Genomic DNA, 136627 nt, shown 5'->3' with positions numbered 1-136627 from the left:
CTCCCGCAAGTTTGCTCCTTTGGTCTCTCTTCGTCCCTTAAGAGCCTGTCCCCAAAAGCTGGAGGATAAAAGAGCCGCACGAATGGAAATCATTTATTGATTATTTACAAACAAATTGTAAACAAATTAAGACATTAGCAGGATTCCTGTAAAAGCTTGCAGTTTCTAAAACATATGAAATAGATGAGGAAAAGAATGAATAGAGTTAATTGGGATATGCGAAAGGGGAAAGAAAGCGTACACTCATCGAACTGTTGAAAGAGGAGGACGGAAGTCGAAGTTTGATATGTGAGAATTGTTTTAATTTCTTTGTTCAAATGTTTATTTGTTATAAATTAAAATTATGAACAAACTTTTTAAAAAAGAAAAAGAGCTACACGTGAAGGTCCGGCCACATCCACCCAGAGAGAGGCGGCCTCTGAAAGGGCTGGCTGGCCAGCACATGCCCACCAAGGCTGCCAGCACTCCTAAGGAACCCAGACTAACCCTCAGTCATAACCTGTTCCCTACCCTACAGAGACTCAACGCGTCTAGGGTGTCCATATTTTGCCGGAAGGACCATGTACAAAGATGAGCTGCTTGAAGAGGCTCTTGCTGGAGCTCAGGCGCCCTTCAGGTGAAGTTGTACAGCATCCTTAACTTAAGCAAGGTGCACATTGCAGAATGCCCCCAGAATGCCCTGCAAAGCCAAGACTCGCGGAGGCAGAGGGGGAGAGGGCAGGCTGTGATCTGCACCCTCAGCCAGCGCCCCAATGGACAGAGAAAACACAGCTGGGCTTGGCACAGGCCAGGGAACACGGAGACCTTGGGGTCAGGTCTCGCTCCTGAGTCAAGAGCGGGACTTTGCTTCCTTCTCTGGCGTTGCAGTTTGCCCTTAAAAGGAGCTCGGTGTCTGCCAGCCAGCCGCTTATCTGGCCTGGTCAGGGCAGCTGGAAGGGGCCTGTTAGCTTAGGCTCCTTCCCCACCAGCTCCGTCCAGCATGGCTGAGCACGGGAGAGGGGGATCCCTGCCAGGCAACGCTGGCCTCTGAATGCAAAGCCCCTGGGATCAGGAAAGCCCCAGCCTCCCATTTGGGGCACAGGAATCAGCCTTGTAGCGTCAGGACCTTGAAACACACACACACACACCCTCAGAGACCTACAGCCCTCCAAGGCAAGAAAGGAGCAATGCCTGCCTCAAACCCTGGGAGCTGCTGCCAGCCAGAGTTGACAGCACTGATTTGTGGTAAATATACTTGAAAGAGTAGTGCAGAAGTTCCCCCGGGTCATTTGCTCTTTTTTCTCTCCTAGAAAAGACCTAGCAAGATAGGTACGTTATTTAAAGTATAAAAATCACACATGACTTTTGCTTGGTATACTGGAGCAGATTGACATGGATTTATACATGGGACCGACTAATATTTACAAACTGATTTAGAGGCACACGTAGCATCAAAACAGCCTCTGCTGCTCTCACAGTTAAAGGTCCCTCTCTCGATAGTTGATAACGGACCTCACTGAAAAAACTGCTGCCTGCGTTGTGGCATCATGGGATTCTGGTATTCAGAAGCATTGCTGCCTCCAGGGGTTTATAGGGTGTTAGGGGAGGGATGCTACCTCTAGTGGGAGACACATCTTGCTCCTTCTGGGGCCCTTTGCCCACCTTTGGTCCCCACCCTGCACTCTGCTCTCATCTGCGGCTCCTGGAAGCTGTCAGCAGCCACACCCTGGGAACGGCTTCTAATGGCCAGCTAAACCAGGTGAGGGCAGCCGATGGGTCACCAGCCCTCAGTGTGTTAAGGACTTCCCCTGTATTTGAAGATAGGCTCTGGCATATTGAGTGGACGAGACTAAGAGGGGGTCAAGAAAGTGGTTTCTGCATGTGCTGTAGAGGGAAATGAGGGGCAGACGGGGCTCGTCCACCTGGAAGGGGAACCCATCTAGGGGAAGGAAGACTCTGCTCCTAAACCTCCTCTGCCTTGTCTTGCAGAATATCTTTTGGAGAAGAAAAGGTTCAGGTTTAAACCCTGCACAGATCCAGAGTGGAGTCCCTAAGGCGGTTGGATGGCGCTTTGTACGCCTCCTTCTGGCAACCCAAGCTGGGGCCAAACATCTTTCTCTGCTTTCCTTTGGGCCACATCAGTAAGGCCGAGAGGGAGGGTCTTGTCGTCTGGGCAGCCTCCAGACCCACTGCCCAGGCTTGTGTCCTTGGGAGGTCCCTTTGGTGCTGCTAATCCAGAGGTTTGACTTCACCCCCAGAGGCTCACCCCATTGTCTCTCAAGACTGACGGATGCCAACAACAGCTGCTTCCAAGCATGGAGGCAGAGCATAGTCATCTTGGCTAGTAGCCATCAATAGGCCTCTTTGCTATGAATTTGTCTAATCCTCTTTTAAAGCCATCTAGGTTGGTGGCCATCGCAGCCTCTTGAAGGAGGAAGTTCCATAGTTTAACCACGTGCTTCATGAAGAAGGACTTCCTTTTTTGTGTCCTGATTCTTCCAATGTTCAGCTTCATTGGGAAGTCCACAAGTTTGAACATTAGGAGACAAGGAAGAGAAACTTCTCTCTTATCTTCTTTCTGTTTACTTATTTCAAATTTTATTGGGAAATTTAAAAAAAATGTTTTCCATTGTGTTTGTGCTGAAATTGTTGCCTACCAGCACAAACACATGCAGAGATGCTAAAGTCTTGTATGCAGGGGTGCACGTGGCATCAAAGCAGATGGGAAATCTTCTACATTATGGATTAAGCTTACACCCACAGTGAATATAAAGGTAAAGGGACCCCTGACCATTAGTAGCCAACTCTGGGGTTGCGGCGCTCATCTCTCTTTACTGGCCGAGGGAGCCGGCGTACGGCTTCCAGGTCATGAGGCCAGCATGACTAAGCCGCTTCTGGCGAACCAGAGCAGCGCACGGAAACACTGTTTACCTTCCCGCAAGAGCGGTACCTATTTATCTACTTGCACTTTGACGTGCTTTCGAACTGCTAGGTTGGCAGGAGCAGGGACCGAGCAACAGGAGCTCACCCCGTCGCGGGGATTCGAACCGCCAACCTTCTGATCGGCAAGTCCTAGGCTCTGTGGTTTAACCCACAGCGCCACCCGCATCCCCCCACAGTGAATACTTTGAACTAAAGTGTTAAAAGACAATTTCTCCATAGTGGCTGCTGTGACTGAGAATGCAAAGGGCACTCTTGTTAACAAATGCTTTAAAGCGAGACCACACTGAGTCAAACCCATCTTTCTTTTCTCTATCCCCTGACTCCAAACTGCACATATTCATGCTGTCCATAACTTCACCACTAGTCTGTGTTTCTCTGTCTTGGTCATCTAAACAGAAAAGCCGGAGAGAGAGAATGAGAAATCCTCATTACACACACACACACCCGCCTGTTTTTATTCTCTAGCCCACCCAGCCACCTCCAAGCCAGGCTTTGGGTAACTCAGACCCTTTTCCCTCCAGGGAGCACAAAGGCAGCCCTTTCTCTGCCTCCCGTGACTCAGCGGCGCCATCACAAAAGACCCAATTGAGGCATGCCATGTAATGCACTTTTTGGAATGGCATGCCGTGGCAGTGCCAGGGGTGGGCACCGCATGCCATGCCTCAAAACAGCCTCGTCATTTATTTATTTATAGCTTATTTATTTATTTATTTATTTATTTATTTATTTATTTATTTATTTTGAAGCCAATTTCTTTTGGCCAGCCAAAGAAGAAGACTCCCCCCCCCCAGGCAGTTCCAAATACAATATAAAAAGACCACAGCACAAAAGGAAAAGGGATTGGGGAGGGAGGAGGAAAAATAGGTGAGCTCGGCGAGCAGCTCCAGATGCAGCATCCTTGCTAGCAACCAGCTGGGGTGGAAAAAGTTCAAGGAGGTGACCAAAGTTCTCATGCTCCGATCCTGCTTGTGGGTTTCCCACAGGCTACTGCTCAGAGGAGGCTGGACTAGGTGGCCCATTGGCCTCATATGCAGGTTCTGCTTGTGTAGTTCTCAGGGGCATTTGGCCACTGAGAGAGGCTGGACTAGATGCAGCAGTCCCTTCAAAAGGATGGCAAAACCTCTCTTGCCTTTTGGCCTACAGAATGGCTGCTAGCCTAAAAGTTATGTTTCGAAAGGGAATAAAAAATAAAGAGTTTGTACTGTAATGATACATGCTTTTTATATGTTATATTGAATGTATTGAATATGTGGTAAACCCCCCTGGGGTCTCAACTGGTGAAGGACGGCTGAGGAATAGAGTAAATAATAAGATGAATGATTGATCACATTAACAGTTAAGGCTGGTACGATTTATCCCTGAGGGCTAGTCTATGGGGCTGAGTGACCACACACACACGGTCTTCCTTTGTGCCCTCCTTGAATGCTCGACAAGGCCTCTTGCTGGCCTGGATAGATGATGGAGAAGTGGGGAGCAGAGAAACCTCTGGCACATCCATGGCTCCACCCACTTTAGCCTCTGGCCACACCCACCCAGCAGGTTGCACATGAAGGAATGTGGCCCTTGGGTGGGAAAGATCCTGCTCCCCCCCTTGGATTTCTAGGTGGGGAGCCAGAGCCAGAGCTGAGAAAATCGGGTCACTATGTCTTGGCCAACTCCAGCCGCCAACCTGCCTCTCTCCTCTGACCCACAGACACCACGATGGCATCACCTCCGGCCAGGGGAGTGGGCCATGGGGAGAGAGACTCGTCCCCTTTCAGAAGGATCCCCCTATTCCCTGTGGCAACAAGGCACTTGTCCTGCCCATCTTGCTAGTTTGTAGAAAACCCTCCCAACAAAAAGGTGATGGATCACGCTGTTTCCTTAATTAAATAAAATGATCTGTGATTCTCCTCTTATGTAGACTCCAGTCATACAGCTATACAATTCACAGGGCTGAAAGGGACCCTGAGAGGACACCCATCCCAACCTTGATCATTCTGGTTGTTTTGCCCTGCACCTTCATGGGCTCTCTGCTTTTTCCCTATCCAGTCGCCATTTCATAAACCTGCTGGATTTCTTTCCTTCTTTCTAGATCATTGGAAGCCGCCTTCTGCTAGGTTAGAGTAAACTCTTGGATCCACCCAGATCCACCATTGCCAACTTTTTCTTTTTTTTTCTATCTCTTTAGGGTTTTATCAGTATTTCAGTTTGTTTTTGAAGTGTATAATATTGTGTCACTAGCTGTAATATGGTTTTTTTCTTTTCATGATTTTTAAATTAATTAAAGGAGAAGAAATGGGGCCCAGCACCTCAAAGTCAGCCTCACAATGCAGCCGGCAGGGGAATCCCTTCTGCCTGCCCCCACGGGATGGAGGGATCCTCTTCTTAGCCCCACCACTGCCTGCTCTCAGTCCCAGCAGGGGGAGGGAAGTCGGAAGCATTTAACTCCCTTCCCTGCTTCCCAAAATATTCCTGCCCTCCAGGGAGATGAGCGGGGGGGGGGGGGGGGTTGCATCAGCCACCTGCATATCTGAGGCCCTCTATCAGTCCTGCTTTCTGGCCCTGGCTATAAAAAGACGCAACCATCTCCCCCCCCCCTCCCTGTCTGCCACCCTTTCCACAAAGGCAGGATGCTGGCCAGGGGAAGGGATCCTCCTTGGCTCAAGAGACTTTAGGAGGCTTCCTCAGGGTGAGTCAAGTTTTGCAGAAATTTGCTGTGTTCCCAGGGGGTCTGGGCTGAAGCCCCCTGAAGCCAGCCAGACATACACACACCCCAGGTCTGCATCTGTGCCAGGATGGGTGGCCAGTTTCCATTTGGGTCCACATGAATGAACACTGAATGAGCACCACTTGGAGTTCTAGGGTGGATGAAGAGGCAGGAGCTAAACTGTAGGCGTGGATTGATTGACTGAATATACCACTTTTATCTTCCAACAATCTTGTGGTGTACATGGTGGTCGCCCTCCCCATTTCACCCTCTCAACAACCCTGTGAAGAGGTAGGTAGCTAAGAGATGGTGACTGGCCCAAGGTCACCCAGTGAGCTTCATGGCTGAGTGGGAATTCGAACCCTGCTCCCCCTGGTCCTGGTCCAACACTCTAACCTTCATGCCACACTGGCTCTCCCATTCTGCCTTTTTCTCCAAGGAGCTCAATGTGGAATACATGGTTCTTACCCCCGACCCCACATTTAATTCTCCCAGCAACAACCCTGCAAGGTGGGCTAGGCTGAGAGGTCACACCCAGTGAGCTTCATGGTCTCCCAAGTCTTAGTCTGATGTACTTCCCACTGTGCCACAGAAGGTCATGAATTCCTGCACTGGAAGATTCAGGATGGAGGACATTTTCACAGGCAGTTAAACATGTGGAAGTGGCTGCTCTCGAATGCAGTGGTGGCTTTCAAAGTGAGCCAGACAGATTAACAGCAGAGGAGAACAAAGTTGCTTAATGGCTCATGTTAGTCATGATGGCTAGGCACAATCCTCTAGGCAGGAAGTGGGGTCATACAAGAAGGATTGGGCAACACCTGGGCTTCTGACCTCTGGCATATGGGCTTCCCATCAGGGCACCTGGTTGACCACTCTGGGAACTGCTGGCCTCAGTCGGCCCTTGGCCTGATCGTCTGATGTCTAAGTTCAAGGAAGGCGCCTCTTTGTGGCAGGGAGGGTGGACTGTACTGTGTCCAATTCTGGGCACCACAAGTTAAGAAGGATGTAGACAAGCTGGAAGGTGTGCAGAAGAGGGAAGCCAAGATGACCAAGGGCCTGAAAACCAAGCCTGATGAGGAACGGTTGAGGAGACTCAGAGGAGATACGGCGGCCATTTTCAGATAGCTGAAGGGCTGTCACATAGAAGAGGGAGCAAGCTTGTTTTCGCCTGCTCTGGAAGGCAGGACTCAAACCAATGGATTCAAGTGGCAAGAAAAGAACTTTATGAGGGCAAGAGCTATTGGACAGTGGCATGGACGCCCTTGGAAGGTGGGGGACTCTCCTTCCTTGATGGTATTTAACCAGATGCTAGTCAGAGATTCTTTAGCTGTGCTTCCTGCATTGCAGGGAGTTGGACTAGATGGCCTTTAGGGGTCCCTATGATTCTATGACATCTGTGCCCCTCCAGATGTTGACCTCCGTATCCTACCAGCCCCAGCAGCCAGCATGGTCGATGGAAAGGGGTGGGGACAAGGGTCGTTCTGCAACCCCTGGAGAACCACAGCCCCCCACTTTGGAAATGAAGACTTGCATTCAAAGACCCCTTTGAGATCACCAGCCTATTTTCTTTGACAAGCCCATGTGCCCTGTGTTCTCTCCTCCCACACCCACCCACCCACCCGCCCAAAGAGAAAGCCACATCAAAATATAACGCTTTGCAAATCACACATTCTTTGTAAAAGTCCAGTTTTAAAAACAAGAGGCTGTGAGTTTGCAAGTGGTGGGAAACAAATTGCTTTTATTAGCTTATCAAGGAGGCTCAAGTGTGAGGAAGCCGGGGGTCCGTCTTGCTGGCTCCTTATCTGAAGGCAACTAAGCAGCAGAATTCTTCAGTCCTGCACCTCAAGGCAGCTGCATCTCTCTCTGCAACAGGGTCCACACCAAACCACCAGCCCCTCCACACCCCGGGATCTGCTGCCTGCCCTTGGGTGGCCCTGCCCCAGTCCTGCTGCAAACACTCCTCTTGCTGGCTTGTTTATAGGGTGAACTTCAAAGCAGCCCCTGAAGACACACACTCCCATCAAATTTGCACTTGGGAGACATTGGCCTGACTTGCACAGAAACCAACATTTCTGCAGCTTAAACCCCACTTTTCAATCTCCATAAACTGCCCCAAAGAAGCAGGAGGCGGTCAGACAGCGAGGAGGGTGGGACCCAGCTCAGCGATACCTTGATCTGTGGGTCGAGGAGCTTAAGAATTGCTGTGCCAGCCACAAAATCCTGAAAAGGGGATGTGCCAAGCTGCGTTGGGGGTTTGCTTTTTGCAACGTAACTTGGAGGCTGACGGTTCGAGGATTGAAGGCGCTAAGGTCCAAAGGGCTTGAGTGCTGGCACTGAGGTGTTAGATCCAGCCACTCCCCCCACAGTAGCAGCCAGCCCCACAGGTGTCACAAGGCTTCGGACTGCCCCTTCTCCCAAACAACTGGACCCACTTTAAGGGGAGGCCTATCGTGATTAAAACCCTGGCCCTATATCCTGCCACCCTATAAGGCACTGGGCTCGAATGCTCACTCCAACAAACAGGAGGTTTTTAACAAATCGCTACCATAAAGTCTCAAAGGAGGTTTTTTAAAAAAAGAAGAGTTCTATCTAATCAAAGCTTTTGATTGTCAATTTGACGGCCTATTTTTATTTTTTAAATGAAAAATGGTAGTATGGCATCTAAAAAACAAAATTTAAAAAAGTTGTGGAGGTTGTGGGGCATGAGAAGAGAGTGATCTCCTGGTCCCCTAGAGATCTTGCTTTGCCTCTGGCAGGAGTCAGCTGCTGGGAGGGACAAAGGCAGGGGTTCAGTTGTCTTCTGAAGACCATCTCTGCTCCTCCTCCTCTTCCGTCCGGAAGTTCAGGTGCTGGTTGGACTCCAGGTGGAGAACTTCATCCCCAAAGTGTGGTGGGACGGAGACGGCCCCTGGATCAGCGCCCTTCCCCCCTTTGACACAGGCAGCCTGCAAGATGTCGACAAAGAGGTTCTCATTGGGATCCGTGGCCTCCAGGCCTTTGCCATGTCCCAGCAGAACCTTCTCGTGAACTTCCGGCTCCACATCTTCGATCCTTGGTGTCTCTTCATGGGACGGCACTTGAGGCGATCTCTTGTCTGCTGTCACCTCCACCGCGGAGGGATCGTCCAGCTCCTCCCTGAGGAACTGCTGGGTGATGGTAACCTTCTTCATTGGTTCTTCCTCAGAGATGCCCCCATTGCACTCTGTCTCACCAGGCTGGAGGACCCCAATCCCATTCAGGATCTCCTCTGTGAAATCTTGCTGCAGCCCATTAGCATTGCTGTCAGCCCACAGAGGACCAGATCCTGTTGGGTCTTTGGCATCGGGGAAGGAGATTTCTGGGGCCTCTGTGGGGACCTGGGAGTCACTGACATCGGGCAAGGCAATTGGTGCAGCCCGGCTCTCCTCTTCCTCATTCTCCAGGGATGGACCTTCCTCCCCTCCTGTCACTGTTGGTTGGGCCTCAACACACGGCTCAGCTGCCTTGATCAGCTCCTGGTTGAACTCCAGAGCTTGTTCCACGATCTCCAGGATGTCAGCATCTTTCATGCTCTCTCTTGAGATGCTCGCAACTGTCTCGCCTGGGAGATCCTCACCACTTGGGTCCCCCTCAGCCACATCTTCCTGTGGGAACTGGTCTTCTCTTCTGCAGATTTCAAGGTCCGTTGTCTCCTGGGCACAGGGCAAATCTTCATCCTTGCCACATGCTGGAGCCTCTGGTCCTGTGAGGTCTCCTCCCTGCACATCCAAAGACCCTTCTTCCCCCTCCAGCACAATTTCACCCAAGTCAGCCACGCTGGTCAGGGGAGAAACCTTGTGGCCACCTTCAGCCTCTGTGTCGCCTTGGTCACCCAGCTCCAACGGACCGTCCCCTTCCACAAAGGCATTTTCCTCCACGTTGCTGGGATCCAACCGTTCTACTTGGAAAGTGCTGTCCTCCTCTGGTCCCCAAGCAAAATCCTGGCCAGGTTCTTCCTCACAGAACTGTTCTACAAACTGGGCTTCTTCTTCCACCTCGCCCCCTTTCTGGAGGCCTTCCCCACCAGCCAGCTCTTTCTCAGATTCTGCGTCCAACTGTGCAGAGTCCCTTGCAACCTCCTCCCCTCTGAGCACTTTGGAGTCTTCTTCAAGTAGGTTTCCATCACTTCCGATGAGTTCCAGAGCATCTGTCGTAGGTTTTCCTGAAACTTTGGGATCGTCCGTGCCTTGGATGGGAGCAGCTTCTATGGCACATCCTCCTTCCTCTTCTGCACCTTCTTGTTTGTTGATGTTCTCTTCTGTTGGGGGGCTGTGCAAACTGTCGTCCTCTGCTGGAGGATGTTGCACCTCCTCTAAAGACGTGGCTCCATCTTGGGTCACAAGAGGCAGTTCTGCAGCCTCTTGGCTCTCTGGAGGCGTTTGTTGGGGCTCCCCAGAGGCAGCCAACATCTGCCCCTCATACAGATGCAAGGGGGTGTGATCCGGCAGAGTCTCCTCCAGCATAATCGCCTTGCCACTTTCCAAGCCCTTCTCAATCCCCTCGGTCTCATGGCTGGCATTTGGGGAGCTGTCCCAAGATTCAAGGGAGTCCTCAGACCCCAAAGACTCACTTTGTGACTGACCGTAGCTGGTGTCGGCCTGGTCCTTGCCCTCAAACCCATCAGTGGGGCTGCCCTGCACTTCTGGGGGAACCTCCACCTCTTTGTCAGCAGGTGGGGCCAGGCTTTCGCCCAGGTGGGTGGCCAGCTGACTTTGGAGAACCTCTTCTACTCTGGCCACTGCTTGCTCTTCTTCCTCTGCCTGCGCGTCGGCCTCACCCTGCTCAGCTTCCGGGCACCATGGCAGGTCCTTTGTCTCCAAGGGAGCTGCTATTTCTTCCATCTCTAGAATGCCTGCCTCCTCCTCCTCTTCCCTTTCAGCCTTGGAGGCTTCTGGGCCCACCACCAAGCGTCCCTCCTGGATGTCTCTGTCAGCATCAAGAGCAGCCGCTGGGATCTCTTCTCCTCCTTCTCCTGCTCCCTCCTCCTCCTCTGCCAGTTGCTGCTGCTGCTCCTCCGAAGCATCTCCTGCCACATCCTGCTCCTCTGCCTTGGAGATCTGCCCTTGCCCCGGGACACCCTCGCCTCGCAAGGCAACCTCCATCTCTTGGGAGCAGACAGGCTCCGTGTCTGAGAAGCCCTGCTTCTCCCTGGCATCTTCATTCCCCAACCCATCCTCTCTCGGGGGCCTGGGGGTGTCCTCCCCCTCCTCCCCCCTCTCTTTGCCCCCCTCAGCATCCCTTGTGCTTTCCACCATTCTGGGCTCCCCTTCCATGTTCTCTCCTTCCTCCCTTACTGAGTTTTCTTCCGCCAAGGGGGTCTCCTCCACAGGAACGGCGTCAGGTTCCTGGGATGCCTCTCCCACCTCTCCCTCCCGCAGGGCCAAATCCATCCCTTCCGGAGGGGCTCCTGGTGCCTGGAGCTGTGCCTGCTCCAGCTGAAGAAAGGGTTGCTCTGAGCAACTCTCTGCCGCCACGTGGCTCAGTGGTGCCACGTTCTCACAAGCAACACACTCTTCTGCCTGCAGGAGCTCCCCCTCCAGCGCCTGCAAGTCCTCCTCCTCGTTCTCCTTAGAGGGGCTCCACAGCTCCCTCCTTTCCTCATCCTCCGACAGGTGCAGGGCTTCTGTGCTCACCACCTCCAGGTCTTCCGCTTCCTCCAGGTACCCTCCCGTGGCACCTGCCTGCTCCTCTGGGGGGCTGCTGGCGCCAGGGTCCCAGCTCTCCTTCCCCTCCCTCACCGCCACAGCCACATCTTTGCCCAGGGCACCTGCCCCTTCTGGGCACTCGGGCACCTCCTCACTGCCGTGCCCCCCCTGCTCTCTGCTACATGATGGCGGGGGCTCCTCGCCTTCCTCTCCCAGAGGCACCACTTCCTGGTAGGCCTCGATCCTCCCGGTGACCGGGACTCTGTCTGCAGTTTCCCCGGCCTCCCCTTCTACCTCCGGCAACCCCATTTCTTGTGGAGTTGGGGGGTCTGTTGCCAGAGCCCCCTGAGTCTCTCCTTCATGCTCCTCTGTGCAGGCCTCACTGGGGCTGCCGTTCACCTCTGTGGGCTCTTCAGAGCCTCGGTTGCCCCACATAAGGTCTGCCCCTGGCGGAGTGTCCCCAGTGTGCTCTTTCAGCACTTTCTCTGCAGCTTCTTTCACCAACTCTGTACTGGGAGGAGAGTCCGCTCTGCCTTCATCTTCTAAGGGGGGAGAGCCGTCCAGAGGGAGGCCGTTTGGGAAGTCAGAGCCCTCAAGGAAGCCAGTCTCTGGCCGGACATCTGCCGCGTTGACTACTTTGAGTGCGATTTCCACTGCTTCTGTAACCAGCCGGTCAGGGTAAGGACCGTTCTGGGTCGTGGCCTCCACTGCTGGCTCATTGCTGAGACACTCCTCTTCTTGCTCTTCCTCCTCCTCTTCCTCCTCCTCCTCCTCACAAAGTCCTTCCTTCTCTCCTGCTTCAGTCTCTCTGCCACCCCTCATGGCTCCGTCCACCTGGAGTCTCTGCTCGGTGCCCAAGCTGGATTCTTCCAAGCCGTCAGGAGCCGCAGTGTCGAAAGGTGGAAGGGACTCGTGCAAGAGCGACTGGGAGACAGCTGTGATTTGGGTGGCCCTCCAGACCTCAGTCTGCTCAAAAGCGGGCAGGTCGACGGGTGCCAGGACGTCTTTGGCTGGCAAGGGGTCCTCAAAACTTATGGCGGAGGGGTCCGGGAGGATGGTGCTGGCCTTCTGGAAATCCCTGGCCAAGGGGCTTTTGCTCTTGGGGGGCGCAGAGGAAGTGAAGCTGCCTGCTGAGGACTCATTCTGGCCCCTGGGCGACCGGGGCTTTGCGCTGGCCTTTGGGAAGGTGGCTGGGCTCAGCCAGGGGTCTCGGGGGCCCAGGGGGCCTCTGTCCAGGGACAGGCCGTTGCTCAGCTCCAGCTTCCCATCTGTAGAAAGAACAGAGACACAAAACATTTCTGTAGCTTGTGATCCCTGCATTCCAGTGGGGTTGGACTAGATGACCCTTGGGGTTCCCTTCCAGCTCTACAGTCCTAATAAGCCTCTTTTCTTCCATGGGATTATTGCCCTTCCGATCATTCTCCCTCCATCTCTCTCTCTCTCTGTCCCTCTTATACATACCTCTGATGCCACTGATCAGTTTGAAGTCGCCAGCCGGGATCTGCAGCCTGGTACTCTCAGCCTCCAGGAGGGTCCTGGAAAGAAACGTGGGAGAGGGGCTGGTTGGTTTGTGGGGTCTCTGGGGAGAAGACAGGGCCCTGGCCTGCAACGGGGGCTCTGCAAGCTTCTTCAATATCCCAGGCCCATCTAGCTGACTTCCCTTGGCCCTGACGGGCAGCAGCTGCTCTGCAGGATTTCAGGCAGGGAGCCTCTCCCCAGCCCTGTCGGGAGAGGCTGGCCATGGCGCCTTGGACCTTTGGCCTGCAAAGGGTGGCCTTTCTCACCCCAGAGCCAGGGCACCTCTTCCCCCTCCATTGAACCGAACCCTTCAAGATTTGTTCTCGCACAGAACCCATTTTAGAGGGGACAGAGGAAGGCCATCAGAACCTCCGGCCCCTGGCCCAGCCAGCCCAGCCTCCTCCTCCTCCAGTGGTCAAGCAGATGCCTCCATGGGGAACCCGCAAGCGGGATCCCAGCCCAAGAGCATGTTCTCCCCTCCTGCCATTTCCAGCTTCTGGGATTCAGATGCGTTTTTGCCTCCAGCTGTGGAGGCAGAGCTTAGACCTCAAGGCTGGCAGCCGTCAAGAGACCTCTCCTCCTCCATGAACTTGTCCAACCTGCTTTTAAAGCCACCCAGGCTGACGCCGCCGCCCCCCCCCCGCCTCTTGTGGAAGAGAGTCTCACAGTTTATACAGGGTGGGGAAGCCCTTTCTTTTATCTGACCTGAGTCTTCTAGCAAAAGAAGCCACCAACTGCTGCAGTGCCTGGGGAGGCGTGGAGCCTGCAAAGCCCCCACCTCATCACTTAAAACACGCCAGGAGATTTTTGAGCCCCTTAAGAGAGTTATTCCCAGCCACACAGAGGGGTGTGAAACCTTGCTCTGCCATCCTTTGCAGCTGCACTTGGGGCCCATTGGGGTGATGTCATGGGCAGCCTCTGCCGCCTCCTCCTCCTCCTCCCAGGCAGGGCCCCCCTTTCTCATGCTAATGGCGGTGCTGAACCCCCTCAGCGGCCAGCCCACTTTTGTCCTGGAGGAGCCATGCGGGGAGGGGGCTTGTGAACCAGAGCCCAGTTCCCAGGAAGAGGAGGGGTCTCTGGGGGTAGAGGGAGAAGAGAAAGCAGGCCACAGGGATGAAGAGAAGGGGCTGTGGGTGTTTTTTGGGGGTCCCTCTTCCTTCCCCTTTGGGGGGGCACCCAGAACACAGCCAGGAAAGCAGGGTGCCAAAGCCCAGACGCTTCACCAAACTGGGGAGAGTTAGAGGGGACGCCTGGGAGAGTCTGCTTCTGCCTATACAGGAACAAGTGGTGAAGAAAGGGGGGTTTTTTAGTTGCTGTTTTGTTAATATTGCTTTTTGGATCATAAATGCCTTATTGGTTATTTGTTAATCATATAATGTGACTTATGTTGTAATTGGGATGCTTGCCTTTGTTATTGTTGTTGTTGTTGTTGTTGTGTTGTTATTTTAGTTGCTGGTGTTTTAGTGTAGTTTTATAGATCAAAATTCTTTTACTGATTATTTGTTATTTATGTTGCACTTGTGATGTCCTGTTAAGTTATTGTTGTTTATCAGCTGCTTTGGGATTCGCTTGAATGGAAAGTGGTGTAGAAATAAACCACAGAATCACAGAGCTGTAGAAATCAATTAAATCAATCAAAATGGGGAAGGGTCTCTGGAAAGGAGGAGGGGAGAGTTGCTGCTGCCCCCTTCTTTTTCTTTTTTTTTTTAAAAAGAGCTGTATTGCTTTTTTAGCAAGGGTTAGTCGGGGGTGGCGCTGTGGGTTAAACCACTGAGCCTCTTGGGCCTGCCGATCAGAAGGGCAGTTCGAATCCCCACCACAGGGTCAGCTCCCGTTGCTCGGTCCCTGCTCCTGCCAACCTAGCAGTTCGAAAGTGGATCGGGCAAATTTCAGGAGGAAAAGAAGGCTGCCAATGGCTACCAGCCCTGCTGGCTCTGCTCTGCCTCCGTAGAGGCAGCAGTGCATCTAAATCCCAGTTGCTGGAATCCACAGGCGGGAAGAGGGTTGCTCTTGCGCTTGGATCCTACTTGCAGGTTTCCCCAAAAAGGCATCTGGTTGTCCATTGCGAGGATGGACGGCTGGACTAGACGGGCTCCCTTTGGCCTGACCCAGCAGCCAGGATCTTCTGTGGTCCTTATGGAACCTCCAGCTCCAGAGGCAGTCTATCTAACTTCCCAAGCTCTTTGGGGCATTTGGCCCCTGTGAGGACAGGAGGCTGGACGAGATGGCCCACCTTTGGCTGGATCCAGCTACAGGGCTCTTTTGAAGTTCACTCAAGGAACAAAGCCAGGGCGGGAAGAGGCCAGAGGGCCAGGCTGCTCCTGTGTCGCACCCCCCAGGCATCACGTGGCCCCCACCCTTCCCAGAGTAGCCCCTGGGGCAATGAGCTCTCTCACCGGTAGGTGGCCACTTCCAGGCTGAGGGACATCTTGAGATGCATCAGCTGCTGGCGCTCCTCCAGGACCTGGGCGATCTGGACTCTCAGGGACTGCTTCTCCTCCTCCAGGGACTCGATGGCCAGCTGTTGAGGCAGAGGAGAGACCGAGGCGTCTGTCAGCCAATGGGATCCCTCAGCTCACGGAAGGGCCCCGACGGCAGGCGGACTGGAGGGGAGGACACGGCTCCTGGCCCTGGCCTGGGAATTGCCAGAGGAACCTCCACCTCCCATAGAGCCCCAAGGGTCCAACCCCCCTGCAATGCAGGAAGTACAGATAATCTCATGGTGCCCACCAGGATGACGGGCGTGGCAGCAGGGAGAGCGTTTCCTCTGGGTGTTTTGGCTCAGGAGACACCCTTCTCCAGGGGACATCAGCCAGGGGGTGGACTAAATGACCCCTGAGGTCCCTTCCAACCTGACAATTCTAGGATTCTATGATCCTTCCAGGGTCTGCTTTGTGACAACCTGACACGGCGCCTTGCAGCACAGCATCACTTGGGCCTGCTGAAGGGGGAAATGGAGAAAGGCTTCCCCAAAGAACTTACATGGGGGACCTTTAGTTTCCCCCCCCCCATGTGGTCAGCTGAAGCTTCCTCTCCCCCCAGCATGACCCATTGTCAAGGCTGAAGGGAGCAGGTGGCCAGCAATATCTGAGGACCCGAAGTTCCACACTGCCCCTTCCTGGCTGTCTCCAAAACCACCCCTCTCTCTTTCCAAGTGAGCAAGAATTTGCACAAATCCCAATCCTCCTCCTGAACCACAAACTCCCTGCCTTCCTTTCCCCACACCCCTCCTTGCCCCAAATCTCTCCCTGATTCCACACCTGGAGTCCAAGCCCACAGCAGCACACAAACCACAAAAGAGGCACAAATCACAGAATGGTGGAGTCAGAAGTGGCGCAAAGGGTCATTCAGTTCAGGAATGATGGGCAGCTGGGCAGCCACTCTGAAGACAGGCGGCTGGATGAGGCAGACCCCCTTTGGCCAGCTGGACCTTATAGTCTCTCATGCCACGGAGGGAGCAGTGAGGGGGCCCTAAAACTCCTCCACAGGTGTGGAGAGGGACCATTTAGGCAGAGACCCTCCCCGCGAACAGCATACAAACTGGAGTAGAAGTGAAACCCACCCCAGGACAGACCAGAGGTCCAGCACAAATGAGAATATTTTGAAAAGAAGCAGCAGCAGTCTAGAAAGCTGATGCAGATAGGAAAGAGAGAAGGCTCTTATTCCCCCCAGCCAGGGCCAGGCATGTGTAAAAGGGTCCAAGGTAAAATGGGAGTTTTCTTGTCCTGGGAAAAGCCAAAGCTTTGCCCCTCCCACCCCCTGGCACAGACGCAGACTCTTGGGATCCCCCCTCTTCCTGCACGCCCAGAGTAGGGAGTCTGGCATGGAGACCCCCACCCAGACGGGCCCAGGCGCAATGTCCTGCATGTTGAACAGACCCCCTTGGAAGGTGACGGGCTCTCCTGTGCTGGATGTTTTTAAGCAGAGCTGAGATGGCCCCCTCTTGGGGATTCCTGCGTTGCAGGGGGTGGGCCTGATGACACTTGAGGGCCTAACTCTATTGCTCTATGAATCCCCTTCCCTCAGTGACCAGGCTTGGCTTCAACCCTCTTGGACTCATGAGCAGATAAAACCCACAGGCCGCCCCATCTACCCAACATCTCCACTCTGTTCCCTAGTGGGCGGGTCACTAGGACACCAGAGGAGCCGCCTGGCAGTTTTCTCGCTGCTGCTGCCGCTCCTCGGGTGCCTTTCCAAGCAGAGGGGGTCTCTGCCCCCAACTCGCACAAGCTGCACCTGGAACCATGGGGTCGGAAGGGACCCCCAAGGGCCATGCAGTGCACTGGAGGGCCGCCCCGCCCCGCCCTCCTGCTGACCCACCTGGAGCTGGCCGGCCTCGCCGTGCTGCTGCTGCCACTGCTGCGCCAAGCTCTCCTCCAGGACCTCCTTGCGGATCTTCAGGCCGGCCAGCTCCTTCTCCAGCTGCTGGAGGCGCAGCTGGCCCTGCCGGTTGCCCTCGGCGGCTCTCCAGAGCTTCTCCTTGGCCTCGCCCAGGGCGGCCTCCAGCTGCCAGACCTCCGCCTTGTAGGTCTCGGCGGCCCCCTTCCAGATGCTGGAGAGGCGCTGCGCGTAGTCCTCCACCTCGGCGGGCTGGAAGCAGCCCTCGGCCGTCGGGGCGCCGCGCCGGCCGCTCTGCAGGCTCCCCACGCCGCCGGCCGCCTCCTGGCCCAGCGCCGCCTTCTCGTCCCGGTGCGCCTCGTCCAGCGCCCGCACCTCCTGCTCCAGCTGCGCCGCCTTCTCGCGGAGCCACAGCTGCGCCCGGCGCTCCTCCTCCAGCTCCTTCCTGCTCCGCGACAGCATCCTCTTGGCCTCGTCGCGGGCCGCCCGCTCCCGCTGGCACCGGCCCGTCGCCTGCTGCACCTCGTCGCGCAGCGCGTCCCGGGCCAGCTCGGCCGACGCCTTGTCGCGGAAAGCCTGCTCCAGGGTGGCCCTCAGCGCCGCCACCTCGCCCTCGTAGCGCGCCCGCCACGAGCCCTCGACGGGGCTCAGGCGCAAGCCCTGCACCTCGGCGCGCAGCCCCTCGTTCTCCTCCTCCAGGTGCTTCACGCGCGACAGGTAAGCCTCCAGCCGCTTGTTGAGGTCCCACATCTGCAGGGACTCCTCGCCCAAGGCGCGAGAGCCCACGAACGCCTCCATGGCCGCCGGGGAGCCGGGCTGGACGGCAGCGAGATCGAGGCGAGAGCGAGAAGCAGGCGGAGTCCCGGAGCTAGGCGGGCGGTGCTGGGCAGCGAACAAGCGCCCCGGCGCAACAGCACCGCTATTCATACTGGCCGGGAGGAGGAGGAGGGGGGGAGGGGGCTGGCCTTAATCCCTCCCCCCCCCCACTCGAGGGAAGGCGGACGAAGGAGCAGCGCGAAGCCCAGCAGCAAATGCCAGAGGAGCTGCCCCAGGGGAGACGGAGCCAGCTGCTCCAGAGGGCAGGACCCCGACTCCAGTGGCAAGGAAGGAGATCCCGACATTAGGAAGACCTTCCCGGTAGTAAGAGCAGTTCCACACGAGAAGGGGCTCCCACATTCCTCGGCAGTTTTTAAGCAGAGGCTGGATGGCCACCTGTCACGGGCAGGGCAGCGGTGCTTCCTGCGTTGCTCGGGGTTGGACTGGATGACCCTTGGGATCCCTTCTAACCCTGAGATTCTAGGATTCCAAGGCCAAGAGAAGGGAAGAGCCCTTCCTGCCTCCTCTTGCTTCAGATGCAGGGGGTGGCCAAGAAATCTGGAGAGGAGAGGAAATTGCGAGCCTCTGACAACTGGTAGCGCCCGGTACACGGGGCGGTTTGTGCGTGTGTCGATCCAATGCGCTGTTCCTTGGATGACCCAAGAGGTCATCCGCTCAACCTCTCCCACCTCAACGCAGGAATCTTGCGAGTCCAGCCAGTGGCTCTGCTTCAAATACCTCCAGTGAAGGGCAGCCCTCAACCGGGGGGGGGGGCAGCTTCTGTCCCCCTGGCGGACCAGCTGATCCCGTTCACTTTCTGGGACGTGCCCCCCATATTCCCCCCGCCCCCACCCCGCGATGAATTTCTGAACCTGCGCCTCAGCTCCTTCCCCGCTCTGCCTCCTCTCCATTCATTCACCACGGGACGAAAACGGGACTAAATTTGGAGGGGAGAATACAGGTTCCTATCTAAATTCAAAGCCCTTGGCTTCCTGCAGAGAATCCCGGGAAGGGCTTTGAATTTAGATAGGAACCTGTATTCTCCTCTGGCTAACTAGCTAGTTCCCAACCCCCCCCCCCTTTTTAAAAAACCCTACAGTTCCCAGAATTCATTTTTTGGGGGAGGGGGATGCGCTTTCACCGTATGGTGTCGAGGTAGCCAGAGGGACTGCAGGGGGAAGTAATGCGGAGCAGGCTCAGAAGGACCACCGAAAGAGCCCAGAGCTGGATCAGGCTCAAGGAGGGAGGGGGCATCTGGGAAGCCGGCAGGCAGAGCCCGAGGGCAAGGGCAGCAGCTCTCTCCTGCGGCTGCTCTCCAACACATGGGGTGCAAAGGTAGACTGCTCCTGAACGTGGAGCTTGTGCTCAGCCGTCACAATGCGTGGCCACTTAGGGCTGCCATATTTCAACGAGTGAAAATTGTTTTAAAACTATTTTTTCGAAATTCTCAAAAAACAAAACCCCAACTTTCAGACATGGGTTGGTATATGCTATTTCCGACGGACGAACCCGTGTGCCCGGGAAATTCCGGACGTATGGCAGCCCTACCCCGCCCTCTGCGTGATCCCGCTTTGATGCTGTCTTGAAACCTTGTGGCCTCGAGTTCCATAGTTTGACTCTACGCTGCGAAGTGGTGGAGCCTCCCCCCCCCCCCCGTCTGCCGAACCTGGAGGGAAAATCCGTCCGTGGAAACCAAACCCCGAGGAGCGTCCACACCTGTCCTGGTCCAGGCAGCTTTTGCGGATCAGAGGGAAAAGAGGGGCGGGTTGCAAACAGGGGGGACATCCTGTCCCGCCGCCCACTTTCCCCGGTAAAATGTGAGTGAATAAAGTTGGACCAGTCCTCCCACCATGAAGCCCATAAACGAGGCACGTTCTTGGGACCTGCTCCCCAAACCATAGGCAATGGCGCCCCCTGGTGGACAGTGCGCCAACAGCAGCTGCTCATAAATCCACCTTCCTGGGGGTTTCCAGGGGGAAGGAGTCCGCCCCATGCAGAACAGCCCAGGACTGCCGCCTTGCACCGCCTTGGACGCTCTGCGCCTGTCTGCCTCTGTTCTGCCCACCCTGACTGACTCCAGGGCTGCAGGAAATCCTGTGCAGCCTCCCCTGCCTGGGGCTCATGAGGACTAGCACCCTTTCTAAACCCTGGGGGTGCTGGTGCCCTTCTGTCTGCAAGGCACAGTAAGTTTTTGAGGAAATCTGCTGCTGCTGCTCCCCCCCCCCCCCCATTTCAGGACCTCGGGGGGAATGTCCTTCTGCCATGGGGGGCTTTCCAGGTGGGGGCACCATATGGCCACAATGGGACACTCAGTTATCACAGATGTGCCCCCAGGAAGGTCCAAGAGGGAGACCCTGCAGGTGGTGGGTGTTATGTGGGGAAAAAATAAAATTTAATGATATGCAAAGTGGCAGCTAGGAAGCTAAATAACTCTCTGTTGGTGATTTATAGCTTCTTAGTAAAGACTATACCATGTCCAGACTCTTTATATTCAAAAGAACTTTGCTTTCAAAAACAATTAACTGAGAAGAATATATTTACTATCTCGTGCTTATTCAAACGTGGGTATGTTCTCAGTTGAATTGTAGATTGAAGTCTTAGTTAGACTTATAAGCAAAACTGTCTTGAGACTTGCACCCAAGTTTTACCTCACGCAGGCTTTACAGCTTCTTATAAAGGTTTTCACTTTCACCTCAGCAGTATTCACTTTGTTTCTTATAGAGAGATCCTGCACAGGATTCTCCCTGTTAACATTTCGGGATCTTCCTGTCTGCTTGACTTCAGGCAGATCACCCTGACAGGCACTCAGCAGCATGAAGAAACCTTTCTCTAGCAGCCATTCTCCCTCACACACAGAGAAGAACAGAAAAGGCAGTTAAAAAAATGACAGTTGCTGGAATAACAGTCACAACAGAATGGAATGCCTTTCCCATGTGACTTACAGTTAGCCAATCACGAGAGAGAGCTATGGCCAAAGGCAAAACCCCATGTTAAAAAATACACAGCAAATCCACCTAAGCAAACATTCCCATTTCAGGAAATTAAACCATTATCCTTAACAATGGAGCCATTTCAGGGATTGATTCCTCATGGATAGACCCATTACTCAGGAGTAGGGTAAACTGGGCCCCTAGATGCAGACTGTGCTGTAGCTCTTCAGCCTGGGCCCCAATTTAAGGCTTTTAATGGTCAAGATTTGCATCACACTCTTGTGAGACTTTGGGGATGCTGTGGGGGCAGGAGGCAGGTGGCTCAGTGGCAGAGCAGCTCCTTAGCATGCAGAAGGTCCCACCGGCAGCATCTCCAGGAAGGGCTGGGAGTGAGTCTCCTTACCCTGGAGAGCTGCTGCCAGTCAGTGCAGGCAATATGGAGAGAGATGGACCAGCAGTCTAACTCAGCCTAAGGTGGTTTCGGAGGTTCCTCCCCAGAGAATAACCGGGACAACTTTTCAGAGTTTCCGCTAAACAAGAGTGGAAAACCCAGTATGTTTATTGAACATAAAACTTACTAACCAATTTATTTAAAAACAAAACAGAACTATTTCCCCCACCTACCTGCAAAGGATATGCAGACATATTACATCTTCAACACTGTTTCTTTTCTGTATTAATCAGAATTTAAATGGTAAAAAATAGCAAGCAGACGTCTGCAATGTCAACTGATCCGAAGGCGACTGTTGTCTGTGCTTCCAACTGATCTGAGGATCCTGGCAAACGGCTCACCTGGGAAGCAGACATTCCTGATTCTGCAGTCGATTGTGAGGTCAGAGCCTGAGCAAGGTCTTCCCCTGCAGACTCTTTCCCTGGCCTGTGGCCCCACTTGCCACGTTGCCCAGCTCTTGGCCCACCCTTTAATTTACCCCCAGCAAGGGGGGGGGGCAGGCAGCTGGACCTAGGCTCCCCTTAGAGTTCCCCCAAGCACCACCACCCTTGCAGGAAGTAAGGGGGCCTCAACTGTGGTCCAGTTTCTGGTGCCTCCTTAAAACTCACCTGTCCGCCCAGGTGTTGGCTGGCTGGAGGTTCTCCATGTGCTCCTTGATGATTGTCAGTTCCAGCAGTTTGAATGTTCTTGCCTTCTGATTATAGTGTGGAGGCTGAACTGTCTTATGGAGCCACCTTCTCTCTCTGCTTGGGAGCGCATCCATATTCACCACCTCTGGGTATCTTTCACAAAACGCGTTTGTGCTCCCACATTTGTGTGTTTTATTATGTATTTCCATGTAATATTCCACCTTTCCTCTGGGGAACTCAAGGGGGTGCTCTCCCCCTCTACAAACTATCTTCACAACCCTGTGAGGTAGGCTAGGCCGAGAGCCTGAGACCAGGCCCAACATCGCCCAGGGAGCTTTCTGGCCGAGTGGGAATTTGAACCCTGGGCTCTCAGGGATGGAACCAACCACTGCACACCAGTGAATTCTAATTTTTAACTGCCCTGGTTTTTCCATTTCCGTTTTCTTTCTGTATTTCAGTGCCCATCTAGTCCAGCCTTGTGTTTTTGCAGATGCCTCTTATGGGAAGCCCACAAGCAGGGCTGCCCCACTTGCAATGGGTCCCAGCAGCTTGTGTTGGGGGGTATTTACTGCCTCCTGTACTGGACACAGCAGCACACAGCTATGGGGGGACCAGCAGCCACTGAGGGCCTTGTGCACCTCCGTGAATGCATCTAAACCCTTTAAGGTCCTCCAAACTGGGGGCCACTGCAATCTCTTGCCTTGCAGAGCATTGTACAATTTAATATGTTTAGATACATGCTACCCAGATGTCCACCTCACCCTGTCAAGTGCCACTCAGCTTGGCTCAGTTATCAGTGACTGCAGAGCACAGGAGGACACGCACAATGGCTTCTGCTTCAATTGCCTTCCCCCTTTGGGTGACTTCCAAACTTAAGGCGGGCCTGGTTGCTGGATCAGGCCAAAAGGGACCCATCTAGACCAGCATCCTGTTCTCACAGGGGCCAAGCCTATTCGGGGGAACCCACAAGAAGGATCCAAGCACAAGAGCAATTCTCCCCTCCTGTGGCTTCCAGCAACTGGCCTTCAGAAGCACGGCTGCCTCTGAGTGTGGAGAGCAGAGCCCAGCCATCTTTGCTAGTTGCCATCGATATCCCTCTCTTCCTCCATGAATTTGCCCAATCCTCTTTTAAAACTATTCAGGCTGGCAGCTATCTGAGCCTTCTGTGGGAAGGAGGTCCAAAGTTTTAACTAGTCAGGACTTTCACCTGTCCTGTCTCCCAACATCCATCTTTTCTCTGTGCCACGTGCAATTTTATAAACTTCTTTCATGTCACCTCTTTGCCTTTTCTTTAAACCAGGCATGTCCAAAGTCTGTTTCGGGGGCTTAATCTGGCCCGCTGGTCAGTTTAATCAGGCCCCTGTGGCAGAAGCTCAACAACTATGGTTGGCCCTCACGGCCCTTCACTTCATCAAATCTGGCCCTCTCTGAAAAAAGTTAGGACACCACTGTTAACTAAAAAGTCCCGAAGGGTGCAACCTTTCCTCCTGGAAGTCCCTCCCCCCCCTTGATCCTTTGGGGGCCCTTGGCTGAATCTTCCCCACCTTCCTTCCCCTTGCAGGGGGGTGGCCCCAAAGAACCACCAAACGAGTTATTTGAAAGGAAAAAAGGCCAGCCAGAAATTGCTGCACTTGCCCAGAGTCTCCCAGGAGCCCCTTTGGGCCAGTGGGGGTGTGTGTGCTCTGGGGGACGTTGGCAAGCCGTCCCTGCGTCTCCCCTGCCCAGCAGACCTCAGCCACCTGCGCTGAGGCAACCTGGGGAGGGGGATGCAGATGGCGGCATCGGAGGCTCATGCCATGGGGTTGAGGGTGAGGCCTTGCACACCCAAATCCCCTTTATCCCACCCTCTCCCCCGTTTTGAGAAGGTGCAAAGGACCAGCCCCCCCCATTTCACCCCAGAGCGCCTGGAAGCAAATCCAAAACCAGGGTTGTTTTTTTAAAAAGGCATTCAACTGCTTTTATTTCAAAGTGGCTGACCAGCGTTTCCCAACCCCCTAGAAAGGACTAACTCAAAGCGCAGGACCCGCAAAATGGCGAGGCCAGAAGAGGAGAGAGAGAGAGAGAGATGGAGGGGGGGGGGCAGAGGGAGGCGGCTGGGCAGAGCCATTTCCTTCCGCTTCCTTCCGCAGAAATGTGGCTCCTGAACCCCCTCCCCACGAGGGGCACAGGCAGCGGGTCGGAGTCTGGTTCTGAGCACCCAGGGAAACCGCCAGCAGGCCGGGATCGGGTCCGGAGAAGGAGAAGAGCAGGTCGGGTCGGCCGGCTACAGGCTGCGAGAGAGCAGAGGGGGAGCATTGCAGTGGGCTGGGCTGGATGACCCCTGGGGGTCCCTCCCCCCTCCAGGACCCTTCCTTCTCCTGACCCCGGGGCCAGGCTGCCTCCGGGTCAGGGAGCCCTCACCTCTCCTTGTGGTCTCTGCTGGCCTCCTCCTCTTCCTCCTCCTCCTCGTCCTCTTCCTCCTCGTCCTCTTCCTCAGAGGCTTCCTCCTTCCCCTCGCCTCCGGCCGGCGCGTCAGCGGCTCGGCTGCTGTTCTCCTCCTTCTCCTTCCCGCCATCGGGGAGGAGGCTGCTGGGCTGCGGCTTCTTGGGCTTCTCGGTCTCCTTGGGGGCGTCTCCCTCACAGCCCTTGGGCTTCTCCCCCCCAGCGCCCTCCTGGTCCTCGCTCTCCTTGGCGCGCTTGGGGGAGGAGTCCTGCAAGGCGGACAGAGGGGGTCAGGGAGGTCCAGCCTGTCTCCCCCAGCACTTCTGTGCGCTGGGGTTGGGCTAGATGGCCTGGGGGGGTCCCTTCCGACAGCATCGCTTCATGGCTCATTGGAGGTTCTTCAGCAGAAGTTGGGCAGCCATTTCTTGGGGATTCTCCAGTTGCGACTCCTGCCATGCAGGGGGTTAGTGCAGCCTTGGGGATCCCCTTCCAACTAGGAACCCTTATTAATATTCGGGGGGGGGGGGAAGCTGGGCACAATAAAATAAAATAAAATGCAAGAGATGACAAAGCAGCAGCACAGAAAACGTGACGAGAAACCCAGCCTTGAGTGTCATCGGCCTGTGGACCTCCCTGCCACTTGAGACGCAGCAGTCGCCTTCTGTGCCAACTTCTCAACGCCTGCCAAAAACGTTTCTATTCCTATGCAGGCAATTAAAAGAGTGCAAACCCCACAACTGTTTGTCAATCCTGGCTTTTAACCTTTTTTACTCTGAAATTGCTGTTAATATTTTAAATGCTTTCACAAAAATATTTTTAACGCTATTTTAACGCTTTGGTACGTCTTGTGATTTAGCGGCATAGCAGTACTTTTATAAAGAGATGTGGGGACCTCAGGGGCCCCCCAGACACAGCACCCAGGATCCGTCCCTGGGAAAACACTGCAGATGGGGGCAGACGTGCCTTGCATGAGTAAGACCCCCGGCTCACCACCCCACACCAGAGGCATCTCCAGACAGGGCCGGGAGTGAGTCTTGTGCCTGGAGCCCCAAAGAGCCCCTGTTGTTGCTGCTGCCAGTCAGAGCAGGCAACACTGACCTGAATCGACGCTCGGCCTGAGCTGGGATGAAAGCAGCTCCCGGCGCCAGCTCACGTGTGGGAGCGCAGGAGGAGCAGATCCCCAAGAGATCTGCAAGGGGCCTCCAGCCCAGAGGGGGACCTCTCCTCACCGGAATGAGACACCTGCTTTTGGTGCTCAAATGGCCGCGGGGGGCCAGGAAGTTCACTGGGTGTGACCTTGAGGGCCAGTCACTGGCTCTTGGCCTAACCTACCTTTCAGGGCTGTTGTGGGGATTAAATGGGGAGGGGGGAGAACCATGTACCCCACTTTTAGCTCCTTGGAGGAGAGAAGGCAGGACAGGAACACAATCGATCGATCAATAAATCCCTCAAGTATCCCAGGAGGAGAAAGGGAGCCCCACGGGAGGAGCCGCAACAGACCCTTTTCCTGCCCTCGCTTTTAACCCTTTGCACCCCAGCCGGCCGCTGTGAGAGGGCTGGCTGTGGGGTGGGCCACGCGTGGTAGTCCCCCCGCCCCGCCTACCTCCAGGAGGGGCCCCTCTGCTTTCCTCTTGCTGCCAGCCTTCTCGTTCTTCTCCTTGGACTGCTCGTCAATCACCAGGTTCCCCTCCTCGTCGCTGCTCCCTTCGGGGGTCTCCTTCTTCTGCCCTGCTTCCGGCTCCCGCTCGGCCCCTGCGTCCTCCGTGGGGCCCTTCTTCTGGGTTGGCTGTGGAGGAAGCGGCAGAAAGCACACACTCAGCCTCGGTTTCCCCACTGGGACTGGAGCCACGGAACGAGGCCTCCCATCTCTGGGGCCCCGGAGGGCGGGAAGCCAGCCCCACAGAAGGAGCAGCAGCCCTGGCTGGCCCCACACTTAAGGCGCACGGGAATCCCGGGAACGGTAGTGTGTTTGTGCCCCTGGGAATTGTGGCTCTCTTGGGCGGAGGAGGTAATCCCCCCCCACAGCGCACCTGGTACCCGGATGCCTTGACGGTGGGGTTGTTCTCTATCTCCCAGAGGCCTTCGCTGAAGCCTTTCCGCTTGTTGGCCTTCCCAAATTTCCCCTTGCACTCTTCGTACGGGAAGAGGTCTTTCGGTCCCAGAAACGCCCTGGGTGGAGAGAGAGGAGCCACGAGTCACACACACAAACAAGGGCCGTGGGCTGGCCCAGACCGGCCCCTGAAAGCCCCGCTGGAGAAGCCTATACGCGTGGTAGGCCTCGCTTGAAGTTTTTTAATTTATGTGTTTCTTTGGCACATCTGTATGGCCTGCTCCTCAGCCAAAAAAATACTCCCAGAGCGGAACAAGGCAGTCCCTGCCTGCACAGGCTTACAGTAAAAGAAAAGGACATGACACACAAGGGAAATGGGATAGGGAGGGAGGAGGAAAACTCAAAACACAGGAATTTTTAAACAGTTGTTTCTGTGATGAGAAGGTTAGGTCTGTTCAGACTGGAAAAGAGGAGAACAAGAAGCAACATGATGGCCAGCTAATATCTGAAGGGCCACCCCATGAAGCCAGCCTGTTTTCTGCTGCTCCAGAGGGGAGAACTTGAACCCGTGGCCCCTTGGAGTCCCTTCCAACTCTACAATTCTGAGAGGCTTTCAAGATTTTGTCTCACAGTCCTGGCCAGGGGGTGGTGGAATGCCTTAAAAAAAAAAACTAAAAAAAACTTAATAATAATTATGATTAGCACGCTGGCTCAATATTCAGAATTTCCCAGTGGCAATCGTACGCAGCCATTCTCCCCTGACACCCCCCTGCTGGACCCCAGCCCCAAATCACACAGGAAGCAGCAGCTCCAAAATCTGATATCCACAGACACAGCTCTGTTCAGGTGCAGAAGGAGAAACTGGCCGCTTCCTTCTACTCACGTTTCATGGGTCCCGAAGAAAAAGACCTGGTACTTGTTGGAAGCCGATTTCACAGCGGACTCTGGCATCTCATCAATCTGGAGAGAGAGAAAAAGGAATAAGAAGTTTTTTGGAGTCACAGAATCATGGAATCGGAGGTCAGGAGGGCTGCCTTGAAAACAAGGCTTCCACTTTATATGTAACAAAATCACACAAAAAGGTTCTGCAGGTTCTAGTCTGCACTGAAATCTCAAAGTATCTCCTAATTTTCTCCGCAATGGTGCTAAGCGCCCAGTGTTAGATTTTGGGACTAAGGTTGCAATGACTATTTGAGCTGCTGAGATCACAGACAAGGCCAATGCTTTTGGCCATATACCTCTGCTGGTATCATCAAAAAGATGGAGGGACATTAAGTCCCGACTCTAGACGACCTCGCAGGTGAATGGGGAGGGGAGTCAGAGCCCAACTGTATCCGGGGGGGGGGGAGATTTGGAGAGGACAGCTGCCTGGTGTAGAGAAGGTGGGATGATCTCCCAACTGGGAGGAGGCAGCTCTAAATGGGGGCAAAGCCACAGAGGAAAGAGGCTAGAGACCCCAGTGGAGCCTCTGGGCTCAGGGGCAGTCTATCGCAGAGGACCACTGGAAAGAGAAAGGAAAGCGGCACGCAGGTGGGGAGGGACTTTGCACCCCGCATGAGGGCTCTGAGTTAAGCTGACTGGCCACGGGGGGCACCAGGACACTCTCCACCCCCCAGGTCTGATCCGGGGCGGAGGGGGGGAATAAATATATTTTTGGGATTTAAAAAACTAAGTTATGTGAATTTGTTGCTCAGTGTGATCCTTTTGCATATTTTAATGTCTTCCAACTTGCTGTTATTTTTTATCAGCTATAGTTTATCAATGATTTGTTCCAACTCTTCTTCTCTATTATTAATCACTGATCTTTTTGAGTTAATCTTATTGTGTATTGCTATGTTTCAAATGGATTATTGGACATTATTTGATACAAGTTCAAAGAACCACAGAATTGTAGAGCTGGAAGGGACCCCACAGTCATCTAGTCTAACCCCTGCAAGGCCGGAATCTCAACTGATTAAGTTGCTTAAAGTCATATTTTTATATTATGACTTTTGACATGGGATTGGATCATTATATGTAACTTTTATTGCATATGCTGTTGTTTCTTCGGATTGCAAACCGCCTTAGGTGTGGCAATAGAGGAAGATGGTGGACAAATGAACACTGAATGTTGAAACGAAAAGCCCAGCAGTTGGGTTCTGTTTAAAAGGCCCCGTCTTACAGGTTGCTCTGGGGAGGGGGGCTGGTGGGGAGGGCCAGCCTCCTGGGTGCTAGGGAACACACATTGGGGGGGGGGGCACTGATCTGGCAGGCAGCCACTCTGATTTCGGCACAGGGCCAGGATTGCAAGGGGTCCCTGCCCCCTTCTGACCAATGGTAAGCTCCTGTCTAGACTGCAGCGCCAATTTAGCTCAGCAGATTCTGCAGCTGGGGGGGGGGGGGGGCAGGGAGGAACAATGGCCAGGCAGCCACCGGCCCCTGCAGATGGGAAGAGAGGAGGAGCACTTCCAAATTCCTGCTGGATTTTCTTCTCTGCCGAACAAAGGCCATCTAGCTCCCTCCCTCCCATGTGATTTTGGCACTGCAAAGCCACCTGCTGGCCGGGGGCCGCTCTGATCTCTACAGCTGGCCCCCAGGGGCTCCTTTTGCCACCTCAAACCAAAACCCCAAACCCCCGGCTCCCATCACCCCCAGCTGGCTTGGCCACCAGCCAGGGACTTCTGCAAGCAAAGCAGCTGTCCTGCAGGCCCTCACCCTAAACACAAAGCAATATTCTAGTCCTCATTATCCCACGTGAATGACTGGCTTCTGCACAGGAGAAGAGGATGCTGGACTTGGTGGGCCACTGGTCTGATCCTGAAGATTCTTATGTTCTTAGGGAGCCTCCAGGTCCAGAGGCAGTCTATTCTGACTCCTTGGTTCTTTGGGGTACTGGAAATCAGGGTGGTGGGCTCCATGGGCCCCTCCCCCTGGCTACTCCCATGGCTGCCTGAGGCCTCACAGGGGCAGGGGTCTTCTTCTGACCCAGACGGGTGCCTCTTAAAGGGGGGGAGGTCACGATGCTTAAAAGGAAGCCTTAACTCAAGCAGGGGTGAATGGGCAGATCCCCAAAGGCCAGCAAAGCACCTTGTGCACGATCTGTGGCCTCTGTCTGCCCCCTCCAGGCACCTGCCCTGGATGCTTCAGCTGCCCTGCCTGCATTGCAGGGGGTTGGACTAGATGACCCTTCTGGGTCCCTCCCAACTCGACAGCTATTTTATGATTCTGTCCAGAAGCTGTTTGCTGGCAGCCTGGCTTGAGAAATGCCCCTCCCCTCCATGGGGGCCCCTCCCTGGCCCAGACAACAGCCCCCCCCCCCAATCTGGTGATTGCTAAAAAGAGAAAAGGTTGGAGAGAGACAAAGGGCTTAATCCTGCTCCCAGGTCCCCTGAGCCCTTTCTGAGCTGCAGGAAGGGGCAGGTGCTGCTTCTCCTGGGGGAGGAGGAAGGTGGGGGGGAAACCCAACACCCCCCACCGCAAAGGGGAACAAAGGAGGCAGGTGGGCTGGAGAGGAGGAAGAGGCCCAGGGCCTCCAAGGGGCGGCGGGGGGGGGGGGCGCTGCAGCCCCCACTCTCAGAACCCAGCAAGAGCCCAAGGGGGCCCATCTCTCCCACTGGCCAAATGCCCCATAGAACCTAGGAGACTAGACAGACTGCCTCTGGACCTGGAGGCTCCATCAGAAGAGGCTGCAGTCAGGCCAATGTCTCCTGCCAGAGGCAGCAGGGAGGGCTGCCAACCTGGATGGCTTGAAAGGAGGAGGAAAAGAATTCACAGGCTCTTGCAGGGAGGGGGGGCGCTTTCCTTTGGAGCCTCTGGTCGGCCCTGTGAGGCCCCCTTAGGCCTGATCCAGCAGCCAGGCTCCCCTTCTGCTCCTATGGAGCTTCCAAGTCCAGAGGCAGTCTATCTGGAGGGGGGTTGTGCATTGGCAGAGGGGCCTCTGGCCTGATCCGGCAGCCTCTCCCTCCTGACTCACAGCGGAGGGAGGAGGAGGAGGAGTGGCCTCCGCCGCCCCCCTTGCTGAGTCACCGCCAGGAGGCCCCTTCCTGCTTCTCAGCCTGGCTTGGGTTTCCTCAGAGGGAGGGAGGGAGGCGGCCACACGCACCATGGGGGGGGGGCACCCCAGAGAGCGCCCTTTGTCCCACCTGGGGATCTGGCCAAGGGGGCCGGTCCCATTCACCCTCCAGCCATTATCAGTGGGGTGGGAGGAGAGGGAGAGGAGGGTCAACAATGCCTCCCTCTGCCGCAGAGCAGCCGCTTGGCAGGCAGAAGGTTGCAGGTTCCCTCTCCGCAGGCAGCAGCAGCTCCTGGTAGGGCTGGGAATGCCTCCACCAACCCAAATCCCTCTAGTGAGCAGCTGCTGCCGGCCCGTGCCGACAATACTGAGTGAGACAGACCCGGAGGCAGCTCCCGATGTTTGGAACCGTGAGGATTGGGACCTTAACTGTGTTTCCAGAGGGAAGGCCACAGATCAGTGGGGGAGCAGACTGTCTGGCCTGGGAAGGGTCCCGGGCTCAACCCCTGATGCCTCCCAATGGAGATGGGGAAAGGCAGCCCCTGCCCCTTGCAGAGAGCTGAGCAAAGGGGCTCCTGGAGCCTCAAGAGCAGCCATGGAGGGCTGAAGGAGACCCCCAGCAGGGCCTGGGCACCCACAGCCCCAGCACCTGCCAAGGCGCCCTGGGAAGCCTCGCCCACCCAGAGAGCAAAGGGGCAGGTGCAAAGGTTGGCTGGAATCTGCAACTGGGTGCAAAGACGGACCTCGCCCAGGCAGGAGGCCTTTCCAAGAAGAGCCCGTCTAGCCAGCCTCCTGAATCCAGATAGACTGTCTCTGGACCTGGAGGCTCCATGTAAACCTGCTGGATCTGGCCAAGGGGGGCCCATCTAGCCCAGCCTCCGGTTCTCACATCAACTCAATATAATCTGGAAACTTGGGGGTTGTGATAGACTGCCTCTGGACCCGGAGGTTTCATCAGAACACAAGGAGAGCCTGGTTCCTCTTCTCCCAGGGGCTGGCAGGCAGGATCTGACCACAAGAGCCTAGCCTTCCATCGCCCTCTCCTCCTCCTCCGTGAATTGGTCCAATCCTCTTATGAAACCACCCACGTTGGCGGCCACCCCTGCCTGCCTCCGGTGGGAGGGAGTTCCAAAGTTTAACTCTCTGTGTGAAGGCCTTTCTCTTTGGCCTGACAGGGGAGGGAGGGGAGCCTAGCCAGAGGGCAGAGGGCCAGAGCAGAGCAGAGCAGAGCAGAGCAGAGCAGGCCTCTGCCCTCTGCCCCCCTGGCACTGGCCCCACATTAACGCACGCATGCAAGCACACACAGGCCAGGCACCTCCGCCAGGAGGCCAGAGGCGCACTCAGCCCGGCAGCAGCAGCAGCAGCAGCAGGAAGGAGGCCCACAAGTCCAGCTCCGCCCCCCAGGCCTGGCTTTGCCCTGCCAGCCCCATGCCTCTCCACCTGTGGGGCAACCAGGCAGGGGCAGATGGGGGGGGGTGTCCCCCTCCCAAACACTCTTTTCCACCCAAGGTTTTTTGGGAGCCTGATCAGCATTATCTGGAAAGGGATGGGGTGGGGAGGGCACCCTAAGGAGCACCTGGGTCTCTGGTGGGTGGCGGGTGATGGAGGAGACCATCTGGGCCAACAGGAAAGGCCGGCTAGGAAACAGGTTTCCCTGGCTGGGGGGGGGGCAGAGCCTGATTGCGACAGGGAGGCCAGCAGGCAGGGGCCTCAAGATGCTCAGAGTGGGGATGTGGAATGGGGGGGTGGGCAAATTGGGGCCAGAGAAGCCCCTTTCCCCACTCCTGGGTTGATCCCAAATGCAACCAGACTGGACCCTGGATCAACCCAAATCGTAGAGTTGGAAGGGACCTCCAGGGGTCATCTGGCCCAAACCCCTACAATAGGATGTGCAGAGATGAGGCCCCTGTCACTCCGCAAGCGCAGAGCCTGCGCAAATGGGGAGAGAGTGGCTTTCCTTTTGCTCTTTGCAGAAGGAGCCGGGTTCAAAAGCAGCCTGGAACAGAGGGATGAGTTCTGCCTGCTGCTCCGGCTGGGAGCCAAGCCTGGAAACCTTGAGGGGGGGGGCCAGCCTGGCAAGGCGGGTGCAAGAGGCCCAGGCCCATCACCAGAAACCACTAGCCACCTTTCCAAGAGAGGAAAACAAGCCCTATTTGTTTCCCACCATCTCATAGGAACCTAAGAAGAGCCCGTTTGCTGGATCAGGCCCAAGGGGGCCCATTTACTCCAGCATCCAGTTCTCAGTGGCCAACCAGAAGCCTCTTTCAGAAACCCCCCAAGCAGACCTAAGCCCCGGGCCCCTCCCTTCCTGCCTCTTCCAGCCACTGGCATTCACAGCATTGCTGCTTCCCGCTGTGGGGGCAGAGCACAGCCTTCCTGGCTAGGAGCCCTCATGGCCCTCTCCCCCCGCCGGCATAACTTTGTCCCACTCTCTATTAAAGCCACCCAGGCTGGTGGCCACCTCCACCTCCAGTGGGAGGGAGTTCCACAGTTTAACTCTCACTGCAGCAGTCCTGCATCTTCCAACATTCAGCTTCAGTGAACTGCCCCTGCCCTCAAACAAACCCACCCAAGTCTGTAATTTATTTTAATAAGCAAGCTACTTACAAACTACCCTTTATCAACAGATATCAGAACAGAGAGCAATAAGTATCACCAGAAGTGACCCTATAATAGGAAGCAGGCCCAAAACATAATTAAAAGAGTAAATGGGTCCATTTACAATGCCTGGGCAATGAGAAATGGGTTTTGCCCTGATGCCCAAAGCCTTGCAAAGTGCCAGCCCCCTCCTTGCCCTGCATGGTTGAATCCTGCCCCTGGTGTGGCACCAGCTCCTATCCTGCCCCCCCCCCCCCCGTGCAGACCCACAAGTAGACTTCTTCCTTCCACTGAATAAATCATTTTTATTTCAACATGGCTGTTAAAATACCCAAAGTCTGACCAAACTGCGGGAGACAGTGGAAGACAGGAGTGCCTGGCGTGCTCTGGTCCAGGGGGTCACAAAGAGTCGGACACGACTAAACAACAACAACATTTCAACATGCTTTAACAATCGCTGCATTTGTATCACCAGGTTGTTTAGTTACATTCTGCTTCATTTCTTATTCAACTTTGCTTGACTTTGACCGCTTTGTTTATTCCCTTCTTAACCCAACTTTGGGTATTTTAACAGCCATAAAATAATAGCAGTAACATCCATTTTTCTTTCCTCTCAATCTCTCCAGGTCTTCTGTATTTTCTGCTTTGGACTGTAAGCCATTTGAGGGCAGGGACCTGCCCACTTTTGACTTTTGAAACTCTGCAAATTGTAAACTGAACAGCTCCAATATAGCTGCAATAAGGAATGCGATGTTAGCTCATCCGCCCATGGAGCTCAGCTCTATAAATTGCATCCTTTTGCTAAGAAACCCTCCAAACAGGTTGATTCGCTCAGCATCGAAATAATGAACACTTCGGAGCTGCCTAAATGGAGACGGTTAAATCGGGTCTGCTGGGTCAATCTTCTGTGCTCATTTAAAACTTCTGATGGGTTTTAAAATAGACTGCCATTGTTTGGGCTGGTAATGTAAGATGGCCAAGTGTTAGAACTGAACAAAATGCATCCAGCACACAGAAAATAGAAGGCGAAATTGCATCAGGAGGAAGCACACGCCAAGTGGGGGCCAGGGAGATCCCCCAGGCCCTGTGGGGCATGGAAGCCCAGCCAGGCCGGGGGTCCTGCTCTGCTGGCCTCCATGGGGTGGGGGCCCAGAGGACCCTTGGATGTGCTGAAACAGGAGCACCTCTTGCAGAGCCAGCAGGGACATCTGTGCGTGGAGGACAGAGCCCCCTCCCCCCAAACCGCAAGGCTTTCCTGCCTCCCTCTTGGGAGAGGAGGAGAGGCCTCCCCCCCCCTTCTCCCCCAACCGCCACAGCAAGGAGGGAAGAAAAGAGGCGGCAGCAGAAGAGAGCCAGGCGGCTTCTGTTTTGTTTTGCAAGAGCGGCAATGACAAAAGGCAGCCATTCCCAGGCCCCGTGGCAGCATGGCTTCCAGCAAACACTGCGGCCGGGGCAGGCAGAGGCAAAAATGGCTGCGCACCAAGGGAAGCCAGCCTGGAGGAGGAGGAGGAGGAAGTTTTTGCTAGGTGCCCATAACTCCCTTGCTTCCAAAGAGAGGCCTGAGCAGGCCTCCACTTTGCGGCTGGGAAGTCTTCCAAAGGCGCCCACACAGAACCACTCGATTCCTGCCATGGCAACCTAGAAATCCATTTCCCCATTGACTGCTCTGGGGGCGCCTGGCCCCTCGCAGCAAATCAAGCCACGACCCTGAGAAGGTTCCCTGGCAAATTAACAGGCCTGGCAGACGCCGCCATAGGGCACCCCACACTTGGGGCGGCTCCCAGCTCCCTTTGGAGCAGCGGGACGTTTGCACCTGCAGGAGCCGCAGAGGGAGCTGGGTGTCTGATGTGGGGAAACCCAGGCCCCATGGAATGAAAGATGGGGGAAAGCGCCACCCCAGGATTGGGGGCGGGGGGACGGACTCAGGACCCCCATGGCCAGCTGCAGCAGCCCCATGGAATGGTACATTAAAAAAACACAAACCAGGCTTTTCTGAAGTTTAATCTGGATTACTTTAGAAGTGGAGCTACATTAGCACAATCCTATTATGCATGTCTACTTTTAATTCAGTGGGGCTTACCCCCAGGTAAGTGGCTTTGGGTGTGGGACTGCAGCCTCAATGCTCCTTAACAACCTGGTTTGAAATACCTGAATGCAAAAGAAACGCATTTAGGTCATAGCTCATTCCACCTCTCTTGCGTTCCCTGACTAGCTCATTTATTGTTTATCTTTATGTAATGTTTAATCGGTATAACATATAAAAGGAACAGGAGCTTGTCAGTGTCGCCAGAATCCGTGGCCGCCTTTCAAGCAGAGTGCAGGCCCCGTTTCCTCTGTAAGAGAGTGAATCGGGAGCAAAGATGAGACTCCTGAGCTCTCGCATCATCAATAGGACACAAGAGGCCGTCTATTATTCTACCATTTGTTTATATCAGCTTCTGCCAAACGAACAGCGTGGTCATCTACTTTCCTTATTGTGGAGAAACACTCCTCTGCCCAGGACCTACCAGCCGCCCTTACTTCTGGAAAGTTCTTGGCACTTTGCCTTCCAGGAAGTGATCTTGCTTAGAATCATAGAATGGAAGAGTCAGAAGGGGCCCCTGAGGGCCATCTAGTCCAACCCCCTGCAACGCGCCGTTTCCCATCCAATGTGTCCTCAGTGTCGGCTCCCCTAAGCAGATACAAGTTCTGCGATCCTATGGGGTTGGACTAGATGACCCTTGGGTCCCTTCCAACCCTATGAGTCTATTTAATTTTGCAGTGCACAACCTTTGTGGGCTCCGATGCTGGAGAGGTTCTAGATTATGCTCCTGGGTAGCATTCAAGGTTCAGCTGGGTTGGAAGCAAGATACCCAGCTGATGTGCATGCTTCCAGTCCAGAACATATATATTAAGAGTGGAAAACTGGAAAGTTTATTTGATCCAGGGATCTAAAAGTGATGCCTTTGGGAGATGGAGAATCGCTGAATTAAAATCGCAAACAGCCCTGATGTAAAACATCCCACCCTGATAACTGGAATTAAATACCTGTGTAAATGAAATTAAGTTCCTGGGGGAAAGCTCAGCGCTGGAGCATATGCCCTGCAGCTGCGACTCCTGGCATCACCAGGAAGGGCTGGGGAAGCCTGCCAGCCAGAGACCCCGAAGAACATCTGCCAGTCAGTCAGATGAATGGCCCGAAACAGTATAAGGCAGCTTCTCATGCTCCTCCCTAAATTGGCCCTTTATCCGACACCCCCCAGATGATGCTGAACTCCAACTCCTGTGGGACCCAGTCAGGATTGGCCCCAATGCTGAGGGACTGGGAGAGTTGGAGCCCATCATGCAACATCTAGAGAGCTGCAGGCCAGCCACCCCCATCATAAAGCCTTAGGCTAGAAAGGACTCTTCCACTCCCTGTATAGGAAGCTGCCTTGTACAGGCTGCTGGTCCGTCTAACCCAGTACTGCTTACACTGACTGGCAGCAGCTCACCAGGGCTTCAAGCACGGATCTCTGCCAGTCCTCCCTGGACTTCTTGGCATGCAAAGCAGGTGCTCCAAGCATCGAGCTGCAACCACGTCCATGTTAGAAACTCAGATATATAAGCGAGGAGCCAAATGGCTCCTTAAACCAGGTTTACAGACGCCAAAACGGAATGCCTAGTTGCCATTTTGGGGCCAGACAGCTGGAAAGTCGTATTTGTCAGAACAACTTTTTGGTTTCCGAAATCTGTTCCGATCGTGCAGATAAAATATAACAGACAGAATTCTACAGGATGTGTTGTTAGTGTGTGAAAACAGGCAAGGCCCAAGGATGCCCAGATGGGGGGAGCGTCAGGCGCCATCCTGGCATCTTCCCTTGGTCACAAGTGGCCGATAGCCAGGGGCAAAATGTGCCTGGCAAATTGTGGATGCTGAGCTGTATCCCTTCTGAAAGGAAGATTCTAGTCCTCATGGTTTCCCACAAAAGTCTGGTTTAAAGAGGAACAGAGTCGGCCATTGGGGCATCTAGTTCAGTACTGTCCACACCAGGGACAGTGCTCCCATCATCCCTGACGACGGGGCGTGTGGCACTGGCTGACAGTAGCTGCCTGTGGGGCTTGGGCCCGGACATAATGTAATTAACAACGAACAGCAGACAAGTTTCGGAAACGTGCTGTGCTGGTTTGTGTGAACAAGGAGGGGGGGTGTGGCAAGATTTTGGCAACACTGCTGGAGCTGGAATATTGAATTGATTAAAGGAAGGCACCTGCTATAGCCTCTTGGAAGAAGGAGGGGGATCCTAGATTGACAGGCAAAACACACAAAGTTTATGGGCTGTATCCAACTTTAGCCACACAAATATTTACGCAAATATATGCAGGTTTCACTGCTCATCATGTCAATGGTCATTCGAGGGCCATGGAGCCAAGTTCTAGGCAGGTTTACTCAGAAGTAAGTACAAATGTGTTTCTCTCGCAGCAACAGACCCATAGAATTGTGGAGTTGGAAGAGACATGAGAGGGTTAGAAACTTGGGTATATAAGCTAGGCGACAAATGGCAACTTGAATCCAGGTTGCAGTTGCTGCAAAGGAATATCTATTCACCAGGGGGTTGGACTAAATGACCCTCAGGGTCCCTTTCAATGCTACAATTCTATGAGCTCAGCTACATTGCTTGATTGTAGCTTCCTCTTCCAAAATTCACTTGTCCCAGTGTGCAAGAAGGAGGAACGCACACGGTGGAAATGGAAATTACTATGGAGTAAGTCTCTACATGGAGTAATTCTCTACATGAGCACAATTGGATCCACACCAGTAGCAAAACGCGCCTGGTTAATTTTGAGCACTGCCTGAGGATCATCTCATCCACCCCCCCCCCCCTGCGCAATGCAGGAATATGCAGCCATCCCATACGGGGCTCAAACCTGAAACCTTGGCATTATCAGCACCACGCTCTAATCAAATGAGCTACTACTGAATTTCCCTTTTTTCATTTTGATAAAAACCCCAAGTTTCTAGCCCTCATGGTTACAGGAATAAACAGAAGTAATTAAATAACTGAAGACACAACAAGTAAAAACAAGAAGACACACATGTACTTATACAGAGCTTTTTAAAAGAGCTTAATGGGCTAAAAACAAACATTATGTCAACAATCCTCTTAACATCCCTGTAAGGTAGGCTGGTATAACTCTGCACTATTACAGATGGAGGAAACTGAGAGGTTTAGCTTTTGGCTAATGCTCTTGACCAGCGTTCGAAACTCCTGTTGTTCTAGTTGCCTTCTGCGACAGGGAACTTCACTAATGTGCAGTCCTGCGCCTAAGATTTCAGATTAAAACTGCCACGGCTGGAACGAAAGGAGGACCTTTTGCTGCCTCCCCCCTTCCAACCACTCTCTGAGGATTGGAGAAGGGATCCTCATAAGAATATTAGGGGAGGCGGGCAGGGGAAGTATGGCTTAGTTTTTTGCAGTCTTCAGATGAGGACTAGACCATGTGAAAAATGAATATAAGATTTTAGCTGCAGTTCATTCATTTTCAGCTTTGTATTCATGTTATTAAAAAAGCATGGCTAGACATTCCGTTGTTGCAACCATAACCTAGGTTTAAGGTGCCATTTAGCTCCTAGATTTCATATCTCTGTTTCTAACGCTGCTCTTGACCCAACAAACACTACACTACCCCCCCCTTCTGTAGGTATCCTCATTCAAAATGTGGTGACCCCCCACCCAAATCCAGCTGCCCTAAGCAAAGGTAGTAAAGGGGTCTTTAGAGGCCAATATGGCAGCTCAGACCCTTTTCTGAAAATCACGCAGGGGAACTCTGAGGTGGCACAGGAGGTCTGCATGAGGAAAGTGACACCCCCACCAACACAACATCCAACGTGGAACAAGAGTATTTCTTTTAAAAAGCAACTAACAACTATTATTATTTTTATTAGAAATAATCATCATAAAACACAATGGGAAGGTGGTGTATTCTCCTTCCTTGGAAGTTTTTATGCAGAGGTGCTGCCAGGAATTATTTAGTTGTGATTGGGATGGGGGTGGGTTCAATGACCCCTAGGGTAACCTTCCAGCTCTACCACTCTATGATCCAACTCCACAAAAAAGGGGGCGCGGGGTTGAAACAAACAGCAAGGCCAGCAAAGAAAGTCATTCAAAGAAAGTCAACTGAAACAAAATGCTCCATGATCTGCTTTTGAGAAGTCTGCTGAGAAGCGGCCCGGTGGATCTCTCTCTTGAGGGAGATTTCCACAGCCTTGGGGCCATGCCAGAGAAGGCCCTGCAGCTCTGAGTAGAAGCTAGCTCTGCACCGATATAGGATGGAATTTGGAACAGGGAGATCTGATGTAAATAGTGGGGGGAGAAATTTAGTGGTTTTGGCTGCTGGTGGGAGGAAGCCTCTGACCTCAGAAACCACATTCCTGGGACAGACACATTAGTGCCACCTCTTGCATGCTAGCCTTCCTCATTCACAGCCCAGGGTGGCTAAGAACATCCGTTAAAAGAAAAGAAACACCACACCTTGCAGTAAACTTAAAGGTAAAGGGACCCCTGACCGTTAGGTCCAGTCGCGGACGACTCTGGGGTTGCGGTGCTCATCTCACTTTATTGGCCGAGGGAGCCGGTGTACATGTGGCCAGCATAACTAAGCCACTTCTGGAGAAGCCAGAACAGCGCACAGAAACGCCGTTTACCTTCCCGCTGAAGCGGTACCTATGTATCTACTTGCACTTGACGTGCTTTCGAACTGCTAGGTCGGCAGGAGCAGGGACCGAGCAACGGGAGCTCACCCCATCGCGGGGATTCGAACCACCGACCTTCTGATCGTCAAGCCCTAGGCTCTGTGGTATAGACCACAGTGCCACCCGTGTAGTAAACTTAGCCTATGACAAATCAGTGGGATTCAACAGAAAGGGCTGGAATCATAGAAGGGTCTGGTTGGAAGGGACCCCAAGGGTCAGGGAGTTCAACCCCTTGCAATGGAGGAATCTCAACTCAAGCATCCCTGACGGATGGCTGTCCAACCTCTGCTCAGAAACCTCCAAGGAAGAAGATCTCACCACCTCCAGAGGGGGTCCGTCAAACTGTATCCAGTGTTAGTCCTACTCAGAGTTCAATTCACTGAAATGAATGATTGTGACTGGCTGTTATTTTCAAGGGTTTGGACTTAGTTGGGTACAGCCCACCCAACAGTGTTCTGGATCAGGAATGGCCAACATGGTGCCGTCCAGACAATGCTGGACTCCAATTCCTACCAGCCCCTACGGATAATGGTGAGAGATGATGGGAGTTGTAGTCCAACAACACCAGGAGAGCATTATAACCACTTCCTCCTTTTAGGTCAGTGCTTCCCATACTTGGGCCTCCAGGTCCTTTTGGACTACAACTCCCATCATCCCTAGCTAGCAGGACGAGTGGTCAGGGATGATTGGAATTGTAGTCCAAAAAACACCTGGAGACCAAACTTTGGGGAACACAGTTTTAGGTTGAATGAACCGGGCAGCAGCCAGGATTTAGCAAGTGCTGCGGCCACTTGGGTTTCTAAGCAAATAACTGGACGCTTTTCAACCCCAAAGAATTCAGCTCCTCAGTATTAGTGTATTGCTATAATTGCAGGCAACTATTTCTCCCGAATGAATGACTACTAAAGAAAGGGCCTCCCGTTCCCCTCGGAGCAGAAAGCGGGCGCAGGTGAGGCGGGCGGGCCGCGCGGCAGGAAGGAAGGAAGGGCGGCTGCCTGGAGCAGGCCTCACCTGCGCCTCGTGCTGCAACCTGCCGCTGCTCCCGGCCCCGCCTTGGGACCTCCCGGCCCCGCGAGGGGGCTCCCCGACTCCCCAGCGCAGCCCCCCTTTCTCCCTCCCCGCGGAAACGTCTCCGAGCTCCACACGACGCCGCCTCTCCGCCCGCCCAGGGCGCAAGCCCCAAAGCCCGCGCGGCCAGGCCGAAGGGACCCGCCTCCGGGCCCTGGAGGGCGGCTCTGGCTGGCAGCGCTCCTCTGCGGCCCGCCCGGGCGCCCGGGACCTGCTGCTTCTCCCGCCGCCGCCGCCGCCGCCCGGCCACGCGGCCTCTTTCCCGCCCGAGGCCCGAGCGACGGGGCGCCCTGGCGGGAGCAGCCGGAGCTCGTCGCCGCGCCGCGAGGCCCCCCCTTCCCGCCCTCGCCTTACCCGGGCGGGCCAGTGCGGGTAGCCCTTCATCTTGGCGAAGACCAGGTCGCCGCACTTGTACTCGCGCTGCCGGTTGGAGCGGGACATGGCGCGGCGCGGGGGCCGGCGGGCGGCCTGCCTCCTCCGGGGCGAGCGAGAGCGCCGCGCCTCCTCCTGGGGCTGCTGCTCCGGCTGCTCCTCCGGGCGGGCGCTGCTCTCCGGGCTGCCGCCGCCGCCGCGCAACAGTTTGGCTGGCGGAGGCGCGCCTGGGCTCCCCGGGGGCGCTTGTTTGGGTTTGAAAAGCGGTGGCGAGGCTGGCGAGGGAGGCCCGGCTCCGCCTCCTCCGACGAGGCCGCTGCCTTTCCCCGCCCCCGGCCGCCAGGAGGCGGAGGAGGCGCCGCCCGGAGAGCCCGCCGAGGGCGCCCCCAGGGAGGCGGCGGGGGGAGGCGCCAGCCCGGGAGCCGCTTGCTGCGCGGAAAATAGGCGATCCTCGCGGCCGCCGCGCACGTGGAGCCCTGGAGGAAACCCCCGCCGCCGCCGGGAAAGCCTTTCGCTTCAGACGCGGCTCTTTATTCCCAATGGCTGGTGGCGATGGGATTTGTAGTGGCGCCTCCCCGGCGGAACCCAAGTGGCCCCACGACGGGAGGGCGCTGCTGGGACTGGGGGGGGTCTGCTCGCTTTTAATCGAGGGCGGGGCAGAGATCCTAAGGGGGTCGCGAACATGAACCGCCCGGCCGGTTGAAAAGGCAGCCGCATTGCAAGGAGACCCAAGGGCCGAAGCTTCCTCCGCCTCTCGAGGGCGAGGCGCCTCAGGCGGCTGACAAAGGAGCCCCGCCCCCGCGGCCATTTTGACTCGGCGGCAGGTTCGAGCGCGCGCGGGCGGGCGAGGTGCCTGATGGGAGCCGTGACATTCCCTCCCTGGAGGTCGGAGGCGAGGGAGGAAAGGGAAGCGGAGCCGACGCCACCCAGGACTCGGCTTCCCGGCAGCCACCGCGCGCCACCATGCCGGTGGCCCAGCGGCTACTTCCGGCGCGGCTGCTCCTGGGAGTCGTAGTTTCTCCCTCCCCGCTCCCGCACTGAGGGAGGAAGAAGGCGAGAGCCCCCGCGCCGCCTCCTCCTTGCACCGCGGCCGCCATTGCCCGGAGCCGAGTCGGAGCTTGGAGCAGGCCGCCTCCGTAGAAGGAAGGAAGAAGGGAAAGAGGGGGCGGGGGGGGCCAGAGCCCGCCTCCTCACCCGGCCTTCCTTCCGGCGGCGGGGGCGTTGCCATGACGACCGCTGCGGCCTAGCGGGCTTCACGCTCAAGCGAGCGCGGCCTAGTGCGGCGGGCGCAGCCTCGGCCTCGCGTAGCAGCAGCAGCCGGCGGTAAGGAGGGGGCGGCCATGTCCTTGGTGGCCTACGCCAGCAGCGAGGAGGAGGAGCAGGAGGAGAGCGACGCGGCCGAGGAGGAGGGAGGAGGAACAGACGGAGACGACGACGACGACGAAGAAGAAGCGACAGAGGAGCGGGAGAGGGGCCGGGAGCTGGGCCGGCGAGGCGGAGGCGGCCGCGGACTCTTCTCCGCCCTCCCGCCGCCCAAGGCCGGCGCGGGCTTCGCTTCGCAGCAGCAGCAGCAGCAGCCCCACCGGCCCCTCACAGCCGGCCTTCCACTTCCTTTGGCGCCGCGGCCTATCCCGGCCTCGTCCCCGCCGCCGCTTCTGGCCGCTGCCGCCTCCGAGCGAGCCCCGGGCAAGAAGAGGACGCAGCCCGTGCGGATCGCGGCGCCTCATCTGGGGGACGTGAGTGTCCTGGGGGCCCTTCGTGGAGGAAGAGCGCAGGATCGGGCCCGCCGCCCGCCCTCTTCCTCGGCAGGGAGGGGCAGGAGGAGCCCGCAGCCGCAAGGCCGACTCGAGAGTAGACCTATGGCAACGGAGGCATGGTGCCACTGGCGTCCCCGTGTGGCCCTGTCCCTTATCGTCAGTGGGTCTCCTCCTGAGTAGGACTGGTGTGCAATGCAGCCCAGAGGGTCTCATGGTAGCACCTTGAAAGCAATATGCTTGGAGCTGACCCGACTCGGCTGGCATCTTCCCAGCTTGCCACATCTTCCTGCAGGAAACATGTACAATTTAAGAACTCGCTATTAAATCAGAAAGCAGTTTTTAATACTGTAGCAAAATACACAGCATAAAATACTAAATGAAATATTTAGTATCTTTATGAAAGCTGTCAACAAGCATTAGAATAATAGAGTCTTAGAGCTGGAAGGGACACCATGGCTCATCTAGTCCAACCCCCGGCAATGCAGAAGTCTCAGCTGGAGCATCCAGGACAGATGGCCAGCCAGCCTCTGTTTAAAAACCTCCAAGGAAGGAGAGTCCGCCACTCTCATGGGAGTCTGTTCCACTGCCAAACAGCTCTTACTGTCACAAACTAAACATATTCTGATGTTTAGTCAGAATATCCTTTCTTGTAACTTGAATCTATTGGTTTGAGTCCTCCCCTCCAGAGCAAGAGAAAACAAGCATCTTCCCTCCTCCATGTGACAGCCCTTCTTTAAGATGGCTGTCTAGCTCCTCTCAGTCTCCTCTTTTCCAGGCTAAGCATACCCAGCTCCTTCAACCGTTCCTCCTCAGGCTTGGTTTCAGGACCCTTGATCCTCTTGGTTGCCCTCCTCTGCACACCTTCCAGCTTGTCGACATCCTTCTTAAATTGTGGTGCCCAGAACTGAACACAGTATTCCAAGTGTGGTCTGACCAAGGCAGAATAAAGCAGGACTATGACTTCCCTTGATCTGGACACTATACATCTGTTGATGCAGCCTAGAATAGTGTTACCTTTTTTTGCTGCTGCATCACACCTTTGGGCCATGTGATCTACCAAGACCCCCCTTCTTCTTCTTCTTCTTCTTCTTCTTCTTCTTCTTCTTCTTCTTCTTCTTCTTCTTTGGCGATCACTCATAGCTGAGTAAGATTGTCTTCCATAAACATGGTTTTAACAATGAGTCCGTAAGTGACAGTGGAGGCCAATTCTGGATCCATGTGTCCTTCCACAGTGGGGACATTGGTTTCCGGGCGGGAGTTGATCAGAGTGTGGATTTGCCAAGCGTGCCTTCCTCCTAGCATGTTTCTCCCTTGCGTCCTGAGTTCGAGTGTCTTCAAAGCCCATGACACCTTTGGTAAAGGCTGTTCTCCAACTGGAGCGCTCACAGGCCAGTGTTTCCCAGTTGTCAGTGTTTATACTACATTTTTTAAAGATTTGCCTTGAGACAGTCTTTAAACCACTTTTGTTGACCACCAGCATTACACTTTCCATTTTTAAGTTCGGAATAGAGTACTTGCTTTGGAAGACGATCATCAGGCATCCACACAACATGACCAGTCCAACAAAGTTGATGTTGAAGAATCATTGCTTCAACACTGGTGATCTTTGCTTCTCCCAGTACACTGATATTAGTTCGCCTGTCTTCCCCCTGATCCTTCTCACAGGTACTACTGGCAAGCCAGGTGCCCCATCTTATATTTGTGCAGCTGGTTCCTCCTGCCTAAGTGCAGAACCGTACATTTGTCCTTTGTGGAATTCATTTTGTTACTTTGGACCTAAGTGGGATCTTGTCCTACTCAGAGGAGACCCATTGTTACTGACAGTGGCTATCAAGTCCGTTTGCTTCAGTGGGTCTGGGTGGGCTGTCTCCAGGTGGGACTGGCAATGTCTGCTGACTGAAACTCTGGGGAACTGCCACCTGCCAGTCTGGACAGTACTGAGTAAGATGGACTCAGTATTATTTAGACTCAGTATTATTTAGAAACATGAGGACTAGAATCTTAACTTTATTTGGGGGAAAGGCCTGCAGCCTATTGCTAGAGTATCTGCTTTACATGCAGAAGGTAGGAGGCTCAATCCCCTACTTCTGCAAGTAGGACTGGGAATGTTGTGTGTAAGTCAGTGTATATGAAGGGAGATGGACTTGGTAGATTGCAGCTTGTTGAAAAGCAGAGGGAGCAAACATGGGCAAGTGGTGAAGAGTTGATGAACTCAAGGCTCCCCGCCCGCACCTCTCTGAACCTGCAGTGGGCGCTGCCCAGCAACTGAGAGCTGGTTTTGCGAGAGCTTGGGAACCTGCTGCTTTTTTTGGAATCCAAGGTGCTCATCACTCTGCTTGGCTGGAGTGCCAAGGTTTGCCTTTTGTGGTCCGATTCCTTCCTTGACCTTTGGATCGCACTTCTAAGCTAAAACTGGAGGGCGAAGAAGGAAGGCTGTGGTGATAAGGGCACTCGCCTCAGGGAGTGGTGCTGGTGGAGGAGCTCACTGGGCCCTCTTGCAAAGCTCCACACAAAGACAGCTGCTGTTTCTGCTTTCTAGGAGCTGCTGGATCTGTCCTTATCACTTACTTGCAGCAGGAGGGAAGGGAGGAGGAGTTGCCAAATGTTTCTTCCTATCCATGCAACAGGGAAACCTTTTTTTGTTTTTTAAGTAAAATTTATGTGCACCCTTCTCATGCATAAGTCATCCAAGGCCCACAATACAAGCAATACTTGGGTTCTATTTAGCTAAGTTAGAGTAGACCAGTTGAAATTTTTGGACCCTATTTAGTCACATCCATTAGCTTCAGTAGGTGACTCTGAGTAGGACTAACGTAATGTAAGAAAAAGCTGTACTGCAGATATATGCCTAGCAGTGTTAAGATCTGAGTGAATTAAGTTGAGAGAAGGATTGTTTGTTACTTACTTTATCGCCTTTGTGATTAATTCCCATAAAATTTCTGGTAGCATCATTGTTAGAAGCAATTTCATATATACAAACAATGACGAAACAATTTCACATGTTCACACAATTTCCTGTGTAAAAAACTATTTTGAACCCAATACAGATCTGGACTGGGGCAGAGGTAGATATATATTAGTTGAAAATGTAGAGACCTTTTGCACTGTCTACCTCTGTCCCAGTCCAGATCTGCATTGGATTCAAAATAGCGCGCTCTCTCTCTCTCTCCCTCCCCCCCCCCCTTGCACTCAGTTCTGCTCTCTCTCTTTCAGTCGGATTCCGAGGAAGATGAACCAGCAAAGAAGCATCCCTCTTTCCAGGTGAGGACTTGGGCAAGTGATGCTTCTGTAAAGGGGGGGGGGGAGAGTGGGAGCACCTTGCTTTCAGTGAAAAGTGTTTGCCCCTAGTCAGGCAGATGTCCATCCTGGCCCTCTGGGGTTGAGTTGCCTCTCTGGATTAGTCATGTTAGTGAAATCTCACATGTGAGACAAAGTTCAGTCGATCTGTCAGTGCAGGCTTCTCGGTCAGCCACAGCTCGTGTCTTTCTGCGAAGGCACGGCTAGCTCCTGCTTGGCTCCTTCCCTGAGGCAGGTGGCGGCAGCAAGCTATGTGGCCTGGCTTGGTGTTGCTTCATGGTGCAGCTTCCTGGGTGAAGGAGGGGCTGCTGTGGCTCCCGCCGTCCCCTTGCCGGCAGGCCCAGGTGGATGTAGTCCTTCCTGCCCCTGCCTCACCTTCCCCTATGTCTTCCCACCCTCCAGGCCCAGAGCGAGGGCTCCGGCTTGTCTGCTCTACTTCCTCAGCCCAAGAACCTGACGGTGAAAGAGACGAACCGGCTGCTGCTCCCTTATGCTTTCTCTAGGAAAGTGGCTGCTGCTGCCGAGAGCTCCCCGGAAGCCAAGTCTGCCAAAGGCCCACCCTCCTCCAAGCCAAAGCCTCCCCTGAAGGCACCCTCGGCCGTGACGGCAACCACGACTCCCTCCCCATCAGCCATCAAGGCGGCCGCCAAGAGCGCCGCCCTGCAGGTGACCAAGCAGATCACACAGGAGGAGAATGACAGCGATGAGGAGGTGGCCCCCGAGAACTACTTCTCCCTGTCTGACCGGAGCGATGCACCAGCCCTCAGTCCAGAGGCCTACGCCTACCCTGGCCCCGTGGTGCCGGATGATCTGCCCCCTGGGACGGAGCCGGACCCTGAGCCCGAGAGCCAGGACACAGCTGCCAACGCCCCGCTGGAGTTCAAGACGGGGCCGGGGGCCAGCTCAGCTTCCCACAGCTGGGCCCCCAAGCCTGGTGAAGACTATGGCGGGCAGCACTATGCGCTCTACCCTGGCTGCAGCAATGCAGGCGGCCCCAGCCCCTACTACCAGGTGAGAGGGGCATAGCCAGAGGCTCCTTCTGCAGCTGGGGGGTTGAGCCTCAAGGGTGGCTGGCACAGTGGGGAGGGTGAGCGGCTTCCGGGAAGGAGGCTGGGATGGGCACAGGGACGGGTGGCAGGCAAAGTGGCTGGTCCTGCAGCAGCTTCCTCTCCTGGTGCTGAGGCGATCCTTTCCCCCACCTGGCTTCCTCTGCAGCAGGATTACTACAGCAGCAGCAGCTACTACTCGGACACAGACCCAGAGCTGGGCCCGCCCCAAGAGATGAGCAGCGAAGGCGCTTCTTCCTCCTTCATGGACGATGAAGCGGTGAGAAGCTGCTCTCAGCAGGGCCCCCTCACTGGTGGGGTGGGGCGGGGCACCCTCTCCTCCGGCTGTTTTGGGGGTGAGGGGGTCTCTGGTACTTGGCAGGGACTGCAGAACTTGGATTCCAAGGCTGCTGGGCAGGCAGGGACAAGCAGCCCCACCCAAGAGGTGTGGGTGCAGGTCTGACATCTTCTTGGCTTCTAGCTTTCAGCAACTCTAAACAGGGCCTTCTGCTTAGAAACGGGGGGCAGGATAGGACCCCCAGAAGTGGAAGGTTTTGTTCTCTGGTCTTATGAAAGGATGGCCTCTCCCTCCCACTTCCCACCCCCATTTCTGTCCCCTGAGTGAGCAGAAAGTGTTTTCCCCCCTAGAAAGGAGGGTCAGAGGTTGGTTTGGGACTGCTCAAAGGAGGCAGCTCATCTGCATCCACTTGCTCTTCCGCAGGAGGTCAGGGAGGGGGGCTGGTTGGCTGTGGACACTGCAAAAGGGGCTTCTGGCTGCTTCAGCTCCAGCCCGGCCTCAATGGGCCTGGGATTAATCGTGTTTGGGATGCTCAGCAGACTGAATCCCTCTTCCCTCCTCCCGTCCCTCGCTCAGTTCAAGCGTCTGCAAGGCAAGCGGAACCGCGGGCGGGAAGAGATCAACTTTGTGGAGATCAAGGGGGACGACCAGCTGAGCGGCGCCCAGCAGTGGCTGACCAAGTCTTTGACAGAGGAGCAGAACATGAAGTCCTTCAGCAAGGTGAGGGGGCCCCTCTGCCCCCCCCCCCAGGGGGAGCCTTCCCTCCCCCCTCCTGCTCTGCTGGTAATCACAACTCCTGTCTCTGTTTCTCTCCAGAAAAAAGGGGAGCAGCCCACGGGGCAACAGCGGAGGAAGCACCAGATCACGTATCTGATTCACCAGGTGAGGCTGCCGGGTTGCCCCCTCCCTGCCCCCCTGGGGGTCACCCTAGTTTGGATCTTGTGCCCTGGAAGCCGCAGCAGTTGGCAAAGTGGGTCCTCTTCTGCCCTGCTGTCAAGATCCTGCCCAGGGCTCCCGCGGGGTTTGCTCTAGAGCAGGGGTTGTGGGCCATCCATGGCCCACCAGACACTTTGCCAATTTATTGATTTTCCAAACTAATATTACAAATTAGACACTTTGGGACTGCAACATCCACCATCACCTCCAGGCTGACCGCTGGGCTGATGGGAGATGCAGTCCAGCATCCTCTGGGAGGAAAATCATGTGTCCTGCCTGATGCTCAGCATTGCTGCCCGTCTGCGGCTGAAGTCCAGAAACCCCAAACCAAGCCCTGTTTTCAAGAGTGGGTCAGGCCCCTGGGGCAGTGCGGGTGTCTTGGTGGTGCGGGTGGGACAGGCACCCTGCCAAGCGAAGGGCCCAGCTTCTGAGCCTCCACCTCCTCCCTCTCTTTCTGGGGCAGGCAAAAGAGCGCGAGCTGGAGCTGAAGAACACATGGGCCGAGAACAAGCTCAGTCGGCGTCAGACGCAGGCCAAGTATGGATTCTAGGGCCCGTCTGTCTCCTCGGAGCCCCTTCAGGCAAAAGCTGCCAGCCCCAGACCACGTTGCGTGAAAGGAAGAGAGGGGCCTGCGGAGGGAAGAAGGGCGCGAGGCCATGTGCCTGGGGGGGGGGGGCATCCGCTGCCTTTCCCCGCAGGGGTCTTCGGCAGAGGGATGCAGAGGAGTGCTCTGGCCCACTAGGCTGCCTGGCACCCCCCAATCCCCTTTTCTTTCCAGTAGCCAACGCGACACGGACGAGGCCCCTGTCAGCTGGGGGGAGACCAGCGCTGCTCACTCCCTTGGAACTGCTCACCTTGCAGGAGGTGGGGCAGCCCAGGCAGTCCACCCAACCACGGGGGTGGGGGGCAGGACTGTCCCTGAGTGCTCTTCTGTAGCTGCCCCACCCTGCCCCCCACCCGGTTCTTCTCGTGTCTCTCTGTGTTTGTGCTCCAGACCATTTGCTCTCCCCTTCCGGGCTGAGGAGAGTTTGGGGCAGCCCCCTCCTTGTTTCTCGTCAGAAGCTCTCCTGGTGGCCTCCTCGATGACAGTGTTTGGGTTTCAGCACAAGGCAGGGCTGGAAGGTGCGTGGCCTGTGATCTCTCCCCCAAAGCCATAAGGACACATCACTGTTAACAGGACTTGGGCTAAGTGCTAGCGGGATCCGTGCACTTCCAGGAGGCTGGCGGCTTTTCAGGCGCCCCCAGCCCAGGGCGAGGGCGGCAAGCAGAGCCTGCCCCAAGGCCTGCGGCAGCACCCACCCTCTGGGCTTCCCACTCTCTTGGCTTCTGGGGCCTCTGCCTATACCCCGTTGTGACTGTGGGGCGGGCCCTCTCTTGCCACCCCTCCCCTCCCCAGATTCCAGGTGGGAGGAGCCAGACGGGGAATTCTGCTGGGGCACACACACTTGCTCTCTTTCCTTGCTGCCCCACCTCAGAGTCTTCTGCTGCTGGGCCTGATCAAGCGGCCCTCGAAATCCCCGGTCTTCTGGTCTCACATCCTCCCCTTTGGGGTTGTTGTGTTCTCTTCATTGTTGTTGTTGTCTTTCAAATTGGAGCCCGTTTTCCATTTTTGGAGGGCGTGTCCCCCTCACTGTGGCAGAATTTCTGGGTGAATGATGATGTCTCTGTATTTAGGGTATTATTATTTTTTTCTAAACAGAAACAAAAAAAAAGCAATTTCTAGTTTATTTCCCTTAACATTTTAGTACTTAGAAAAGCCTCTCTTTTTTTCAGTATTCCAAAATAAAGCTCTCATTCTGTAATTTATTTGTTATCTTATGAAACTGTCTGGAAAGAGATTTTATAAAAGAATAAAACTTTTAAATGAACTTGCCCTCCCTCAGAACATTCTAGTATGGTTTGTTTGGGCTCCTCTCAGTCTCCACCCTCCGACTCCCTTCGGACTCCTTTCCCTCCCTTTCTAACCCAGGGGCCTCAGGCAGCTTCTGTGTTTCCTGGGGGCGCTCCGAGGGGCTTGCAGGGTAACAGCTGGGCCCCCATGTGGGGTGGAGGAGCAGCACCACACTACTTTGAGCAGCCATGGATTTCCCCCACAAATCCACGAACTGTAGTTTGGCCAGGGCACTCTTAGCGGTTGGGAGATCCTCTGAGCTACAGTTTGCATTTTGTAGGTTTTATCTCTGTGAGCAGAATAGGGCGTGGGAGGTTTCTCCTAACAGCTCACGGCACCTTTAACACTCAACGCCAGGAGGCTGTGGTTGAATCTCTCTTTCTGACCCAGGGGCAAGGGCCTACAGTGCCTCCTCTTCCCCGTTGCTCTCTCCCATCCGGCCCTGAGAAGCCGTGTTCCTTCTCCTATCACCAGCCACGTCTTGGGGGAGCATCTGCCTTCCTGTCCGTTCTGATAAGGAGTCCCAGCCAAGCAGAAGTGGGCAGCAGGCGCTAGGCCAGGTCAGCCGGATTAAAAATAACTCCTCTCCTGCCCCAGGTCAGGAAGCGCTAGGAGGTGTGCAAGAGCAGCGAGTTGGGGGCTGGAGGAGGCATCCAGAGAAGGCGCAGTGGGCCAGCTATCCCACTGGGCAGTGGGGCTCTCTGGGCCGGCTCAGACACCATGCATTTCTGAACTCCTGTCACTGCTGTTCAGCTCAGGTCCTGTTTCTGGGCTTCCCCTTAAGGTCCTTGTGGTTGACCATGAGAACAGGATGCAGGCCTTTGGCTGGGTCCAGCTGAGCCAGACTCCTCTTAAGTTCTCTGCCTGTGTAACAGCAGCTTCACCTTGCCTGACCCTAGCCTGGATTTTTCAGAACTGCCGCTACACGAACACAAAGGCAGGAGGTAATTGCTCTCCAGCATCATCCAAACCAACCCCTGAGAAGTGAGGATGGGATTTCTGCAGAAATCAGAGCAGCCCTGGCCCAAGGAAGCATTTCTAGCACAATATTACACACACACACCCCCGCTTGGTATTCTGCAGTATACTGCTCCTAAACAAGGAGGCTCTCTTGAGCTGCCAGGGCTGGTTACTGTGTGCAGACAATCCTTTCCCAAGTTTGCTACAGCCAGAGGCTCTCAAAAAGATGCCTACAGCCTTGCAGCTGGTCAAGGGAGGCAGAGAAAAGCAGAGTGGGAAGGGTTAAGAGAGTTTTAACTTCGCTTTCAGTCCGGGTGACAGTTCTTTAAGCTTGGGCCACCCGCGTCCACCCCTTGAAGGGTTTGTGCCCAGGCTGCTGGAAGTAACGCGCATGCAGTCCAGGTGGGTCGGAAGTCAGCAAGAAACCTTCCCTGTTCTACACACCCAGCAGCTGGTTGACTGCCTTGCTCCAGGGGGCTCTATCCGAGCTGCAGTTGGGGGCGGGCAGGGAGAGGCCTGCTGGCTCCGCGGCGGGAAGGATGGAAGGTCCTCCTCACTGGGCAGCGGCTGGGAGGCCTGGTCAGGAAGGGGGCTCTCCTTGCAAGCGGAGGAGCCCCTCCAGGGCCCTTGGGCTGCTGGCGGGCGAGGGAGCCGGAGGCGTCTTTCGGAGATGCCCCTCGGAAGGGACTCTCCGGCCGGAGCGCGCCCTGCAGCAGCCCCCGAGGCGCCCACGGGAAGGAAAGGGTCCCGGGCTGGCGGCGCGGCTCCTCCTCTTCGGAGCGAGCCAGGACCAGACCGTCGGAGCTGCGGCCGGAGCAGGAGGGCTGGCTTGCTCTCTCGGGCCGGCGCTGCTGGACCGGAGGTAAGCGGGGCGGCGGCGGCGGAGGGAAGCGCCCTGTCTGTCCCCCTTCGGGGCTCGCCGGGCTGCGGGAAGGAGGGCGGAGAGCGCGGCGGGCGGCTGTGCTTCGGTCCCGCCGAGGGGGGGGGGGGACCGTTGCCTTCTTGGGAACTCGCCCGGTGCCGCTGCTCTGCGAAGGGAGCCCGAGAGCAGGGGGTCGACTCTGCCTCCTTCCCCCACCCGCAGTGGAGCTGCGCCGCATCCAAGACCAGGCAAGTCTCCTCCCTCTGTGTCTCCGCGGAGACGACGGTCCCACTCGGCAGCTCCTTCCTCGGGAGTAAGACCCTTTCTGCCGCCCTGCCTGGCGGGCTTTTCTCCCAGGAAAGCGGCGGCCGAGGATCGCAACTCGGCTGCTCTAGCGCGCTATCCCAAAGCCCGCCTTCCTCGCGCCTCGAGAGCGCAGCTGAGGCGTCTGGAGGGGAGACGATCCGCCCTGGAGGGTCTGTTCCAGGGTCCCCAGTCCCTCAGCCCCAGGACCTTTTCCCAGCAGGGACCAACGCCGCCTGGCCGGTTCCTTGCATTTGCTTGCCCGGGATTATCCGCCCTCCTCCTTCCCCGGAGCTGCGCGTTGGGAGGCGCGCTTCTCGCCCTCCCTCCCTCCCTCCGAGTCCAGGAATTTGCCGCTTGCGACATGTTTCCACCGCCCTCGCCCCGAGTTTTCCTCCTGCCTCAAATAAGGTGTTTGTGCTGCTGCTGCTGCGTTTGGGGCGTGCGAGGCCAGCTGGGAAGACAAATGCGCCCCCGGAGCAGCAGCGCCGTCCAGCTCCAGGCGGGGAAGGAATGTGTCCGCCGGGATGGATGCCTCGGCCCGCCCTGCTCCTCCCCGTCTCCAGGGCCAGGATCCTCGGGCTGCCCGAGATGGGAAAGAGGCTGCTGGTGCTCCAGGGACCCGGCCTGGCTCGTGGGATCCCTGGCCTGGCTGGCGGCGAGACTCCTTCGCCTTCCTCCCGCGGCCCGTTTGCGCGGAGCGGCTTTTGAACGCGCAGGCTTCTTTCGGGGTGGGGGCGCCGTGAAGCAAGGCCCCCCTCCCTCTCCTCCTGGCAGGCTCCCCCCCCTGCTCCTGCCCCCTCCTGCTTCTGCCTCCCGCTTTAGCTGCCTGGACAATAGCGGCCCCCAGCCCGGCTTTCGCCCCCTCCCGAGCCTTTGGTCTCTCTCCAGGCTAAGGGATGGGCCGCCGGAGTTCGGTGGCAGAGCAGCTGCTCGGCGTGCAGAAGGTCCCGGATTCCCTCCCCGCAGGGCTGAGAAAGGCCCCCGTTTCTGAAAGCCCGAAGAGCCCCAGTCAGTGCTCTGACTCGGCAGATAAGGCAGCGCCCGACCTTCCAGAGAAACCTGCAAGCGCGATGTGAGCCCAGTCGCCCCTCCTGCTGTTGTGACCCCCAGGACGGACATTCAGAGCCTTGTTGTTTCGGATCCTGATGTAGATGTATATGCGTGCAGCCGCCCCAGACCTGCACCTCACAGTTCTGTTTTCTTACGAAGCAGGCCTCTCGCATTAGCAGCGGCTTGAGAGTGGCCCGTCCGCACCACATCCCGCCTTGCTCTCTTGCACCATCGCGCAGCAAACGCCGAGTCCAAAACCTGCTGGGTTCCTGCAGGAAGTGGCGGCCGTCTTGCAGCGCAGCCCGCCGCGCACGAATCGCCGGGCAAGCGCGATCCACAGGCCCCCGGGTCCGCCCTGCGTGCGCGGCCTCCTCCGCGAGACACCCCCCCCATTCCTCCCCCCATTCCGGGATCGGGCGCGTGGGAAGCAGCTCCGGGGGGCGCTTGGGCTCTCCGCCCCTTCCCGCCAGGTGTGCCGAGGGCTCCTTCCGCAGGAGGGCGAGGCTCCTCGGCTGGGAGGGGACTCGGCTGCCGGAGCCCCAAGAGGAGGAAGTGGAAGCGCCCGGAGGTCGCGATGGTCGCCTGCAGGTGCTGCCTCCCGGAGCTCCGAGGGCGGCGGCAGCAAGAGGGGCCCGTGAGAGCGAGCGCGTGAGTGCGGCGAGCCGGCCAAGGGGGCTCCGTCTCCTGCAGCCTCCGCTCGCCCCGCGGGGGGAATCCGGCCTGTCTGCGGGGAGAGAGAGAGAGAGACCCCCCCCCCCCAATGAGGAAGTCGCTCCTCTCTCCGTCGACGAGGCCCGCGGAGAGGAATCGCCCCCGGCTGGGAGGCCGAGATCTGCGGGGCGGGGGTGGCCTGGCACGTGTGGAAGGGCCGTGGGAAAGTGTGGGGCAGATAGGAAATCGCCCGGTGCTGGTGCGGGCGGGGAAGGGCCTCGGTCCCGGCGGAGAGCAGCCCATCCCTCGCAGAGGCTGACCGCTTCCTTTCCTTTTGCAGCTGATGGCCAAGGATGGAGGGGGCGAGGTCCTTGCCAGTGGTGAGGGGGGGCGCCTAGCCAGAAGCCCCGAGGTGAGTGGGGCATCCAGGGCTGGGCCTGGGCTGCTGCTGCCCCTCCCCGTCCCAGCTTGGGCTCCCAGCATGCTCAGTTCGCAGAGCCCTTCCTTTAGCCACCAGAGACGTCTGTGCTTCCAGGAAGTTCTAAACATTTCACATCATGTGCTCAGGGGGCTTGTTTTCTTTTTAAATCAGGGTTGGCCAAGTGTGTTTATTTCTTTGTAAAGCATAGGGGGCGGGAGAAAATTGTGTGTGTCAGGGCAGAATGAATGCATATTGTTGCCCGTTGCCCCGATCTCTGAGCTGTGCGAGATGCCAGGGGGGGTTTCAGGCCCACTCAGGGATCATCCTGGACATGATGTACATTTTGCTCTAGGGAGCTTAGTTTGGTCAGAATGGAGTCTGCACTTCCAGAGTTAACACTAAATGCATTACTTCTGGTAAATGAGCCACCTTACTCACTAGAGGGCCGTGAAAAATGTGTCCCTGGCTTTTCAGACTTGTCTACCCATGTACTCTCTGAAACCAAAGGGCGCATTGGTTGCAGGATGTGAATTTTTTTCCTGCTCTCTTACCCTAATACCAGGGACGCGGGTGGCGCTGTGGGTAAAACCTCAGCGCCTAGGACTTGCCGATCGCATGGTCGGCGGTTCGAATCCCCGCAGCGGGGTGCGCTCCCGTCGTTCGGTCCCAGCGCCTGCCAACCTAGCAGTTCGAAAGCACCCCCGGGTGCAAGTAGATAAATAGGGACCGCTTACCAGCGGGAAGGTAAACAGCGTTCCGTGTGCTGCGCTGGCTCGCCAGATGCAGCTTGTCACGCTGGCCACGTGACCCGGAAGTGTCTGCGGACAGCGCTGGCTCCCGGCCTATAGAGTGAGATGAGCGCACAACCCTAGAGTCTGGCAAGACTGGCCCGTACGGGCAGGGGTACCTTTACCTTTTACCTACCCTACTACCAAGAACCTTGATTAAATTCTAAGACTTACTGGGTCCAGGGCTTTAGGGGAGTCTGGCACCCACAAACACATAACAATATGAATGTCTAAAGAGGTTGGGGAACTTGCAGAAGACCATAAAGCCCTGGGTCCAAAATGGCCTAGTTGCACTACAGTTGGTAGAGTTTAATTACGACTGTGGGGTGGGTGGCAGGAAAGGGCTGAGACCAGGGTGCCCCCCCCCCCCCACTGCAGGGGCTGCCCATATGAGTCAGGAAGACTGTGCGGCATTTCCCCAGGACATCTTGTTCTGCTAACACATAGTGGGCTTTAAGGGGACACAGCCACCTGCTCCCGCTCTGTCTTTGAGGGGGGCTGGTTCTGTTCCACAAGGTCCAGTTCCCCCCCAGCCTGGATGCCCTGAAATCTCTCCCTCAGCCCCCACCTGCCTTGCCTTCTGCCCAGCACTGCTGCTGCCGCCACCTACAGTGAACCTTGCCAAGTTCCTCCCCCCACCTTGCACTCAGGGAACGGGTGCCTTGCACACCAACGGCAGGCAGAATGCGGGGAGTGGATCTGTGGGGGTCCTGCTGGGGCTGGCAGGTGGGGAGGGGGGCATCCTTTGACCTTGCCCTCCATCCCTGCTCTCTGCAGGAGGCCCTGTGCAGCCTGGATGATGAGGACAATGACGAGGTCTTTGAGAGCCCCGACAGCCAAGGCCCACGGCCGGGCTGGACCACGTCAGCCACCTTCCGCCACTGCAGCGTGGATGAGCTGTACGAGCTGCTGGAGAAGCTGGGCAGGTGAGGACCCAGGAGCACCGGCGGCCGGTGGGAAGAGCAGGGCCGGGAGGGTCTGGGGACAACAGAACAGGTCTTCTGGGCCCAGCCCCCAGTGGGAGAGGCTCCTGACAGCTGCTGCCAGTCAGTGTAGACAGTGCAGAGCTCGATGGCCCCTGCTGCTTGGACCTGACCAAAGGTCTCTTGCTGTGCTCTTATCGTTGCTGCCCTTCTCCCCCTCCTCTCCCCACTCAGCGGGCACTTTGGGGTGGTCAGGCGCTGCCAGGAGCGCTGCACGGGCTCCTTCTATGCCGCCAAGTCCGTGAAGGTGCGGAAGCGAAAGGGGAGCCGCCTGGGCCTGGACCGCGAGCAAGTGGAGCGAGAGGTCTCCATTCTCCAGCAGCTCCAGCACCCCAACATCATGCGCCTCCATGACGTCTTTGCCGGGAAGGGCGAGGTGGTCCTGATCCTGGAGCTGTGAGTGTCGGAGGGGAGGGGGCGCTGATTGGGGGCTCCAACTGTGGGACTTGCTTTTGGGGTCCACACTATGGCTTAGTCTGCTGCAGCAGAAGCAACAAGTTGCCTTGTGGTACCTGAAAAGATTCCTAGCTTTAACAAGGAAACCTCCATGCAAATGACCGCAAAGCGACCTCCAGGCCACAAAAGCTCCTTTAACAATAAACCTGTTTGGAAGCCTCCAGGCTGCCAGCATTTTGCAGGAGGGGCTCAGTTGCACTTCTGGTTTGCACAGTTAAGAGTGGAGTCAAAGGGCTCTGTCACCTTTGCACAGCAAATCATCTTTTAAAAATGAATGGGCTGTTCATGGTTTGGAAGGTGATGGAGAAAAGCATAGAAAAGCATGAGATGAACGAATTACTAAAGGGAAGGCATAGACACACCCTGTACGAGGGGAAGGAGCAGAAATCTAACTGTTTTTGAGACTTCTGTCTCCCAGTTGCTCATAAAACTGGGGGTGCCACTACTATCGGGGGGGGGGGACGGGGACTCCAGGTCTCATGACACCTTTGAGAAGGCTGCAAAATAAACAATATTTTGTAGCGCCTCGTGTTTCTCTCCCCTTCATAATTCCCAAAGTGGGGCAGCTTAGGGAAGAGGCGGCTTGCCCCAGGACACACGCCAGGCCAGCTGCCCCAAATCCACCCTCCCTCTCCCTCCAGCATCCACGGAGGAGAGCTGTTTGACTTCATCGCAGAGAAGGAGCTTCTGACGGAGACCGAAGCCATCCAGTTCCTGCAGCAGATCCTGCTTGGCCTGACCTACATGCATTCCCGGCGCATTGCTCACTTTGACCTCAAGGTACGCCAGCCCTGGATCTCTGGAGGCTTTTGAGCAACACAGGAGTCTTCTCTGAGGGCGCGCTGGTCCTATCTCCTTCCCTGATCTCTTCTGCAGCCAGAGAACATCATGCTCTTCCAGAAGGATGCCCCCAACCCCCTGATCAAGATCATCGACTTTGGCCTGGCCCAGAAGCTGGAGGAAGGCGTGACCTTCAAAAGTTTGTGTGGGACTCCCCAGTACATTGGTAAGAGGGCGGAGCAAGCTGGGGTCCTCTCCTGTCCCAGAGCCCCCGGCGGAGGAATCTCCCGTGCCCTCAAAGCAGCAGCTCAGCCCCTGCTGGGGGCCGGGGTGGACTTGGCCACAGCAGAGAAAATGTTGCTGTTGGTTGTCAGACTTCTTAGTTGCTTCTTACACAAAAAAATCTCCGAGCGACTTAACAACACCTTTAAAAGCTTAAGCATACCTGATAAAAGAGACACGTTCTCACAGAAACACCTGCAATTAATGAAAACAAATGTTTTGGCAGCGAAATGAGAGTGTTCCCAAGGGCGTCCCGTTTCTTGCCTTCTCCCAGACACTTCCCCACAAAGGCAGTGCAGCCCATGAGCTCCAGAGGGTAAGGGCAGTGCTGCTCATGAGCTCCAGAGGGTAAGGGCAGTGCAGCCCATGAGCTCCAGAGGGTAAGGGCAGTGCAGCCCATGAGCTCCAGAGGGTAAGGGCAGTGCTGCTCATGAGCTCCAGAGGGTAAGGGCAGTGCAGCCCATGAGCTCCAGAGGGTAAGGGCAGTGCAGCCCATGAGCTCCAGAGGGTAAGGGCAGTGCAGCCCATGAGCTCCAGAGGGTAAGGGCAGTGCAGCCCATGAGCTCCAGAGGGGAAGGGCAGTGCTGCTCATGAGCTCCAGAGGGGAAGGGCAGTGCAGCCCATGAGCTCCAGAGGGTAAGGGCAGTGCAGCCCATGAGCTCCAGAGGGTAAGGGCAGTGCTGCTCATGAGCTCCAGAGGGTAAGGGCAGTGCAGCCCATGAGCTCCAGAGGGTAAGGGCAGTGCAGCCCATGAGCTCCAGAGGGTAAGGGCAGTGCAGCCCATGAGCTCCAGAGGGTAAGGGCAGTGCTGCTCATGAGCTCCAGAGGGTAAGGGCAGTGCAGCCCATGAGCTCCAGAGGGTAAGGGCAGTGCAGCCCATGAGCTCCAGCGGGTAAGGGCAGTGCTGCTCATGAGCTCCAGAGAGTAAGGGCAGCGCAGCCCATGAGCTCCAGAGGGGAAGGGCAGTGCTGCTCATGAGCTCCAGAGGGTAAGGGCAGTGCAGCCCATGAGCTCCAGAGGGTAAGGGCAGTGCAGCCCATGAGCTCCAGAGGGTAAGGGCAGTGCTGCTCATGAGCTCCAGAGGGTAAGGGCAGTGCAGCCCATGAGCTCCAGAGGGTAAGGGCAGTGCTGCTCATGAGCTCCAGAGGGTAAGGGCAGTGCAGCCCATGAGCTCCAGAGGGTAAGGGCAGTGCAGCCCATGAGCTCCAGAGGGTAAGGGCAGTGCTGCTCATGAGCTCCAGAGGGTAAGGGCAGTGCAGCCCATGAGCTCCAGAGGGTAAGGGCAGTGCAGCCCATGAGCTCCAGAGGGTAAGGGCAGTGCTGCTCATGAGCTCCAGAGGGTAAGGGCAGTGCTGCTCATGAGCTCCAGAGGGTAAGGGCAGTGCAGCCCATGAGCTCCAGAGGGTAAGGGCAGTGCAGCCCATGAGCTCCAGAGGGTAAGGGCAGTGCAGCCCATGAGCTCCAGAGGGTAAGGGCAGTGCTGCTCATGAGCTCCAGCGGGTAAGGGCAGTGCAGCCCATGAGCTCCAGAGGGTAAGGGCAGCGCAGCCCATGAGCTCCAGAGGGTAAGGGCAGTGCAGCCCATGAGCTCCAGAGGGTAAGGGCAGCGCAGCCCATGAGCTCCAGAGGGTAAGGGCAGCGCAGCCCATGAGCTCCAGAGGGTAAGGGCAGTGCAGCCCATGAGCTCCAGAGGGTAAGGGCAGTGCAGCCCATGAGCTCCAGAGGGTAAGGGCAGTGCTGCTCATGAGCTCCAGAGGGTAAGGGCAGTGCTGCTCATGAGCTCCAGAGGGTAAGGGCAGTGCAGCCCATGAGCTCCAGAGGGTAAGGGCAGTGCAGCCCATGAGCTCCAGAGGGTAAGGGCAGTGCTGCTCATGAGCTCCAGAGGGTAAGGGCAGTGCAGCCCATGAGCTCCAGAGGGTAAGGGCAGTGCAGCCCATGAGCTCCAGAGGGTAAGGGCAGTGCTGCTCATGAGCTCCAGAGGGTAAGGGCAGTGAAACCCATGAGCTCCAGAGGGTAAGGGCAGTGCAGCCCATGAGCTCCAGAGGGTAAGGGCAGTGCTGCTCATGAGCTCCAGAGGGTAAGGGCAGTGCAGCCCATGAGCTCCAGAGGGTAAGGGCAGTGCAGCCCATGAGCTCCAGCGGGTAAGGGCAGTGCTGCTCATGAGCTCCAGAGGGTAAGGGCAGCGCAGCCCATGAGCTCCAGAGGGTAAGGGCAGTGCTGCTCATGAGCTCCAGAGGGTAAGGGCAGTGAAACCCATGAGCTCCAGAGGGTAAGGGCAGTGCAGCCCATGAGCTCCAGAGGGTAAGGGCAGTGCAGCCCATGAGCTCCAGAGGGTAAGGGCAGCGCAGCCCATGAGCTCCAGAGGGTAAGGGCAGTGCTGCTCATGAGCTCCAGAGGGTAAGGGCAGTGCTGCTCATGAGCTCCAGCTGCCATCAGCCCCAGCCAGCCAGCGGCCAGGGAGCAGGACGGGGTTTTAGTCCTGTGACATTGTCTAGAGAAGGGAAGCCAAGACCAGTCGGGGGTGGGCTCGGACTCCCAGCAGCCAAGAGTTAAGGATGGTGATGGTGGAGGAGATCACCAGAGTTTGGGTTTGGAGGGGCTCCTTTTTAAAGCTGAAGATAATAAATCCAGGAGGAGGTTAGGCAGCACCGAGGCTGTGGTGGCTCTCTGGGGCCCGAAGGCCAGGGCAATGTCCTGCCTCTCTGGTTTAATGGGAACTCCGTTTTGGTTTCTCAACGCTGACACCGTTTTGCCCATTTCTTCTTCCTCAGCTCCTGAAGTGATCAACTATGAGGCTCTGAGCACAGCAACGGACATGTGGTAAGAAGCGGTAGTGTGTGTGTGTGTGTGTGTGTGTGTGTGTGTGTGTGTGAGAGAGAGAGAGAGAGAGAGAGAGAGAGAGAGAGAGAGAGAGAGAGAGAGAGACTGACTCTGTGCCCACATCCTGCATGCCCTTGGGTGGCTGGGGCAGGTGGGGGAAGAGCAGGGCCCTCCAGGAAGTGCTCACATGCCAGACTCAGGCCTCCAAAGCACCACAGGAAAAAGGTGCACAAGCTAAGCTCATGTTGGGTTTGTGTTTTACCTGTCCAGTATAAAGACAGCCACCCACACCTGCCCCTGGGTTGGGGCCTTCCTCCAGTCCCACCAGTCCTCCCTGAGTCTTCCCTCTGTCTGCTTGGAGTGGCCCACCCCACAGCCCTCCCGCCCTCCGCGCTGGATTTTGCATGCCCAGGTGTCCTGTCAAGGAATGTCCTTGCTGGGTGCTCCCTTCAGCTTCTCTCTCTCTCCCTTTTTCTGCCAGGAGCATCGGCGTGATTACCTACATCTTGTGAGTACCTTGGGACTCCCTGTATTTGAGGCTGGGGGGGGGAGTGGGCAGTGCTGGTGATGGCAGTGCAGGGCCTCAGAATTACTTATGCCTAGGATGCATTTTAATTCATTAAAAAAATGAATTCGTCCTCAGAGGAAAAGAACAATTAGAAAATACTTTTTAAAATGGTGCTAAAGACAATGACTCCCTGTCGTCTCAGCCTTTGGTGACCTGAATGGCTTGATTCCAAAATCTGGTCTCAAGGTCTGGCCTTGCTGCATTGCTGCTCTCCTCCTGGCCATGGGTTTATATTGGATCCCCCCCCTTTTGTGTTGTATAGTATGTTTTCATTGCACCTTTACTGGAAGCTCTCCTGCGATGACAACGTAATGAAGGGCAGTCTATAAATAAATAAATAAAGGAAGCTGCGTCTTCCCAAATGCCCCTCCGTTCTGCAGGTTGCCAGCATTGTAGGAGCAATGGAGGAAATGGCACCTGGAGGGCAGAAGGTCTCCCCACTTTATTGGTCCTCTAAGCTACTTTCTGTAGCTGATTTTTTTAGGAGGACATTTGTTGATTTTGCATAAGGCTCCTTCAGTAAGTGCAAGCTCCCTTGGAAGAAATCAGATTTTTAAATAATTCTTAAATGATTGCACGCACGCCCACCCATGCTTGTCTGCTCTGAATTATGCCTGCTTGATCCCCGCCATGAGGTTTCCTTTTGACCCTACCTTCCCTCTGCAGACTGAGCGGCATGTCCCCCTTCCAGGGAGAGACGGACGCAGAGACCCTGACCAGTGTCGTCTCCGGCAACTATGAGTTTGAGGACAAGTACTTCAGCCAAACATCGGAGCTGGCCAAGGACTTCATCCGGCAGCTGTTGGTGAAGGAGCCTGGGTAATGGCCCACCAGGGGTGAATCTCTCCAGGGTGCTTCTCTCGGGTTCTCAGTTTTCCTGTCTTAGATTCAGTTCTCCACATTTCAACAGCAATCTGCAATGAAAAAAAGCCCTCCTCATCAGCATTTTGGGATGGATTTCTCCTAATGGACACATTTTGCAATGCTTCCATAATGCATTTTTTGTGTCTTACTTTTACTAACTGTATGTGTGTTTTTAATGAACACACGACTTGGCTGGAAGCTGCATTCAGAGGAGGGCCAATTTGGAAGGATGGCTCTACCTTTTGCTCCTCAAATTGTTCTGGGAAGTGCAAACAAGGGAGGTTTGCCTTTGAGATTCCCCCCTCCTTCTCTCCCTCCTGGTGGGACCTTGGCTCAGTCCCCAGAGGGATTCTCCTGCAAGCCTCCCTCTCTCCCCTCCAGCGGGGAAACGACAGAAAGTCAGGTGTGCGTTTCTCCCTCTGTGTTTCAGAGACCGAATGTCGGCCGAGGAATGCCTCATCCACCCCTGGATCAAGGTCAGAGCCCGGGAGGGGAGGCTGGCTGGGGAAGCTGCCTTAGACTGAGCCAGACCTTCGGGATCTGTCCTTGGTTGAGATTTTCGGGACCCCTCCTTGGTTTCTTCTCTGCCCCCATCCTGGCCTGAACTGATGGGGGAGGGGAGGCAGGAGGATTTTGGCAATGGGCAGAGTTGCAGGTGCCTGTTTTTTCCAGCCCCTGACCCGGAAGCAGGTTGCGAACCGGAGCCGCTCCTCCATCAACATGAAGAACTTCCGCAAGTTCAATGCTCGCCGGAAGTGGAAGGTAAATTGAGCAGCCCTCCCCCCCGCCTGCACCCTCCAAGCCAGTCAGCAAAAAGAAGCCGGAGGGTGCGGGACACCTGTCCCTTGGCAGTGGGGGTGCCCTACTCTGATCTGAACCATTATTATTATTATTATTATTATTATTATTATTATTATTATTGTCATTTATGAATTGCTTCCAATGAGGCACTTGAAGTGATTTGCAGTGAAACAAAAGCCTATCTAAAAACAGTTGCTTGCACACATGAAAACAATTCAAAAATCAAAACAGCTATTGCATACAGTTGTGCCTTGCGACTCGAAAGATTTGGGCCGCAAATCTGGAAGTTCTGGTTTGCGAACGTTCTTTGGAACCTGAACATCCGACGGGGCTTCCGCAGCTTCCGATTGAGTGCAAGAAGCTCCTGCAGCCAATTGGAAGATGTGCCTTGGTTTTGGAACGTTTTCGGAAGTCAAATGGACTTCTGGAACGGATTCCATTTGAGAACCAAAGTATGACTGTATTTAAGCCCAGTTTCAAATCCAGGGCAAATCCCAACAGCTCACCATCTCCCCTTCAGAGGCTTTTTGAAAGAGACACCTGTGGGCTGTGAGTGGGGGGGGCACAAGGTCTTCCTGCGAGAGGCTCTGGGTGCCTCATCTCTGCATTTCCTCTCCAGCTCTCCTACAACATGGTGTCTGCCTGCAACCGCCTCTGCCGGATGGGCCTCCTGTGCCAGCAGAAGCGGGACGAGGAGAACTTGGTGAGTGCCCTTTCCTGGGCGATGGCCTCCTTGCTTGCCCTGCTTCTCAACTCCTGACGAAGAGGAGGGGGCCGGGCCGGGGACCCTTCCCTGCCCCTGACCCCCACGTCTTCCCTCCCAAGCCCCCCTGGCCTGGCTTTCGTCCCCTTCACTCTGCCCTCCTCTGCCCCCAAACAGCGCGGCTGCGAGAGCGACCAGGAGGGGGAGGCCAGCAGCCCCGTCCCCCTCTTCCGCAGGCGAAGGAGCAGCTGCTCGTGAATCAGGGACACCGGGAGGCAGCCTGCTCTTCCAGCCCCATCCATTCACCAACCCAGGAGGGTGCGGCACAGCCTTCGACAACCAGCCCATGGTTGCTGCAATGTGGACAGGGAAGGGGCCTGCTGGGAGGGAGCCCACCATTAAATGCCTGCGTTGCCCCACACTCCTGCTGTGCCAAGGGGGGGGGGGCTCCCATTGTGGGCGGGAGACAGCTCTCTCTCTGCCCCCAGCTCCCTGGGGCTTGGCGTTTTCCAGCAGAGGCCAGCATTTGGGCCTTCTTAAAAAAATGCTTTGTATGTAAGTTTGCTTTTGGGGAGCGGGAGATTTACTTCCCAACTATTTCTGACCTACTTGGGGAACAGAACTCCACTCCCCCCATGCCAGCACTCCCCCCCCCCACTACCCATCCCTTCCTCCAGGAATTCGTGACCAAAAAGGGTCCCTGGTCCCTTTTTAATAATGCGCATAGCGTTAATGACATCTATACAAGCAAAGAAATGAAACATCTGTGTCTTCCTGCTCGGCTGCTTTGTGTTTTTGCTGAATTTGGTTCAAGTTAAAAGGTCAAGCAGATCAACGACTGCTTCACAAAGGGGTTTGTGAGTGATTCCCAAGGATTCAGGTGTCCCCTCTTTCTAGGATTTCATGAAGGGACTGTAGACAAGTTCTTTCCTCTCTCTCTCTCTCAGCACCTATAATCTCCCACCCACACAGTCTGCACTGGGGGGAAAGTAATATCTGCCCACCTTGCAGAGATGCTGCCACGAGGGTTCGGGGGCCACCCTGTAGTTTAACTAGTTCAGCATAGAAAGCTGCCCTTGGGCTTCCTCTAGCTCAGTGTTGCCTGCACTGACTGGCAGCAGTGGCCTGCCCAGGTTTCAGATGAGAAGCCTTTCCCACCGGCACCTGGAGATGCCCTGCCACTGAGCCGCGGTGGTCCTTCCCAAGCCAAGCGACACGTTGCTGCCCCCCCCACCACTGCTGCCGAGGTGGGAGAGGCAGAGGCGGCCATGAGCCCAGCAGGGCAAAGCACCTGGCTCTGTCCTCTTCCCAGAGTGGTGTTGTTTAGTCATTTAGTCATGTCCGACTCTTCGTGACCCCATGGACCAGAGCACCCCAGGCACTCCTGTCTTCATGCCTATTACCTTTGTCCATGGAGTTTTCTTGGCAGGGATACTGGAGTGGCTTGCCGGTTCCTGCTCCAGGTGGATCACGTTTGGTCAAAACTCTCCACTATGACCTGTCCATCTTGGGCGGCCCTGCACGGCACAGCTCGTAGCTTCTCTGAGTTATTCAAGCCCCTTCGCTACGGCAAGGCAGTGATCCATGAAGGGGCTTCCCAGAGTAGACAGCAGATAAAAATCATTCCGGAGGCTGCAGTGGACAGAATTGGCCAGCAGGGGGCACCACAATGCAAGGACTGAGACCATGGGGAGGGAGGTCAGGGAGGGCCAGTGTGAAGAGTTCAGGGTGGTTTTTGTGGGGTGGAGTAAAAAGGGTTTTCTTGTGGTCAGCAGAGGGTGCTCCGGTATATAAGGACTCTGGTCTTCTAGATATTCACACACACACTTTCATACTCGTGGAGAGAATTGTAAAAAGTATTACCAACATGGTGAATTGTTTCTGTTAATTATGCAGCTATCACTGTTTGTCATGCCCTGTGTTTCATTTCCTCTGACCCCACTGTTTACAACTCCGCCACCACTTTGATGCCGCTTTGTTTGATATATTTTGTATGTCTTAAATTTTCGTACACCACTTGTGACTTTACTGGACAGCTGATGGTTTTGCACAAGGCCTCCGCGGCCCACAAAAGTTTATTATGCCATAATAAATTTGCTAGTCTTTAAAGTGCTGCAAGATTCTTCTGTTCCTTTTGCTTTGGGGCGGAGGGCCTCCTCCTCCTCCTCTTTGGCAAGCGATTGCACCTCCTCTTCTGTCCGCTGCTCTGGAGCCTCTTTTCAAGCTGCCATTGCCGCCGTCCTGGTACGGGACTCTGGCACAAGGCTTGTGACCTGCCTGCTTGTGTTTGTGGAAGTGCCCTCTGGAGCAGGGCAGGGGAAGAGATCTGCTTGCAATGTTGCACTTGGCCAAGACGACTCTGCACATGCGCACACCAGGAGGCCTGTGGCGAGAGCAGACCTAAGTGACAGCCCTCCTTTGTCAGTTCTTGCACATCATGTGCCCCAACTGAGCACGAAGGCCAGCGGGAGAGGGAGCGTGCGCATCGTGCAATATATATTTGCGCATAGTTTTAAAGAGCACAAGTCATCACAGACGCCACGCTTACTTCAATGCAGGACTGACCTTTGGGGATGCAGGATTTTTGTGTGGCCTGTTCATTGTTTCAGCTTTGGCTGCCTAGATTTTGGCAAAGGCTGTCCAGGGATTAAAGTGTTTGTATGATCTGTCAAGTTGTGCCTGATTGATTATTATCTGCTCTGCGGCTCGTTACTTAGCCAATTGCCTGGATACTTCACAGGCAACCTGTTTTGCCAGGGGTGAACTGTTTGAAATCATTACCTAAAGTCCTTAATTGAGCAAGTTGAAAAGGCTGGCTTTTGGAAAGCCATGGTGAGACAGGGAGCGACTAAACAGCCACCTGATTACTAGCGTTGCAGCTGCAGCCAAGGGGTGGGACTCCCTCATCATGTTGAATAATCCAACGCCTTTTCTGTTTCGAGCTGTCAGTCTGTCAGTCATGCCCTCAGTCTTGACGAAAGCAAGTTGGGCAGTCCTTCTGGGTGCAATTCAAGGTAGCAGCTTTAATTTTACAGATTTGAAAACTATTTCACAGCCAGAAGGTGAAGCACAAAAGATTTGAGATTGTGCACACACCACACATTTAGAGCACATGACTTCCCACTAAAGAATCCTAGGAACTGTGGTATGTTGTGGGTGCTGGGAATTGTAGTTCTGTGACTACAGTTCCCAGGGTTCTTGGAGTGGGTGGGAGCAGAAACACACTTTAAAGGTGTAGCGCTTTAAATCTAATAGGAGCCAAACTTGACAACATAACCTAGTGGCTGAAGGGCCAGGAACCCTAACCTTAAAGTCCCACCTGTGGTCTCCAGCAGGTTGTTACCGTCCTCCAGTTTTAGTGAAGAAAGGAGCAAACAGAGTTTATAATGAAACCCAACTTTGTGTAGAAAACTAACAAGCCCGTTTGCAAAATGAACCCCAAGCCTGATGCCTGTAAAAAGGAAAAACTTTCTTTCTGCAAAGTTTGCAGTTCATGAAGGGGTGAATGAGAGTTCACTTTGACCGGACTCTGACTGGATGAAAAGTCAGCAGTTGGCAAGGTTTAGTTGTAAGGAAGCCACAAGCGACATTATCTTTAAAATTTGGAATCTGCTAAGGCTTGTTAATGAGGAGGATTGGTGCGATCTTTTACCTTGAATGAGCATCTGAATTTGGTATCTTCTAAATTGGTACCTTCCAAATATAGGGAGGGGGCACCTGTGTGGCCATTGAGAGGTTTCTGGACTACAACTCCCATAATCCCTGAGCACCAGACACACTGGCTGCTGGGAGTCCCAGTAGTGTCTGGAGGCCTGCAAGTGCCCATTAAAGTTAGGACATCTCTGCCTTAGGTAGAGAAATCCCAATAGTAAGGATAGTGTTGTACCTTTTATAATTTAGTGTGTGTGTTTAAAAGGATTATTTATCCTGCTCTTCCATCACAAATGCTCCCCCAGTGGCTTACAAATCACTTTAAAAACACAAAGACAATCCCTGCTCTCAGACACACAATCTAAAAACATGACAGAAAAGGAAAATGGTTTGAGAGGGAAGAGGAAATGAGTACCATGTGACTCAGCCATTCAGGCGACCGACAGAAACCTCATGTGATCTACTGAGCTAACTGAGCTGCAGAGCCAACCTCTGGGAGGGATCTGAGTGGGGATACTGGGGAGGGCGGAGGGGCAGGGCTGGGTTGGTGCTTGCAGTGAAGAGTCCCCCTGAGCACGTGCAGAGTGCATTGAACGGGGCAGTCCCCACGTTTAGGGATTAAAGGCATCCGATTGTTGCCTAGGGTCAGCAAGGTTGGCTGGAGAAGCAGAGAGCGGTCCCTGTCCTTGGAACAAATCTTAGCTCCACCTGTGAAATGGGGACTTTCTTCTGCTCTGTGCTCTAGACAGAAGAAGAAGGAAACCTCCTCCCCGAAAATGTTGGATAAGGAGCGTACGTAGCTGCCTTACACATACTGCATCGGAGCAATGGTCCATCCAGCTCCCCGTTGTCCACACACTTTCTGGCAGCCGTGGCTTTCAGGCAGGGCATCTCCCACGCGGAGATGGTGCCAGTGGGGACCTGGGCTCTGCATGCCAAGCAGCTGCTCTGCCCCTGAGCTTCCGCCCTTCCTCCCCAAACAGGAGGCGCTCCTGCCAGTTAGTGCAGCTGATCTTCTGCCCCCCCCCCAGTTTCCTGCCCTGATTCCCCCTCTGCTCCTCTTTCATTGGCGCCCCTTTTGAGCCCCGCTCTTCTCGCCTCTGCACCCCGTTCCTGCCCTGAGGTGCTTTCCCTGCTCCCCACCCCTCCTGATTGCCCCCCACTTTCTCTCCCTCCAGCGGCTGCTCCTCACTCCTTTCCTTATTTCCCAAACAAGAAAGGGAAGCCAGTTCCTCCGTCCAACCTCATCTTGCTCCAGTTGTCAGGCTAAATATTTTGAAGTAACAACCGAAAACAAACTGCTGGAACTGGCCCAGTTCTGGCTCTCCAGCCCTCGAGCAAGAGGCGGGCTGCTCCCCCCCCCCCCCCGCCACACACAACCACAACGGGCAAGCCGTGCTTGTGTGCAAAAGGTCCTGTGTTGCCTGTGCAAGAAAGCAGACGGGCTCCGCCCCTGAGCTGCCCTGGCGGGGGGGATGTGTCCGCTCTCCCTCCTTTCTCGGTGACCCGGTGCCGGACTCCCAGGGGGGCCAGAGGCTTCTGGGCAGTAGGATGGAGAGCAGCCGCCGCCGCCGCCCCCGGGAGGGACCAGCCAGAGCCCAGGGGCTGCTGCTCACCCCTTTGCTGTGGACCTGACCCTCTGTGGTGGGAGGGGGGGGGCCCATGAAAGAGAACCCCCGGCCTCTTGTGATTGAGAGTGGAGCCCAGCCAACGTTTCCACCCCCCCATGTTGCCCCCTCCCCTCCTCCTTTGCCCTCCAGAACTGGGGTGTTCATGGACCATGGAGCGGAAGGTGAAAGGAGGGAGCCCCGCTCTCGCCTTCTGGCCGGCCAAGGAAGCCCTGCTGATCCTTTGCCTCTTCTGGCTGGCTCCGCCTGAGCCCGTTGCAGCAGAAAGTAAGTGCCTCCTGCGCTGGGCAGCTGCTGGGTCGCTGGGGGGTGCAGAAGTGCTTTGCGGGGGGGGTGCCCAGGTGGTGCTTTGCTGCAGACTCAACTCTCTCCCCCCCCCTCCTCCCCAAAGCGTCAGCCCAGGTAGGTAGAAGCCTTCGACTTGCTCCCCTCACCCAGCGCCCTGCAAACTGGCCCAGAGCAGAGTTTGGAGATCTCCGATTCCGCGCTCAAGAGTTGGCCAGACAAACACCCGCCGTACACTTCCATGCGGGACTATGGCAGATAAAGGCCGGGTGGCCGGGGGTGGTTGTTGGCAGAATGTCTCTTATGGGCAGCTGGGGGTGCTGAGAGCCCCCCGGGCTGACTGGGTTCCGCATTTGAGGGGCTTGTCTGAGGGGGGAAAGAGCTTCCCTTTGGAGTGTGTTAATTATTGTAATAAAGGATCTCACTGAGCAAGAGCTCCTGGTATTTAACCCATCAGTTGTCCTGATCCGCTTATTAAGAATGATGTAAGGCAGGAAAACTCTTGACTGATAAACTAATTGCAGCTAGAATTAAAACTCCGCAAAAAACACACGAGAGCAGCTCCGAAGCCCCTGCTGGTGGTGAAACCGGCTCTCTGGATAAGATTTAAGAGAGGAAGAAATTGTTTGACTCATGTTGTCTTGAGCGTGTCATTTTGTCTTGAGTGTGTTCATATTTCTGCGTGTTTTGCTTTTAAATAGATGATTTGGCCAAGGGAGAGTCTCCTTTACTGATGTGTTTATCGTGTGTGTTGGCTGCTAGAAGGGAGAATTACTTTGTGTGTTTGTTTTATTGGTCTTCGCTGAGCTTAAGTATTAATTTTTTTCCTCTGGGGAAATTCAATAAAAAGTCTGCATCTGTACTGGAATTGTTTAAGCACATCTAAAAATATATATTTAAAACAATAAACTGTTTGCTTCTTGCTTGCTGCCCTGGGCTCCTTGGAAAGAAAGGGTGGGTGCGTGAGTGAGTGAATGAATGAATGAATGAATGACTGTGGGCACCTTAGAGACTTAACATATTTATCATGGCCTAAGCTTTCATGGACAACAGTCTACTTTGTCAGATGTGAGCGGACTGTAATCCACAAGTGCACTTATGCCAGACTTTGGCAACCTAGTCACACAATAGTTCTCTAACTTGGGTCTCCAGCTGTTATTGGACTACAGCCCTTGGCGTCTACCTACCTGTGCTGTTGTGGATAAAGTGAGGACAGCAGGTGTGTGAGGGAACAGGGACCTAAGTATCTTGTGTAAACTGGCCGGATTTATAGGCCAGGCACACAAAAGTAACTTTCTCTGTTGGCAAACAGAGCATAACCAAAACACAGAGGTTCTTGCAAAGCAGGTTGTGTTTGGCTCAACTGAGGGAAGAATTTGCCCCACATAAGAGGGGAAACCACCCCTCAGCCCCCAGCCCATTGAGTCAGGAGCAAAAGGTTGGAGGAACAGATGGTCTGATGCTAGTAAGTGGCAGCAGGGCACCCTGGAAAACGGCAGTTGTGGGGATTTAACAAGACCCCCAGCAGCAGAGCCAGCAGTGGGCAGAGAGGGATCCCAGAAACCAGGCTGTGTGGCTCCTAAGCCCCCCAGGACCCTCAAGTTTCACAGAGCTGCAAACTGGAACTTACCCTGCTCTTCCCAGCCCTGCTTGAGTCAACTGGTGTATAATGAGGTCAACCCAAGCCCCTCTTCCCACTTGTGTTGCCCAGAAATTGGTATTATTCAAATGTAATTGCTCCCTCTGGCAATGAAGGCAGCACACAGCCATCATGCCTAGCTTCCCTGAATACGGTGGTACCTCGGGTTACGGACGCTACAGGTTACAGACGCTTCAGGTTACAGACGCTTCAGGTTACAGACTCTGCTAAGCCAGAAATAGTACCTTGGGTTAAGAACTTTGCTTCAGGATGAGAACTGAAATTGTGCTCCAGCAGCGCGGCGGCAGCAGGAAGCCCCATTAGCTAAAGTGGTGCTTCAGGTTAAGAACAGTTTCAGGTTAAGAACGGACCTCCGGAACGAATTAAGTACTTAACCCGAGGTACCACTGTATGTCTACTCCTCTTTTACAACTGTTGGCCATAACTTCCTCTTGTTGGAGAGAGTTCTGTGGTTTAACTGCGCTCTGTGCAAAGAAGTCCTTCGTTTTGTCAAACCTGAATTTTCCAATAATCAGTTTCATTGGGTGTTCACAAGTTAAAGATTCCCCGCCTGAAACCCTGGGGAGCTGCTGCTGGCCAGGGCAGATATTGCTGTACTAAATGGGCCCCAGTGATCTGACCAGGGCCGGATTGAGGTTTGATGTGGCCCTCAGCTCCTGAAGGTAATGGGGCCCTTTATATGACCAGCTGTCCTTTGTCAACAACAAATTGTCGCTGTTTTTCGTGTTGAATATATACTATATGGTAATTTATGGACCTAATAGGTATCTAAAGCCATTTGCACATGCAGAATGTAGGCACCCTATATATAGAAAGGAGCAAACCAGTGATATTTTAGGGAGCAAGTGGGGCCCATTACTTACATCATAGGAGCCCACACAACACAAAACACTGTTGCTGTATGTAAGTTTTATTTTATTTGTTTTTATCATATTTTGGAAATGTACATCCATTTTTTCCCTTTAATTTTTTTGGGGTCCCCCAAGAGAGTGGGCCCCTAAGCTAGAGCTTGTTTAGCTTATATGTAAATCTGGCACTGGGTCTGACGTGTTGCAAGGCAGCTTCCTCTGTCCCTAGACCCTGCTGCCTGAGAGAGCCTTTGGGGGGGGGGGGAGAAGGCGCTTCCTGTGCCCCTTTGCTGGATTCCAGGGGCATAAAGGACTGCAGGGAGGGGAGTCACAGGAGGCCTGGGTGGCAACTCTCGAGGCAGCAGCAGGAGAGCCCTAGACCAGAGATGAATCTTTGTGGGTTGGTGGGGGGCAGCTTCCAGCTAACTCCAGGTGGGAATGGAGACATGGGAGAGGAGGCTGACCCTCGCCCTAATGGGGCCAGGAGGATCACCTTGGAGTCCAGCCAGGCTGCCCATTGTTAACATGGTGCTGGTTCTGCCTGGGAAAGCTCAACGCAGCTCATGCCCCAAGCACTACAATTTTAGCTAAGGAGAAGCCCCGACCCCGTCCCCACCAGCCCACTGGGATGGTGGTGTTTAACTGAGAAAGCTGGCTGAAAACCTTGCCCTACCATTAGGCAGAGTGAGGCGGCTGGTGCTGAGGTGTTGGGAGGACAAAGCTGTGGACTCTCTGCAGCTGGTCAATAGGCGCCATGATAGTCTTTATCAGATCACAGGCACCCCTGCATAGGGAGAAGGCTGCCTTCTTCTGAGTCAGACCATTGGTCTGCCTGGTTCAGTACTGTCTACGCTTTGTGGCCGTGGCTTTCCAGGGCTTCACACTCAGGGTCCTCTCCCAGCTCTGCCTGGCAATGCCAGAGGGAATTGGACCTGGGACCTTCTGCATGCCAAGCAGCTGTTCCACTGCTGAGCTCCTGTCACTCACAAAAACCCACATCTGAAGAGAGGTGATTGCAGCTTCTAGTCCACTGTGCCAGGAAGTGTCTCTGTTCTAGGCATGAGCTTGCCTTGTCCAGCCATCTTTCTTCCGGCTCCCTGGGCAAGCCAGAGTCCCGGCTGGCGCCTGGTGGTCTCTGAGGGGAGCTGGGCCCCCCCTTTGCTCCCCTTCCCTTGTGCCTCCTGAGAGCACCAGGCTGATCCTCTCTTGTTGCCGGGTGGAGTGTTTGGGGTTTGAAGTTTGCGTTTACAGAATTTAGCCCCGGTGTTTATAGTAAATGTCAGTTTGGACTGAAACGTTGCTCTGGAGGTGATAATTTGGCTTCAGGTTTCACATACACACCATGAGAGAGGAGCATGGGCAGCGGCAGCAGCGGAGCCACGCCAAGACAGGGGCTCCTTTGCTGCCCTTTGCAGCCACAGGGGGGGGGCGGACTTCTGAGCAGGTTGTCTATTTCTGCACGTTCCTGGGGAAGCCTTTTACACGAAGGGGGTGGTGACCAGGGCTTTTTGTCAGCCGGAACTCTGTTCTGGCACCTCTCAGGTGGGCGCCATTTGCCATTCTAAGAGAATGAGAAAGGGGTGCATGGTGAGTTCCAGCACCTCTTTTTTCTAGAAAAATAGCACTGGTGGTGCCTACTGGGGATGGGGCAGCATCCTTTGACCGCCCCCACTACCACCTGGGGCAGGCGATTTGCAGCCAGTCCTGAGGCCTTGCTGACTTGCTCCAGTTCAGGGCCAAGAGCGCCTCAAGCCCCCGTGTGTGCCAGGTGGGCAGGTAGCTCTTTCAAAATGGCCCCTCACCTCCCAAGCACCACCCTTCCCTTGCCATTTTGACAAGCAAAGCTGGAGGATCCCTCCCCGGTTCTCCTCACAGCCCCCCCCCCCCCCAGTGAGTGTTTTGTCATACTTAGCAGCAAACACTGAGATATCAAAATACTGTGAGCAAATATTTCCCGTGGCTATTCAGACCTTCCGGAACAGAAACGGAACTGTTTAAACAGGTGATCAAACAGGGCTTTTCCCCTGGACATGATGCCTTCTCCTCCACATCTCTCTGGGCTGCTGAGCATTGTAAGGCTGCTTGCCTTTGTCCATGTACCACAAACGTACCATTAGCCGGAGAAAGGAAGCAGCAAGTTTGGGCAGGTGCCAGATTCTCCTTTTGTGAAAGATGGAAGCTGAGCACTTGGGAAGCTGCAGCCCCGTCGCCAGGAAGCCCCTCTCAGGACCATTCGTTTTCCAGCCACTCGTAGTCGTCTGGACAGCAAAGCAACTGGGGAGCTTTTTCAGGGAGAGGTTAAAGAGCCACCAGTTCAAATGCTTGGCAGCAGAGCACATGATTTGCACACAGGCGTTTTCAGTATGGTCTGGGAATGCCTCCTGTTTCTGAAACCCCGTGGAGCAGCTGCCAGTCAGTGCAGACAATGTTAAGCAAATAGATCTAGGTAAAAAGCAACATTTTATGTTTCTACTTAAATGGAAACTTTGAGGAGTGTCACCTTGCTTTATTTTTAGTGGGTGGCTGTGGTCAGTGGGACAGAGTCCCTGGCTTAATTTGTGGAAGGAGCCTTGCAGAGCGGTGGGCAGCCCTCCCAACGGCTGCACTGGGGCAAGGTCTATGGGGAAGAGTTGCTGTGATCTCTAGGCCTGCACTGTTTCGGTTTCTTTGAATAAAGAGTCAACTTCACTCACACCGGCTGTTTTATTGCTGTCTCTGGGGCCTGACTTTAGCCTACAGCTGTGGGCTGATGCTAACAAACTGCATACAGCTGCTGTTGGAGGGGAAGAGAGTATATATGGTGATATCCCACTTAAATATTTTTTAAATCCCACTTTCCAGCCCCAGAAGGGGCCAGAGCAGCTTGCAGTTCTCTACCATCTTAAAAGCCGTGACACCAAAGGAAAGTGGCTGGGGAGGGAGGAGGAGGTAACAAACCCAGGGGCCAGATTTTCTGTAAAGTGGATCAAGCCAAGCTCTTGGAGCCTCCTTCTGGGCATGGCTGTGGCGGCTGCCATGATGAAATTTACCGCTGGTGGGAAGCAGGCAGCTGTCTCTCTTTGCCTTGCTGTTCGTGTTGCCCAGGAGGAGGTAATGAAAATGACCTCTGAGGGCCTGCCCCCACCTCCAAGTAAATACTGGCATCCGGGGACAGAGATTAGAGCTGGGCAGATGCCAGGCCTCCTTCTGTGGTGCCCTTCCTCTCTTCCTTCCTTATCTGCCTTTCTCTGGGGAGAGACTGGGACCAGCCTCTCGCCCAACACCAGGGAGCCTTGAAAGGCAGCCACTGCCAGGGGCCCGAAGGCTGCTGCAGAGGACAGGAGCAGGTGTGCATTTGCAGCAGAGCCACAGTGTGCAGCCTGGCCGACAAGAGCCAAGCCAGGATCCCCACAAGGCCCACCTCTGCCTTGCAGAGTGCCAAGGGGAGCGGATGGCAAACCTCAGACTGAAAGTAAAAGGTAAAAGGTAAAGGTACCCCTGCCCGTACGGGCCAGTCTTGCCAGACTCTGGGGTTGTGCGCCCATCTCACTCCATAGGCCGGGGGCCAGCGCTGTCCGGAGACACTTCCGGGTCACGTGGCCAGCGTGACAAAGCTGCATCTGGTGAGCCAGCGCAGCACACGGAAATGCCGTTTACCTTCCCGCTAGTAAGTGGTCCCTATTTATCTACTTGCACCCAAAGGTGCTTTCGAACTGCTAGGTTGGCAGGCGCTGGGACCAAGCAACGGGAGCACACCCCGCCGCGGGGATTCGAACTGCCGACCTTTCGATTGGCAAGCCCTAGGTGCTGAGGCTTTTACCCACAGTGCCACCCACGTCCCTCAGACTGAAAGTAAGACTTCCTTATATATATACAGTGGTACCTCAGGTTACAGGATGAGAGCAGAAATCGCATAGCGGTGGCCCCATTAGCTAAAGTGGTGCTTCAGGTTAAGAAGAGTTTCAGGTTAAGAACAGACCTCCAGAATGAATTAAGTTCTTAAGCTGAGGTACCACTGTATATAAAAAACCTTCTTAAACACCCAAAATTCATAATAAATCACTTTATGAAGACCCAGTGCATTTCAGAGAAACTGCTTCAACTGTCAGGCATCACTGGGATCAGACTGTGTACAGTACTTACCATAAATAAAAGCACCACTTGGTTTTTTAAATACAGTGGTACCTCGGGTTAAGAACTTAATTTGTTCTGGAGGTCCGTTCTTAACCTGAAACTGTTCTTAACCTGAGGTACCACTTTAGCTAATGGGGCCTCCTGCTGCAGCTGCTGCCACCGCCGTGCGATTTCTGTTCTTATCCTGAAGCAAAGTTCAGGTTATCCTGAAGCAAAGTTCAGTGGAGTCTGTAACCTGAAGCGTCTGTAACCCAAGGTACCACTGTATAACCTCCACCCACCCACCTCTTAGCAATTTACAACAATATAAAGCATTAATAATAACAATATTGATTGCAAATAAAGGAAAAAACAGAACCTCAGAGTGGTTTACAAAATGATTAAATGAGAAAATTAAGAAAGATGAAAGATTTCCAATACTTTAAAACATGCAAGAAGTTAAAATACTAAAACAGATTAAAAAATTCACAGCAGCATTTCTAAGCACCTGGGTAGGCTTGTCCAAGCAATTTTTTAGCAGGAGCCAAAAAGAGCCCAGCAGAGCCCCCTGCTTGATCTCAATAGGCAGGGAGTTCCAAAGTGCTGGTGCCACCCTAAATGACCTCGTTCATTTATTCATTCATATTAAATTTGTATACTGCCCTTCCTCCATAGTTCTCAGGGTAGTTCACAGTATAAAAATACAAGATAAAAACACAAAATAGATAATAAAAACAAGAACAAACCAAGAACCCCGTAAATGCAGAACGGCTACTGCGTGGCCCCTGTACCAGTGCCAATTCTGCCGAGCAAAGCAATTTAGAGGACACGTGGGATAAAGCTTATTTTAAAGCTTCTTGTAGGGTTGTTGTTGTTTTACTATAGTATTGTTTTACTTTTCTGTTCAATGTGTCTTGCTTGGCCACTGTGACAAGAGAAATACGACTAATGGATCCATAAGCCAAGCTGCTTCAGGGTCTGGGAGGAGGGTTTTCCCTTCCATCAGGAGCAACAAGACGGGCGTTGAAAATGGGGCGTCTGGCCCAGCAGGGGTCTTGGGCCTCTCCCTGGTGGAGGGTGTGGGGAGAGGAGCAATGGGGCGTCTTTGCCGTCTCTTTTCCTTGTAATTCCTGTTCTGTTTTCAAAAGCGCATACTGTGCTGTCTTGTTTCAGGCCACCCCAATCTCTGAGCGCTGAGAGATCCCAGGGGTTTTGGATGCTTTCCCAGAGTTCGTGTTTCCCTTTGGAATGAGGCACACAGGAGACTGCGGTGTCTTTATGATATGTGGCTTATTTACACATATATACAAACTGAGCCTACACAGGAGGGGCTCCCAGCCTCCAAACCCCCCAAAGGTCTTGCTTCTTCTTCTCTCACAGCCTTGGATCCCATCAGAAATCAAACACTGCTTTCTGAGCCTCTCCTTCCTGCTTTACTTCTAGCACACACCATAGCAAACTCTGCTGTAAAACTCAGGCATTTTCCTTCTAGCTATCTAAGAGTTGAAATAGGGCCCCCACCCACTTATTGTCTGGCGCAGAGCCCCCTTTCCTTTGTTCTCTTAATGGCCCATCACCCAGTCAGTCAGGAAGCTTGCCTGGCTTCGCTTTAACACTTGCTGGATCCAAGGATTAGAGGGGTTTGGCCTAGAACCTAGAACAATAGGTTAGGAGAAAGCCTGCATAAGCTCCTGTGTATTAGTGAAAATAACATAAAATGCAGCATCGGGGGAAACTAGGAGAGTTTAGTACGGTGCTTTTAATGATTGTTTTGTCCTGCTTTTTAACGGTGAGATATATGTCTCATCTGCCCCCTCTTGTGGCCAGCTGAGTTGGCAGCATATACCGTATTTTTCGCCCTATAGGGCGCACCAGCCCATAGGGCACACCTAGTTTTTTTGGGGGGGAATAAAGAAAAAAATATATTTCCCCCCCCCCCAGGCGCGGGGCTGGGGCGGGGGAAGCCCGAGCTTCCCCCAACCCCAGCCCCCAGAACAGGCTGCTATCCGCAAGCCTTGGGAGCCCGGCGGGGACTCCCGCCGGGCTCCCCGGGCTTGCGGATATCTGCCTGAAGCACAGGGCATGCTCTGCTGCGCTCCCCGGGTTTCGGGCTGCAGGCTGCTGTCCGCAAGCCTTGGGAACCCGGCGGGAAGTTGTGCTGGGCTCCCAAGGCTTGTGGAGAGCTGCCCGAAGCCTGGAGAGTGAGAGGGGTCAGTGCGCACCGGCCCCTCTCGCTCTCCAGGCTTCAGCGAAAGCCTGCATTCGCCCCATAGGACACACACACATTTCCCCTTCATTTTTGGAGGGGAAAAAGTATGTCCTATAGGGCGAAAAATACGTTAAATACTTTTCTAAATAAATAAAGTGCTTGTGGGTTTTCACGTGGGCTTAAGAACTGTTGTGGAAATGGGGTGAGCTGAATATAAGATTGGGAAAATGGGAAAGCAAATTTGAGAGGTCTGTCCATCCCTGTGTCAGGCAGAGGCCCTCTGAGGAGGTTGGAAAGAGCACCCTCTCCTCCTGGGCCATTCACACAAACAGGTGGTGGAAGAATGTTGAGATTCCTGCATTGCAGGGGGCTGGACTAGATGACCCTGGGGCTCCCTTCCCACTCCATGAGTCTGGAGCCTGAGGGGGGTTTGTGTGGGTCAAATGCTGCAGTCTGAAGAGAGTCCTGTGTGCTGGAACAGTGCGGGAACGCAGGAGCTGTTCTTCATGTCCTGGTGACTCATTTTCTTTCCCCGCCATTCTCCATTTCTCCAGTCTGCGAGAGCATGGATATCCGCGTCGATGTCTCCCAGCTGCGGAATCTGGAGAACTGCACCATCATCGAGGGCAACCTGCAGATCCTCCTCTTGTTCACCACCAGCAGCGAGGATTTCCACCCCTTCAGCTTCCCCCGCCTGGTCATGATCACGGAGTACCTCCTGCTCTTCCGCGTCTACGGGCTGGAGAGCTTGCGCGACCTCTTCCCCAACCTGTCAGTCATCCGGGGGACCAGCCTCTTCTTCAACTACGCCCTGGTCATCTTTGAAATGCCGCACCTGCGTGACATCGGCCTGCACAGCCTGACCAACATCCTGAACGGCTCCGTGCGCATCGAGCGCAACCAGGAGCTCTGCCACATCTCCACCATCGACTGGGGACTGATGCAGACCCCCCACGCCCTGGAGCAAAACATCATCTTGCACAACAAGCCCGCGGAGGAGTGTGCCGACGTGTGCCCGGGCATCCTGGACGTGGAGAAGCCCTGCGTCCAGACCCAGACCAGCCTCAAGGGGCAGCTGGAGTATCGCTGCTGGACCTCCAGCAACTGCCAGAAAGGTGGGGTGACCCAGGTCCACCCTGGGCGTGTGGTGCCTGCGGCGGCCTTGCGAGGGGCTTGTGAATGGCTGAGCTTCGCAAGGGAGCAGAAGGGCTTCATGGCTCACTTGATTCCCATGGTGCTTCAGAAAGAGCTCCTTGGCACGAGAACAGCAAAAACAACAGTTAATCCAAACCCAAATACAATTTATTTATAGTCCATCAGCCACAAATCCAACAGTTATCATATAAGTAGCTGTTGCCGAGGGCAGTGGAGAATCAGGACCCAACAAGGCAGGGTGGGGCGAGGTTGCTGTGGCTTTAAGAGGGGATTAGGCAAATTCAGGAGGACAAGGTGGTCAATGGCTGCTGTGGATTTTGCTGGGTTTTGAGAGCACAGGTCCTGCTGTGGCTCTCAAATGAGATGGCTGCCGTGGCTTCTTGCCATGATGCCTCTGCTCCTCTGAATATCAGGTGCTGGAAACCACGGGAGGGCAGAGGGCTCTCGCACTCGGGTCCTGCTTGCTGCCTTCCCACAGGAAAATGTTTGGCCCCTGTGAGAACAGGATGCTGGGCTAGAGGAGCCCCTTTGGGCCTGCTCTGCAAAAGTCATGCCTGTGTCCTTTTAACCCCTTCTTTCCACGCTGCCGCTGCCTGAGCTGAGAGGGCCCATTCCCCTCTCTCCTTACACACTGAAGTTCCTCCCTGGCTGGGCTCAGGGCTCCTTCTGCCGGCACGGCTATCTTGGGAGCCTGGCTATTTGCCACAGGTGTGGCTGGCATGATCCGGCCTGGGAGCTTCTGCATAAGTCTCCTCAAAACAAGGACCCAATAAACGTTGTTCTTTCCTGTGTTTACACAGAGGAACTATTATTAGGAAACAGGTGCTTTACTTTTTAATTCCTTTGTGGCCTATTTTTAGGAGCTCTCCAAAATTGGAGGCATGAGGTGAGCAAGTGAGGTACTCTGGTGATGTCACTGGTTTCCCTCTTGGGTGCTTGCGTTTCTCGCCTGCCCTCTAGCGCCTGGTTTTTTAAAAATGCCACCACAGAAGGACAGATCCCCAATTCTGTTCATTTCCCACAGGAAGTAGTGATGACGACGGTGACACATTTGTTTATGCCCCACCTTTCCCCGTAATGGGGCTCAAGGCAGCTTACAGATAAAAACAATAAAAAGCAACAATAATTAAAAAAAAAACATGGATAGAATTAAAACTATTTACGTATATAAAATCTGTTTAAAACATATAGGCGGCAACCATTTCGCAGGAGGGTTTTGTTCCCGGCCCCTGCACGCGTCGGCAGAGCATGTCTATGCATGCCCCGTCCTGCCCCCCATTCTGCCCTCTTCCAGTTCCAAAAAGATCTGCACATTGGTGATTGCGCATCAATTGGACACTCCCCAAACGGTTGTCACCTGTGCAAATAATTACAATACAACAACATGGCCCCAGCCATTTCAGTAAAAGCAGTCTGTTCCCAAAAGCACGTTGGAAAAGGAAAGTCTTTGCCTGCTGGTGGAAGGACAGCAAAGAGGGAGCCAGTGCAGCTTCTCCAGGGAGGGAATTGCAGAATCTGGGAGCAGCCACTGAAAAGGCCCTGTGATGACTCCTAGCTTGGCCTTAGGCTTCAGCCATGATGGCTATTCTGGAAACCATGTGCCTCTGAATAATACCAGTCACTGGGAGTTGGGGGAGGGGGAGGTTGCTGTTGCTTTCAGGCTGCTGTGAGAACAGGGTGCTGCACTGAAAGGGCCCCCTTTGGTCTGATCCCACAGGCTCTTTCTCTGCTGCTGGTCCAGCGTTCCCAGCATCACCTTGGCGAGTTTCTGGACCCTTCCAGGCTCCTTCAGGATTCCTTAGAGAAATGCTCTGGGCTGCCAAATGGCAGAGCCGTAGCCCAGCTGATCTGTGGAATCTATTCTGTGTGGGATAAACTTGTCTTTGGAAAGGCAGCAAGCTTAGGCCAGTGTAGCATCTAGTAAGTGAACCAAGAAGAGCTGCTCCTTTAGAATCCGCCCTCCATGCCCTCCTGGGCTCCTTTGCACTGTCCTTTGGGGGAGACCCCCCCCCCCCAATCAGCTGCAGCCCTGTCTCACCGTTGTGAAACTCTCATAAAAGTATGTGAGTCTCCTGGGCTTGTTTGCTGTCAACAAGAGAGCTGCTAATGAAATATACACTGCAAACAGGCAGATTGTTATCGTGCGCATGCCGCTGCCTCCTCCAGCTGCCTTGCGCTCTCCCTCTTGGACGGGCCTTTGGCCTCCTCCTGTCTCGCTGGGCGAGGCGGCCAGCTGTGCCTCTCAGGACTGCAGTGTAGATGTGTGGCGTTTCAAGAGCTGCAGCTGAGATTCCCTCTTCTGCATCACTGTCCAGCACCACCTGACCGACCTCCTGCTGGACTGGACGATCTCTAGGGCAGCGGAGAGGGTGAAAGAGGCCTTTGTGCCTGAGCCAGGAGGGCTCCTCTGGTTCATTGGCTCATTAACAGACTGGTACAGGTTGGGAGGTCAGTCTGTGGTATGAATTAAGATGATCCATACAAACCCAAATGTCTATGTGCCAGTAAATGGAGGCAACTAGCTTAAATTATGCTTGGCGAGGTTGCCTCCTCCTGCCTTGCTGTTTGCTGTTTCCACAGAGCTGTTAGCTGAAGCTTTAGGATTTGAAATACTAAAAAGTGTTAAGACAGGGTGGAGTTTACTCTCAGTTTATAGGCTGATGACATCAGAAACAAGGCAGGAAATAAAGCACTACATTGTGTTCTGCTGCCCCTTGTGCATCCTGCCGCCTGAGGCATTCACCTCTCCTTGTCTGATGGGTGGGCCGGCCCCGACTTCTAGGGCACCTTTCAAATTAGAAATGTTTTTCCAAGGTGGCATAATAGAATATTACTAAAACAAAGCATAAAAGAGAATGGAAGTCAGTCATATGGACACTGGGCCAGGGCCAGGCTCTCAACTAAACCAATACCCAGCTTGCTTTTCGAAATTCTCACTCCTCCAATGCTTATACGGTAGACTTGCAACTCACACAGAGGTTACATTAGAGATAGCAAATAAAGCAAATATCATGTATAGTCAAAACACATTGGGTGCAATGTCAGGTCTTTCTGCTCCCTTTTCAATTTTTCAAATTTTTTTTGAATGCACACAAGTTAACTGCACGTAAATTGCGGGTCTACTGTATTAGTGAAATATACACACAGAAATGTGTGTGTAGTGGAAACATACAAAAAATGAACCGGCTAAGGAGGGAATTGTTTGCAAAGGGGCATACAAGCAAAATTGTGTACAAAATGACATATTTTGGGTGAAATGTGTGCAAAAATGCATCTGATTTTCATGTGGATCTGCAGACATGGGTGTGTGTGGAATAAGGGGAGCTAAAATGAAGATTGGGGGGAAATGAGAAGCTGAGGGGCAGCTCTCCCAGTGCTGCTGTTGCCTCCCACTCCAGCGTCCGCCCCCTTTCTCTCCCTTGCAGTGTGTCCCTGCAAAGCGGGGGGTGCTGCCTGCACCAGCTCCTCCGAGTGCTGCCACCGGGAGTGCCTGGGGAGCTGCCGCCGCCCGGGAGACAGCCACGCCTGCACCGCCTGCCGCCACTTCTACTTCAATGGGCACTGCCTGAGCTCCTGCCCGGAGCTGACCTACGAGTACGAGGGGTGGCGCTGCGTGACCGCGGAGCACTGCGCCAGCCTGCGCAAGGTGTCGGAGAACCCCCGCGACTCCTCCAAGTTTGTCATCCACCAGAGGCAGTGCCTCTCCGAGTGCCCCTCGGGGTACAAGAGGAACGAGAGCAGGTGAGGGGGCCAGCCGGCCCGCCCCACACTTTTCAAGGGCCTGAGAGCTCAGTTGTGTTCTGCCAAGTGTTAGACTGATCAGGTCACTTCAAACACTTTTGCCCCAGTTTTCACAGAGTCATAGAACTGTAGAATCAGAAGGGACCCCAAGAGTCACCTAGTCCAACCCCACGCAATGCAGGAATCTCAGCTAAAGCATCCAGGACAGATGGCCATCCGACCTCTGTTTAAAAACCTCCAAGGAAGGAGAGTCCACCACTCTCGCGGGAGTCTTTTGCACTGCTGAACAGCTCCGAATGTCAGAAAGTTTTTCCAAATATTTAGTAGGAATCTCCTTTCTTGCAACTTGAAGCCATTGGTTTGAGTTCTAACCTCCAGAGTGGGAGAAAACAAGCATGCTTCCTCCTCCAGGTGACAGCCCTTGAGGTATTTGAAGATGGCTCTCCTGTCTCCTCTCAGTCTCCTCTTTTCCAGGCTAAACCTACCCAGCTCCTTCAACCATTCCTCAGAGACTCTTCTTCCTCTTGGTTGCCCTCCTCTGCACACCTTCCAGCTTGTCGACATCTTTCCTAAATTGTGGTGCCCAGAATTGGACACAGTATTCCAGGTGTGGTCTGACCAAGGCAGAATAGAGTGATATTATTACTTCCCTTCTTTTGTTGCAGCCTAGAATAGCATTAGCTGTGTTTGCTGCTGCATCACACTGTTGAGTCATGTGAAGCTAGGGGTACCAAGACCGCTAGATCCTTTTCACATCTGCTGCTAGTAAGCCAGGGGTTCCCCATCCTATATTTGTGTATCTGGTTCTTCTTGCAGAATCTGACATTTGTCCCTATTGAAATTCATTTCTTTAGCTTGCACCCAGTTCTCCAATCTGCTAAGGTCATTTTGAATTCTGATTCTGTCTTCTGTGGCATTAGCTACCCCTCCCAGTTTGGTGTCATCTGCAAATTTGATGAGCTTCCCCTCAATTCCTTCATCCAAGTCATTTATAAAGATGTTAAACAACAACAGGCCCAGGACAGAACCCTGCGGCACCCCACTGGTCCCTTTTTTCCAGGATGATGACCAACCATTAATGAGTCCTCTTTGGGTTCGGTCAATCAACGAGCTAAAAATCCACCTGACAGTTTCCTCATTCAACCCACATTTACCACTTGCTTGTTCTTCCTCTCACTTCGGGCATAGCTGAAGAAACCTTTTAAAATTATTTTCAACCTCTCTTGCAAGCCTGAGCTCATTCTGAGCTTTAGCCTGCCTGACCTTCTCCCTGCAACTGTTGGCTTCACGTGTACACTCTTCCTTTGTGATTTCCCCTTTCTTCCATTTTGTACACATGCCCTTCTTAACTCTCAGCTCATCTGAAAGCTCCTTATGCAGCCACACCAGTTTCCGTGGGGGCCTCAATATTTCTCCTTTTAGAAACTCCCATCCTACTTGGACTCCCTTCTCATTTAGTATATCTGACCACGGGATCACACCCAGTAGCTCCTTCAGCTTTTCGAAACTGACACCTTAAAGTCCAGAATGTGTGTCTGACTACTTCCGCCGAAGCAGAGTCCACCAGTTTCTGAGGGAGCCCGTTCCACTTTCAAAGAGCTCCTGTCATCAGAAAGTTCTTCCTAATGTTGAATCAGAATCTCATTTCCCATCCATTCATCCTAATAACAAGTGCAGGCTACCCACAAACTCACATGGCCAGGGAGAGGAAATGTGCACCGTCTGGGTCCTGCCCTGCCGGCTGTGGGTCTGCCTGGCTGATACTGTGTGAGAGAATGAAAGTGTGTGAACATGAACCCAAAGTTGGTTCTTTGTGGTTGCTGTTGCTGCCCTGCTATCCATTTAAAAGACATTCCTGTCTGTCAAAGAAATCCTGGGAACTGTTAGCTATTTGCGAGAAAAAATATATGCCTTATGCAGATAGCTGAAGATAAATCTTTTTACTTGACAGGTTGGCTACAGTCAGTGGCGTAGCGTGGGTTGTCAGCACCCGGGGCAAGGCGCCCCCTAACCCGTGGATTTGCGCCCCCTAACCCGTGGATTTGCGCCCCCTAACCTGTGGATTTGCCCTAACCCCAGATGTTGCGCCCGGTGCGACCGCCCCCCCCTGCACCCCCCACGCTACGCCACTGGCTACAGTTGAACCACAGGTATTATTTACAGACTCCTGCAGACAGTGTCTGCCAGTCCCCTCCCTCCTCACCTTCCCAGTCAAGACAGAACTCCCAGAGAAAACCCGCCAACTCCCAACTGCCACATCCTTTCCCCATTACCATTTCGTCTTTGCGAAATGCAGTTCCAATAATGAAATTACATTACAAATAGTAACAGGAAGTGCGGTTTGCCAAGGGGGCTGAGGGATTCTTTGGGGGGAGGTGCTGCTTCTGAGGCGCGAGGGATGGAAAGAAGCCCCTCCCTGCGTTGTGGGTGCATCATCCCCAGGTCTCTCCCCCAACCCCCTTCTTTCAGCATCTTCTGCCACAAGTGTGAGGGGCTTTGCCCAAAGGAATGCAAAGTGGGCACCAAGACCATTGACTCCACAAGGGCAGCCAGGGACCTGGCTGGCTGCACCCTCATCGAGGGCAACCTCATCCTGAACATCCGCCGGGGAGGTGAGTGGCTGGCTTTGGGCCCCAGGGTGCTGGGCGCTCCAGGGAGGGAGGTCTGGCCTCTGCCCACTGAGGGACTGAATCTTTAGAGGGATGACTTGAGGGGTGAGCCTGCCATGCATTCAGATTTCCTCAGATTTAACTCGGGGGGGGGGGGGGAATCTATATTCTTTTCCTTTGCAGCTGAAGGACCATTTAAGGACCCTAAAGCTCAGCACTGGCACCCCACAGGGATGTGTGCTGAGTCCCTTCCTGTACTCGTATACATATGGCTGTATTTCATCTGATCCATCCACTGTAATTATTAAGTTTTCAGATGATACTACCATAATCGGTCTAATTACAGGTGGAGATGAATCAGCATATGGGGGGGGGGTTCAAAAAGTATCTACATGGTGCCTAGAGAATAACTTACACCTAAATATTAGCAAGACAAAGGAGATGGTGTTGGACTTTCGGAGGAAGAGAGGGGAACCTGCCCCATTATATATCAGGGGTGGTGGTGTGAAGAGAGTCTCTTCCTTTAAATTCCTGGGAGTTTGCCTTAGTGAAGACCTCACTTGGAAAAGCAATGTAACTCAGGTGGTTAGGAAGGCCCAACAGAGACTCAACTTCCTCAGGGTCTTGCGAAAGAACAATGTTAAACAACAATTGATGACCTTCCACAAAACAAAGTGTCCTCTCATATTGTATCACAGTGTGGTACGTTGGCTTGACAGCCACGGACGAAAGTCTCTACAGAGGGTGGTGAACACAGTACATGATATCATGGGCTGTCCCCTGAGCCCGCTAGATGACATTGCAAGGGATCGTTGCCTTATGAGAGTGAAAAAAATTCTCAGGGACGATTCACACCCCGGCTAGCACCTCTTTAATCTTCTACCCTTGGGCAGGAGATAAAGTATAATCAGTCATGCCAACAGGCTAAAAAACAGTTTCTATCCATGGGCTGTTAGGCTGCTGAACGGAAAATAATATAGCGCAACTGACTTTCGGAGTTGGTGTGTTGTGCGACAAGCACAGAGTACAATGAGATTGAGTGTTTGTGTGTGGGGGGGGGGGAGGCTCGGTTAATTTCATTGTATACAGGTTGTACATTGAAAATAAAGGTATTATTATTATTATTATTATTATTATTATTATTATTATTATTCATGCCAGTTAGGAAGCCACCTCCCCTTTCTTGGGACAGGTTTTTAAAAGAGTAAAAGAAATGTGTGTTGAAAGGCATAAAGTGCTTGAAGAAAGAACACAGCACAGCACCAGGCAATCATTTCAAACATGCAAAAGCCTAGAAGCTGCTTCTCCCTTCCTACAGATAACCTGGCCTCCGCCCTGCAGGGCAGCCTGGGCCTGATTGAGACCATCACAGGCTTCCTGAAGATCAAGCACTCCTTTGCCCTCATCTCTTTGTCCTTCTTCAAGAACCTCAAGCTCATCCGAGGGGACTCCATGGTGGACGGGTGAGTCATGGGCAAGGGCACGGCTCCCCCCCACCCCCGGCAGGGCGGGCTGTAAGACACCCTCCTCCGTCTCGCCTCCAGGAACTACACGCTCTACGTGCTGGACAACCAGAACCTCCAGCAGCTCTGGGACTGGAGCCACCACAGCCTCTCCATCCCTGTCGGCAAGATGTACTTTGCCTTCAACCCCAGGCTCTGCCTGTCAGAGATTTACCGCATGGAGGAGATCACAGGGACAAAGGGCAGACAAAACAAAGCAGAGATCAATCCCCGGACCAATGGCGACCGAGCCTCCTGTGAGTTGCTCTGGGGGGCAGAGGGCTTGGGGGGCACAGCATCGAGGGACCCTGGTGGGCACCTCGTAGGCAGAAATGAGGGTAGCAGTGGCAATCGGAGATGGAGAGGGGGGTTGCCCCACAAGGAAGTTGGGGTGCCTTCCCAAACTGGTGCCCCCAGCTGTTGTTACTCTTGTCCCCCAGCCGCTCCAACAGCCAGTACAGCCAAGGCTCAGGGGTGATGATGAGGTGAACTTGAGTCTAGCAACATGGGGGGGCGGGGCGGGACCAAGTTGGAGAAAGGCTGGACTTCTGGGGTGGTTGGTCCTTTTGGCTTCACTGCTTAAAACTGGCCACTACCAGAGCTCACGGAGCCCGGCTTTTTCATTCATTGGTCTGTCTCCCATTTCAGAGGGGCAGCAGCCCTGTTCATCTGCTGCATCAAAAAGGCAAGAGACCTTCAAACTGTTAAATCTTTAGGGTGCCGCAGTCGAAACCTGCAACCCCAATAGCAGCAGCAGCAGCAGCAGCAGCAGCTGTCATCCCAACCCCTCCCCCCGACCCACTTTTATTCCAGGTCTTTTCTCCCAGAACATTTTCAGTGAAAACAGGGTTTGGGATTTTTGTCATTTGCACAGCTAGAAATGAAAGAGACATTTTGACCTTTGCCCATGAAATTTTCCAGCTCTTTGCCAGCTCCACTGTTGCTCCCTGAAGCCACTTGTGTTCCTCCCCCACTCCTCGCCCCTGCTAGTTTTCAAGACTCCTTCCAGGTTTTAACCCTCCCCCCCAATATTTCAGGCAAGACCCAAATCCTGCGCTTTGTGTCCAACACCACTGAGTCAGATCGCATCTTCCTCAAGTGGGAGCGCTACCGGCCCCCCGAGTACCACGACCGCCTGAGCTTCATCATCTACTACAAGGAATCGTAAGTCCTTGGGGAGCCTCAGGTGTGTGGGGGGGCGGGGGGGATTTGCTCTTTTCTGCTGCTGCTGCTGCTTCAGGGGACACCCAGCACACCTGAAGGGGAAGATACCCTTCTGGGAGCCAAGACCCAGCTGTCCTTCATGACTCTCTGAAGTTTGCAGTGCAACTTGAATGTGTTCTGAAAAGCACAGGCTTGGAGGGTACAAATAAATATATTATTGAAAAGACCAAAGGAAATGCCTTATATTGGGAACCTTGCTTTGGAAGAATGTGTGTATTAGGAGAACCTTTTAAAAAAAATATATCCACAAACTGATGTGGAAATGTGGAGAACTGAACTGAAGGTGGGGAAAGTGAGAAACTGAAATGGACCTCTTTGCGCATCCTTCTTGGTCTGCCAAGTGCGCGGCAGTTGGAGAGCCAGTGGAGGTGGCAGGAGGGGAGCCAAGCTGCCTCCCTCCCGGCTGCTCCTGCAGGCCTGACCCTCCCTTGGGTGCCTCATCCCCCAGGCCCTTCCAGAACGTGACGGAATACATTGGGCAGGATGCCTGCGGTGCCAACAGCTGGAACGTGGTGGACGTGGAGCCGCCCCTGAACAACGAGCAGGAGCCGGGGGTGGTGCTTCAGAGCCTCAAGCCCTGGACCCAGTATGCCATCTTTGTGCGCGCCATCACCCTCACCACCGCCGAGGAGAGGCGCAACTACGGGGCTCAGAGCGAGGTGGTTTACATCCGTACCATGCCTGCAGGTAACACGGGCGGGCGGGCGGGAGGAGCAGGAGCCTGTGACCAGTGTCATCCACCCCTGGGTGCCAGAGCTGCTCCTTGGACTGGGACTGGGCTCTGAGTAGAGTTGCTGGGATGCCGTGGGGGTTCTGGGCCTGCAGCAGAGGGACCTTGAAAGGAGCTCTCCCTTCTGTGGAGGCAGAAGAGGCCTAGCATGAGATGGAGGGCTGCACTGCGGCCAACTTAACACTTTAAAGATGGCTGAGATTAGGTTAGACTGAGAGATGCAGTGACTGGCTCAGGGCCACCCAGAAAGCTTCATAGCTGAATGGGGACTTAAACCCTGGTCTCTCTCAGGTTGTAGCCTGACACTCTAGCTGCCACAACACACTGGCTCTGTATATTGGGTCTCTCTCTCCCTCTTTTTTTCTCTCTCTTTCAATTACACTGTCTGCCCTCCTGTCGATGTCCAGCTCCAACAGTTCCCCGGGACGTCATCTCCATGTCCAACTCCTCGTCCCACCTCATTGTCCGCTGGAAGCCACCCAGCCAGCCCAACGGCAACATCGCCTACTACTTGGTCTTGTGGCAGCAGCTGGCGGAGGACTCTGAGCTGTTTGTCAATGACTATTGCCACAAAGGTGAGGTGGCTGGCCTGCTCCGTGGCGCATGGACCTTGCGCAGCCCCAAAGGGCCTTTGCTCACACCCTCTCTCTTCTCACCCTGCCAGGCCTCCGCCTGCCCACCAGCAGCGCAGACACCCGCTTTGACACAGACGATGGCGAAGGCCAGGAGGACGGAGAGGAGCAGCAGTGCTGCCCGTGTCAAAGCCCTGTGGGGCAAACCCCCCTGAGGGATGAAACCGTCTCTTTCCAGAAGAAGTTTGAAAACTTCCTGCATAATTCCATCATCATCCCCAGGTGACCGGGGCTAGAGCTGTGCAGGCCAGGCTGTGGGGTTTGGGATTGTGACTCCATGGGCGGGCGGGCGGAAGTCAGGGCTGACAGCAGCAATGGTCAGCTGGCGGGAGAGCCTGTCAGAACTGGTGGTGGTTCTCTCTGCCGTCTTGGCACTCCAAACCTTCCACTGACTCCCAGCGCTCCTTCCCCAACTGGAGAGCAGACATCTTGAGCCTGAAAATGTTAGGCAGGAATGGCACTGTCAACTGTTTGCAAGCCCAGCAAACCCCCCCCCCCCCAAACGGGGCTCTGGAGAATCCCGAGCCTTATTTCCACAAGTGTCCTGCAGCGCTAGTCTGAAAAAGTTTGAAAAGACTGGCATGAGTTGACTTATTCTAGGTCAGGGTGGTTTTACCTATCTCTCCTGGTAATGTCTACTCTGACTGGCAGCAACAGCAGCTCTCCAATATTGTCTGAGGCGGAAATGGAGGTGGGGAGTCCCCTCCCCAGTGACATGCAACCTCAGCCTTCTCCAACCCGGATGTTTTGGGCCACCAACTCTCACCTGCTCCCACCACTGTGGCTGCACCCTCATCAGCTGAAATATTCACCAGAGGCAGAGGAGAAAGCTGGAGCCAGGGGGTAGTAAGCAGAGATTTTCACCTTCTTTGTCTTTTTTCAGACCCCCCTGGAAAGTCACTTCCATCAACAAGATCTCTTACAGGTAAGCTGCAGAGTGTAGCCGAAAATGAAAAGGAATGTTCACACATTTTCAGGCTTTTCCTGAGGACTAGAAACATTTCTTTAAAGGGATGCCTCAAGTTTGCCCCACCATCTGGAGGCTCTCTCCAAATGCGCAGACAGTGGAGACAATCAGGTTGCAATATTGGGCTGCAGAGAATGGACCGCTTTTAGGAAGAAAAGGGGGTCTCTTCCCCTCTCCCCCACCCCTGCAGGACCAGAAGTTTCCCTTCTTCCTATTGCCTGCCTTTGCCTACCAAGCCCCAGGCACTCAAACATCCCCACACTCTTAACTGTTGGGGGGATCCTGGGGAAATCAGTATCACGGGCAGAAGGACTGTGTAAACTCCTGTCCAGCTTTCTATTGTAATACGTTTGGGGGCTGGACTGAGTTTGGACCCTAACCCGACTGTGTCTGGTTTGTCCTCCATGGACTAAGGGCTGGGCATGACACTTGTTGTCCACCTTGAGGTGTAGGGCAAACAGCATCTCCCAGCAGACAGGCCTGCCCTACCCCACACTCTGCCCCAAGGCCTCACCGCTCTGCTTCCTTTGCTGTGCCAGGATCCCAAAGAGGCGCAGGGACACCTTTGCCGTAACCCCTCTTCCTGGCCACGCCTTTGCCAACACATCGTCCCCAGAGGTCCTGGGAAATGGAGTGACCCCAAACCGCACAGAGTCCAGCAGCTCCAAACCTGAGAAGGATTTCCGCATCTTTGAGGATAAAGTGGTCCGGGATCGGACGGCCATCTCTAACCTGCGCCATTTTACTGAGTATCGCATCGACATCCACGCCTGCAACCACGCTGCGCAGACTGTGGGCTGCAGCGCTGCCACCTTTGTCTTTGCCAGAACCATGCCGGAACGTAAGTGCCAGAGAGCCCCTCCAGCAAGCCACGTGGGGGGGGGCATCAGCCCCCGGGCAGAAGCAGAGAGCTCAGCTGCCCCTTTATGCCTGTCTGCCCTGCTTTGCCTCACGGTAAGGCCAGCCCTGGTCATGCCTCTTTGTACAACTCCCGTCCCCATCGCTAGCTGGTAAGTAGCCTGTGCAGTCCATCGTCTGAATCAACTGGCTCTTCCCTACCGGAATGATCGGGGCGGCCTGTCTCAATTCGTCACCTGCAGTGAATGGGAAGATGTCGCCCAGTGCATCTGTCCCCCCCTTGCTGCCCCTGCGGTGCCTCAATTACTGGAGTTGTGGGGCTGTGGCTTCCAGGTTCTGACGAGATCATGCAGAGGCCACACACCAGCTTCCCAAGACTTCATTCAGCAAGACACTCCATCTTACTTTCTGAGGTCTCAGGAATGTTGCGCAGGGCTCTCATGAGATCTTGCTGGAACTTGGAAGCTGCTGCAACCGCTTCTCTGGTGGTGGCGGTGGCAGGGGCTCGTTTCTGGAGTCACCCTTTGGAATCTGCCACCTGAGGCAGTTGCCGTAGTCTGCCTCATGGGTGGTCCGGCTCTGGGAATGATGCAAATGTGGTCCAGGAATAAGCATTTTGCACAAGGTGTCCCATGAGCTATGAAGAGCTCTGTGCTCCTTCTCGCCCTGCCTGGAAGGGAAGAGTGTGATGGGCTTCCGTTAGCCGTACTAAATCCCACACCTGACTCCACTTGAAGCCGACTCAGGAGTTCCTTTGCTTTGCTCTCTCTGCTCAGCTCTAGCAGACAACATCCCTGGCAACGTGACCTGGGAGCCAGCAGGGAAAAACCGAGTCCTCCTCAAGTGGGAGGAGCCGAAGAACCCCAACGGGCTCATCCTCAAGTACGAGATCAAGTACAGCCGGGAGAGTGAGGTGAGGAAGGGGCTGGAGGCCTAGTGGTGGCAGCAGGGCCAAGCGCTGGAACATTTATTGGCAGCAGGAGACGGAAGGTTTGGAGATTCAGGACAAGCAGGAGAGAGGAATTTGCTGCCGCACAAGGTAGTGATGGTGACTGACTTCAAAGAGGGATTAGAGCTGTTAATGGAGGATAAGACTCTGTAATGTTACTAGTAGTCATGATGGATCAGAGGCAGTGTGCTCAGCAACACCAGCAGTGGGGATAGATCCCTTCAGAGCATCTGGTTGGTGACTGTGAGAAGAAGCAGGATGCTGGAGTAGTTGGTCCCCCTTTGGCCTGACCCAGCAGCAGTAGCATCCTGGCTCTGGTTAACTAGACCCTGCCACTTGCAGCCACTACATCCTTGCCCCCCCCCCCCCCCCAGCCTGGGGTTTCAAACTTCCCCACCTCCAAGAGTGATCCACAGGCCCCTGAGGCACCACTCACGCTTCCTTCTTCCTCACCTGCAGAAAGTCACCTCGGTTGTCTGCGTCTCTCGCCACCGCTACACTCGGAACGGGGGCTACCTCCTCGACCTCCTCCAGCCTGGAAATTACTCTGCCAAGGTCCGGGCCACTTCACTGTCAGGGAACGGCTCGTGGACCGGACTGATCAAGTTTTACATCCTGGGGCCAGGTAGGTGGTGGAGGCTGAGCGTAGGCAGGGCAAGCAGAAGAGAGAAGGAAGAGGAGGGTTGACTTGGACTAAGCAACCCTGGCAGTTCAGGGAGGTTCATCTGGTGACACAATGGAGAAACCCTGTGATGATGCCGGGGGGGGGGGCAGCGGGAGGCAGGGCAAGCAAGGATGCCTGGAACAGTTTGTATCTCTGGCTTAACGTCTCATGAAAATGTGGCCCCAGATGCTGGCAGGTGGGGTGTTCTGGGGAACTGCAGAAAAAAAGTTTTCCTTTAGGCCACTTTCAGAGCAACCTTGGGGGCTAATGGTGAAAGAGATCCCTTCGGGGCAAAGAGGAGAAGCACACAGCTGCTTGGATGAATGAAAATGGGGAGGGGAACCTGCTGCTGTTCCTGGGCTCCAGCTGCCTGGAAACCTGGTAGGAGCTGTAGTCCAGTCCTCACCCCCTTCCATAAATAGATGGTGGCTTTGTGGGCCTTGGTGACAAAAGGAGACTAATCAGCCCCAAAAGTGAGCATCACCCAGGAACCTAGCCTGGCACTCTATGTGGGGCTACGTAGAGTGACCCGGAAACTGCAATTAATCCAGAATGCGGCAGCTAGACTGGTGACTGGGAGCAGCTGCTGGGACCATAAAACACCAATCCTGAAAGACCTACATTGGCTCCCAGTACGTTTCCAAGCACAATTCAAAGTGTTGGTGCTGACCTTGAAAGCCCCACGTGGCCTTGGCCCAGTAGACCTGAAGGAGCATCTCCACCCCCATCACTCAGCCAGACACTGAGGTCCAGAGCCGAGGGCCTTCTGGCGGTTCCCTCCCTGCGAGAAGATTACAGGGAACCAGGCAGAGGGCCTTCTTGGTGATGGCTCCCACCCTGTGGAACACCCTCCCATAATAAACAATTATCCGACTTTTAAAAGACATCTGAAGGCAGCCCTGTTTAGGGAAGTTTTCAATGTTTGATCTTTTATTGCTTTATTATTATTATTATTATTATTATTATTATTATTATTATTATTATTATTATTGGAGCTGCCCAGAGTGGCTGGGGAAACCCAGCCAGATGAGCGGGGAATAATAATAATAAATTATTATTATTGCTATTATTAAGATTTTAACACTTGCTAGATCCAGGGATTAGAGTAGTCTGGCTCCCACAAACTCACAATAATACATAATTTTATGCTGCCTTTCCATAGTTCAAACCATGCTCGAGGTGGCTTACAACATGAAAAAATACAGTATTACAGAAATAATCACCAACAATAAATAAAACATTAAAAAATACAGAACCAAATTGGACAATTTCCACATAAATCATAATAAAATCTAAAATAAAGATTTAAAAAATCAGTAACAACCCCTTTTAACACCCCTTCCCAAAACAATATACAGTGGTGCCCCGCAAGACGAACGCCTCGCAAGATGGAAAACCCGCTAGACGAAAGGGTTTTCCTTTTTGGAGGCGCTTCGCAAAACGAATTTCCCTATGGGGTTGCTTCGCAAGACGAAAAAATCTTGCACGTCCCCGCGGTTTTTTTTCGCTCTCCCCCCCTTTTCCTAAGCCGCCTATCAGCTGTTCCGCTGATAACCCGCTTAACAGCTGATCGCGAAAAGCCGCTAGACCGCTGTAGCGCTAATCCGCTAAGCTGTCAATGGGCTTGCTTCGCAAGACGAAAAAACCGCTAGACGAAGAGAATCGCGAAACGGATTCTTTTCGTCTTGCAAGGCACCACTGTACTTCAGTCCAAGTGTCTAGAGATTAATAGATAGAAAAGGGAGCAACTGCTTCAGTAATTAAGTCTCCAGTAATCAAGGCTGCCTTTGTGCAGAAAGTGATGTGGTCTCTCTGCCTCTAGGAGCACAGAAGGGAGGATGTTTATGGGGACAACATTTCTATTCCTCAGAGGCTTGTCCCATCCACTTAATTGGGGAGCCCAAATGATGGCCAGCAGTTGTACCAAAATGCTGTGGGTCATTTGGTGCGTAAATTTAGAATCCTTTTTTATCACGTGGTGCCAAATGTTAGGAAAGCAGACAAAATACGTATTGCCCCAGACCAGCAAATGGAATTCAGAGCAGCCGTTGAGTGGGGTGTGTGTGTGTGTGTGTGTGTGAGTTGTGTACATGTCGTTTCTAAGAGCCTGAAATGGCCCAGGAGTCCCCCTTAGGATATTAAAACCATACAAACAAACCCAGTTGGGGCAAGTTGTTTGATCAATGTTAACTAGTTGTGTAATAATTACGTGTTTCTTTCTCTGCCCCCCCCCCACTTACACCCACCATTAACCCTTACAAGTAGAGGAAGAGGAAGCCGGGAACTTCTATGTGCTCTTGACGCTGATGCCCGTTGTCTTGATGGTGGGGATCACTTGCCTGGCCGTCTTTGTTTTCTTATACAACAAGAAAAGGTAATATGGAACCGGCAGGACACTGGCGCTGTTAGAGGTGGTCCCCCCCCCCCCCGCAACACAGAGTGGAGAATCTGTGGCCCTCCAGATGTTATGGGTCTCCACCCCCCAAGAGCCAGCCTGGCTGATGGTCAGTGTGTGTCCCTTCCAGAGCATTCTCTGGGGAAGGGTCGGCTCACACTTTCTACTGGCAGAGAAGTGTTGCTTTAACTTGACATGGAGCAGGTCAGCAATGAGGTTGGACCAAAATCCCACAGGAGGGTCCTAAGGGGGAGGGGAACTCACCGCCACTGTGGTCCCTGCCATGCAAAGGACCTTGAGCCCTTTGTCTCTCCCTCCCAGAAGCACAGAGGGATATCCCAGTGGCACGCTGTACGCCTCAGTCAACCCTGAATACTTCAGCACCTCAAACAGTGAGTACGGCTCACCTTTCGAAGGCAGAGGCAGAGGCGGGCAGGACGCCATTTTCACAGGGGACCCTCGGCCTGTCAGGCCAGAGGTGGAGCATTGCTATGGAACTGACTGATGCTGCTGCTGGTGCCCTAAGCCTCCCCTGTCCCCAGCCGGGGCATCCCTGACCACCCTGGGACTGACGGGAGTTTTGGTCCAGCTCTTTTAGAGGGCAGCAGGTTGGGGAAGCAGCAGCTGTGCCCCCCCCCACTCAGTGTTGCAGGGGGCTTGTGCAGGACTCCCCACCTGATTCTACCCTTGGCCTTGCCACTCCGCCACCTTCCAGGCCCCCCAGCCTTGCCTCCGGGGGGCATATGTGTGTGCCCCACACCGAGCGCTCTGTGCTTTTCCTTCGGTGCCTCTCCTTGGCTAGTGTACGTCCCGGACGAGTGGGAGGTGCCGCGGGAGAAGATAACGGTGCTGCGGGAGCTGGGCCAGGGCTCCTTTGGGATGGTCTACGAAGGGCTTGCCAAGGACATTGAGCAGGAGGGAGAGAAGACCAGGGTGGCCCTGAAGACGGTCAACGAGCTGGCCACCACGCGGGAGCGCATCGAGTTCCTGAATGAGGCCTCCGTCATGAAAGCCTTCAGGTGCCACCACGTGGTAAGTGGGCCGGCCCTCCCCTTGGACAGCTGAGTTTCGGCATCAGGAAAAGCAGCATATGGTACCAGAGCTGCTATTGTTGTGCTTTGTTCTCCCAGGGGGAGACACTCGTGAGACATTCTGCCTCGGGGGCCAAAATAACTTGGTCAGCCTCGGGGATTATGCAACTTGATCTGTGGGTTGGTGGGCAGCCCTGCCTGGATTCCCAGAGAGGAACAGAGAGGCTAGATTTCAGCTTCCATGTGGTTAGATGACATGGGGTGTGCCAAAATTGGTGTTTGGATGACCAATTGCAGCAATGCAAAGAGGGAGAGTTGTCCCCGTCTTGCTCTGCTAGAGGGTCGGAGGTGATCCGCCAGGTGCTCATCCTGCCCCATTCAACCCCGCAGTGTGGGAATGCTAATACTGGCCTACTCTGTGGGGGTGGTGTTAGGGTTACTGGACCCCCCTCCTGTGTGCGCGCTGAGCACTTTGAGAGCGTCCTCTACATGCCAGCGGGCCTCTTTTATCTCTGCTGGCTCTCAGGTCCGTCTTCTTGGCGTAGTCTCCCAGGGCCAGCCTGCCTTGGTCATCATGGAGCTGATGACGAGGGGGGACCTGAAAAGCTACCTCCGTTCCCTCAGGCCGGAAGCTGAGGTGAGTGACTTGCAGAGCCTCCCCCAGGCTTCCCTCCAGGGCTCAAGCAAAGCAGCCTGCTTGGGTGGAGAAGCAGTTGCACCTGTTTGCAGCAGAGCAACATGTCGCCAATCCAGTCCAAAGCCAGAGGGTGGGGATTGCCCACATTACGCCATGGGAAGCTGGGCTTTCATTTGTGCTGAAGTTCCATTGCTCAGGGCACTGAGGGAGTTCATAAACTCCTTTCCCATCTTGGAGGGTGGCGTCCAGTCCGGGGTCTACTTGCCTGCCGGCTTTTGCCAGCTTCAAATAGTAGCTGGGAGACAAAACCAAAGTATGGAGACAGACTGAGCGCATGGCATTCTCCGGGAGTGGCTGAGGAAATTTTCCTAGAGAAGAAGTCCTGTTGGTCTCTTCCCCCCTGCCCTGGGACAGGCTATTTTGTGGTTCTTTCTCTCTAGAATAACCCTGGCTTGCCTCCCCCATCGCTGAGGGACATGATCCAGATGGCTGGCGAGATCGCGGATGGCATGGCCTACCTGAACGCCAAGAAGTTTGTCCACCGGGATCTTGCTGCCCGCAACTGCATGGTGTCAGAGGACTTCACTGTGAAGATTGGGGGTGAGGCCAGGTTGGGGTTCAGGGGTGTTATCATTGTCATTCCCTACGAGTAGAGGTGGTCGTGGTTGAGGCTCGGATGCCCAGGGGGGCAGCAGCGTTTGTTTGCTGCTGCTGCAACAACCCCCTCCCCCATTTCTGGTGGCCTCCCTGGACCAGACCCCCTGTTGCCCCGAGGGCTCCGACGGCTGCCTGTCTCCCTCCCTGCCAAATTCTCTTCATCTTGGTTCCCCTCAAAAGATTTCGGCATGACCAGGGACATCTATGAGACGGACTATTACCGCAAAGGGGGGAAAGGTCTGCTGCCTGTCCGCTGGATGTCCCCGGAAGCCCTGAAGGACGGCCTCTTCAACACACACTCGGACATCTGGTGGGTGCTTGGGAGAGGAAGGGGCAGGCTTGTCCTCCAGAGCAGCGGGGGGCGGGGGGGGGAGGCAGGTTTCCAGTCCCAGGGAGTTCTGGCACACCTTTGTCACTTTTGTTCACCCTTCCATGGTATTTTCACTCCAGGATAATCTGGGACTGGAAGCAGGTACTTTCAAGGATGTGTGGGACGGAGGCTGAGGGTGGCCGGTGTGGCTCCTGCTCACGTCTTCTTTGCTGCTCTTTGTGGGGCAGAGGGAGGAGGCGGAGGCCCTGCACTTGAGCAGCATCTTGGTTTGGACCCTCGTGTGGGGGGCCTGTCTGCTCCCTCCCACCGTGAACCTTGCGAAGAGCAGCTGTGCACAATGGCTGTCCTGGGCGCCTCTCCTCACCTGTGGCCTGTGGCAAGAGGCAAGGAGGAAGAGACTGACTCTTCTCTTGCAGGTCCTTTGGGGTGGTGCTGTGGGAAATCGCGACGCTGGCTGAGCAGCCCTACCAGGGCATGTCCAACGAGCAGGTCCTGCACTTCGTGATGGACAACGGCGTCCTGGAGAAGCCAGAGAACTGTCCCCAGAAGCTGTAAGCGCCCCAGCAGTGTCTGTCTGTCAGTCCATCCAGGTAGCATCTGGGCTGTGCAAAGGCAGATGCACCTCCCTCCCCTCCCCTCCCCTCGGGCCCCTTGCTGGCACTCTTTGGGCTGTGCGTGGCCTGTGGGGGCCTCCCCATCTGGGCCTCCACAGCAAGGCGGCTCCTCTTGGGAGCCAGCAGCAGGCTGGTGTCAAGGCTGCCTTGTGGAGCCTCTGGGGTGGAGGTGGTGCAGTAGTGGAGGGGAAAGTGACCCCCTGCCCGTCTCACTCTCCACCCCCCTCCTGCCCTTGTGGATCTTCCAGCCACGAGCTGATGACCTGGTGCTGGCAGCAGAACCCCCGCCTGCGCCCCACCTTCGCCCAGATCCTGGAGAGCATCAAGGAGGACATGAGCGCCGCCTTCCGCACCCACTCCTTCTTCTACAGCCTGGAGAACAAATGCTGCAGCTCCTGGGAGGCTTCGGACACAGAGACGGAGCAGCTACTTCTGAGTGGGGAGGAGGAGGAGGAAGCAGCACCTGAGCCGGCCCCCCCTCAGGGCGCCCCCATCCCCAATGGCAGCCCACTCCTCGCTCTGGGCCTTGGCAGGGACCCCTTGCAGAGCCAGCCTACAAACTGCTGCCAACCCAATGGGAAGGTGGGCCTCTGAAGAAGGGCACCACCCTGGGGCCCACCTCACAGGAGACCCCCCCCCTGCCCTCTTTGGGACCTGCTGAAAAGCCAGGATGCTTCTGGGCTGCCTACCATGGTGGCTGGAGCGGAGAAAGGACCCCTTCCAGGAGGAGGACCACCTGGTGACACTCCCTCAGGGTGACAGGATGGAGTCTCTTTTTAGGAGAAGATGACTTGGCTGGGCGCTCCTTTTCTTCCTGAGGGCCTTGGCCCGTTCTGGCCACCTGCAGGTTGCCTTGCAGGCATTTCTCCCTTCGGCCACTTTGGGCAGGGGGGTGCCGTGGGCAGCCTCCTCCCTGCCCCCCATCACGTGGGCTGTGGCTTCGTGGGGAGCATTTGCAATCCTTCGGCTGGGGGCGAACTGGCTCTCCTCAGCGGCCCAGGAGCAAAGATACACTTATGCTCTGTGTGGCAGCCTTGCCCAGGGATTTCACACTCCTTTGTGGGACTGGTGCACAAGTGAACTCCTGGGCCCTGGGGCTAAAAGGTGCAGCCAGCGCCTGTGAAGGAAGCTGAAGGCCAAATGGACTGGCTGAAGAGCTCCCTGGCTTTGGGAAGGTCGAAGGACGGGCAGACTTTCCCACAGCCCATTCCTGCCTCTGGGTGTGTGTTGGGGATAAGGGGCCACAAATGTGTTCATCCCCACAGCCACTCCAGAGGAGTTACCTTCTTTCCTTTATACCTCACCTCTCTTCCAGAATGGCACCCAGACTGGCATACTTCTTTTTTTAATAAATAGAAGAGTAACTAACTGCCTTGAGAGAGGCTTCCTGGGAAGTCTCCCGTCCAGTGTGGCCTTACTTTGCCAAGTCCCAGATTCTGGCCCGGCAGCCGGGGCCTCCTCCCCACTGCACTTTCCCAGCTGCTGCAAGGATCTCTTCAGACCAAGTGGCTACTTCAGTCCTAACGCCTGCTCCTTGTCACAGAGGAGATTCTGCAGTTTCACTGGCCTCCCCAGATGTCTAGAAGCACTGGGAGGTCAGTATTTTGCTCAGGGGTCCAGGTGAGGGCACTCCCTGGATGGGGGGGATCCTCTCTCCATGCAACCATTTGTGCTGCTTTGGATTCTGTGCTGGAAGAAAAGTCGGGTATAAACATAAGAGCCCCATCTCTGGGGCTGGCTGTGGGTGGGCTGCTCCTCCTCTCCCCCATTACTGCAAAGGTGCTTTCGTTGTTGCTGGATGTGATCGGCTGCTTCCACAAAGTGAAGTGCAAGCCCTTGAACTCTGAATAAACCAGCTTGTTTTCCTGTAGAGATGTCCAGGTGAGCCCGATGGGCGCCTCTTTTATCAGCATTGCGAGAGGCAGCTCTGCTAAAACTTGCTTCCAGCGCGAAGAACTGAAACCAACCTCCCTCCCATAGGAATTAAGTTTCTAATGGGACCAGATGGTTTTATAATTAGCCCAACGGCAGCGGTGTGCGTTAAGAGGGTGTCGCCGCGGTGAGAGGGGCTATTCCTCTGCGTCAGCTGCTGTCCCTCACACGGACACACACAAAAACACGTGTGTGATATAAGTGCATCTGCTCCAGCTCTGGGCGTCCCCACTGTGCTCATGTGGCGCCTCTAAGGTTCATAAAGGAATGTGGGCTTTTGACTGGAAAAGGTGCCCTGCTTCCCTGGCGCATTGATCTTTGAAGACTTCAAGAGTTTCTGACAGTGCAAAACTTGGCTTACAGAGTGTATGTGACCCCTTTGTACATGGATTTACAGACTCCTGCAAGGAAGTCAGGCTGATGAGTTCTGCTGGCTCATCCTCAGTTAAGCCTTTTCCTGTTGCAAAATAAGCAAGACTGAAACTGCCTGCTTGGCCCTTCCAGGAGACAGTTTGGGAAGGCGGATTGCAAGCTGTGCTTGGGGAAAGGGATTCTTGAAACAAAGGGTTGTCCTTGTTGCACCTTGTAATCCAGAGCAATGACAGTGCAAACACGCAGGAGGCCTCAAGAAGGGGGCTGCTATAAAATGCAGGGCGGGGGGGGGGGGAGACAATTCCTTTGAACATAGGAGTTCACTGAGATGAAGAACTTTCTAATGGCAAGAGCTTTTGACAGTGGAACGGACTCCCTCAGGAAAGTGGCGGCTCTCCTTCCTTGGAGGTTTAAAGAGAGGTTGGATGGCCACCTGGCTGGGATGCTCTAGTTGAGATTCCTGCATTGCAGGGGGCCTGGACTAGATGACCCCCTGGGGTCCCTTCCAACTCTATAGTTCTATGATTCTAATGAAGGTGATCTCTGTACATGGTGCAACCCCCTGTTGGCCTATAAGGTGCTCTCCCCACTGCCCCACTTTGCTTTCTTTCATGGGACTGAAGTGGCTAGTCTCTGTCGAAGTTGGGGGCGGGGAAGAGACAGAGAGATCTGCCACCACCCGAGAAGTGCTGGAAAGGAGCCAAGCAGCCGTCCCCTTGAAGCTGTGCCTCTGCTGGCGGCTGCCTTGGGAAATGATCCGAGCTAGTCCAAATGCCAGCCCAGGAGACTGGGCACAGTGGTTCCTCCAGTGGCGCTGGGGCCAAGATCCGCCACGTCCTGCCCCCATGGCAGCTGTGAAGAAGCCTGGTGCCCGGAGGGATGAAGGTCCTGCTGCTGCTGAGCCGGTTGGAACTCAGTCCTTCCCTGAGAGGGCGGGGGGGGGGGGGGGAAGGCTCTGGCCTCCTCACTGGTCCTGCCTGCGGAGGGGGGCGATGGCGGGTAGTGCCTGACGGGGGGCACGTCGTAGTGGGCAGGGATGTGGCTGTTCTTGGGGGAGTCGTATGGTTGGGGGGAAGGGCGGAGGCTGTGTGTGAAGAGGTGCCACCTGCGCCAGCCGAGCCGCTGCCTGGAAGGGGAAGAAGGAGTCAGCGTTTCCACGGGACACAGAGGGGGGCGCAAAGTGAGGGCACGGGGAACATCGGCCCAGTTGCAAAAATTGGAAATGTTGAGGAACGGAGGAAGCTGCCATCTGCTGAATCAGACCAACAGGCCCATCTCAGGCTCGTCTACACTGACTGGCAGCCGCAGCTCTCCAGGGGTCCAGGCAGGGGAGTCCCTCTCTGCCTGGCACTGAGCTGCATCCCTTGCCACCAAGCAGGAAGGGAAAGGAGAGCCATAACCCCCCCCCCATACCTCCTGCCTCCTCCTTTTCCTCCCTCCCTCCTTCTCCTCCTGCAGGCTCTGGGCAGCCTCCTCAAAGAGGCCGATCTCGGCGTAGGACCATCTCGCGCTTGACGGGGACTTCATCTCCATGTAGCTTCCCTCCGAGGGCTTCCCTGTGAGGACGGGCAGGTCCTTGATGGTGGCATAGGGGTTCTCGCTGCTCAGGGAACTGTCGCTCCGTCGGTACAAGGTCTCCTCCTTGGCGTAGCCTGGAAGGGGAGGAGGGCTGAGGGGTCAGGGAGGGGCTTTGAGCAGTATCACGGGCCCCCGGAAGGGCAGCTGCAGACCCCGCCCAGGACCTTGGTGGCACCAGGCAGAAGTGAGGACAGAAAGGCCCACCAGAACGATCCAGGGTTGGAGCGACCCCCCTATGAAGGAAGGTTGCAGTATTTGGGGCTTTTCAGTTTAGAGAAGGAGGAGGAGGAGGAGGAGGAGGAGGAGAGATGATTGGAGTGCATAAAATGATGCATGGTGTGGCAAAGTGGGCAGAGAAAAGTTTTTCTCTCTGATACACCAGAACTTTTGGATGTCCCAAGGAAGCCGATTTTGGAGGATCCAGGACAGATAAGAGAGTTTCCTCATGCTGGGCATAGTTAATCAGTGGAACTCCCTCCCACAGGAGGAGGGGAGGACCACCAACCTGGATGGAGGAGAAGAACAAATTCGTGGAGGAGGAGAGGCCTATCAGTGGCTACTCTCCAGGACGGCTATGCTGTGCCCTCCACAGGCAGGCAATGCTCTTACCTTTGCTGTAAACCTTCCAAGTCCGTTAGTGTAGCTGTAGCTGCGGTCCATCTGGGGGCCTCCTGCAGAAAAGAAAACGGAGTCCAGGAGGGGGAGGGATTCTGTTGGGTGAAGCTCACTGGGTCTGAGCCCCAGAACCTATCTGTGGGGTTCAGACCTGGCCCAAGCACATGTGGAGGAGAGGACACCCTGACAAGCTGATGGTGGAAACAGACACCTCACAGCGACACATGCTGCCATTTGGGGTCCATCAAGTTGCTGAAGGTGGTTCTGGAACATTCCTTGCTCCCTCATTTCCAGGGAGGCCTCCAGGTTTGCAGGAAAGGCAAAACCCCTTAGGGAGAAATGTGTGCTGGGGTGGCTGCCCTTTGGGGAAGGGTCTCTACAGGAGCGGCAATGGGGACAAGTGTAGGGCGCTCTGAGAAAAAGTGGCCGTGTTCCTGAGTGACGGCCACAGATGGGTCTCTGCCTGCGCCCAGGGCTCCTGGTGGAGGAGGAGGGAGATGCCACAGCCTACCCTGGCTCTGCTGGAGTGGCCCTGTGGTGCTTCCAGTCGGCGGGCAGCGTGGCGTTGCAGTCGGCCCCACACACTCCCGGCCAGTCTCGCTCTAGGCTCTTTGTACTGCTGATCAGCTGGGGAGGGGGAAGAAAACAGGCAGTCACCCTGGCGCCAGACTGTGTGGGACCCTAACTCAAACAAAAATTCTCTCCAACAATTAAGATTCTTTATCCAAGACATCTGTGAAGGCTAGGGGTGGAATGGGCAAGGGCCTGGCAGATGAAAGTCCTGCCTTGGGGTGGGGCTTGTTATGGGGCTCCCTTTCCGGTCCATGTTTAAGCACGTGGCTTCTGCGCTCCAGGCACGTCTCCCTGTTTAAAACCCATCCTGGAAAGTGTCTGTCTTTATTACTGACCACAGCCAAGTGGGGCTCAGCGACATGGAACTGTCCAATGCCAGCTGCGGTTTGCAAGTGACCAAAATTGTGCCCTGCAGAAGCCACACTCCGGCACCACAACTGGCTCCCTCCAGGGTGCAAATCAGAAGAAGCCAAACATTACAGCTACTTGGGTTTTGGTTTCCACACAGGTGCCTAGACTGGTGAGCGGACTTTTTGTGCAGTAAAAAAGGAGGAAAGTGACGCTGCCACCACTTTGGAAGTTCTGCCTCCTGCAGCAAAGAGCCCGATCCCTGCGCACCTCTCAGAATGGGAGAGGAAATGGTCCCTTTAGACATGCGTTTCTTTATTTTCCAACTCTAAAAGCACACATCTGACAAACACACAATAAACTTCCTGACAATTTTGTAATCCTATGCTGTAAATTACAGTAGACCCGCAACTTAACGTGTGATTTACTTACGAAATGGCAGCTTTGTGTCAGTGGTCCAGGAATAAATGAATGAATGCAAAGTGGGGAGAGAGCAGTTGAAAAGGGCCGCCTGAGATCTCACCAAGGCCCCCCGTCCCTTCCAGGGGTCTTCCTGACTTTGTGCCACAAACCCCCAGAATGTAGCCCCCATGTAAGTTGTGGCCTACTGCATAATGAATGCCCCAATGCCCACGCAGGTGAAAGGCCAAGGCCCCGGCCAGCCCTGGAGTGGTGCTGCACTCCCCGGAGAGATCCTTACCTTGCTGGGGCCAGCATGCTCAGGGGGGCTGGGGCAGGGGAGGCTGGGGCAGGCAGGGCGACAGGGTGTGGTAGCTGGGGTTGGAGTAGTAGTGGGTGCAGCTGGGAGGGACGTCTAGGCAGAAAGGCAGACGGAGACAGGTCAGTACAAAAGCCCCCCATTCTCTGGAAATTCACCGCCCCCAGCCCAATTTCATAGATATTGTAGAGCTGAATCACAGAATAGCAAGAGTTGGAAGGATCCCAAGTGTCATCTAGTCCAACCCCCTACAAAACTATAGGGTTGCCATGCTGGCAGGTGACTGCCCAACCTCTGCTTCAAAACCTCCAAGGAAGGAGACCTCTTCACCTTCCAAGGGAGTCCGTTCTTACTGTCAGAACGTTCTTCTCCAAGACTTAGTCTTGCTTGGTGAGGGTGGCGTGAAGAGAGAGCCAGGCGGGGCATTCCTCACCTGGCACGGCGTACTCTGAGGCATCCATCCTCGCTGTGGTGTAGGCCACAGCCATGTGGCGATGCTCCTTGTCCTTCTGCCAGTGCCGGTAGCAGAGGAAGGCCGCCAGCATGCCCACCAGCAGGACAGCCAGGGTGACGATGCCCATCACGGCCCCCAGGGAGGGGTTGCCAGCAGGAATGGCAGGAACCATGGTCAGGGGGGCGGGTCGAGGTCCCTGCACAGGGAGGCAGCAGAGTTGCACCTTCTTGCCAGAAATGGGGACCCCCATCTCTTGAAGAGCTTCTCTCCTCCTGGGTTCAGAGGGGACCACCTACCCTCCACTGGCAGACAGGAGGAGATCTTCTCCACCTCCCCACCAGAGCAGAGCCATTTCAGTTTCTCCGCACCTGTCTCTGCTCACAAAAGTCTATTTGTGGTGGATGCCCAAGGGCAATTTGACCAGCCACCCCCTTCTTCCTCCTCCTCCTCTCAAACCATAGAGCTTTAGCATTGGAAGGGATCTCCAAGGCTCATCCAGGTCCAAACCTCCCACCCTGTAATGCAGGAATCACAGCTGAAGCATTCTCCGCCTCCTTCCTCGCAGTTGAGGAGCCCCTTTCACTCCATGGGAGCGGAGAGAGGGAAGCGGGGGCCTCTTGGTACTTACGGGTCTCACAGTGGGCTCCAGTGTAGCCAGAGGGGCACAGGCACCTCCCGGAGTCCGGCTCACAGGGAGCCTCCCACCAACACTGGCACCGCTGGGTGCAGCTGGCCCCAAAGAACCCTGCAGGGCAGCCTGTGGAGAAAGCAGAGCAGGCACAGAGGCGGCGGGTGGGTCGCCCTTCGTTTGAAATGTAGGCAGAGCCCAGCTAAACAGGCCAGGTGGGTCCTCCTCCTCCTCCACAGCCAGGCAGCACAGGCACCCTCCCTTGGGGCACAGCAGCCAGCAAGAGGGTTGTGCCCACAACTGGCCGTGTGCCAAAGTTCCTCCCCCTCCTCTCCGCATTGTCTCCTTCCAACAAGTGGATAACTCACGTTCGGAGCAGTCACTGCCTGTCCAGCCAAGAGGGCAATCACACAAACCGTCCACTGGGTGGCAGATGGAGTGGTTGGCACACTTGCAGGGCACAGAGCATTTCTTGCCGTAACGCCCTGGCTGACAGGCTGGAGGGGGGGGGGGAGAGAGGGAGCTCAGTGCCAGAGCAGCAGACTTCTTGGGCTCCCCACCACCTGTCCCCATGGGGAGGGCAGTCTGCCCCGGCAGCCAGGGCCACCTTGGGCCTTGGCCTCCAAGGGCCCACTGAGCCCACCGAGACTCAGCCCCTCTGACACGCCCCCCCCCCCACTGGGCTGGCTCTCTTGGTAGGCTGGCTAGCTTACTTACGGCGCTGGCAGGTGGCACCCCGGAAGCCTGGGGGGCAGTCGCAGCTCCCATCCTTGGGGGAGCAGGTGGCCCCGTTCTTGCAGAGACACAGCTGGCTGCAGTTGGGCCCCCACAGGCCGCCTGCGCACTCCTGGCTGCAATTGGGGCCTGGGGGACAAAGGAGGAGGAAGCAGCTCAGCACAAACTGCGAGTGACTGACAGCAGGGAGGGAATCCTAGAGGCATGGATTGCTCACAGAATCACCATAGCCTTAGACTACGATCAGAATGGTAGGGTTGGGTGGGACACCCAGGAGCATCTAGCCCAACCTCCCCCCCCCCCCCAAATCAGGCTTTTCACTCTGCCTTAGGCACTTTAACAACCAGTTTCCCCTTCTTTGTAGAGACAGAAAACGGCTATTACCAGTTTTCCGATTGTAGATTTTCACCAGCAGACAGATAAATCTCCACTCACAGGTGGCTGGAACCCCAGCCTTGCCTGACGACCCCTAACCCTCTCCAGCCCAGGACCCATGGCAGTGGGAGATTGAGCCCCGCCCCTGCTCACCTGTCCACCCAGGTAGGCAGTGGCATTGCCCCAGAACAGGATCACAGCGTTCTGCGTTCTGGCAGGAGCACCTGCTGCTGCAGCTGAGGCCGTAGAAGCCTTCCTGGGGGAAGGAGGGAGAGAGAAGGGGGCCTGCTCAGCCACGCAGTGGACAGGAAGGCACAAGAGAAATCTCCCCACTAGTGGCTCTATCCCTCTTCGCCAGCCACCCCTGGATTTGGAAAGGAGGGACTGTCCCGCCACCATCCCCTGCACAACTCTGGCAAGTCCCCGCTCCCCCACCCGTCAGGCAAGACGTCTCATGCACAAGAGGCATAGCCCTCTTCCAGCCGCCCAGGTGCCAAGGCAGGAGGCCACTCCACAGGTGTGCCGAGGGGGCACACCCAGCTCTGCAGTGAGACAGGTCAGAAAGCAGCGCTTTGAGAAGCTCTGTTCCTGTCAGGCAGATCCTGGATCACCCCGACTGGGCACACAAGGAGCTGGCAGCCTCAGCTTTGGCAACAGCCAGGGGCAATTGCCCACCCCGCTACAATCCATTTGCCAGAAGCAGGGCGATGCCCAGCTCCCATACCCCGAGTTGAGCCGTGTAAAGAGGGGAGGGGGGAACTGCCCACATGGTGCAGTGGGGTACCTGGAAAAGGAAGTGGAGAAAGCCCCCCGCTCAGTGCCTCTCCCACAGCAGCCCCCCAAAGGAACCTGTCTATATATTGGTGGCAGCTTAACCCTGCTCCTTACCCCCTCCCTTTCCCAAGTGCCACCTACCGGGCAGGGCTCCTCACACTGGCGGCCATGCCAGCCTGCCACGCATGCGCATGCCCCACTGACCGGGCTGCAGGAAGCTCCGTTGGCGCAGCGGCAGGTCTCGTTGCAAGCAGAGCCCCAGGTCCCTGCGGGGCAGGGGAGGGAGCAGTCTGTGCCTTGCCAACCTGGGGAGGCAACATTGGCAGGAAACAAGGTGCCCAAGACAGGGAGGGGGAGAGAGGGAGAACAGAGGTACACACAGAAATGGAGCCTGGATTTTCTGCCCCCCTCCTTATGTTTTGCACTAGCAGAACATGCCAAGCCTGGCCAAGGGAAATAACTCCAGATGACCTCAAGGGATCCCTAGAGGCGGGTTCCCGTAACCTGCTGCCTCCCCACCACCTTTCCTACCTTCCTTGCAGACACAGGTCCCGTCAATGGGCGAGCAGGCGAGGGCGTTGTGGCAGGTGCAAGGCAGGGAGCAGTTGACCCCAAAGGTCTCAGGAGGGCAGTGGCTGGAGCAGTGGGCACCCTGAGGGCACAAGTTGGGCGTGAGGGGAAGGAGGGGCCACGCACAGCTGGGGGGACAATCCCCCCAATGCACCCCTTTCCTTTCTGGTGTTACCTGAATTTATGGAAAGGTTGGGGGGCTTGCCCCTCCAGCAGACATCATACCCCCCAACTACCAAATTCAACACAATCACTCCTGCAAATGTTCCCACAAAACACTTCATCACACAGTTTCTTCCTATCTCTATTCAAAGGGCCTCCACTGCACATTACAAAATGCAACAATTCACTGATAAATGTATCTAAGTATTGGCTCAATGGGAAAATTTTAGAAAGTCAGTATTGGATTTGCACCATTCCAACTTCGTTCTGTTCAGGAAGGAAATGGCTACCAAGAGGGGAGTCTGGGATGTCAACAGCCATAATCCCTCAAGCCTGAGACCATGGTACTCAGCACTTCCTTGCCTGGGTGATAATCGCTGGCATCCTGGCCTCTGGGTGCCAGACACAGGTAGCCATTCCAGAAACAACAGAAACCCAACTTCAGTTTATTAGGATCTTGGTCAAGATCCAGGGGTGCGCTTATCTTGACCGGGAGAACAGGAACATGTACATACTCACCTTTTGTTTTACTTAAGGGGTGTGAGGTGGAGGTCGAGGGAGGGATGGGGGCAAACCTGAAGCTCAGGTTTCTGCCAGAAGACCCCTCCCAGATTATGACATAGCTGTGTATATGATGTATGTGTGATGTTTCACTCAGGGTGTTGTGGGTAAAAGGGGAAACTTATAAAACAGCGAGCCATCCTTTGTGCAGGGCTTCTTTCTGCTTCTTCCATGTGGTACAATGGTGCCCCGCAAGACGAACGCCTCGCAAGACGGAAAACCCGCTAGACGAAAGGGTTTTCCGTTTTGGAGGCGCTTCGCAAAACGAATTTCCCTGTGGGCTTGCTTCGCAAGACGACAGCCCATAGGAAAATCTCCGGGACAGCGGGGAAGCGCAGCGCGTCTTCCCCACTGTCCTCGGACCTCTTCCGAAGCCGGGACGCGGGGCGGGAACACCTCCTCCCGCCGCTCGGCTTCGGAACGATGCTCCGAAGCCGGGACGCGGGGAGGGAACACCTCCCCCCGCCGCCCGGCTTCGAAACGATGCTCCGAAGCCGGGACGCGGGGAGGGAACACCTTCCCCCGCCGCCCGGCTTCGGAACGATGCTCCGAAGCCGGGCGGCGGGGCGGGAACACCTCCTCCCGCCGCCCGGCTTTGAAACGATGCTCCGAAGCCGGGACGCGGGGAGGGAACACCTCCTCCCGCCGCCCGGCTTCGGAACGATGCTCCGAAGCCAGGAGGCGGGGAGGGAACACCTCCTCCCGCCGCCCGGCTTCGGAACGATGCTCCGAAGCCGGGCGGCGGGGCCGCGAAGCCTGGGCGCGCTGATCTCAGTGCGCGCAGGCTTCGGCATGCTGGCAACTCTCCGCAAGCAGTGGGAGCGCTCCCGCTGCTTGCGGAGAGGTCCGCGAAGCCTGTCCAGGACAGCTTTTGAAGGCGGGGGGGGGGGGAGCAAAGACTTTTGCCCCCCGCCCGCCTTCAGGAGAGGTCCTGGACCTCTTATGAAGGCGGGCGGGGGGCGAAAGTCTTTGTTCCCCCCTGCCTGCCTTCCCGGGAGAGCGGAGAAACTGTCCCGGAAGGCTTTTGAAGGCAGGCGGGGGGGAGCAAAGACTTTTGCCCCCCGCCCGCCTTCAGAAGAGGTCCTGGACCTCTTCTGAAGGCGGGCGGGGGGCAAAAGTCTTTGTCCCCCCTGCCTGCCTTCCCAGGGGCTTTTAAATCGCCCCGGACAGCGGAGAAGTCCTCCGCTGTCCCGGGGTTTTTTAAAATGCTGGGGGTGGGAAGAAAAGCCCTTGTCCCCCCCCCCCAGCCTTCAGAAGAGGTCGGGGGACAGACTGTCCCCGGACCTGGTCACAAGGCGGTTTCCATAGGAACGCATTAATTGATTTTCAATGCATTCCTATGGGAAACCGTGCATCGCAAGACGAAAAACTCGCAAGACGAAGAGACTTGCGGAACGAATTAATTTCGTCTTGCGAGGCACCATTGTAGTTGGAAGTCCTGTTGCAACAGTTCCTTGAATAAAAACCAGGCCGACAGACTGCTGTTTTGCTCCAGTACTCTTAGCTGGAGACTTTGTCTGGCAAATCCAAGTGAGCCAGGAGTTTTCCGTTAACACTGGCGTCAAGGGGAGGAAAATATTCCAGCACAGAACCAGGGGTGAGACCCCCTATCAGGATGCCCAAGTTTCTCTCTCCTGCAAATGGCCCTTTAAATTTTTTGAGACCCCCCCCAATCTGTTTCCTGCCTGCCCCACCTGGCAATGCAAGCCCACAGGACCTTCAGAGTGGCCATCAGGCTGTGGCTTAGGAGAGCGATTTTACTTGCCGTTCCAATTTGTCACACCCTCCCCTTCAAATACGTGATCCAGGCTCTGCTTGCCAGTGGGGCACAACCCTTTCCTGCCCATGCTAGATCTAGCCGTCCGCCTAGGACGGAAGCCCAGGGACCTCCGAGGGGGACTCACCATGTAGCCTGGCGGGCAAGCGCAGAGCCCCGTCTCGCCGTCGCAGGTCCCTCCGTTCAGGCACAAACAGGGCTCCTGGCAGCCAAAGCCGTAGTGCCCAGGGGGGCAGGTCTCATTGCAGAAGAGTCCTGCCCAGCCCGGCTTGCAGGTGCATTCTCCTGAGAGTGGGTGGCAGCTGGGGGGGGGGGGCAAACAAGGAGATGGTGGCTGCTCCCAGACATCTTCCCTCGACAGCTTCTCTGAGCCTGGAGGCTGGGGGGGGGGAGGCCCAGAGAAGAAGGGCTTTGTGGGGGGCAGGGGGTGCAAAAGGCAAATCTTCCCCATCTGCCAAATGGGGACAGATCAGTGGAGAAGCCCGTCCACCGTGTGTGCCCGCCTACCTCTGTGTGTGGTGCGGGTGGCAGAGGCAGGGCAGGTGGCAGGAGAGGCCGTGGAGACCTGGCAGGCACTTTCGCTCCTCGCAGCGGCTGCCCAGGAAGCCGGCTTCGCAGAGGCAGGCTCCGTTGATGTGGAAGCAGCGCCCGCCGTTGGCGCAGTCGCACTCCTGCCCGCAGTCCTGCCCGTAGCGGCCGATGGGGCACTTCTCGCGGCACCTGAGAGCGTGGGGAGAAAGAGACCACGGTTGTTATGGATAACGATTTAATTTCCTGAAATGGGAATGTTTGCTTAGGTGGATTTGCTGTGTATTTTTAGTATGGTATTTTTTTTCCTTTGGCTATAGCTCTCTCATGTGATTGGCTGACTGTGAGTCACATGGGAAAGGCATTCCATTCTGTTGTGACTGTTATTCCAGCAACTGTCGTTTTTTAACTGCCTTTTCTGCTCTCCTATCTGTGTGAGTGAGGGACAATGGCTGAGAGAGAGAGGTTTATTCAGGATCCTGAGTGCCTGTCAGCGTGATCTGCCTGAAGTGACGCAGAAAGAGGAAGATCCCGAAATGTTAATAGGGAGAATCCTGTGCAGGAACAAAGTGAATAAGCATGAGATTGTAGGTAAGTTCTCAGTTATATGTTTATGAAAGGAAAGTTCTTTGACTATAAAGGGTCTGGATATTCTATGGTCTTTATCAATCATCGAGAGGAGTTATTTAGCTTCCTAGCTGTAAGCTGCTCTGCATATCATCAACACACACACACACACACACACACACACACACACGGGGGTGGGGTGCAGAAGGATGTGGAGCTGATCAAGATCCATTTGAGAAAGGACATCGTTCTTCAGTATGTGGTTTTATGAAGCACCAATGACAGCTGGCAGCAGATTCTGAATTTAACACCATCCCCATGGCTGCTTTTAAAGTCTGAGGGATTATTTTTCTATATGAAGGGAAAACTCATGGGGGGGGCAGGGAGGGGCAAGCCTTGTGGCTGGCACAGCTGATGAGAGAGAACTGGTCCCAGGAGAAAGGAGCTTTGCCCCCCCCAGCCCCTCAGCCCAGCCTCTTTTGCCAGGAATGGGGCTAAGGCAGGCTCCATGGGGGTGCTACAAATGCCCCCCAGGTGTGCCTGAAGCCCCCTGCACCCCCTGGCCTCCTCTCCTTCCTCTGACTTAGATGGGAAAACCATCAGGGGCTTAATTTTTCTCCTCCATTGTCTGTATTAAAAAGCTGGCAGAGAGCAGTGTTTCCTTCCCCTCCAGGCTGCATCCTTTTCTCACCCGGGGGAAAAATCCACTCGCCAAGGGGGGGGGGGCAACTGGCTTCCTCCACAAATACTCACCAACTGGGGCTGCAGCTGTTGAGCCGCGTAGCAGGGAGAAGACCCACCAATGGCCCCGGAGGAGGGGCTGGGGGGCAGAAGGGGCCCTGGGGGCCAGCCTGTCCAGCAGCCCTGGGACTCCAGGAAGGGGGCTGCTGGGCCACCCAGGGGCACAAGCTCCCCACCTGCCAGGGACCCTTGTAAGGCCAATACAGGAATGCTACTTAGGTATCCCTTGTCTTCCATCATCATTTCTTTTTTTATTTGCCATAGGTTTTATTAGAGTCAAAAAAAGATATACAAAAGCTAATATCCAATATCTTTTTAGAATCCCAAAGATGAAAAAAAATAAAAACAGAAGCCAAAAAGAGGAACAGAAAAAGGGGGGGAAGAGAAGAAAGCAAAAAAGGGAAAAAAATAAAAGGAAAACTTCTGGTTCTTTGTTTTTCTGCTATATATAGAAAGTTATTCAAAACATCCACTCCAAGGTGTAGCAGGAAACCCCCCCCATCATTCAGTTTCTACAAACTACACACACACACACACACACACACACACACACACACACACACACACTACATATGCTACGCTTCTGTTATAAATTCATAGAAAATCAACCATACATCGGATTTGCACTGATCCACTTTTATTTTACTCCATGAAGGAAGGACTACAAAATGGGGAAGGTTTGATACAGGGCAGCCATAATCCCTTGAGCATCCCAGCACATCCACAGGAGCCCTGCCCAGTTGCTATGCCAACCCTGGTGGTCCTAGACAGAAGACCATCAAGATCACAAAGAACTTGCATATGGGAGTGGATTCAGCACAGACTGGAACAAAGGACAATGATCAGCTCTTCCCTCTGGGGGCAGGAAACTGCAAACTCCCCTCTGTCACCTGGAAAGTGCTCATGGGGAGGGGGAAAGGGGGAACCAGCCAGGTGACAGGACACTCAGGTTACCACCACAACTCCTCCCTCAACCCCTCCTTTCTGTGATGTATGCATGATGTTTCTGGGGGGTGGGCTTGACCTACAGGATGGGAATTTCAAAAGTTTTTATAAGGCCTTGCACACCATTTTTCTGTGTCTTTCCTCTCTCCTGCAAGTGAGGGGAGCACCCTGTTGCAACAGTTCAATAAAGGCCAAGCCTACAGGCTGTTGATTCGCTCCAATTTACTCTGGTTGGTGTCTTTACTTTTTGTCCAAGGGGGCCCTCGGATTTTTCCGGTAACAAAGGTAACACCCAACTATTCCGCTTTCTAGGACTTCCGGGTTAGCGCCATCGTCTAATGGCGGATTCCCTCCAAGCTCCGGAGGGAATCGGCTCAGTAGGAGACGGGTCCTGCCGCGACGACGACGCGGGGACCCTCAGAAACCACAGGCGTCGAAGCCTGTGGACCTGGTGACTCGGCGGGCACCATTTGCGCCCCCCCGACCCGAGAAGGAGCCTTTTTAAAGGCTTCGGAACGGGGGACGGGGAGCGGCGTGGTGCTGAGAGTCGACTGCTTCTCCTACGGAGTGAAGCCGCATGCCATGGTCGGAGAGCGCTGACTTCTTCCTTTGAACATTTGGACTAAAAGTAACAACCTGTGAGTAATGAGGAAATCGGATTTATAAAAGGAAAATTTTTGTTTGAATTCGGCACGATCAGGGAAGACGCAAAGAGGAAGTCCGTCTCCCCGCCTTGTAAACAACTTAAAGCAAGGACTAGACAACTAAGGTCGAGAGAACATCTTTTTTTTTATTGGATAAAGTTATTAATTGCACGATTTGGCAGTATAAGTAATTTTGCTGGAGGATAAGAGTTAATTTTGAGAGCTGAAGTGCCACCCCCCCCCCCCGAGACCCGGGAGTGATCCGCGAGAGAGAGCCTGTTGAGGAGACATAGAAGATTTTGACAGCTGTCAAACTAGCTGTCAAAGTTGGAAAAAGAATAGAGAACTTTGTTTCTGTTGTCTTTGCTGGTTATATTTGTTACAATATAGTTATAAATTGTTGGAAACAAAGAAGAACTGAAACAAGTTAACTTGACTTTTGGGTTGGAACTGGAAGGATTACTAAATAACCAGAATCCCTCTAGAGGGGGTTCAGGGACATTACAAGTATGGCTGCAGGTGGAAAAATACAGGCTGAACTGGACAAGGCTTTTTTTCTCTTGGGAAAGTTGCAAGAGCAAAGTGATGTTTTGGCTACAAGTGTCACAACTTTGAAGTCAACAGTAAATAAATTTACTGAGTCGGATAAGGACTTGACTCAAAAAGTTCATGCAGCTGAACAAGAAAAGAAATCTGAGAAATTTGAGGAAGCGGAGAAAGAGATATATGCTGACCAGGAGGAACAGGAAGGAGAGGCTGAAATGCTGCAGATGGCAAAGGAGAGCCAGAGGCCTGTCAAGATGGATACAAAGGAAAATAAGGATTGGATGATGAAAATCTGGTTGGAATTGAAGAATGAAGAATGGAGAGATCTTTTTTTGTGGAGATCTGAAGATCTATGGATTACAAATTTGATCAAGGTGGAAGCTGGGGCCCTTGGGACATTTGGTCTTAAAAGGATTAAGAAACAAGATTTGAGCTCCACTTTTAAATATGGAGGTCTGGCTGGAAGAAATATGGACATTATTGGGACAGAGCCTCTCCGAGATTTGGTGTTTAATACAAAGGACTATCAAAAAAACCGGCAGAGAGGAATTGAGAGAGAATTAAGAGCCTCGGACGTGAGGTCTCCAGGCTGATAGCAGATGGACTGATGGACATTGGTTGGGGCTCGAAACCGGGAAATGGAGGGTGGGGTTTGGGAATCCAAAGGGTGTACAATTATATTCTGATTCTTTTTATTTTGTTTTGTTATTAGTATAAAAATGGGGAATTCGTGGAAGGGAATTTGGGTCGACCTTAGAAAAAGGTTTTAAGAAGGAGTATTGACGTACAAAGTTTGATGTATATAAGTTAAAATTGGATATATAAAATGAATTAAGTATAATAATGAACTAAATATAATAAGGTTTAAAACTGGGATCAAGAACTTGTTGAACTAATAACTGGAAATGGAATACAAGAAGGGGAGGTGTGGGGAAGTCGTGGAAATAGGTTATTGAAAATAAGGATTGTAAAAGTTGAGTGTTTTTAATTCTTTTTTCTTTCTTTTTTTCTTTTTTCTGGATTTTCATGAAAATTTCAATAAATATCTTTAAAAAAACAACAAAACTATTCCGCTTTCTAAAATCCAATATTTTCTTCAATTCTCAGATCCAGATATCATAAGTTCATTTCCTTTTTCATGCAAAAAGTCCAAAAGGGATTTCCAGTCTTTAGTAAATACCAACAATTATTTTTCTCTAATTAAACACATCAGCTTTGACATCTCAGCTAAGTCCAGTCATTTTAGTAACCATTCCTCCATGGTAGGTAATGATGAATCTTTCTGTCTTTGTGCAAATAAAAGTCTCGCTGCTGTGGTCACATATTGAAATAATGTTCCATGGTCCTTCTAATTATATATCCATTACTCCTAGAAGGAAAAGTTCTGGCTTCATTTCATTGTTTACCTACAGCTCCCAATTCCATGTCTTCAGTCTCATCCGTTAGCATTTCTTCCAGTTCCCATTTGAATTTCTCCAAAAAGTCTGTTGCTAATTTTGTAGAACGTGTATTAATTCTGTAGGTTTTGTTTATTTCATCCACTTCCCCTCAAAAAGGATGCAAGGCAATTAATCACTTTGTCCCCAATGTCTTCACCCTTCTGAATTTTAGGTAGAACTCTTTTCTCTCAGCTCCTTTAATGCCAAATTATCCAAATATATTTCCCTCTCTCTGTGTATTACTCCACTTTTCCAAAGTCTCCTCTATCATTTAGTTACCTTATTTCTCCAGACAACAGAATAACCCTTTCTTCTATCCTAGCAACACGCTAGGTCAGCCAAACGCCTCCCAATGAACTGTTGCTTCTGGTCTTGCCAATTTTTTTTTGTCATTTTTAAAATCCAAACTGTCCATATCATTTTTAATTTCATTTTTAATTTCACTCACCTCTTGAAGAGATTTTTCTTGTTCTACCCTCATCTGCTGTGAAATGTCAACAGTGGGTGGGTTTTCTATAGATGCCATTATTTCCTTTGCTGCCCTTTTCCTGGTACCCAAAATGATGAGTCTTGAGACCTTTTCACCCCCCCCCATTTCCTGCTTCACTTTTTAAGCATGTGGACACCCCTGCTGCCTGGTGGAGTCTACTCACCTCTCCCCCGTGTAGCCTGGAGCACACTGGCACTGCCCAGATTCCTGGTTGCAGAGGCCTCCGTTGTGGCACCTGCACTCCCCTTGGCAGCTGGAGCCAAAGCGCCCTTCAGGGCAGCGGAAGGAGCAGATGGAGCCCTGCATGGGGGGGGGGGCAGAGAGAGATCCCCCATCACAGTGGTGCCAAGCGCAAACCCTGCCCCCCAAGGATCAATCCTGCTTGTCCACAAGAAGAAGAAACAACCAACTTCCTGCCTGGGTGGAGGCCCGGGGGGGGGGGCACCTAATGGCCAGCGTGGCCTAGTGGTTCCCGTGTTGGACTGGGATTGGGGGGAAGCCAGAGTTCCGTTCCCCCACCCCAGCCATGAAGCTCACTGGGCATAACCTTGGGTTGGTCACCACCTCTCAGCCTAACCTACCTCACAGGGTTGTTGTGGGGGGCTGTTAAATGGGGAGAGGGAGAGCCCCTTGGAGGAAAGGCAGGATGCAAAAGTAATAATAAAATAAATGAAATGAAATCATGCCTGAGCATGACTGTCGAAGCAGGGATGACTCTCTCAATGGGGTGCACAGAGAAAGAGGAGGGCACTCTTCCTGACCCCCAAAAGCCTCCCTGCAGGGACAGTTCAAGGGCCCCTGAGGACCCTCGCACGGGGGGAAATGGGGGGGGGGAGAAAGAAGGAGGTGGCCTGCAATGAAAGGGGGCGATAGCTGGAGATGAGGAAGGAGGAGCTGCAGAGCCTTTCTTGCCACACCCTAAGCAGAGGAGGAATATAGAAACTGGGCGGAAGTGAGGCCAGAAAGCCCAGGGCCCTCCCCTGCCCTGCAGCAAGGGGGCAGGAGGAAATCCCAGCCCCCACGTAGGTTGCAATGGATGCTGCCCCCAACCCCCCTGCAAAACTGTGGGATGTGAAACACAAGAGCAGTCAAGTGCAACCTTCCTAGAGTGAACATGTTTACACATGGGGAGGAATGTTTGTCTAGCCAGCTGGTAAACTTCCTGTTTCCTTCTGGGCTGGGACAGACTTACTCTGCATGTGACTAGAGGTGGGCGTGGCATCACCTGTGCAGGTAACGACAAAAGCACAGGGCAGGGCAGCCATCTCTCTCTCTATGACTACATGCGTTGAAGAAGCAATATCTGCTTAGCCAAAGATGCTATCTTGGCCTCCAGCCAAGAGAGGACAAAGGGACTGTCTCCTTATGAGATAGTTTCAAGGTACAGTGGTGCCCCGCAAGACGAATGCCTTGCAAGACGGAAAACCCGCTAGATGAAAGGGTTTTCCGTTTTTGAGTTGCTTCGCAAGACGATTTTCCCTATGGGCTTGCTTCGCAAGACGAAAACGTCTTGCAAGTCTTGTGATTCCCCCCCCCCCCCGCTTTCCACCCCTTTTTCTAAGCCGCTAAGCCGCTAATAGCCTTTTAGCTGCTAAGCTGCTAAGACTTTAATAGCCGCTAAGCCGCTAATAGCGCTAATCCGCTAATAGGGTTGCTTCGCAAGACGAAAAAACCGCTAGACGAAGAGATTCGCGGAACGGATTCTTTTCGTCTTGCGAGGCACCACTGTATATGTAACTTTTCTAAGCTAAGTCTGCCTTCTGGTATCCGATTGTGAACAGAATGTGAGTGAGTAAACTCTTTTTATACTTTTATAGAAGACTGTGTCGTGTCGTATCTTTTATGAGGGAATAAGGGGGAAATACCAGAACAGTTATTCTAGAGGCTTTAGTCAGCCTCAGCAAACGCATCTGCTGTGAGTTTAAAAAGGGGAATGTTACTCTGCTAAATTGTGAGCTTGTTAACACAAGATGGAAAGGCTATAATCGAACAATATATCCTCTCCTGCATCCCTGAACATTCCCACAAAAACCCACTTCGCTCAGGGTGGGGCTCAGCTGAAAAGGCAGAGCCCTGTGTTCTCCTCCCCTGTGATGGCACCTGAGCAGGTGAGCACTCAGGTCAGTGGCTGGACGGACAGTGCAGGCCCACTTCCCCCATCCCCATCCTAGGGCCTGGAACCACAAGTGCCCCAGGCCCCTCCTCTCTCTCACACACACATAAACGTACCATCCATCCTGGAGGGCAGGCGCACTTGTTGGTCTCAGGGGGGTGGCAGATGCCCCCGTGCTGGCAAGGGCACAGGGCCAGGCACTTGAAGCCACTGGTGTCGTTTTGGCAGGGCTGCTCGCAGCTGCAAGAGATGAGGAAGGGTGAGGCTGAGCTTGCAAGGACCCTTCCCCTCAGCCTCACCTTTACAGCAGCTCTCAGAAGCACTAGAAACTCATTCTAGGTTTTGCCCTGAGGAGAGATTGGAACCCAGCTCCAGACCATAACGGCCCTCAGCCCAGTTCACCAGAGGTCTACAGACCCCCCCCCCCCCCCGCTTTTCTGTCTGCCAACCTGCATCCCCGAGGTGCTACTCACAGTGGGCCGCTGAATCCCGGGGCGCACAGGCAGGCCCCTGTCTCCGTGTCGCACTGGGCACCATTCTCGCAGTGGCAGCCCATCTGGCAGTCCTGGCCGTAGGTACCTGGGGGGCAGAGCTCCTCGCAGGAGGGGCCCTTGTAGCCTGGCGGGCAAAGGCAGGCCCCAGACAGGGGGTGGCAGCTGCCTCCGTTCAGGCACCCGCAGGGCTGCTGGCAGTCTGGCCCCCAGGACAGGCTGTTGCACCCTGGAGGGAGAGGAGAGGAGAGGAGGAAGAAGAAGGGAGAGCGGCTGAGGAAAGGCAAGTGGGGTTCAGGGCAGACTGCACCAGCCAAAGGATGGCCAAGAACTCTGGGCAGCCACACAAAATGGAGGTAACCCTCACCAGCCGGGTGAGTGTTGGGAGGGTCTTCCCACACAAGGCTCTAATAATATTTAAAATAAAAATAAAAATTACATGCCGCCCATCTGACTGCATTGCACCAGCCGCTCTGGGCGCCTTGCAAGAAAATACTAAAAACATACAATAATGCCTCAGTTACAGGTAGGTAGCCGTGTTAGTCTGCTGTGGTTGAAACAAAATAAAAAAATTCCTCCCAGTAGCACCTTAGAGACCAACCTTGTTCTTGGTGTGAGCTTTCGTGTGCATGCACACTTCTTCTGATACACTGAAACAGAAGTCACCAGACCCTTATATGTAGTGGGAGGGTGGGGAGGGGGATTACTCAGAAGGGGGGGTGGGAATGGGGGATTGGCTGATAGGTGTGGTAAACCTGTTGACGACTGTTAATGGCTGCAATTGGTCTTATAGGAAAAAGCAAGGGGTGAGATGGCTAAAAATAGCTTTATCATGTATAATGAGAGAAGAATCCAATGTCTCTATTCAGACCAGGTCTCTCCATGGTTTTAAGTTTGGTAGCAAGTTGCAATTCAGCAACTTCTCTTTCCAGTTTATTTCTGAAATTCTTTTGTACTACCCACCTGTAACTAGTTACAGGTAGTAGCTGTGTTGGTCTGCCGTAGTCGAAACAAAATGAAAAAATTCCAGTAGCACCTTAGAGACCAACTACGGTAAGATGTTGTTGGTATGAGCTTTCGTGTGCATGCACACTTCTTCAGATACACTCTCTCTCTATATAAGGAGCTTGGCAGCCCCCCCTCAAACACCCAGAGAACAGCAGGGTGGGGGTTTCTGGGGTTGGAGGGGGGGGAAGCAGTGTGTCACACCCCAGGGCTGCTGCCTGACAGACCCCTCATCTTGTTCACAACTGCCCTTGGTGGCTGCTGGCTCCCCTCACCAAGGAGAGGAAGTTGAGGCTCCCAACACCCCCCCCCCCCCGTGCCATGAAAAGCCCCTTCTCTTTACCCCAGGAAGCCCAAAGGAGTTTCGCCCCAGAGGAGCAACAGCAGTGGCAGCCTCCCTGAGGCCGGTCCCTGTCTGCCTGGCTCTGCAGCATCCTCCCCCCACATGCACACTTGAGCAGCCCCCTTTGCAGGCAGCCCCCGCTCTCCGCCCGCCCCTGTTCCCTCTGAAGTGCTTGTTTCCCAGCCAGTGACCTGCTTTCAACTCCAGGCCCAGAGGGACGCCTGGGAACTGGCTGCCTCCCCGACCTTTGGAGGAAGAGGCCCCTCTGTTGCCTCAGGCTGGTGCAGCGAAAACAGGACCCACTTGGCCACTCCTGCCAGGCTCACAGTGAGCCCCACCCAAGAGGCATCCCTGCCCCCCATCCCTTTATGCGCATGGGAAGGGGAGGGGCTCCTGAGGCAGTTCTCTGTGTGTCCATCTGCATGTGCACAAGGGCAAAGGTGGTGCGCCTGGATCCTCCATCGCAGGCCAAGCCTTGCTGTGACCACCTGAGCTTCTGAGAGGGGCAGCGGGGGGGGGGGGGACGAGGCGCAGCAGCAACTCACAACCCCCATAAATCAAGGCCCAAGAATGCTGGCCTGGGGATGCCCTCAGAGAGGATGCTTTGCCCCTACAGAGGGGCGACAGGCCAGGGGGAGAGAAACAGGCCCAGTTCCGCCAGGTGCAGCTCCAGCTACTCCCAAGTAGGCAGCCCTCACTGTGCAGCCAAGGAAAGACCTCGTGGAGACTCACCGCTGGAGCAGTCGGGGCCCTTCCAGCCGTCGGCACACTGGCATTGGTTCGGGGCCACACACCTCCCGTGGACGCACTCCTGGGTGCAGCTAGCTGCAGGGGGGGGGGCACAGGGTCAGGGACACATCCTGCCTGCTCTGAGGTCTGCAGGCAGCTGCTGGAAAAGCAGCTCCACCGGGAGGCTAGGAGGGAGCTGGTCAAGCAGGGCAGGGGGAGGCCAGACATTGTGGAGGAACCGAGGGGGCTTCAGGCAGCCGTGGGAAAGGGCCCCCCCTGGACGGCCAGACAGGAGGTCAGGAGCAAGGGAGGCCCACAAACGAAGACCCCACCCCTTTGTGGCTTGCCAAAGCAAGCAGAGCCCCCTCCCCTCCTCTCCCTACCACCCCTTGCAGGGGACCAGCCTCAAAGACTCCGTGGCCAACCCCCCCAGCTGCCGCTTGGCCCCCTCCCCTCTTTGGCTTCTGCCAGGCCAGGTGGAGGGTTGGCACAAAGGCAGAGCTTGATTTGGGGACCCCCACACCCCGCGGCAACTTCTGCTGCTGCTCCCCTTCCTTCCTTCCTATGCAAAAGGGTTGGCTGCTGGGCCGGGTCGGGGGTGGGGGTGGGAATGGACGGACAGACGGACTCACGGACGCAGCGCTCCTCGCTCTCGTAGTAGCCATTGCAGCAGTGATGGCGCCTCCTGTAGTCAATCTTCACGCCTTGCCGATAGGCTGCCTTGTAGAGAACCCTGCGCGAGGCCAAAGGGTCAGGGCCTGGCTGCATTTGCAGCAGTGGAGGAGGAGGAGCAGCCCCCTTCTCCTTCCCTTACTCCTGATGCCCCCCCCCCAAGGGCGACTGGGAGAGGCAAGAGCCCTGCTGCGGAAGCCCTCAAGGCAAAGATCTCCCTGCTGCCACTTGCTTGGCCAGAGTAGCCCTCTGGAACTCCATCAAGCTGAAGCCCTGGAACCTCAGATTGGAGCACCAGCAACAGCAGGCCATGCATGAAGCCGGCACAAGACAGCCCCCTCCCCACCCCAGGCGGACAGGCCCCTGGCTCACCCGGGAGACCCTTGAGGCCAGCACCCAGCATCTGCCCTTGCCCACCCCGCTTCCCCGGCTGGAGAAATGCAAAATGCAAGGAGGAGCCGGGCTCTTACTTGTGGCGAGTGCAGGTCTTGGCGAAGGGCCACGCTCCGTCGCAAGGCTCCTCGAAGGCCTGGGAGTACGGCTGCACGTAGGACTCCTTGGAGGGGGTTGTGAAGCTGCGAGAGGGGAGGCAGGAGAAAGGGAATCCTCTGGCTTGGCTGGCCACCGAGAACTCAGCGGAAGCAGATCCCCAGATCACAGGCAAAAACAAGCTGGATCCCGCTCCCCAACCACATTGAAATAAACACCCGCAAAACACTTGCTCTGTTTAGATTTCTACTCCTGAGAAAAAAAAGGAGGCACCCTCTTACCTCTGATTTATTTCAGATCTTTATTCAAATGGCATTTAAATGCAGTGAGAGCCCCACAAGAAGAGAGGGGGGCAGCCTTGGGGTGGCTGGGCTGAAAGAGAAGCCCCAAGACCTTTGTCCCATGGGCAGGGATTACTCAACTGAGATTCGTGCATTGCCGGGGGTGGGGGGTGGACTAGAGGACCATTTGGGTCCCTTCCATGGGGTTTGCAGCCCAATCAGAAATGCACGTTTTGCTAGACCAACGCAGGGCTAGTGCACAGGGAATCCCCAAACTTCCTGGAGGGCCTTCTGTATGTGGCCCTCTTCCCCAGCCTCCTCTGGGAGGTTGTGTGTGTGAATCTGTATACACACATCTCGTATATCTGTATCATATATCGCAAACTGCCCTGTGAGCCTTGGGTGAAGGCGGTATAGAAATTTTAATAACAGCAGCAGCATTTGGGCTGTGATTCTAAGTCGCGCAATCCATGTGAGCCTCATTCCCACCCACTTCCTTTTCTAAAAAAAATAATATTTATTACTTTTACAACAATTTAAACACTACAAAAAAAATACAATACAAAAACACTACATAACACTAAAACATTAAACTAACAAGACAAAACAAAAACAATTTAAAAACACATCAAAAAAAAATAATTTCAATATCTTATCTTTCTTTCACATATTTCAATGACCTCCTCACACCTCCCTTTTTGTATTCCACTTCTATTAATTATTTCAGCAATTCCTTTCCATCTTCCTCTGTTTTCTATCCTATAATTATCTTAACACAAACTAACCTTATTCTTTCCTTTAATATTCTATTAATCTATTTATACTTAATTCCTTATAACCTTTCTACTAAAGCCATATAACTTCATTCCAACATTCTTCTAACATTCATTAATTTTACAATGTTTCTGTAAATAGTCTTTAAACTTTTTCCAGTCTTGTTCCACCAACTCTTCTCCCTGGTCTCGGATTCTGCCAGTCATTTGCGCCAATTCCGTATAGTCCATCAACTTCATCTGCCATTCTTCCCGGGTGGGTAGATCTTGTGTCTTCCAATACTTCGCGATGAGTATTCTTGCTGCTGTTGTTGCATACATAAAAAAAGTTCTATCCTTCTTTAATACCAATTGGCCGACCATGCCCAGGAGAAAGGCCTCTGGTTTCTTCAAGAAGGTATATTTAAATACCTTTTTTATTTCATTATAAATCATCTCCCAGAATGTCTTAATCCTTGGGCACGTCCACCAAAGGTGAAAGAATGTACCTTCAGTCTCCTTACATTTCCAGCATTTATTGTCAGGCAAATGGTAAATTTTTTCAAGCTTGACTGGCGTCATGTACCACCTATATATCATTTTCATAATATTCTCTCTTAGGGCATTGCATGCCGTAAACTTCATACCTGTGGTCCATAACTGTTCCCAGTCAGCCATCATAATGTTATGTCCAACATCTTGTGCCCCTTTAATCATAGCTGATTTCACCGTTTCATCCTGAGTGTTCCATTTCAACAGCAAGTTATACATTCTTGACAAATTCTTGACTTTGGGATCTAACAGTTCTGTTTCCAATTTTGATTTTTCCACCTGGAAACCAACTTTTTTGTCCAATTTGTATGCCTCCATTATTTGGTAATAATGGAGCCAATCTCGCACTTTGTTTTTCAATTTTTCAAAGCTCTGCAATTTTATTCTGTCTCCATTTTGTCCCAGAATTTCCCAATATTTCGGCCATTTGGCCTCCATATTGAGTTTTTTTTCTGTGCCTTCGCTTCCATTGGTGACAACCATCTTGGGGGTTTTCTTTTCTAACAAATCCTTATATTTTATCCAAACATTAAACAATGCTTTTCTAACAATATGATTTTTAAACGCTTTATGTACTTTTACCTTATCGTACCACAAATATGCATGCCAACCAAACACATTATTGAAACCTTCTAAATCCAACACTTCAGTGTTTTCAAGACCACTTCCTGACGCATTCCACACAACCCCCCCCCCCCAAGTCTCCCTAGTTCCTCACCTTTCCCAGTAGCTGCACACGTTGGGGTCGCTGGGACTGAGCAAGAGGCCCCAATCCAGTCGCATCCACAGCAAGAGAATGGAGTACTGAAGCATCCTGGGGAGGAGGAGAAGGGAGGAGGGCAGGTCAGTCCCAATGAGACAGGAGGGGCCTCCAGAGACCCAAAGCCCTTCCAAGGGAAGCCGCCTGACAATTCAGCCCTCAGCCTTGGCCTTGGAAGTGAGGGGCAGCGCAGGAGAGGCAGACCGTGTTCCAAAGGGGGAAAGTCATCTGTCACAATTATCTTGTATCTGGCACGAGAGATTGATCGAGGCTAAATACAGCCTTGCAAGTGTGCTGAATGCTCTGTTGCCAAGGCGACACAAAACTGAGGACGGGCCAAACAAAGAAACATTTTGGGTAGTGAAGATACCGGTATTCCTGCCCCTGCATCCTCTGCTGAAGGAGAACCAAGCGCTCCCTCCCTGCGGCCATCAGGCCACTTGTGCTGATGCCAGACAGGCTGGCAGGTGGAGGATTCAACTCCTTTTGCACCTGCAGGGAGTGACTCTGGGCTCCAGGAAGATTTCTGCACACCTCCAAGTCCAGCCCAGCCAGAAGCTGCACATAGAATCCAGTTGTTTAATTAAAACAAATCAGTGCAGGTTCAGACTCAGAGGTTGGATGGCCATCTGTTGTGCAGGATTTGGGTGAGAATCCTTCATTGCAGGGGGAGACTAGATGACCCTCAGGAGAGAGGTGAAGAGATTGGTGATATTGGTTCCCACCTGACTCTGCCAAGCAACGTACATGATATTGGTTCCCACCTGACTCTGCCAAGCAACGTACATTATTCTCTGGATTGCTGCCCTCATCTGTTCTGTTCCAAAAGAAGAACTTCCCAGATTTCCCTTGATGCCCCCTGAAACCCCCACCCCTCAATGCCAATGCCAGCTGTCCAGCTCGGAGATAAACACAGGAAGCCCCCTGTGAAAACAGGAAGCGAGCAGAGAGAAGGTTTTCCTCTCTCACCTCCAGCCGGGGCCACCTCTAGATGCCCAAGGGGCAAGATGAGCCCTGGAGTCAAGCACTCCCACCTAGAGATGGGAAGGCCTGGAAAAAAACCAGAAAAATTGGGGGGGGGGGCCAGGTTTTTTTTCCAGAAGCCGTTTTTTTCCAGAAAAAAATAAAAAAATCGTTTGCTATAGTTTGAATATTCCACACACTCCCCCCCCCCATTTTTCCTGGAAAAAAAAAAGACTTTGGGAAAAAACTGCCCCCCTCCCAATTTTTCCATCCCCCCCCGCAGGGCTTCCAGCACCCCCACTTTGGAGCTCCCTGCCAACTGACACCAGGCAGGGGCTCTCACTGTCCTCTTTCCAGCAACTGCTCAAAACATTTTCGTTAGGGCCAGCCCATCTGAACACGTAGAAGCTGCATGCGATTTACTTCCTTTTAACCACTGCTGTCTTTAATCATCTTTTGAATACTCTTAAATACCTGCTTTTAACTGTGTTTTATCTAGAGATGTAAAATTTCCAGAAATTTTGAAGCCATGAGGAAAAAAAGTTTTTTTCCTTGTTTCCTCCCAGAAAAAATGGAAATTTTGGAAAAAGTTCAGTGTGGAGTAGTTTTACAAATTGCGCGAAAGGCGGTGTATATAAAAAAAGCAAGAAGCCATCAACATAAATAAGAAGTCCATGAGAAAAATGACAAAGAGGAAGAGGAAGAAGAAATGGAAAATGATAGCTGTAGTTCAGAAAATGAGATAGAATAAACCTTAACTTTAACTTTATTTGCTGTTGGTAAAGGTAAAGGTACCCCTGACTGTTATGTCCAGTTGTGGACGACTCTGGGGTTGTGTGCTCATCTCACTCTATAGGCCGAGGGAGCCAGCGTTTGTCCGCAGATAGCTTCCGGGTCATGTAGCCAGCATGACCAAGCCGCTTCTGGCAAACCAGAGCAGCGCACAGAAACACCATTTACCTTCCCTAGCTTTCGAACTGCTAGGTGGGCAGGAGCTGGGACCAAACAACAGGAGTGCACCCGGTCGTGGGGATTCGAACTGCTGACCTTCTGATCGGCAAGCCCTAGGCTCTGTGGTTTAGACCACAGCGCCACCCTTTTGCTGTTGGTGCATAGGGGCAAATCTGATTATTATTTATGTTGATGGTTTCTTGCTTTTTTTTTTTTTTTGCTTTTGAGGGAAAGGAGGGTGGTTACCTGTTTTATTGCAAGCACAATACTTTTTAATCTACATTGTGTTTCACACAATTTGTAAAACTTTTCCACACCGAACCTTTTTTCAATTTTTCCCAGCAAAAAAACCAGGGGGGGGGGACGTCCCCCCCCCCCATGGCTTCAAAATTTCTGGAAATTTTACATCTCTAGTCCCGCCTCCCCCCGCTCTCCGAGGATGGGGTTGCTGGCAGGGTATTTATTCTACAGCAGAATGGCCCCTCCTAACGCCATTTCTTCAGGGACACCTTTCAGGCCAGCTGCAGCCACCCACACGCAGGAAAAGTACAGCAGGCCTGGAGGGGAACGTCATGGCTCCTTTGCATCTCACCTCCTGCCAAACATTTCTCCCCACAGAGGTCTCGCTCGCAGAGCCCATCCCAGGACTCAGGAAGCCCCTTCCTGGCCTTGTGCTGGGCGGACGCTGCCTCTGTTACGGGGCCACTCGCTCCCTATGGCAAATCAGCACAGGCTCCTGATGCGGCAGCTGCTCATCTCTGAGCCGATTGCTCGTTTCCTGCAAAATGCTGTTTTCCAAACCGGAATGCAAGCTGGCGCCAGGAGCCCAGGAGTCTCTGCGTGGTCTCCCTCAACCGTGCAAACACATTGAAGGACGCCCTGAGTGTTGCTTCTTCTCAGTGGCTTGTCTTTTGGTCAGCCAAGCCTTCGGCGGCAGCTCCATAGCTGGACAGGTTCTGCCATCGGGGGAAAGCGTGTTTCTGGGGTCTACTTCACACGCCCTTTTGCCACCCTGATGGCTGCAGCGCCTTTCGCTTACGGGAACAAGGAGAGCCAGCTGGCAGCAGCATCCATCGCTGCCAATGAGCTGGTCGTTAGGGGCCACTGTCACCCCCAGCCCCCATGGCTCAGATGCGCTAGTTGAGGTCAGGCAGGCCCATTCTCCCTGTTGATCTTCTGGCACCTATGGGAGACCTCCCCCTCCGCCTTGCAGCGGGAATTTAAACTGAATTCTGACTTCATAGTTTTAACTAGGGTTTTTTTTGCACTGAATTACTTGCACGCTGCTTAGAGACGATTTCAGTTACGCTATCAGAACAAAGTACATTTTAAAAAATGAAAGGAAAGATTCCTCCACTATTAACACTACGGACATATCGTGTGTGTGTGTGTGTGTGTGTGTGTGTGTGTGTGTGTCGAGAGAGAGAGAGAGAGAGAGAGAGAGAGAGAGAGAGAGAGAGAGAGAGAGAGACTCTGCTTTATCTCACTGTTAAACATTGTTAAACATTGACTACCTTGGTCTGTTAAACAGAAAAAAGTGTCCTCTGTTGCAGTTAAGAGAGTCATCAGCAGGTCTCAGCTGTGAACGGGTTACTTGCACCTGCTCTCCTGCCTCCCGAAGTGGCTGCCCTAAGTGCCCCCCTTCCCTTTGGCAGCAACTCTCCTGGGTTATTTGCTGAGGAAGCTGTTGCCTGTGGGTCCCCCTCCCTCATCCCTCCTGCCCGTCCCCCTGATGCTGGAAGTGGGGTGGCATGGAGGAGACTCTGAGGAGCACCCAAAGGTGCTCTGCACAGTTAGCCCCACCCACTCCAGGATCTGAGCTGGGGAGGCATTTTTTGGAGAATGTCCAGAAACTGTGAAACCAGGGAGGAAAAAGAAAGCCCCCAGGATTGAACCCAGGACCATTCACAAGCATTACAGAGCCACCACCCAAATGACAGCAGGGACCAGGGTGCCAACTCGAATAAAATGGGGGGGGGGGCAGGTAAGCCCCGGCGTGCATAAGTGATCACATGACACGATGCACACACACTATTTGAATTGCAATGCCTATCTACTGGGGGGGAGGGGCTGGCCCCCCTTAAATATTTTATTGGGGGAGCTGAATCCCCTTTGGCTCCTAGGAGCTGGCTCCTATGGCAGGGAGATGATGCTCAAGATGTTGCCCAAGAATTCTTGGTGGAAACAGACCGCTGGCCTAGGTCCGAAGGGGGGAGGTGAGGCTGCTGAAGGGGGGACTGCATGGCCCAGTGCCCCCAAGTGGCACAAGGGGGGACCCTTGCTGCAGTGGCGGAGCATAAGCCCGCACTGCCCAGGGCGGGCGCACTCCCAAAGGGGGCGGAACACACAGCTCCCCCCTTCCCCCGGTGGCTCGGGGTAGGCTTGGGAGTTGCGGGTGGGTGGCGCACCAAATGTCACCCCCTCAGCAAAGACACCTGGGGCGGACTGCCCCCTTCCTCTGCCCCTGCCTCACTGGGCAACCTATACTCCACCAGAGAATGGAGGGGGGGGCACACACTCCTTGAAACCACATCCAGGAGTGCCTGGAACCGATCAGACCAGAGGGCTCCTCCTGCTTTTGTGTAGAAGATACAAATCCAGCCTCTGTTCGCCACCCTCCTGCGCTGGGACCACCCGTGGAGGAGGAGGAGAGGGGACGACCTTGGCGGGAGGCTGCATTCCCAGCCCCCAGCCCTTGCAAAGCTCCAAAAGTCGCTTATAGAGAGTGGGAGGCAGGTGGGGGCGGATTCCCGGCGGGGGGTGGGGGGTGGGAGTTTCTAGGCGCTCCTGGCCGGCTGTGGCTGGACCCGCCCCGAAGCTTGGCTGGAACAGGCGTTCCAGGGCTTGTCCGGGCCCTGGAGGGGCTCAGCCTGCCTGTGTGCGGCCCCCGCATTGCTTTCAGGAACAGAACGAGATTCCTGCGGCTACAGGAGCCCCAAAGGCACATAGAGAGGAGTTGGAGAGGGGCGGCCCCACCCACTCCCTAGCCCCAGAGATCCAGGAAGATTTGCCTGTTCCAGCCCTTGACTGTGAGCAGCGACTTCACTCTGCCTCCCTCGACATGGGTATCGCATTCTGTCAAGGAAGACCCTGGGAGACGGAGGCAGAACGACGCAAGTCGTAGCCAGAGCTACTCAAGAAGTTGGAGCTTCATGAGAACGTCAGAGGAGCCATGCCCTGCTGCTGGATCAGGCCAGAGGGGCCCCATCACAGTACAGCCCCCTGTTCTCCAAGGGGCCAGCCAAATACTCCAAAGGGGAAGCCCACGAGAGAGCGGGGCCTGAGCAAGAGCGGCAACGCTCCCCACTTGGGATTCCCAGAAACTGGTATTCAGACGAGCACCACCTCTGAAACTGGAGACAGCATCTAGCAGCAAGAAGACCTTAAGAAGAGCGGTCTGCAGCCAGACCCACCAGCCTGTCCTCACAGTGGCCAACCAGATGCCAGTCCCAGGAGCCATAAGAGATGGGACTGAGGGACCCCCAAAGCAGGCCAAAAGCGGCTCAGACTCCGCAGAGGCTGGTCTAGGTTCTGAAATAAATCCAGTGGCTGCAAGTCTTTTTCAGAAGCTCTGCAGCCGAGCTCTGCCTCGCCCTTTCAAGGCCCACATCTGGACTCCATCAGCCCCCTGTTGTGGCTTTTTAGTGTAATTAAATACCCCTCCCCATTAATGCTTGCGGTGCACATTTTACGTTCCTTCTGCAACTGACTGGAAACAGGAAATGACCCCTGGGACTTCCCCATCCCAGTACCAGCTGGAGGTTGCTGCGTGGGAAAGAGGGGCTGCCTAGCTCTGCCGCTCTCCCAGCCGCGCCAAGGACACCAGCGCTGCAGCCCTCCTTGTGGCTGGGAATCGCCAGGAAGAAGGTGGCCAGAAATGGGGATATCCCATCCCTGCCTGCTCTTGAGTTGCCCTGAAGGACAAAAATGTCAGGGTGCGCTGAAGCCAGGCCAGGACTTGCGCACAGCTGCCGAAAGGGGAGGCAGGAGGGTCTTGTGGAGGGTCCACCACTCTCACCCTGCAGCTCTTCCTCACCCAGTTATGGCCTTTCATTTTGGCCTTAGACAAAAAGGCTCCTTTTGTACAGGGCTACAAGCAAAGGCCTGGACTGAGCGGGGACCACTGCTTGCCCAAGACCCCACTCCAGAGAGGGGAATGTTGTTTGGCATTAAGAGGGAGGTGCTGCTCCCCTGGGGGGGGGGATTCCAGAATGCAATTCCCCAAGTAGCGCCAGAAGCCTGCAAAGGGGGCTTTTGCTTCCTTGGTGGTGAGCCTGGCTCTGCCAAGCAAAGTTGCCTGCCCAGCTCCAAAGGGAGCAGCACGCCTGGGAAGAGGAAGAATGTTGAGGGGGAGAGTGGGAAGGGGAGGCCTGGAGGGCATGGAGGTGGCGCTTGGCTGGCCTGGAAGAAACAGCCTGCAGGGTGTCAGGGGAGCCTCTCAGCCAGCCCTGGTGGTGGTGGTGAGATGGGATGGAGGGGGAAGAGAGGCTGGCTTGAATTACGGCTAAATTGTCACTGCGTGGGAAGCAGGGAACCTGCCAGGAGCCCCCCCGCCCCCACAGTCAGAGCCCAGCGATGCCAGAACTTCCCGGTTTCTCTGGCCAGGGTGGATCTCCGAGCAAGAACATTCCTTGAAGGCCCGCGGGGACATCCTTAATGCTTGTGGATCAGCTGGCCTGCTGCCCCAGTTGAGAGACCCAGCAAATCTAATGCAGCTGCTTAACTCCTACGCTATAGCCCAGCCCAGCCCCAAAGCATCCTGGAAGGTGTGTTTCTAAACATGCACCCATGCAGGCTCGATTTAGAGAGGACCACAGAATTGTAGAGTTGGAAGGGACCCCCAGGGTCATCTAGTCCAACCCCCTGCAATGCGGCAATTGCATCCCAGAATTGAACATTCTCCCTAAGATGGGACAGAGGCAGATCCCAAGAGGCCTGTGGGGAAGCCTTGTTCCCTCAGGTAAGCCCAGCGGCCAGAGGCTCCCAGGAGTCCACAGACCCCCTGCCAACTGCAGGCAGCCAGCAGACTGGCCTGGGCAGCTCAGAGGCAGTGAACTTCTGCCAGCACCCGTCCTTCCATGCCACTGTGTGCTGGCAGTGGAAAGAAGCACAAGCGCTGGTGCCAGGCTCCTCAGAGTGTGTGTGTGCCAGCCGTGGCACTGCATATTCCTGGAAAGGACCGCTCTGCCTTCCTTAACTGATGCTGCAGAGGAAGATCCTCCCTCCCTTCGCCCCCACTTGCCGCCTTTGTGTCGCTCATCTTAATGCTGAAGAGATGAGGTCCAAACCACAGGAATGGCACTGCCAGCCTGAGGGAGGGCACCAGGCAGCCAGATGAAATTTAACAGGCAGAAAATCTGAACCAAAAAACTGAAACACAGCCCTGTTTGCCTGAAGTAGCAAAAGCAGAAGGTTCCAAATCCCCAATACTGTATAAGTTTTCAGCTAATAGAACAGACACCCACCTTTCATCCTAAGCTAGATGGTTCTTCCCCCTGCCACTCCTAATATTACTTGGAGCCAGTGCTTTTTCTGGGGGGACGTGGGGGGACACATACCCCTAAACATTTTGTGTGTGTAAGTTTGGCTTCATTGAGGGGCAGTATTTCAATATGAGTAGGAAAATGAGAGTACCCCTAAACATTTTTTTAGACAAAATCACTGCTTGGAGCCAATCCTCTTTTTAAAAAATGTGCATTAATGAAGCCCAGGACTCGCAAGCGAGAATGACAGAATGTCATCTCATTTAGTTTAAGGACAGCTGTTTACAGACCTTCTAAGGGTCCCTATTTTCCAGGGAAAGTCCTGGATTTACAGAAGCTGTCCTCGTTTCTGATTTGATCCCAAAAGGTCCTTCTTTTTCCTTAGGGCATCCCTATTTTAATCAAAAAATGTTGGAGGGCATGATAGGATGCCCCTCTTTTCATCTGAGAAATATTGGAGTGTGTGGAGTTAAGTAACTATAGATAAGTAACTATGCAACCTTTAGAAGACATCTGAAGGCAGCCCTGTATAGGGAAGATTTTTTTAAAAAATGTTTAATCTTTTGTTATGTTCTTATATATGTTGGAAGGCACCCGCAGTGGCTGGGGCAACCTAGTCAGATGGGCAGGGTATAAATAGTAAAATAGCAACAACAATTACTACTACTACTATTGAATAAAGGTAAAGGGACCCCTGACCGTTAGGACTTCCCTATTTTCACTGGAGAAATGTTGGAGGGTATGTGTTTAGTGTAATCGCAGAGAAGAGGGCTACTGGTGGCCACAGGTTCAAAACAACAGGAAGTAAATTTGGATATCAAAGAACTCTAAGAGCAGCTGAGCAATGAAGTCAGTTGGGCAGAAAAAGCTGGACTCTCCCCTCCTGCAAAAACTTGGATGGCTCCCTGGGACGGGGCTGCAGCAGAACTTGGCTTGCTGAAGAGTCACGGTCAAGCATACCGTGTCAGAGCAGAAGAAACGTGTGGAGAGGAGAACGGCCTCACTCTGAAGGCCTGTCCCAAGCGGCTGGGCAGGGCACGCTCTTCCTGCTCCCCTCCCCACCCACTCCTTGCCCAGGCTCAAGCCAAGCCAGCCAGGGCAGACTGGCCGTCCTTGTGACCCTGGCAGCCAGTGAGAGAAAACTGCGGGAGCTGAAGCCAAGGACCTGCAAGAGGCAAGTCCTCATGACAGAAGGACGCCTTCCCATCAGATGTCAAGGAAATAAACAACTATCTGACTTTTGGAAGACACCTGAAGGCAATCCTGTATCTGGAATTTTTTTATGTCTAATGTTTTACCATTTTTAATGTGCTGTACACCACCCAGAGTGTCTGGGGAAACCCAGCCAGATGGTGGGGTATAAATAATAAAATTATTATTATTATTATTATTATTATTATTATTATTATTATTATTGGGGAAAGGAGAGAGAAAAGTGATGATGGTATGTGGCTCTTGCCCACAACGAGTCTCCGGGGCCTCAGGCAAAGAGGGGTGCCCAGAGCCCCTCTAGCTGCCACTGCTGGAGGCTGAGAATGTGCTCCCCAAGTTCTGGGCCCCCTTACCTCTTCCCCATCACTCATGGGGGAAGCTCATCAAGAGTCCCACCTACCACTGACTGCTCTGACTCTCGCTTTGCCAGACTTGCGTCAAGGCCACACTTCTTTCTCACCATGACTTCATCACAGGAAGCACAGAGTTTGGTGGCCAGGAAATGCCTGCAAGGGAACACATTTCCAGGAACGCTGCATATCTGAGCACACAGACAGATCTCACACAGGCTGGCTCTCTAGGAAAGGAGGCTTGAGCAGCCAGGCAGTTGGGGGGGGGGGGCATAGCTGTCAACTTTCAGATTTGAAAATAAGGGATCAGCAGCCTCACCTGTCCCGAGGACAGTCTACAGGATATCTAACAATCCGGGATAGCAGCGGGAAACGGCGCTGAAATAAGGGAATTTCCCATCTAAAAAAGAGAAGGTTGACAGCTATTGGGGGGGGGGGCTTCAATTTCATGCAAAGGCAGGACTGACCCTTGAGCCACTTCACCCTTGGGGCTTGGTGCCACTTCATAAGCCCTTCTTGCCAGCCAGCCACAAAACAAGCCCAACTCCATTGCACGGCTGGGGATGCCTGCACAGCCCTCTCCCGAGCCCCATGGTGGCCTGTGCCTTTGGAGGTACCAAGAGGGAAAGGAATGGGCAGGATCAGGCCCCCTTGAAGTTACCCCCTCCAACCAAAAGGCTTCTGGCAGTAGCTCAGGCTCTAGTGAGCTTCCACAGGGAGACCCTTTCAGGATCAGGGCCCAGGGTTGCCTTGTCATTGTGGGAAGAGAAAGAGAGAAAGAGAGGAGAATAGCAGGCAAAGACTTCTTGCCTGTCCCCTGAAGTGCCTTCCATTTTTATGAGGAAGGCTGGAAGGGGAACCTGCGAGTTTGCTCTAAAGGCTGCGGTGGAGGGGACACAGCTGTCAGCCTCAGTTTTGGCCCCACCACTGAGAACCCCCCTCCATGCACCCCTCCTTTGGCCTTCAGCAGCAAGACAAGGCTCAGAGGGACCTCACGGCATCAGGCATCTCTTCTTTATTAGCCAAAAGCCCCAAGAGAAGGGAATGAGCAAAAGACCTGGGATCTGGGAACCGGCAAAGTACAAAGCACTACTCGCCACGCCCCACACATGCAAACGAAAGAATTGCATCTCATCCAAAGCCCTTCGCAGGGCATCTTCTGGGAGCCAAGAGGCAGGAAGGGCAGATTTCAGCTAGACATGTGGAGACAATGCCTGAGGGCAAGAGCCAATCCAGCTGTGGGGCCTCTGCCACCCCAGGAGGTCAAGGCCTCCCTTCGCTGGAGGTGTTTGGAGCAGGGCCTGGACACAGGCATCAGTCTGGGCTGCTGGCTTACTACATTTCTGCCCTGACTCCTCTGACTTTGGTGATTCCAAGTGTCTTACACAGGAATCACCTGCTGCTCCCCCTACACACCCTCCCTCCCTCCCTCCCTCCCTCCCTCCCTCCCTCTTTCTGTTCCTTCCTCATTTCCTACCCCTTCCATCACCCGCCCAGAGATAGGAAGCTGCTGTTTACTTGGAAAACACATATGACCCTCATCTCCATTTTCCTGTTTATAGGAAATGAGCAAGTGGATGGTGAGCAATGGAGTGTCAACAGCAGAGGAGAAATCACACGAAAGGCAGCAGCAGCACGGCTCAACAAGAGGACAACTGGCTGGCAGGAGATGCCTCTGGCCAGGATGCCCAAGACCTGGGCGGGGGCAGAATCATAGGATCTTAGCGTTGGAAGGGGCCTCAAGGGTCATCCAGCCCAACCCCTGCAATGCAGGGATCTCAGCTGGAGCATCCAGGACAGATGGCCATCTACCCTTCGCTTAAAAACCTCCAAGGACGGAGAGTCCTCCACCTCTCAGGGGAGTCTGTTCTACAGCTGTCAAACAGCTCTTAGTGTCAGAAAGTTCTTCCTGATGTTAAGTCGGAATCTCCTTTCTTGCAACTTGAAGCCATTGGTTCAAGTCCTCCCCTCCAGAGCAAGAGAAAACAAGTATGTGCCCTTCTCCATGTGACAGCCCTTCTTTAAGATGGCTGTCTAGCTCCTCTCAGTCTCCTCTTTTCCAGGCTAAGCATACCCAGCTCCTTCAACCGTTCCTCATCAGGCTTGGTTTCAGGACCCTTGATCATCTTGGTCTCCCTCCTCTGCACACCTTCCAGCTTGTCGACATCCTTCTTAAATTGTGGTGCCCAGAACCGGACACAGTTTTCCAAGTGTGGTCTGACCAAGGCAGAATAAAGCAGGACAGTTACTTCCCTTGATCTGGACACTAGATGTCTGTTGACGCAGTCTAGAATAGCGTTAGCTTTTTTTGAATGCTGGTAATTTTGAATTCCGTTTCTGTCTTCTGCGGCATTAGCTACCCCTCCCAGCTTGGTGTCATCTGCAAATTTGATGAGCTTCCCCTCAATTCCTTAATCCAAGTCATTTATAAAAACGGGCCCAGAGCAGAACCCTGCAGCACGCCACTTGTCACTTTTCCGCAGGATGATGAGGAACTGTTAATGAGCACTCTTTGAGTTTGGTCAGTCAACCAGCTACAAATCCACCTGAGAGGAGCAGGCCAGATGAGTTTTAAGGCAGCGCATGCGGTTCTCCTGCACAGGGCAAGAGAAGGGGAAGCAGCAGCATCAGCAGCAGCAGGAAAGGCCCTGGG

General features: G+C 54.2%; 7 protein-coding genes and 1 long non-coding RNA gene across 12 annotated transcripts; 4 read left to right on the top strand and 4 right to left on the bottom strand.

Annotated features, from left to right (window-relative positions):
* Positions 1-7329: 7329 nt before the first annotated feature.
* NES (nestin) lies at positions 7330-18102 on the bottom strand. Its single transcript, XM_028710806.2, has 4 exons — positions 17113-18102; positions 15189-15313; positions 12736-12809; positions 7330-12542 (listed from the first exon to the last, which is right to left on the bottom strand). Exons 1-4 carry the CDS (start codon positions 18055-18057, stop codon positions 8401-8403), a joined length of 5286 nt encoding a protein of 1761 aa, XP_028566639.2. The 5' UTR covers positions 18058-18102; the 3' UTR covers positions 7330-8400.
* A 5782-nt stretch (positions 18103-23884) lies between these two features.
* Positions 23885-41378, bottom strand: HDGF (heparin binding growth factor). The gene is made up of 6 exons (XM_028710811.2): positions 41151-41378; positions 27311-27387; positions 26408-26546; positions 25981-26163; positions 24357-24646; positions 23885-24226 (listed from the first exon to the last, which is right to left on the bottom strand). The coding sequence occupies exons 1-6, from the start codon at positions 41235-41237 to the stop codon at positions 24220-24222; spliced, it is 783 nt and encodes a 260-aa protein (XP_028566644.2). The 5' UTR covers positions 41238-41378; the 3' UTR covers positions 23885-24219.
* A 219-nt stretch (positions 41379-41597) lies between these two features.
* Positions 41598-50370, top strand: PRCC (proline rich mitotic checkpoint control factor). Of its 2 annotated transcripts, none has more exons than XM_028710815.2 (7): positions 41598-42904; positions 46139-46186; positions 46625-47233; positions 47441-47548; positions 48143-48286; positions 48383-48448; positions 48966-50370. In XM_028710815.2, exons 1-7 carry the CDS (start codon positions 42509-42511, stop codon positions 49050-49052), a joined length of 1458 nt encoding a protein of 485 aa, XP_028566648.2. In that variant the 5' UTR covers positions 41598-42508; the 3' UTR covers positions 49053-50370. The 2 variants fall into 2 exon arrangements, with proteins under 2 accessions (XP_028566648.2, XP_028566647.2); XM_028710814.2 differs by having other exon boundaries at positions 47438-47548.
* A 1634-nt stretch (positions 50371-52004) lies between these two features.
* On the top strand, positions 52005-65796 carry LOC114586945 (death-associated protein kinase 2-like). 4 transcript variants are annotated; one of them, XM_077920475.1, is made up of 13 exons: positions 52005-52215; positions 54563-54634; positions 56209-56357; positions 56589-56810; positions 57512-57650; positions 57747-57876; positions 60703-60751; positions 61233-61259; positions 61986-62138; positions 62614-62659; positions 62856-62945; positions 63604-63687; positions 63865-65796. In XM_077920475.1, exons 1-13 carry the CDS (start codon positions 52024-52026, stop codon positions 63943-63945), a joined length of 1434 nt encoding a protein of 477 aa, XP_077776601.1. In that variant the 5' UTR covers positions 52005-52023; the 3' UTR covers positions 63946-65796. The 4 variants fall into 4 exon arrangements, with proteins under 4 accessions (XP_077776601.1, XP_077776602.1, XP_028566650.2 ...); XM_077920476.1 differs by lacking the exon at positions 52005-52215 and adding an exon at positions 53422-53593; XM_028710817.2 differs by lacking the exon at positions 52005-52215 and adding an exon at positions 53711-54159.
* Positions 65797-68753: 2957 nt separating this feature from the next.
* INSRR (insulin receptor related receptor) lies at positions 68754-100626 on the top strand. The gene is made up of 22 exons (XM_028710807.2): positions 68754-69233; positions 78615-79175; positions 82641-82956; positions 85426-85568; positions 86884-87028; positions 87110-87324; positions 88105-88231; positions 88740-88978; positions 89429-89596; positions 89686-89875; positions 90537-90578; positions 91160-91461; positions 92255-92391; positions 92887-93052; positions 95354-95465; positions 95808-95878; positions 96289-96518; positions 97044-97154; positions 97595-97754; positions 97992-98121; positions 98559-98693; positions 99005-100626. The coding sequence occupies exons 1-22, from the start codon at positions 69065-69067 to the stop codon at positions 99348-99350; spliced, it is 4215 nt and encodes a 1404-aa protein (XP_028566640.2). The 5' UTR covers positions 68754-69064; the 3' UTR covers positions 99351-100626.
* A 1254-nt stretch (positions 100627-101880) lies between these two features.
* On the bottom strand, positions 101881-103298 carry LOC144325857 (platelet endothelial aggregation receptor 1-like). Its single transcript, XM_077920609.1, has 3 exons — positions 103261-103298; positions 102474-102729; positions 101881-102186 (listed from the first exon to the last, which is right to left on the bottom strand). The coding sequence occupies exons 1-3, from the start codon at positions 103296-103298 to the stop codon at positions 102025-102027; spliced, it is 456 nt and encodes a 151-aa protein (XP_077776735.1). The 3' UTR covers positions 101881-102024.
* PEAR1 (platelet endothelial aggregation receptor 1) lies at positions 102728-128052 on the bottom strand. The gene is given in 20 exon segments (XM_077920477.1): positions 102728-103880; positions 104875-104925; positions 104927-104988; positions 105326-105542; positions 105961-106103; positions 106343-106471; positions 106692-106838; positions 107238-107340; positions 108000-108163; positions 108390-108510; positions 111056-111230; positions 111436-111648; positions 116992-117128; positions 119058-119181; positions 119415-119661; positions 121513-121605; positions 122142-122242; positions 122652-122756; positions 124974-125069; positions 127522-128052. Coding segments are annotated over 20 exon segments (2937 nt in total). The 5' UTR covers positions 127536-128052; the 3' UTR covers positions 102728-103385.
* On the top strand, positions 111677-133802 carry LOC144325822 (uncharacterized). Its single transcript, XR_013391009.1, has 2 exons — positions 111677-112047; positions 129967-133802. It is a non-coding gene; the product is annotated as an uncharacterized LOC144325822 (long non-coding RNA).
* The last annotated feature ends 2825 nt before the right edge of the window (positions 133803-136627 follow it).

The sequence above is a fragment of the Podarcis muralis genome, chromosome 16 (assembly GCF_964188315.1).
Source record: "Podarcis muralis chromosome 16, rPodMur119.hap1.1, whole genome shotgun sequence".
Taxonomy (NCBI): Eukaryota; Metazoa; Chordata; class Lepidosauria; order Squamata; family Lacertidae; genus Podarcis; species Podarcis muralis.
The sequence above is the reverse complement of the archived record's forward strand: the minus strand, read 5'-3'. Positions and strand labels throughout refer to the sequence as shown.

Coding starts and splice junctions, on each gene's coding strand:
- NES (XM_028710806.2), bottom strand. CDS start 18,057: ATGAATAGCGGTGCTGTTGCGCCGGGGCGCTTGTTCGCTGCCCAGCAC. Junction 15,314..17,112: donor GCGAGGCCGGCCAGCTCCAG/GTGGGTCAGCAG, acceptor CTGCCTCAACAG/CTGGCCATCGAGTCCCTGGA. Junction 12,810..15,188: donor CTGGAAGTGGCCACCTACCG/GTGAGAGAGCTC, acceptor GTTTCTTTCCAG/GACCCTCCTGGAGGCTGAGA.
- HDGF (XM_028710811.2), bottom strand. CDS start 41,237: ATGTCCCGCTCCAACCGGCAGCGCGAGTACAAGTGCGGCGACCTGGTC. Junction 27,388..41,150: donor ACCCGCACTGGCCCGCCCGG/GTAAGGCGAGGG, acceptor CTCTCTCTCCAG/ATTGATGAGATGCCAGAGTC. Junction 26,547..27,310: donor TTCTTCGGGACCCATGAAAC/GTGAGTAGAAGG, acceptor CTCTCCACCCAG/GGCGTTTCTGGGACCGAAAG.
- PRCC (XM_028710814.2), top strand. CDS start 42,509: ATGTCCTTGGTGGCCTACGCCAGCAGCGAGGAGGAGGAGCAGGAGGAG. Junction 47,234..47,437: donor GCCCCAGCCCCTACTACCAG/GTGAGAGGGGCA, acceptor CTTCCTCTGCAG/CAGGATTACTACAGCAGCAG. Junction 47,549..48,142: donor CCTTCATGGACGATGAAGCG/GTGAGAAGCTGC, acceptor TCCCTCGCTCAG/TTCAAGCGTCTGCAAGGCAA.
- LOC114586945 (XM_077920475.1), top strand. CDS start 52,024: ATGCCCCTCGGAAGGGACTCTCCGGCCGGAGCGCGCCCTGCAGCAGCC. Junction 60,752..61,232: donor AGCACAGCAACGGACATGTG/GTAAGAAGCGGT, acceptor TTTTTCTGCCAG/GAGCATCGGCGTGATTACCT. Junction 61,260..61,985: donor GGCGTGATTACCTACATCTT/GTGAGTACCTTG, acceptor TTCCCTCTGCAG/ACTGAGCGGCATGTCCCCCT.
- INSRR (XM_028710807.2), top strand. CDS start 69,065: ATGTTGCCCCCTCCCCTCCTCCTTTGCCCTCCAGAACTGGGGTGTTCA. Junction 85,569..86,883: donor CCTGAACATCCGCCGGGGAG/GTGAGTGGCTGG, acceptor CCCTTCCTACAG/ATAACCTGGCCTCCGCCCTG. Junction 96,519..97,043: donor CCTTCAGGTGCCACCACGTG/GTAAGTGGGCCG, acceptor GCTGGCTCTCAG/GTCCGTCTTCTTGGCGTAGT.
- LOC144325857 (XM_077920609.1), bottom strand. CDS start 103,298: ATGGACCGCAGCTACAGCTACACTAACGGACTTGGAAG. Junction 102,730..103,260: donor TACACTAACGGACTTGGAAG/GTTTACAGCAAA, acceptor CTGACCCCTCAG/CCCTCCTCCCCTTCCAGGCT. Junction 102,187..102,473: donor GGAAAAGGAGGAGGCAGGAG/GTATGGGGGGGG, acceptor TTCCCCTTCCAG/GCAGCGGCTCGGCTGGCGCA.